Here is a 144,179-nt window from a genome sequence, read left to right as displayed (position 1 = left end):
CTCTCTCTCTCTCTCTCTCTCTCTCTCAGACTTCGGCTGCTGATGGAAAAGCAGCATAACCTATTGTACTCTCTTTTCGGAAATCACAACGTACAAAAACCTTGATTAGTTTAAGCTACTCAACATTTTTTTCAGCACTTGGCTTTACTGCACTCGGCCTCACTCTACCTCCAGTTTTGTTATGTCATGTGATCACAGTCTTTAGTTTGAAAAGCTTTAAAAAAATGTATGTCTGTATGACTTCACCTGTGCTGTTTTTTTTTCTCCCATTTTCATCCATCCATCCATCCATCCATCCATCCATTCTTCCATCCATACCGCAGCACTCCTTCTTCTATTGAGTCACAGCTTTACATTAGCGGCTATAGAGGCTCTTTGAAAGCCATTACGCTTCACTGCAGCTATACATCACATCACCCTTCAGAAAAAAGGCCTTGATTTCAATGCATTATTTGTGCCATCCAGCTCCAACGCCGGCCCACATCGCTATGGTTACAGCAGAGTATGAGCAGCAGTATTGTACAGTATGTGTGGATTATACGGTCTGGACATTGTCTTTGGGTTGTGTTCACAGATCTAACATAATATTACGACCACCTCCTTGTTTCTATAATTCTAATTATATTTTATTTAGCTTTACTGATCAAATAGAACACTTTGTAGTAGGGCTGCACGATATAGGAAAAAAATCACATTGCAAATGTTCATTTTTTGACTATATATATCTTAATATTAAACAATGCAGGGACCATGACATCACCAGCGGGGCCCCCACCCATGCGCTGTCTCGCATCCGGACCAATCAAGAGCTGAGTGAGCGCTGAGCTCTCAGAACCAAACCCGAGGAAAACAGCAAACCAACAGTAATCATCCCTTTAATCAGCATTTAAACAGCTTTTTAAAAGGTAAATAAGAGCGTTTGTTTTTCCGGGATTAAAAGCGTGAATTCAGCTGTAACTGGAAATATCTGCGCTGCTAAACTGTGCTGAACTGAGGAGCGCAGCTTTCCACACGTGCTCACGTTTACAAGCTTCTAAGGCAGCAGTAGCCTCTCACTCACACTGACAAAGAGACAGCACTGTGTATCTATTTCTCGTGTCAAGAATCAAAATGTTGCAACATAAATACATGTTTGATTTAATTGCCTTAAGTGACATTACACGTCCTGCGATGTGACTATTGTGCATGCGCACATCGCGATGACGATGCTTAAACGATATATCGTACAGCCCTACTTTGTAGTAGCATAATTATTACAGACTGTAATCCTGTATCGGTTTCATTACGTACTTTATTATTATCTTCAATGCACCAGCCAACCACAGGGCAGCTATAACTATATGGGTGGTGGGTAATTCAGTTGATGAGTTTATTTACTTGGAGCATTTTCCCCTCGGTTTGGTTTGTTTTCACACAGGCACAAATCTAAACCCAACAAAATGTGCCCCAACAAACCACGCAAGCATGTTCTTTACCGGGAGCAAAAAAGTAAATACAGCAAGAATATTCTGTGTTACAGATCAGAGTGTATAGATAACAATGAACGTAGAAAATCTGCACTTTTAAACACACAGTAAAAAAAAACCAAATAGAACCACTCTGAAGTTCATTTGGAACCGGAATGAGAACACCTCATTTTACGGGTCTCGGTTCGGTCGATTTTGGTTAGAACCGAATTGCGAGTACTGATTTCACACCAAGAATACAAACCAGAGTCTGATTTAACTGGACCAAAAACAGTGCTGGCGTGAAAACAACCTTAACGAGTGGGTGACATAATCAGCCCTGCAAATTAGTGAGAAAATTAGTGAGAAAATAAATAAACTTTTTTTTTTAAGTCACAGCCACCCCTCCACCTCGTCCAGTAGCTCTAGGACAACAAAAGTAGTAGCGCTGGACATTCGGTCCGCCCGCTCTGTTTCAGTTCTCAAAACAAGGCTAAAAAACGTATTTTTATTGTTGTGCTTTTTTATCTACTTAATGTTTTGTGTACATTTTTTATATATTTTTATTGCGGCAGTGAGAAAAGAGGAAAAAAACAGGGAGGTAGAGGAACAAGACCAATTCAATGAGTAAAATTTCAAAAAAAGTTTTAACAATATCCAGTATAAAAGCACAGAAATAATAGACAAAATATGTGCAAAACTAAATAAAGGGACCCAGCACAATTTTTTTTGTTCCATTTTCCCTCTCCTTCTTCTTTCCTCCCCAATAAATTCTACTTTTACTTTCACTTTTTTTTACTTACATTTTTTTATTTGGAAACATTACCAAAGGTTCATCTGGGAGACTCAAAATGTACTATAATGTAGTGAGAACTCCAGCTGTGTGAGTGTGTGAGGGTGTGAGTGTGAGTGTGGGACAGTGTGTGTTAGATCGCAGGTCACCGTGCTGATACGAGGCCGTGTGTGTGTGTGTTATATAGCAGGTTGCCGTGCCGATGAGAGGCAGTGTGCTGGGTGATGCTGTTGCCATGCTGAGCCAGGCAGCGCTCACCCAGACCAGATGTGCCCGGCACGTGCTCGGCTCCGCCCACACAGAGACATGGCCGGCAACCGTCGCCGCGCTGTAGTGCAGCATCACCACTTCAGCCTTTATCAGCTTCATTCTGCAACACGGAGCCGCTACACACACACACACACACACACACACACATACTAATTCCCTTTATTATCAGAGTGTCTCTTGCTCATCATTCTCTTTAAGAGTAGATCAGGTGAGCTCTGACTTTGGTGGATTGCTATTGTAACGGTGCAGCTACCTGGACGTGTTCAACAAACTCTTCTCAGCAGAGGAAACTGAGCTGCTGGTTGACGCTGTGAAGGAGCTCCAGCAGCTCATTTACGGGAACAGCAATGTTATTTTATTTACTATTCTGTTTATTGTTGGTGTAAAAGTTGGGTTTGTGCTGCTGTGTGTTCATGTGTGTGTAATAAGTGGGGGTGTACGCTCGGCTCGGCACGGCGCCTGGGTGATTCTCACGAAATCAGACTAATGAGGTGGCATTAAGGAGTGTGATGAACAGGTAAATGCTATCAATTTGGGAAACACTGGTTTATAAACATCTCATCATAGGCTATATTGGAAGTGATTAAAAGTAGACATTGTGATATTTTAAATTATGTATTTTTTATAATTTAGTGTGAAATTCTCAGTACCGCAACGCGTCCATTGCTGAATCTCGGCTCTTCAGTTACACAATTTTAATATTTAAAATAAATAAATAATAAAAAACTTAAATGTATCTCATAAAGTAAATTGTTACAGTCAATAAAAATGTATTACTTGGAATTCATTGGTAAAAGAAAAGAAAATATTTAGAAAAATAACTTTGGTCAGAACCAATGTTCTCAGCCTCCGCAACAATTTTCAAGCACCATTTAAGACCACAAGGAACAGAAAAAAACCAGCCATTTTGAGAGGGGGGGCACCTTTTAGTATGACACCCAAGATGGCTACCAGGTAAGCACCTAATTTTATACCTCTCCAGATAAATGTTAAAAACTTGGTTGTCAGCGAGCATACACAACTTTTTGTTTCTCATTACCGAAACAGCTAGTTTTTAATGTTTAAAAAAATGAAAATGTTATTGTGTTTTGGGAATTTTTAAGGTTTTTAAAGTCTAAATACAAAAAGCTAGCAAAAGTTTAGCCAGGCATCATGGTGGCCCCACAGAGATCAAAGAAGGTTAAGGTCCCTCATACTCCGCAACAGCCTTCTCATACACCGCAACAATTTAAGGCCTGTTGCGGTAGAGAGATTCACTGTTGCGGTAAAGAGAAATTAATGTTTAAAGTGACATGAACTTATATATATATATATATATTGTTTCATAAAAAAGCCTTTATTTACTTATAATAAACAATATATAAAACAATACATGATGCAATTTCAGATAAAAAACAGATTTATGTAGCAGGGCAGTGACACCCATATAACTTCCGCATAAGATATAAAAATAATATATAAAAATAATAATATATATATATATATATATATATATAATATATAAATTTCATATATATAATATATACATTTCATGAAACAACTTTTATTGTCATAAACTGTTAATAAAGGTTGTTTCATGAAATTTATTTTTATAAACTTTTATTGTTATAAACTGTTTATATGTGTATATATATATATATATATATATATATATATACACACACATTTTATGAAACCTTTATTAACAGTTTATAACAATAAAAGTTGTTTCATGAAATGTATATATTATATATATGAAATTTATATATATACACACATATACATTTCATTAAACAACTTTCTTTAATTTTATCTTTAATTTTAATTTAGTTGCACATTGATGTTTACATTTTTCATGAGATTAATGCTTAATACAAAGATGTTTAATGAGATGTTGAATTGCTTGTTTCACACTTAAATATTTAATTTCAATTTAGTTGTACATTGATGTTTATATCTGACATGAAATTAATACTTAATAAAAAAGTTGTTTTATGAGATGTTGAATTACTTATTTTGTATTTAAACATTCCATTTCAATTTAGTTATACAGTGATGTTTAAAGTTTTAAGGAATTTATGTCTAATGAGGTATGTTGAAATTTGTTTTATTAAAATACACAGTTCAAAATAGGATATTTTCACAGCTTGAGTCTTACTGAGAATAATTTTCAACAGCAAATACCACATTTTGTTCAATATTACTACTCCATACAAAACTCAAGAAGTACATCATTAGAATTTGTTATTTATTCACAGCATTCACACTCTGTGTTTGTTGTGTAAAGTGTTATTGTTAATTAAGTAGGGATCCTTGTAATGACTCTCTTTACCGAAACATTGACTCTCTTTACCGAAACACCATTCTCTTTACCGCAACACATATTTATTTACTAATTATTTTACTGTTATAAAACAAATTCTAGTTTATAATGGTATTTGGATAAATTGTATTTCTTCATAGGTCATCTGTACTAAATAAGAAATTATACATGTAATTTTTCAGTTAAATATCCTGAAAAGACAGGACATGAATCATGAAATCTGTTGCGGTAATGAGACAAATCATAAAATAAAAAAAAATGGGAAACTTATAAATATAATATTTTCTGGGTTATATACACATATGAGCACAACTGTTAATAATATCTATTTAAAAAGTAACAAATGTGTAACTTTTAAACCATATCTGTTCTGTGTTATCATGTTGCGGTACTGAGAATGTGTGTGCTCTGACTGACTAAAATGGTGCAAAATATACAGAAAAAAATTATAAAATTTAAAAAAAAAAGTATTTCTAAAAAGTTCAGACCCTAGTCTTGCATAACAAAAAGAAATTTTATATTTAAATGCCTTTTGAAATTTTTCAAGTGTGAACCCTTTTAAATCTGTTTTTCGTGAGAATCACCCGCCTGTGTTACCGAGATAGCGATGAACGTCTGACTGTTGGCGTCTGTCTAGGTTGTATTCAGTCAGTGGAGCTCCTGTGTTTTCTGTTACCAAGATAAACAAGATAAAACTCCAGAAATGTACCTGAACACGCCTCATTTCATAACCAGACCACCACGCCCATCAGTGTAGATATATATGCAAATGCACAGGCCCAGGCTCCTCCCCCCGGTCGCCCCCTTATTGTGCCGGGAGTGCTACCTGCTACTGCTGCTATTAAAGTGGAAATAATGAGCGCTTGTCGAGACGCTCGGCACCTCCCTAATCTGATTATATCACACCATTGGACGCCTGCGCCCAGGCTAAAGGCCGCAGAGCATCACACGTGCTTTTCTCACACTCACACACACACACACAATCAGTAGGCCATCTGTGTGTGTGTGTGTGTGTGTGTGTGTGTGAGACAGAGAGTGTGTGTGTGTGTGTGTGTGTGTGTGTGTGGGGTGTGAGAGGACTGTGACACAGAGGAAAGATCACAGTTCTGACGTAGCCTGAGGCAGAGCGACACAGTGAGACAGTGTGTGCATTTGTGTGTGTGTGTGTGTGTGCGTGTGTGTGTGTGTGTGCGTGTGTGTCTTCACTCCGAGCCCACTCACAAATGACCGAAATGAACTGAGAGCATGTGCCGATATAATATATGTGTGTGTGTAAATATATGTGTATGACTGTATGCCCAGATATGAATTGGCACTGTGTACAGTTGTTTCCGGTTGAGAGTACGCTGTGCACAATTTGCTGTGGCTTCCTACTGGTATGAGTGTGTGTGGACAAGTGTAAATAGTTGTGTGTAAAAAGTGATTGTAAATCATATTTTATAAAATATGCTGTGAGCATTTCTGTGGATTCTTTTCTTCCACTTCAGCAAACCTTAAACACAGGCTGTCGCTACATTTGACATTTCGAAAAACACACACTCGTGCCTCCACGTCTCGCAGTGTGTGTAAAAGGTGTCATGAACTCTAGTTTGTATTAAATACACAATTCTGGAGAAGAAAAATTACTATACTTTCAGATGCACTGAAGCAGCAGAGCTCTGGTGTATTTTTTTCTGTTCTTTTTATCATTATCATTATTATTATTATTATTATTAAATTCTAAAGTGGTTCATAACAATCCAAAATGCATCCAGAAACACTGTGACAAAAACAAAAGAATGAAAAGCTGATAGCACTGCTTTATAGATGTTATAAAGTAATATTTTTATTATTAAAGTGTGTTCACTGCATAAGCCTACAGTTAGCATGTTAGCCCACAGTTAGCATTTAGCTCACATTTGCAGCATTAGCTCACAGTTAGCATGCAAGATCATTTTTGCAGTGTTAGATTACATTTAGCGCATTAGTTCATGTTTACCATGTTAGTTCACATTCACTGCATTAGCTCACATTAGCTTGTTAGTTTATGTTTACTGCATTAGCTCACAGTTAGCATGTTAGCTCGCATTCACTGCATTAGCTTACAGTTAGCATGCAAGATCATTTTGCTGTTCACGTTTACCATATTAGTTCACATTCACTGTATTAGCCAAAATTAGCATGTTAGTTCACATTCACTGCATTAGCTCACATTTAGCTTGTTAGTTCATGTTTACTGCATTAGCTCACAGTTAGCACGTTAGCTCACATTCACTGCATTAGCTCACAGTTAGCACGTTAGCTCACATTCACTGCATTAGCTTACAGTTAGCATTTTAGGTTACATTCACTGCATTAGCTCACAGTTAGCATGCAAGATAATTTTTGCTGTGTTAGATTACATTTAGCACATTAGTTCACGTTTACCATGTTAGTTCACATTCACTGCATTAGCTCACAGTTAGCATGTTAGTTCACATTCACTGCATTAGCTCACAGTTAGCATGTTAGTTCACATTCACTGCATTAGCTCACAGTTAGCATGCAAGATTATATTTACTGCATTAGCTAAAAGTTAGCATGTTAGTTCACAGTCACTGCATTAGCTCACAATTAGCATTTTAACTTACACTCACTGCATTAACTCACAGTTAGCATGTTGCATGTAGTTCATATTTTTACACCACTAGCTTTCAAATACTGTATACCATTGTGTGTGTGTATATATATATATATATATATATATATATATATATATATATATATATATATATATATATATATATATTATTATTATTATAAAATATATATTTTCCATATATATATATATATATATATATATACACACATCATTATTTTCACTTGGGCGGGAAAAACATTGAGGGTGACCCTCATTTACAACGTTGCCGAGCATTTACAGCATCAAAGGGTTTGAAAACATTTAATAATAAATTAAAAATAATAAGGAAAAAAAATCAGCATTTAATATATATAAAAAATTTATATGTAAAACAGAAAATCCTACAATTTTCAAACAAATTGACACATAAAAAGTAAAAAAAATACTTTTATAAAATATACAATAAGTAAAAAGATAATATTAAAGTAAAGTAAATGTTAAAAATGATAATAAGAAATGATAAAATGAATAATAGATCTAAAACCAAAAAAGAAAATATAAAACATTAGAATAAAATTAAACTAAGAAAAAGAAGCTAATAAAAAAGTGAATAGTGAATTAGTGAATTAAGATCACAGTGGTTCTACACAGGCCTGATATCTAATTATGTAAACCTCTTTAAACCGCTGAACTTGTGCAGGTCAAACTGAAATGAGATGTTCACCTGATTTCATTAAAAATACGGAGTAAATTCAGAGACTGAGTCAATAGAGCAGCAGCACCATTAGAGTGAAATGGTAATTATCAGATCCTTCCTACACGACCCATACGAGTCTATTAAATCCCTCACCAGCCCATTATAAACCTAATCGACCCAAATGCAAAGTATGTTTATAGTTTTCATTAAAGAGGAGGACACCATTAAAAGAAGCTTCGCTGGCTTTGATCTCACAGATAATCGAGCGGCTCTACGCCGGACAAAGCCGAGAAGATGCTTCAGGAGTTCCTGAAAAGAGGAGAAAAATACATCCAGGGCTGAAATATCCATCGCTCAGGGTTATTGTGAGATCTTCCAGATGCTGCAGGACTGAGTGACTCAACCCTGGTTAGCGTAGCCGAGTCTTTCTCAGGGTGACTCACCTCAGGAACAACAAAGCTAGCTGTTAGCGACATTAGCTGCTTTAGTCTGACAGGGACCCGGCGAGGTGCTTCTCAACAATTAACCTGGTAATTGCTTTCACATCCTTTTAGCTTGATCTGCCTGAATGTGTTTCATACAATACATGAAAGCTTTGATGATGCTTTTTTGTTTGAGGGCAGTTAGTTATCTCTGCTTATATGAGTATAACAGCCTCCACAATCTCTTTAAATGTGGAGAGATCAAAATACAGGAAACTAAAAGGAAACACAATTTAAATTGAGAATAAAATCTAAAAAATACCTTATAAATCGTTTGCAGCATCTGGTTCAAAAATGCACTAAAAACCTGATTCTTTTGCCTTGTTCCAATGTTGTGTGAATTCAGCACCCCCGCCAGGAAAAGCACCCTCTTTTGGGAGCTTATTTCTAAGTAAAATTCATGTCCTTTACCAAGAAGACAAAGAGGGGGTGCTTTTTATGGTGGGGTACAAATTCAGCACCACCGCCAGAATGAAAAGGTAAATACAGGTAATACAGCAATATTTTATTTATTAAAGCATGTTTACTGCATAAGCTTAGAGTTAGCATGTTACCCAAAAGTTAGCATTTATCTCACATTTACAACATTAGCTCACAGTTAGCATGCGAGATCATTTTTGCTGTATTAGATTACATTTAGCACATTATTTCACGTTTACCATGTTAGTTCACATTCACTGCATTAGCTCACAGTTAGCATGTTAGTTCACATTCACTGCATTAGCTAACAGTTAGCATGTTAGTTCACATTCACTGCATTAGCTAACAGTTAGCATGTTAGTTCACATTCACTAGTTCCAAAGTTGTGTGAATTCAGCACCCCCGCCAGGAAAAGCACCCCCTTTTTGGAGCGTATTTCTAAATTCAAGTGCTTTTATCAAGAAGACAAGGAGGAGGTGCTTTTTATGGCGGGGGTACAGATTTCGGCACTACTATGGTGCAGAATTCAGCACTACCGCCAGGAAAAGCACCCCCTCACTGGAGAGGCTGCAGGTGACATGACTATTTTCCATTTTCTAAAAAAAAAAGTTAAAGCCAAGAAGATGTACGTGCACGCTTTTGCTGGAAGGGGGGCTGAATTCGGCACAACACAGGTACAACTGCACTTGCGCAGGTCTCCATATCACGAGGAGTATTCTCATTTAGCATATAGTCTGGGCTTGAAGCTACGTATTCTTAATTTGAAGCTGGATAATCGGCCCCAGCGGTAGCGGTTCTGGTCCACTCTGCTTGTCGCTAACGTCATCAGTGCATAATAACATCCAGCACTAGATGGATGGGCCAACAGCTCCAACCTCGCAACCTGATGGAGTTTTAAAGGGCAGAGAAATCTGATTGATCCCCCTGGAGAGCAAAAGCAACAAGCCTTAAAAGTTCTGGCTGCTTCGCCGGCTGGGTTTTTCATTACGGGCCGTATTAGCACTGGTTGATGGAGGGCAGAAAATTAATGAGCGAGTGGCAAACGAGCAAACGAGCGAAAAACTGCAGAATAACAGCCCTGCTTTTGTTCGGCGAGGGCTCTCAGAGAATATAAAAAGAAAAGAAAATGGAACTGGTGGATAACGGAGTGTGTAAGTGTGTGTATAAGTGTGTGTGTCTAAGTGTGTGGGTTGTTGGAACCACAATAAACAGGCTTTGTTCTATTTTTCCCCAGATATCAAAAGACCGGTCTTTAAATAACTCTGCTGTACCGTTAATTTCAGCGCTTGTGAAATGATCATAATAGAACTATTTGATTCTTTTAGTTCTTTTAGGAAAACCGTCCCAACAAAAGCCCACACACAGCCAGGCTATACTTATTCATTGATAAATTGTCTCAACTGAACCACCAGTGTACCATTTCAGCTACCAATCAAGAGCTTTTATTTGCTATTGTTGCATAGCATTGTTACCTTCCTTTCAAAGACTTCTGACATCTTTACCATCTACTACAACACCACTACAGGTCAGGAGGTTCACCCAAAATGCCTTAAAAAATATAGTTTTGATGCTTTCTGGATCTCTTTGTTTGGATCAACCATAAGATCTATTCTCAGGCTAGGAGGAGTTTCTCGATACTTCACACTGATTGGCTGTCATCAATTGCTCTGTAATTAATCTACAGTTACAGTAGATACAGAATCACCAGCACTGTAATCTGTTGTACCCGTACTGCTCTGTAATTAATCTACAGTTACAGTAGATACAGAATCACCAGCACTGTAATCTGATGAACCCATACTGCTCTGTAACTAATCTACAGTTACAGTAGATACAGAATCACCAGCACTGTAATCTGTTGTACCCGTACTGCTCTGTAATTAATCTACAGTTACAGTAGATACAGATTCACCAGCACTGTAATCTGATGAACCCGTACTGCTCTGAAATTAATCTACAGTTACAGTAGATACAGAATCACCAGCACCGTAATCTGTTGTACCCGTACTGCTCTGTAATTAATCTACAGTTACAGTAGATACAGAATCACCAGCACTGTAATCTGATGAACCCGTACTGCTCTGAAATTAATCTACAGTTACAGTAGATACAGAATCACCAGCACCGTAATCTGTTGTACCCGTACTGCTCTGTAATTAATCTACAGTTACAGTAGATACAGATTCACCAGCACCGTAATCTGTTGTACCCGTACTGCTCTGTAATTAATCTACAGTTACAGTAGATACAGAATCACCAGCACTGTAATCTGTTGTACCCGTACTGCTCTGTAATTAATCTACAGTTACAGTAGATACAGAATCACCAGCACTGTAATCTGATGAACCCGTACTGCTCTGAAATTAATCTACAGTCACAGTAGATACAGAACAGGCTTTAACAAGTTTCAACAGCATGCCATTGTGATATCTACTGAAGTCTTCAACTTTCACCCAATGAAAAGGATCCAATAACCATCAAAACTCACTAAAACGACTTTTGTTTGCACCAATGGTCATCTTTAACCAGTATAGGTTTATATTAAAGCCATATATCAGATGATTAATTCACGCCGAACATCAGACAACAATAAAGTCATATCCGTGATTTTGGCCTTGAGAGACTCCATGCAGCCCACGTTAAGAACCAGAGAATCTCCTCATTCACATTCTAATATCACAAGCAGAGAGGCTCCGGTCCGATCAATAACGCCGACCCTCCGGGCACAGCGCGCCACGGCATCCACGTATGTGTAAAAGTGGGTGGTTGCCATAGAAACTCACAACTTGGCTTTGACTAAGGGTGAGAGATGATGTGTTCAGCAGACACGCTATTGTCGGCAACCGCCGCCGCTGTCCAACCGACCGCAGAGTGATAATACACCGGGTTTTACTAGAGCTGCAACTAATGATTATTTTGGTAGTCGAATTTTCGATTATTCGATTAATCAGCGATTATTTCTGCCATGTTCTCCATCTCTAAAAACAATAGAAACAGCTGAGCATGAGATTTAAAAGGCATTTAAGTGTCTAGGTGTTGTTTAAACGTGGAAAGTACTGATATTTAGTGAGTAAATATGTAATATGTTGTGTTTGGACACTTTTGGAGACACAGACTAAGTTGAGTGTAAACTGTGTGAGTGAGACATTTATCCATCTCTCATTGTACTTCTGTCCCCAGCACTTTGTGTAATGCAGTACTGTTATAAATTAATGATTCCACGACAATGAAATTTTTAGTCGTCAAATTAAAATAATCAATATTGTCGATTATATCAAATAATTGTTGCAGCCCTAGTTTTTACTAGAGATGTAACGATACCACCAATACCAAACTAGGTGCTGCATAGGTGCCTAAAACTGTTAAAATTTATAGCATTCCATTTTTTATAGGTTTTATTTTGATAAAATAAAATAAGATATTAAAAAAAATTACGCTTGAAAGAATATGAATGGAAAGAAGTAGTTTATTGAGTGTGTTTACTGTGGACATCAACCTCACACTGCCTCACTGTAACTCATTCTACCTCACTCTACCCCACTCTACTTTACTCTACCGCACTTTACTTCATCCTGTTCTACCTCACTCAACACTCATTCACTCTTATTGTACCACTCTACCTGTACCTCACTCTCCTTTCTCTACTTTACTTTCTCTCACTGTACTTTACTCTACCTTGCTCTACCTCACTCTGCCTTGCTCTACCTCACTGCCTCACTCTACTTTCACTTTACCTCACTCTTACCTAACGAGGCTGGAGGCAGAGCGAGGTAGAGTAAAGCAGAGTAAAGGCCAGTTTATACTTCTGCGCCGTACCTCGCCATAGCCTACATGTATTCAGCTATGCAGCGGAGTGCGTTTATACTTCCGCGTGCGCATATCAGCAGCCCTGCATCGCTCTGCAGTTTAAACTGCGAGGGCAGGAATGTGTGGGAGGGGACGTGAGGCCCGGCGGACCAATCACAGCTGTGGCTGTTCTCGTGGCGCAATGCATACTTACATTTCCAGTGAGGTGCATTTCAAGCTACGGCGTAGGCTACAGCGAACGGGACGCAGCGGCACGTATTGGCCTTTACTCTGCTTTACTCTGCCTCGCTCTGCCTCCAGCCTCGTTATGTAACAATACAATAAGGGCAATCTGCAGTGTGATGAGCTCCCTCTGTTGCTGCACACGGGTAATGCAGCCTATGGTTATCATTTGTTATTTACGACATTATTGCAGCTCTTTCTATGTGTTTATTGTCAATAACAATATTAAACGATATTTTAATTATTCTTCGTTTCTTAACAGCTTTCATTCATTATTTTTGTTTCTGTCTATTGATCCAATAACAGGTTGTGTCTGTTTTTCTTTAGTCTTTATGTTTGTTTCTTTCTCCACCTCCTTTAATTTCCCTCCCTCAAACCCCACACCCTGTCCTCCCTGAATACAGCTCTAACAGGCAGGCCTCGGCAACCACCTGACTAATGACCAGCCATCGTGATCCAGCCCCGACCCAGCCCAGCCCAGCCCAGCCCAGCCCGGCCATCTGGACAGGATACACCCCCTCCGGTTCCTTTACCAATCAATCATGCATGCAGAACGACCCGGCGTGTCCTTCCATTCATACAGTACCAGCGCCGCAGATCTGAATCATTAATAAATAAATAAAAATCAGTTCTGGAGCGGCGGCTCGGTACGCTCCGGGCCACCGTCTCAGAACCAGAGACAGGAGGGGGAACAAAGAGAGCGTGAGAGTGTGTTTAAGTGTGTGTATACAAGTGTGTGTGTGTGTGTGTGTGTTAGAGATGTCCCTTTCAATTTTTGGGGATTTTGAGTATTTGTCGATACCGAGTCCAGATCCGATTCTTTGGCAATGTGGTAAAAAGACAAAAAAAAACATTTTTAAAATTAATTTGATGGTAATTGAAACATCAATATGAAAAATCTACATATTTAGCTAAAAATAAACAAGTACTAAAAAGCCATATGACTTGTTTCTATTTAAATATGCTTATTTCTAAAATAAACAACCTTAAAAATGTCACAAAAACAACAATAATTTATAATAAAAAACAAAATTAAGATCATGATAATAAATCTTTGTAAATGCTGGTATTTCTCTGTATATTTGGCAGAGAGACAGTAAAGAGAGTGTATATGGTTTATTAGGCCTGGCTGACTAGATTTAGACTAGACTTTTTTTTACTGTATTATATTATCTCAGGGTAATTTTGATGCTTTTTCAATTAGAACATTGTATATTGAGTTTAACTAAGAGCTTTAAACTAAGAGGTTTATCTAGATGGCTCACATTCACAAATGTAAGAGAGCTGTATCTGTAATCACTTTAGCCTGTATTAACAGCTTGGAGGAAAATGAAGCGCGAATGGGAAGAAAGTAGCAGGTGGTTCAATAGGTAGCTTGCTGGATTAGCCGTTTGTGCTAATTGGCCATAAATCAGCATTGATGAACAGCACGACAGCGTGAGTGTAAAATATTCCACTCTTCTACTCTTTAGTGATAAAACTCCTGCATCTGGACTGCAATTGTAAAAACAGGAGGACCAGTGAGTTTTTAGGCTTTTTTCTCGGTCACATGACATCATCACGTTCAGTAGCTCCTCCATTTTCACTCACTGTTGTGTTTTTTTAACGTGGATCTCCGTGGAAACTGTAGTGCGCCCAAAGTGTAATTACGGTGTGCAGCAGTGGACAAATATCTATTTTATTAAAGGCGAGGAGACGAAACTCAGAGATGTGCGTCCGGACAGGACTAAAATTACCGGAGGAGCACGGAGTTCAGAGAAAAACTGTAGATAATTCAGCCTGTAATTCTCTCAGAGGACGTCTGAGAAAAACACGAACATGATCGTTCTGGACAGGAATAAATAAAAGGATAGAGAAAAAGAGGATAAAAACCCCCATAAAAGAGAAATTTACCCAGAACCCCCTGAGAAACTAATCCCATGTATATAGGGCTAAAGGATTGGGGACATCGCTAGTGTGTGTTTTTATTGTGTGTCTGGACCCTCAGCCCTCACGCCACACTTTCACCCCCGCTATGGCCGGCTGCCTTCAGATCACACACACACACACACTCCAGCACTTTCCCCAGGCCAGGCTCCTCCTAATTAAACCCCAAATCAGCCCATCTGTTGAGTTATTGACCGCGGCCGGAGCTCCGGGTTGATTAGAATCCTGGTATTTAGCTGTGAGCGAGTTTGGTGATGAATGAGTAGCGCTCTATATATAAAACATCTGGATTAATAAGCTATATTTGGTTGGAGTTAAGAAGTGTTTCATGGTTTAACCTTAGGGCTCAGCAATTAAGTGAAAAACTAATCAAAACCAATGTTTAAAACTGAGGCTTTGAGAAAAAGTTGATTTATCGACTGAAAGAAGCACTTCTGACGCCAATTTCACATCTAAACATTTCATATTCCAATAAATTTCAATTAATTGCAATTAAATCTGACTTTTGTTAATAATGAATAATAATAAAAAAATCTGAGCTCTAAGTTTTCACAAATTTTCCATTCCAACACATAATCTTAACACAAATCAACTATTTTTTAATAACAAATTAGTCCATTATTGGTCAAAACCAGCAATCACTGAGACTCTCTAAGGGTTAGAGAAAACAGGACCTGCTAAAAAATTAGTATTCCTCCAATATAGCCTAGCAACAAACTACCTTAGCTTAGCAATAAGCTACATTAGCCGAGAAATAAGCTATATTAGCTTAGCAATAAGCTACATTAGCCTAGCAATAAACTACATTAGCCTAGAAATAAGCTACATTAGCCATAAGCAATAGGTTACATTAGCCGAGAAATAAGTTATATTAGCTAAGTAATAAGCTATATTAGCCTAGCAATAAGCTACATTAGCCGAGCCATGAGCTACATTAGTGGACCAATAAGCTACATTAGCCTAGCAACAAGCTACATTAGCCTAGCAACAAGCTACATTAGCCTAGCAATAAGCTACATTAGCAAAGCAATAAGCTACACTTGCCTAGCAATGAGCTACATTAGCCTAGCGCAAAGCTACTTTACCCTAGCAATAAAATACATTAATTAGAGAAAGTTGTGAATTTTTTTACTTCGAATAAAAAAAAGCCAAATTATTTATTTATTGAGAATGAATAGTATGGCTCAAAGTTTATTTTATGAAAGATTTGCAACACTTCATCACTTCCTGCTAGTAAGAAAGATTAATATGTTAATATTTAGCGTACTAACCTAAAAAAAATCACTCTGTTAATAATAATAAACAGTATATACTTGTATATACACGATACATGAGCTTTCAACTATTGAGCCTTTTTCCTTCTTAATATAGTCAATGATTATAGTAATTTTTAAAAATAAAAAAATAGTCCATTATTGGTCAAAACCAGTAATCACTGAGACTTTAAAGGTTAGAGAAAACAGGACCTGCTAAAAATCAATATACCTCTCCGTCCTGGTGGGCTCTTTACGCTTTAACATCAGTGATATATCCTCCGGGGGACGGGATGGGACGGGGTAAGGTGGGGACGGAGAGATGGAGACGGAGGGGACAGGGACGTGGAGGACGGGCTGGAGGAGGTTCAGGTCTCTGCTGCATTTCTCTGATAAAAACTCCCTCAGAGACTCAGCAGCCCCCCGAGAGGAGCTGTGGGGGGGAGGGGGGCCGGAGGACTCAAACACAGACAATATAAACACCAGCAGACCAGACTAAATACCCCCGACCCAACAACAATACCACAGAAACCGCCTGCAGAGCTCGGTCCAACCACCGAGCTACAGGAACACCAGGCCACAGCTCTGATAACTCCTATTATACAGCCTGTAAACATCCTCGATACACACTAGGGGTGGGCGATATGGCCCTAAAATAACATCACAATATTTTAATGGTATTTTTAATAACGATAGCGATACTCTAGGCGATATGACAAAACACTGTATTAAAATAAATAATAATTTCAGGAATACACTACTGCAACAAAATGAACATTTTATTTTATTACTGCATACAATATGATACGGCACACGCCTAACTGAGATATTAAAAATACAAGAATTTGATCAGATTTGTTACAGAAGTCAATAATCCTGAATGTAGCTTATTGCTAGGCTAATGTAGCGTATTGCTCACAGCTAATGTAGTCCATTGCTAGGCTAATGTAGCTTATTGCTTGGGTAATGTAGCTTATAGCTAGGCTAATGTAGCTTATAACTCAGCTAATGGAGCTTATTGCTAGGCTAATGAATGTCATTATACTAATACTAATAATGGACTCCAAATATCTCCATATATATGTAGCTTATTGCTCACAGCTAATGCAGCTCATTGCTAGACTAATGTAGCTTTTTGCTTGACTTATATAGCTAATTGCTAGGCTAATGTAGCTTATTGCTAATCTAAAGCAGCTCATTGCTAGGTTAATGTATCTTATTGCTCTCAGCTAATGTAGCTTATAGCTAGACTAATGTAGCTCATTGCTAGGCTAATGTAGGCTAACTGCTCAGGATGACAGTGTTTAAAGTTCACAGGGTGTTACTCTTATGCACTCTTAAACACTTATACACCTTGACTCCTTATTATAGGACAATAAGCTAATTTATCTGAGCAATAGGCTACATTAGCTAAGCAACAAACTAGATTAGCCTAGCAATAAGCTGCTTTAGATGAGCAATAAGCCAAGCAATAATGTATCTTATTGCTCAACTAATGTAGCTTATTGCTAGGCTAATGTAGCTTATTTCTCAGCTAATGTAGCTTATTGCTAGGCTAATGTAGCTTATTTCTCAGCTAATTTAGCTTATTGCTTGTTCACAGGTTGTCACTCTTATTCACCAAACACTTATTAAACGAATATAACAGGGAAAATATGGCTTGACCCCTTTAACCCTTTGTGGTTTACTAGTCAAGAAAGAAAAATATGGTCTATAGTCAGTAGTGACGCTGTTTTTACATTGTGAAATATGACAAAAAAAAGTCACCAAGCTCTAAACTATTTTATGCAAATTAAGTTAATTAATTTGCATAAAATAATGTAATGTTTAGAGTTTCCAGATTAATCGTAAGCATTCATGTGTTATTATAAAAATATTATAATTGTGTATGATATAAAACGTCACCCTGCCGGCTATATAACATTTCAGACAGAGTTTTAGAGGACTGGATCCTGGCGGTATCTCTGTTTATAGATTAATAGTGAGCAGAGTGAATTAGTGAGCGGTATGAATTCAGCAGTACTCTGTGTTATAATGGGGGGGGGGGGTCTGCACTGAGAGAGAGGGTGGGGGGGGTTTAGAGCCGGGCTGTTGCCGTCTGCCTGTGATCTCCAAGATGGAAAGCATGGCCATTGTGAGAGGAGCCTTGTGGGAAGGGGGTGCAACCATGACAACCAGCCACTGTTACCCAGCACTCTACAAATGAGAGCCAATTGAATGCTGGGATGCGTCTGAGAGAAAAAAAGAAGACTTCAACCCCCTCAGATAGAAACACACAGACAAATTGTTGGGAAAGTCATCGCAGAGAGACGGTCGGCCGCCGACACTTCACACGGCTTTCAGACTCAGACAGAGCGCGCTTTGTGCCCGATCAGATAGAATACACCAACTTCATATATTTTTTTTAAATTTACCAAGAAAAAAGACATACAACAAAAAAGTGTTAGGTGTTTGTATGGTATTTGTATTACATTTTAACCAAAGAAATAAGCTGGTGAAATGAAAAAATAACAGTGTTTTAGCTGTACTACTCAATATGAAAAAATCTAGCAGTTACATATTTGTATATATTGAACAGAATCGGCCGATTTGTAGCCAAATATTGTTATCAGGAATATGCCAATATTTGACAAATGTGTACATTAAATGTGTCTTGGAGAAAGCAGAGAAACAATTTTTAACACCACTAACCAGATACCCCTATTGAAAGTTCATCATTCAGCACAGTACAGTGAGTATCAGAACATTAAAGCTGGGCATACACTGTAAGAGGGCTGCACGATATTGGCAAAAATGTAAATTGCTAATGTTATTATTTTTTTTTTCAACTATATGTATCGCAATATTAAACAATGCTGGGCCCATGACGTCACAAGCCCCGCCTCCACCCACACGCTACTGTCTTGCATCCGGACCAATCAAGAGCTGAGTCAGTGCGGAGCTCTCAAAACCCGCAAAACAACAGTAATCATCCCTTTAATTAGCATTTAAATATCTTTTTAAAAGGTAAATTAGAGCGTTTGTTTTTCTGGGATTAAAAGTGTGAATTCAGCTGTAACTGGAAATATCTGCGCTGCTAAACTGTGCTGAACTGAGGAGCACAGCTTGTTAGACGGTAGGATCGGACCGACCCGAAGCCGAGCACTGCAGCAGAACCGAGTCAGGTTATGGGTCTCTGCCAGCGGTTCTGTGCAGGCGTTCTGCATCACTATCTCTCCACCATCACGAGCTCGGGCCTGGCCTGAAGTGGTGAGTACACGGTGTGATTATCTCCGGTTTCAGGCCTCTGGGTTTTTCTCCACGCTGCTGGAGCCGGGCCTTCGGGCCGCTCGCTCTGACCCGATGCTCGGTTCTGACTGTGGGCCGGACCGGCTGCAGGGCTCAGCTACCTCCCTGCTTCATTACTGAGACCCAGGAGACGCCTCACATACAGAGAGAGAGAGAGAGAGAGAGAGAGAGAGAGAGAGAGAGAGAGAGAGGGAAAGAGAGAGAGAGATAGAGGGAAAGAGAGAGAGAGATAGAGGGAAAGAGGGAAAGAGAGAGGGAAAAAGACAGAGAGAGAGAGAGAGAGAGAGAGAGAGAAATACAGAGCGTTTATTCTGAATTCAGACCAGACGTAATAAAATATGTCTATTCCCATCACCTAAAATAAAACAATAAATAAAAAAATGTATTCTTACTAACTGCTACCTCATTATTTTGAGGTATTATCTCATTATTTTGAGATAGTAAGTAATTATTTTAAAATACTATATTGTTATTTTGAGATACTAATTCATTATTTTGAGGTACTATCATTATTTTGAGATAGTAAGTCAATATTTTCAGATACCAAGTCATTATTTTGAGATACCAATTCATTACGTTGGGATACTGTCTCATTATTTTGAGAAGCTAAGTCATTATTTTGAGATAGAAAGTCATTATTTTGAGATAGTAAGTTATCATTTTTTCTGAAAGCAAACATACTTGCTATCTCAAACTATTGAGATAGCAGTTTACTTAATAATAAGAAAAAAATGTGCTGGATTTTGTCAATGCTGGAATTGGGCTTTAATACAATTCAGACCCAAAATGATATGTTTTTATTATGTAACAAACGGTGCTCCTGTTTCTGCTTTCAACCGGAGGCAAGAAACGAGTAATAAAGTTGTCAAATCTTAGATCATCTGATACAAACAGATGTTAAACCTGATAAAATAACAAGAACACAGCATTTCAACAGGTCCGAAAACCATCTAAGAAAACCATATGGATACACTTATTAAAACATACAAGCTCTTCTCTGACTTTTTGCAAAGAAAACCAGTTCATATTCATAAAGTTTTAAGAGTTCAGAAATAATCAATATTTGGTGGAATAACCCTGGTTGGTTTTTAATCACAGTTTTTTCTTCATGCATCTTGGCATCATGTTTTCCTCCACCAGTCTTACACACTGCTTTTGGATAACTTTATGCTGCTTTACTCCTGGTGTAAAAATTCAAGCAGTTCAGTTTGGTGGTTTGATGGTTTGTGATCATCCATCTTCCTCTTGATTATATTCCAGAGGTTTTCAATTTGGTAAAATCAAAGAAAATCATCATTTTTAAGTGAAATCTTATTTTTTTCCAGAGTATAATTATAATCTTGATAGAAATAATGGTGTTCAATGAAAACACCAGTGATTTAGTGCTGCTAGCTGCCTCGGTTTGGGCAGGCTGTGAGGATGATCCTCTAATTTTCATCCCCACCGTTCTTCATCTCTGCTGTGAATCCAGAACATGTGGTGGTAAAACACTGAGAGCAGCACAATGAAATACAGAGCAGATCACACTGAACTGGACTGGAGGGGGAGGGGAAATTAAAGAGGAGCGTCCCTTTTTAGGCTTCCCACGGGGGTCCCGCTTTAGCACTGAGAACCCCCACCCACCACCACCACCACCACCAATCATCTACACCCCTCCCCCATCGCCATCTCTCTCTCTGTACCAGCCTCTCTCTCTCTGGTGACATATGGGCGATCCTCTCCAGCGCTGGTTATTGTGCAGCAGCTATGCCAACAGCAGCAGAACACACCGAAACCCTTATAATACATGTAGTTTAAAGAGGATATACAGCTCTGAATATAAAATAAAACATTAAAAACCTCTGGAATATAATCAAGAGGAAGATGGATGATCACAAACCATCAAACCACCAAACTGAACTGCTTGAATTTTTGCACCAGGAGTAAAGCAGCATAAAGTTATCCAAAAGCAGTGTGTAAGACTGGTGGAGGAGAACATGATGCCAAGATGCATGAAGAAAAAACTGAGATTAAAAACCAACCAGGATTATTCCACCAAATATTGATTATTTCTGAACTCTTAAAACTTTATAAATATGAACTTGTTTTCTTTGCATTATTTGAGGTCTGAAAGTTCTGCATCTTTTTTGTAATTTCAGTCATTTCTCATTTTCTGCAAATAAATGCTCTAAATGAGAATATTTTTATTTGGAATTTGGGAGAAATGTTGTCTGTAGTTTATAGAATAAAACAACAATGTTCATTTTACTCAAACATAAACCTATAAATAGCAAAATCACGTTGTATAAAATAGGTCTATGTTCTGTACAAAACATGTTCATGAAGTTCTTTACACAAAATCACTCTCACAGAAAGATAAAGATTCAGTTTCAGTCCCTTTTAGAACGAGCCGTTTAGGGGCTCTGACACTTTTATGCAAATAAAAGAGCGTTTACAACACGTTAGCTTGTGTAGCTCAATGGCAAAACATAAACAAGCTAGTTTATGCTTAATGCTTAACTGCAATAATAGCACAACTCAGCAGGTACAGATCCCTCCCTCAGACGAAGTCTGCTGGCCAGTCCTGCTCTTTACTATCTAAGGTTGTCAAACAGCATTTCTTCAACTGATCTAGTGGGTGGGGCGCTGGTGGGAACAGACAGGTAAAGGGGGTGGAGCCAGGGTGGTTCTATGCAAGTTTTCTTATTGTGACATCACAATAAAGGGAGGGGCCTTCCAAACAGCTCATAGAAACATATGATATAATCCTAACATCCAACACACTTAACCCTTTCAGACCCGAATTATATTCCAGTGATGGAAAAACATAAATTAAGCTGTTTTCTGTCTGTACAGCACACATATCGTCACTGTCCAATTAAATTATAACATATTTTGAATACACAAACTTTGTCAAAAATTGTGTCAAAATTTATTGATGAATGGACTAATAGAAATTCTCTAAAATGACTTGAAATAAAGAATTTTTACATTGACTTCAATTAAAAAAAGTTTTATCCCTCTCCTAAAAAAATAGCTATTTGGAAGATTTTTGTTTTTTGTTGGATATTAAGTAAAATTAATGTGTTTAACATGGATTATATTTAATATTGACCTTTTTATTTTAAAAACTAAGCTAAGCTACTGTTTCATCAGCTGGTTTGTGGTCTATTCTCATGATAAAAGCAGGTCTCAATTAGTGCTAATATCCATATCTGATTTAAGAAAACTTCTGTATATGGATAATAATACACTATTAAAAGCTACAGTCCTCCAATCTTTTCCACACTTTCTGATTTCTGGTGCCTCCTGGCAGCAGCTGCACTGTGATTGGAGGATTATGCACGGACCCTGGTCTGGACAGTCGGGTATGAAGCCTAAATCCTGGCTGAACTCAGCAGTGAGATTCACAGGCCAGACCAGGCCACTCAACTTTGACCACACTCAATCAGCACGGCCGTGAAGAGGCCGTCGGCCATGCCAGCCTTCATAACACGCTATAACACACTGAGCAGCAAATGAGTTGTAGCGCCCAGATCAATACCAACAGCACATTCTCCCGGAGCATCACGAGCACAGCGAAGACTGGAAATAATAACTCATATTACTGTGAGGATATACGCATCAGTGGGTCTGGATTAGGGGATATTACTGTAAATAATATTTACAGTAAATTAAATGTATACATATATAAAACACTGATAGAATTTAACCATAAAGTAGTAATAACCTCTAGGCCACATGGCTGCTTATTTAGGCCTATTTATACGGCAAAAGATGTGGATATAAAAGGCATTATTATTATAAATCTAACCTTTGTAGTGCACAAGTGAAATAAAGTGAGTGTAGTGTACAGACAACAAAATATTTCAAACTGTTCATGATGTTCTTATAAGGTTTTAACTCAGTTAGTGTGCTAAAAACTTAAAAAACAAAAGAAATATATACACACACACACACACACACACACACACACACACACACACACACACACACACACACACACAAACACACAAACACACACATATATATATATAAATTACCCCAACTACTAAAAACCCCTGAAACTGCACACTCATCCAACAAATAATAAATTGAATTTCAGCACCATACACACTCACTCACAAACAAACATATAAATAAATAAGATGTTTCCATTATATAGGCCCTTAAACAGCACATGAACAGCATGATATATTTCATTGTTTTATTTGGAGTTCCAACCACATCCGCACACACACACACACACACAAACATATATATATTTCCCCAAATACTGAAAAGCTCCTAAAACCTCAGAAGCCTGCACTACATTTCAGCACCACACACACACACACTCCAGAGACCCACGCAGTCACTAGTTGGAGCTGTTCTGCGCACTAAATACTGAAGCAGGAGCTCGTATCAGCCAGTGCAGCCTGTCCTGCACCACGCCATCCCTCCATCCATCCATACACCAATCTATCCATCCACCCAGTCCAGCCTCGGACCCTCAGCAGCTCCTGTATCACACTGACACAATACCCAGCCCCGCGCGCTCCGGCTGCGTAAAGGCGCTCCGGCGGTGCGTAACAGCGCGCAGTGAGCTCGAGCTGCACCCGCACCGCGCGAGCGCCCGGATCCGGATTAACAGCCTTAGTCTTAGAACCACAGTGACAGCTCTCAGTCAGAGACACAACTTCATTTCCCTCAGAACAGAGCGGATACAGCGTGTCTCACTTTGTCTCAGTGAGTCTTAATGTATCTCAGTTTGAATCAGTGCATCTTATTGTATCTCAGAGTATCTCAGTGTATCTTAATGTATATAAGTTTGAATCAGTGTATCTTAATGTATCTGAGTTTGTCTTAATTTGTCTCATTGTATCTCAGAGTATTCTAATGTATCTTACTGTACCCCAGTGTTTCTCATTGTATCTTAATGTGTCTCCGTGTATCTCAGTGTTTCTCATTGTATCTTAATGTATCTAAGTGTGTCTCGGTGTATCATAATGTATCTCAGTGTATCTCAGAATGTATCTCAGTGTGTCTTAGTGTATCTCAGAGTGTATCAAAGAGTGTATCTCAGTGTATCACAGAGTGTATCTCAGTGTGTCTTAGTGTATCTCAGAGTGTATCACAGAGTGTATCTCAGTGTATCTCAGTGTTTCTCAGAGTGTCTCAGTGTTTATTATTGTATTGTAATGTATCTCAGTGTATCTCAGTGTGTCTAAGTGTCTCTTTAATGTATCTAAGGTACGATTTGTACGATGTGTCCTACAACACACACACACACACACACACACACACACACACAATCGCAGCTTACACACACACACAGCTTAAACACACACACACGTACACAATTGCAGTGCATGCAAACCCAGCCTAGCCGGTACAGTGTTCCCAGCTGAGATATAACGCATCAGTTTCCTTCTGCACAATAAAAAAAAACCCATAATAAACCCAAAATAAGCCAAAACACGCACAACAGCACAACCAAACCAAGCGCAATAACCCCAATACCACATCACTGCTACTGATACTCACACTAACACTGATAATAATATTAATAATAATAAAGCACAGACCTGTCTGTCCCTTTCCCAGCGTCTTCTCCAGGCGGTACGGTCCCACATAATTCGCGTGCAGGGCGCTGTTATCTTTCCCAGACGAGGACATCTTTCCTTCTTTCCTCCTCCTGCTGCCTTTTCTCCTCTTCTTCAGCCCGGAATCACTGCAAATTCAGCTCGGGTTAATTTCTGCAGCTGCTCTCTCTCTCTCTCTCTCCCTCTCTCTCTCTCTCTCTCTCTTCCCCCGCCCTGCTCCTCCAGCAGCTTCCTCCTCCTCCTCCTCCTCACCACCACTCTCTCTCTCTCTCTCTCTCTCTCTCTCCTTCTCTCTCTCTTTCTCTCTCTTTCTCTCCAACACAACACTCAGTATCACTGCTGCTGCAGTTCCCTCTCATGGCCTGCGGGGGCGCTGTAGAGCCCAGTCAAAAATAAATGCCGGTGTTAAAGATAAAGATATTAAATAAAACAATAATAATTTAATAAACTATATATCCACTTTTCTAAAAACGTATTAATAAAATATATGTTTCATTTAGTGCATTCCTTTTTTAAATACAATAAAAAATCATAGTTTTTTAACTTGGAAGAAGTATATACATATAAACATTCTTACATAGGTAACTAAAATAAGTCAAAATGTGCCTATGTCAGTTCTTACACGCTGCAACAAACAAAAAACATATTTCTATGGGGCATTTCACAAAAATATATAGATAATAATTAGATATTGATACAACAAATACATATTTTTTAATGTTTTTCTTATTTTTAATTAGGCCAATCAATACTAAAGTATTATACAATAATGTAGGTATATATATATATGTGTATTTGTTAAAGTTAGATTTGTTTTTCAGTTTATATTTAGTTTATATTTCTACTCTTACCTATCATAAAGAGATTAATTTACTCTTCATATCAGGAGTAAGGAGTTATTCGATGCTGAAACACTCTTTAAACTGTTGTTAGCATCAATGCTAACTCTCAGTTCCTGAGGAGAAACAGATGCAGCTCGCTAATTGGTCGACCGCCACGTCAATCAGCGTCACCAGTGATTTCGCAACCCTCCACCTGTTTTCCGACAAGCCCCGCCCATCATGTGTTCTGATTGGTTCTCACAAGCCTAGAAGCTCAGGTCTCTCTTTTTTACATAAAAAACATGATATATTTTACGCACTGGTTTATTAAATGATGTGTATTTGTAGCTGTTAAATATATATATATATATATATATATATATATATATATATATATATATATATATATATATATAAATGTAAAAAAGCACTTCAGTTTCTGAATCAGTTTCTCTGATTTTGCTATTTATAGGTTTATGTTTGAGTAAAATGAACATTGTTGTTTTATTCTATAAACTACAGACAACATTTCTCCCAAATTCCAAATAAAAATATTCTCATTTAGAGCATTTATTTACAGAAAATGAGAAATGACTGAAATAACAAAAAAGATGCAGAGCTTTCAGACCTCAAATAATACAAAGAAAACAAGTTCATATTTATAAAGTTTTAAGAGTTTAGAAATCAATATTTGGTGGAATAATCCTGGTTGGTTTTTAATCACAGTTTTTTTCATGCATCTTGGCATCATGTTCTCCTCCACCAGTCTTACACACTGCTTTTGAATAACTTTATAGCACTCCAGGTGATTATATTCTTGATTATATTCCAGAGGTTTTCAATTTGATAAAAACAAAGTGCTCTCTTATTTTTCCAGTGCCTTTCTAGACACTTAAGGACACTTTACAATCACAATTTCCACACAGTACCCATACACACACACCAGCCAATCACGCACAGCATACTCTCAACCAGAAACCACTGTCCACTTGGAGGAATCCATATCTAATCATAAAGTCATTCATCCACACTAACATTCACAAGCACTAGGACTATTTATGGTATCCAATTTACCATTTTGTCTGGGCAATTTAGATTATGTAATTTACCTGATCTCCATGAGTCCTGCCTTTAGCACATCTCTTTGGAAAAATTGCCAGTTTGACAGAAAACCCCCTTTATACCACAGTGAATATTAACAGCTTGGCACATTTCTGCCAGTGGAGCTGCTCACAGTGTTCCACTATAGAGCACTATAGTGATATTAAATCAGCAGAAATAATAATAAATAAAAAATAAAAATAGACGCTGGACTGATCCGTCACACTCCGGCTCATCATTAGTAAATGTAGTCTGACCCCTCAGTCTCTAAACAGCAGGAGTTTTATAATCTGAATTCAGCATTAATTAATGAAGCCCCTCCCCCTCTGCATTTCCTCTATTGTTTCAGCATCAATCAGATTCTCCCCATTCAACAGTTCAGCACACAATACCCCGACTGTTCAGAGTCAAGGACTGTAAAAACACTTTTCAAGCTTTTCCATTTGGTAATAATTTATGATTTATTAGTGTATTAGTCTCTAACCAAATTCAGTTTCAGTTAAGCTTTTTCTTTGAATTTTTAAAATAAATTGTTTTTATTTTGTACTTTTATTTATCTAATTTTATGTTTTACCTTTTTATTCATTTTATTAATTTTGTCCTTTTTTATTTGGCTTATTACCGGTTTTACGTTTGGCCTTTTATCTTTTTATTTAATTTATTTCGTCCTTTTATATTTTGTACACATTTTTTTATTATAATTTTGGTGTTTTTTAGTCCTTTATTTCTTTAATCATGTTTATATATATATATATGTTTTATAATTGATCTCTTTATTTTATTGCTTTACATTTTAGCCTGTCTGCATATCCTTTTATTCTGTATTCCTTTATTGCCTCTTAATTAAATCGTATATTTTTTGCTTGTTTTTATAATTTAAACATATTTTTTCAGTCTCTTTAACTTCATAAATGCTCCGCTGCTTTGAAAATGAGGGTTATCCTCAATGTATTAGAGAAATAAAGATTGATTGATTGATTGATTGATACCCAGGAGCTCCTGGACGCTTAGTTCAGACGCAGAACAGGTCCTGTGTTGGTGTTCAGAAGCTGCTGAGTTCATGAATGTAAATAAGTGTTGAGTTAGTGAAGCATGACTGTCCTGCTTCCTCCGTCACGTCTGACTGGACCTACCTGACCTCCTCTACACCCTCACAGCTCACGCCTGCAGCACAACCAATTTACACAGCTATTAGAGAGCACCGCTGAGGGAGATTCAGGGCTGGAGAACACGCTGAGGAACATAGCAGAGAGGAACATTCAGAAAACCTGTAGACTCATGTAGATCATTACAGCACAGAGAGTTATTTCTGCATTATTACTGAAAACTGACAAGATTTAGCAGCACCTGACCGAGTGTATTCATATTTTGTGTTGCCTAAAATAATTATACAATAATAATCATTATATTTACACATTGCCTTTTCTGAAACCTCAAAGCGTTAATCGTTTTAAAAAACATCATGCAAAAATCGAATAATGTTGATAAAAACTGGAAATTAATAAAAATATATATTGTCCACTCCTCACTGTGAAATTTAACATGTTGTGTTCAATAAAACCATGCAAACATATCATTTTTTGTGTGGTTTTAGTTTAATCAGACTGTGTTTTTCTATTGTTGTGACTCAAATGAAGATCAGAACACATTTAATCACCAATTTATGCAGAAATCCAAATAATCCCAAATTATTATTATTATTATTATTATTATTATTATTATTATTATTATTATTATTATTATTATTATTATTATTATTAAACACCCAAAGTGTTCACATACTTTTTCCAGCAACTGTATTCATAAAAATATAATATATAAAATATAACATAAGTATTCAAATACAATAAATAAAAAAACGACAAAATGACAAAACAAAAAAATTAAAGAAACAAAAAGAAACAAAGAATATAAAAAAACAACAAGAAGTATATAAATGGTTATATGCATATAAAACAATTGCTGTCACAATTTGTCATTTTTTCTTAAGATAAAACAGCTATGATGCACATTAATTTTCAGAATTACTTAATTTTATTAAAATACTACTTGTTAATCCAGGCTGTTTGATATGGGGTAAGATTTTGCTTGTGTTTGTTTCCACCCAGGTGTTGCTTGGTGGGTTTCTATGGTGTTATGTGGTTGCAAAACATTTTAACAAAACAGGTCAAAATCAATGAAAACTAATGATTTTTAGGTTGTAGAATTGTGTAAGCACCAGAAAAGTATTAATAAATGGAAGATATGATCTATGTTTTTTACAAAACATTTTCATGAAATTATTTACATACAATCACTCTCATAAAGATAAAGATAAATATCTCACCAGCTCTATTCTTACCAGCTTCAGTCCCTTTCAGAATGAGCCGTTTAAGAACTCTGTCATTTTTATGCAAATAAGATGTTGCTGTTGCCATGTTTACCGCAGGTTAGTGTTAGCTCTCCCTCATCTGCTGACTCACCACAAACAGTAGGTACAGATCCCTCCCTCAGAAGATGTCTACTATCTAATCCTGCTGTGTACAGCCTGAGCTTCTCAACCAGCAGACCCAAATGTTTCTGTTCCTTGGACTGAACTAGTGGGCGGGGCTCAGAGGGGGTTGACGTGTGAGGGGTGGAGCCAGGGTGGCTCTATGCAGGTTTCCTTATTGTGACGTCACAATAAGGGAGCAGCCAAACGGCTCATAGAAGCAAATGATTCCCGACACCAAACTCTTTCAGCTGATTAGTGCTTGGAGTGTTAACAGAGGCAAATAAAAATTAATACATTTATAATCTGGATTAGGTTTAATCTGTTTCAGATTAATGAAATGGGGGCTTTTCTCAGACAGATCATATCAGTATTAATTAAAATTAAAAATATATTTATACAATCATGCTTTTGTCTCGGACTTTACTTTATCTACATAGTGAAACAGATAAGTAGGAGCATATAATAATAAAATAATAATATGGCTCAGAGTGGTCCAGCAGATTAAGGCGCTGCCACTTTGATCAAGAGATCACTGGTTCGAAACCTGGTCATGCAGCTTGCCATCAGCTGCAGGGAGCCTCGAGAGAGCAGCTGGTCTTGCTCTCTCTGGGTGGGTACAGTACAGTAGATGTCTATCTTTCCCCTCATCACTCCTAGGGTGATGTGGATCAGCACAAGGCTGCGTCTGTGAGCTGATGTATCAGAACCGAGTTGCTGCGCTTTCCTCAGAGCATTAGCGCTGTGATTCTACCTGGCAAAAAGTTCAAAAACAGGCGGAGCCTGACATCACATGTATCAGAGGAGGCGTGTGCTAGTCTTCACCCTCCTGGTGTTGGGGCAACACTAATTGGCCGTGTCAATAGGTGAGAAAATGGGATAACAAAAGTTAAAAATAAAATAATAATAGCTGCTATGTGATGGTTTTCTATCCTGTGGGTTCTGAGCTCTGGAAAAAAATAAGAGACCACTTAAAATTGTTTGCACCAGGAGTAAAGCAGCATAAAGTTATCCAAAAGCAGTGTGTAAGACTGGTGGAGGAGAACATGATGCCGAGATGCATAAAAACATGATTAAAAACCATGGTTATTCCACCAAATATTGATTATTTCTGAACTCTTAAAACTTTATGAATATGAACTTGTTTTCTTTGCATTATTTGAGGTCTGAAAGCTCTGCATCTTTTTTGTTATTTCAGCCATTTCTCATTTTCTGTAAATAAATGCTCTAAATGAGAATATTTTTATTTGTAATTTGGGAGAAATGTTGTCTGTAGTTTATAGAATAAAACAACAATGTTCATTTTACTCAAACATAAACCTATAAATAGCAAAATCAGAGAAACTGATTCAGAGCTTAATATGATCAGTGGAGCTGAAACAATAACACATAATGGGGGTAAAAAAAAGGTGGTCATAATGTTATGCTTGATCTGTGTTTAAACATTAGTGTTTGAGCACAAGCTGAATATTTGCAGCAAAAATGACCCTAAAAACGTTAGAAAACAACAGCATTAAAATCCAGGTCAATCATATATTTAGCAGCAGCTGAAACTCAGCTCCCCTGAATACATCAAGGTGCAGCCTGAGAAATTCTGCTCACAGTCTGGAGCCTAAAAATACCCAGAATTCATGTTTATTCAGCGCACATCACCGAGCGGCCTGTACACCCTCACAACCCTCACACAGCCATCACAACCATCCCATTACATCACCTCACTAATACACTCTACACACTCTGTACACACAGTTCAGCTTATTGCATTTATTTATTCCTACATAGTAAATGAATAGCTTAGTGATCTATCAGATTATAAAGGAACACATACTGAATCATGCAGTAACTTAAAAACAGTGTTAAACAAACTAAAATACTCTGTGAAGTATTTAGATACTCTTATCTGGGGAGCTGTTTGTTAACTAAGGCTCTGAGGCTTGTGAAACTCTGATGAACTTGTCCTGTACAACAGAGGAAACTCTCGCTCTTCCTTTCCTTTCCTGGGGCAGTCCTGATGAGTGCCAGTTCCATCATTATAATGTTTTTGATGGTCTTTGCGTTGAGTAGTTCTTCATTTCTTGCCACAATATGGATTAAGTCACATCAGAGGCAAGAAATTCAAGTAATTAACTCTTGATGAGTTCAGCACAGCTGTTAACTGAAAGCCTGAATTCCAGGTGACTCTACCTCATAAAACTGACTGAGAAAATCCAGCAGAAATGTTCAAAACTGATCATCTAAACAAGAGGAGATAGTTTGAAGAATGTAAAATTCCCTCTCTCTATCTCTCTCTCTCAACATCTACCCCTCTCTCTATCATTCATTCTCTCTACCACTTATTCTCTTTCTGTACCTCTGTATTTCTCTCTCTCAATCTCTCTACCTCTCGCTAACACTCTTTCTTTCTACTTCTCTTTCTCTCTACCTCTCTCTCTCTAATGCTCTTTCTCTCTACTTCTCTTTCTCTAATGCTCTTTCTCTCTACTTCTCTCTCTACCTCTCTAATGCTCTTTCTTTCTACCTCTCTGTCACTCTACCTCTTTGTTTCTCTCTTCTATCTCTACCTCTCACTTTCTCTATTTCACTATTCTCTTACTCTCTCTTACTATCTCTTTCTACCCATATATCCCCCTCCCTCTTTCTCTACCTCTATATCTCTCTCTCTACCTCTCTCTCTCTCTCTCTCTCTCTCTCTCTCTCTCTCAGCCCCTCCCTCTCCGGCAGGGCTGGAGTGTTTGTGCTTCTGCCTCATCTCTAATGCCCCCTTCAGGACACATTTCCCTGTTAAAAAAAGTTCCAGATAAAATAGAACTCTGCCTTAATCTGTAAAAACATGTTTGTATTACAGATATTAATACAATTGAATGAGTTAATATGTAAGACACACTACAGATGAGAAAACCATCAATCTGAAACATTTAAAGAACTATAAAAGTGTCCTCAAGTGCAGTCACCGCAAAGACCATTAAAAACAGTATAATGATGAAACTGGCACTCATTAGGACCGCCTGAGGAATGAATAGAAGGACGAGAGCTTCCTCTGTTGTACAGGATAAGTACATCAGAGTTTCCAGCCTCAGAAACCACAAGTTAACAAACAGCTCCTCAGATAAGAGCATGTAAATATTTTGTATTTTTCTATTTTTCTATATTTAGGTTTGATTAACACTATTTTTAAGTTACTACATGATTATTTATGTGTTCCTTCATAATCTGATAGATCACTTCACTATTCAATTACTATGAAGGAGTGGCATAAGGTTATCCAAAAGCAGTGTGTAAGACTGGTGGAGGATAACGTGCCAATGATTAAAACCCAGGATTATTCCACTAAATATTGATTATTTCTGAACTCTTAAAACTTTATGAATATGAACTTGTTTTCTTTGCATTATTTGAGGTCTGAAAGCTCTGCATCTTTTTTTTGTTATTTCAGACATTTCTCATTTTCTGTAAATAAATGCTCTAAAGTGGTCTCTTCATTTTTTCCAGAGCTTCAGAAAACTCAATATTCCGGCCACGTCATACCAGGCAGCCCATCACCCACATCATTCTCGGTCAGTATTGATCTTGTGGTCAGAATCTGATTAGTGATTTATCGGCTGGTCAGGCTACAGTCTGTAATTGTACACCTACGCTAGTGAACCTATAGGGTGGGAGGGGCTTATATTAACTGTATGGCGAGTGTAAAAATGCACTCTGCAGCACTCTGAGCTCTGGGTCAGGGGAACACTGAATATACAGCTCACTGTTTCCTGTAACGGTAATTAAATATACATGCATTTAGATGAGGTAAATAATGAGTGTATATAAGCAGGAGAATCAGGGGAAGAGCTGCAGGGATAATGAGGCTGTGCTGCTGCAGTAATTGCACGGTGGCTAATGCAGAATGCTGTGCTGCAGTTCTAGTTCCTCCAAATCAGAGCAATTACATTAACCAGGCTCTATAATTACCCCCCCACACCACACACACACACACACACACCACCACACAGAGTACGACTCTTGTATTTAATTATATATCTTTTTTAAAAGTATACTTATCATGAAAAAGTACATACTTTTAGCATTAAAATTAATGCATACTTAAATACATACTAATGTACTATTGTGCAACAACCTATGGCAACTTAAGTATATTTCAACTGTAATTAAGCTATATTTAAATACAACATAAAAACATTAAGTTGTGCTTTTGAGTGCTTTTTTCTTTAAAAGATTTAAGTTTGTGTTTTTTTAAGCATAATTTTTAATAATGTTGAAATATACTGGAAATGTACTACTAATCCTGTATGATCAGTGGAGCTGAAACAATAATGGATAATGGGTGAAGAAACAAGAAAGTGGTCATAATGTTAGTACTGTATTTTACAGACTACAAGGCGTGTTTTAAGCAACAATAGTAAGGAACATGGGTGTCGCCATGTTTTCCTTCTAATGGGGAAGCTGGGGGAAGCTCCTATCTAAACAAGACTGTAGTTCTTTAATTCCAATATTGAACAGCGAGGTTAGCAGCAGCGCTTAGCGCTAGTAAATGCCGCACGATAGCGCTACACTGAGAGGAATCCTGGTTAGTGTTCTGGTAATCCAGGGTGATATTAGCTAGTGGTTTGTTTCACGTAGATTGTTTTAACACAGAAAACACGCTACAGACTACAGTCTGATAATACTTGCCTCTGAACGGCTAATGCTAATGCTGCTCCAGCCTTGGTGCTGGAGAAACTTAAACTCCTGTATAACTCTGTACTTCAGCAGAGTGGCTTAACACTGCTCCTTAATACTTATCTGACTGGTAGAATTTAATGTACATTTTAGGAAAATTAAAGTATTTTAGTGCACCTTATAGTCTAAAAAATATGGTATTTAGTTCTTGAGCTGTTTTTTTCTTTTTCTTTAATCGATGGACTCCAGGCAGCAGCAGAATGGGCAGGTTACAGTAATTGTGACGGGGTTGTTGAGGAAACTGACTGCAGGTGGATTGAGATTTCTCCTGCCGATACAGAACGGTGTTCCCCATCCGCTCGCCATAATGGAACCTGTCAGCAGCGCCTGGTTCTGCGGCTCGGCTTCCTGTGGCGTGCCACGGGTCCTCAGGCACTCGTTGTAGATGATGTATGGTGGCAGCTGGACTGAACCCTGGCGTGTCCTGGTCCTGGTGGCGGAGTAAAGGCCCGCGGATCCGCCGGGGCTCTAAATTGGTCACTTCACTCAAATCGGCGAGCCCTGGGTGTTTGGCCTCAGACAGCTTTCTCAGATTGAGGTCAATAAGCTGTCAGAGAGAAGAAGAAGACCCGGCAGCCGTCACGTGGCAGCGGCGGCGGCCCGTCACTCTCCCTGCCGCCTCACCCGGCACGGTCCTGTTGCCACGGGAACCGGCCGTCACTCCGGCTGAGAGTGAGGAGGCAATGACAGTGACCTGACGGCCAATAAACGCTGCGCCTCTCCTCCCGGCACCCAGGGGGCAGTAAAAATCGACAAGGCCGCTGTAGAGCATTAAAGCCCCATAAACGCCGCGTGTTGCTTTTATTAGCTTCTGCCTCGACTTTAAACGCCTGACATTTTACACTACAATGCAGTAAATCAAACTCTCTCAATCAAACACCCTACTTTCACAAAAAACGCAGAGAAAAACCCGCAATCTGCTGCTCTGAGAAACAAGAAACATTTCTCTGATTTTGCTATTTATAGGTTTATGTTTGAGTAAAATGAACATTGTTGTTTTATTCTATAAACTACAGACAACATTTCTCCCAAATTACAAATAAAAATATTCTCATTTAGAGCATTTATTTACAGAAAATGAGAAATGACTGAAATAACAAAAAAAGATGCAGAGCTTTCAGACCTCAAATAATGCAAAGAAAACAAGTTCATATTCATAAAGTTTTAAGAGTTCAGAAATAATCAATATTTGGTAGAATAATTATGGTTTTAATCACAGTTTTTTTTTTCATGCATCTTGGCATCATGTTCTCCTCCACCAGTCTTACACACTGCTTTTGGATAACTTTATGCTGCTTTACTCCTGGTGTAAAAATTCAAGCAGTTCAGTTTGGTGGTTTGATGGTTTGTGATCATCCATCTTCCTCTTGATTATATTCCAGAGGTTTTTAATTTGGTAAAATCAAAGAAAATCATCATTTTTAAATGTTCTTTTATTTTTTACCAAAGCATATACAGAATTATTTTAAATAATAATCCAGAATATGTTTTTTTCTACTTTAGATTCTTCTAAATAGGTAGCAGATGTATATTTGAGGACAGATCTGCAGACTATTGTTGAGATTTTAATCTCAGTATCTTCATGAGGGAGAGTCACCTGGACAGTTCTGGTGGAAACAGGAGAGTTGAGGTGCACATTGAATTCTGCGTGATTTGATCAGCCGTGGTTTTATGTTTTTTGGATACAATCCGGGTTAGCACCCGAACATCCCTTTCAGACAGCTTCCTCTTACAGCGTCCACAGTTAATCCTGTTGGATGTGGTTGGTCCTTCTTGGTGGTATGCTGACGTTACCCTGGATACCGTGGCTCTTGATGCATCACAAAGACTTGCTGTCTTGGTCACAGATGCTCCAGCAAGACGTGCACCAACAATTTGTCCTCTTTTGAACTCTGGTATGTCTCCCATAATGTTGTGTGCATTGTAATATTTAGAGCAGAACTGTGCTCTTACCCTGATAATTGAACCTTCACACTCTGCTCTTACTGGTGCAATGTGCAATTAATGAAGATTGATCACCAGGCTGCTCCAATTTAGCCATGAAACCTAAAATCCCACACTAAAATGATGACAGGTGTTCCAGTTTCATTGTCTTTAATATTAATCTACAATGTAGAAAATACATTAAATAAAGAAATAAAGAGGACTGGTGGGTCTGGTGAAGGTTGTGGGGTTAAGGCAGGGGTCCTGACAGACCTATTACTGTATTACGGTGGGCAGACCCCCGCTGTGGGGGGCGTCTCTCTCTCTGGTGGGGAATAAAAGCTGATTAGAGTTGAAACAGTTGGCCGAGTCTCTCCTCCTCACAGCTGCTGGATTAACGCTGAAGCTCGTCATCTGTGAAATGAAATTTTGGACGGTCGAGCGAGAAGAGTCCACACCACAGGAGTGTGTGTGTGTGTGTGTGTGTATTGGGTGTGTGAGAGTGTGTGTGTGTGTTGGGTGTGTGTATTGGGTGTGTGAGAGTGTGTGTGTGTGTGTGTGTTGGGTGTGTGTATTGGGTGTGTGAGAGTGTGTGTGTGTGTGTGTGTGTGTTGGGTGTGTGTATTGGGTGTGTGTGTGTGTGTGTGTGTGTGTGTTGGGTGTGTGTATTGGGTGTGTGTGTGTGTGTGTGTGTGTGTGTGTTGGGTGTGTGTATTGTGTGTGTGTGTGTGTGTGTGTGTGTTGGGTGTGTGTGTGTGTGTGTGTGTGTGTTGGGTGTGTGTATTGGGTGTGTGAGAGTGTGTGTGTGTGTGTGTGTTGGGTGTGTGTGTGTGTGTGTGTGTGTGTGTGTGTGTGTGTGTGTGTGTGTGTGTGTGTTGGGTGTGTGTATTGGGTGTGTGTGTGTGTGTGTGTGTGAGAGTGTGTGTGTGTGTGTGTGTTGGGTGTGTGTATTGGGTGTGTGTGTGTGTGTGTGTGTGTGTGTGTGTGTGTGTGTGTGTGTGTGTGTGTGTGTGTGTGTGTTGGGTGTGTGTATTGGGTGTGTGTGTGTGTGTGTGTGTGAGAGTGTGTGTGTGTGTGTGTGTTGGGTGTGTGTATTGGGTGTGTGTGTGTGTGTGTGTGTGTGTGTGTGTGTGTGTGTGTGTGTGTGTTGGGGGATTGGAGGAGGAGAGCTGGTAGATGGCAGATTAAAGGTCAAAGGTTCACAGGTGGAATGTAATAATAATAATGTAATATATATATATATATATATATATATGTTCTATTAAAGCCTGTTCCTGTAACTTAAAATAATCATTTTTACTTTATTTATTTTTTTCTAATATAATAAAATTATATTATAATATAATATTTTTCTTAATATATTGATTTCTTTATTTAAAAATTAAGAAACTAAACACCTCAATATAATATTGAGAAATTATCTGAAAATAATGAGACAGTATCTAGAACCAGTTTATTATTCAGTAGTAAGTATAGTAAATTCTGGATTTTTCTTAGAATTAGAACTGAAGATCTCAAAATTATTATAAATCATCTTAAAATAATGAGATAGTATCTAAAAATAACTTAGTGCATTAAAAAGAATCAATATCTTAAAATGTAAGATATTGCATCTCAACATGATGAAGTCATGACTTAGTATCTCAAAATAACAAGATAGTATCTCAAAAATATCTCAAATGTACTTAGTATTTTAAAACAAATCAGTATCTTAATATATTCATGTTTCTTAGAATAAGACAGTATCTCAAATTAACTTGAGACACTGCTTTAAAAAGAATCAATATCTTAAAATGTTAACATTACTTACAATAATGAGATAAAGCCTCCAAATAATGACTTATCATCTCAAAATGATGATACTGTATACTGTATGTTGATACAGTATCCCAAAAAAATGAGATAGTATCTCAAAATAACATCATTTTAAAAAGAAAAGAAAAAAAAAAGTTTCTTAGAATAATAAGATAGCATCTCAAAATAATGACTTGGCATCTCAAAAGAGACAAAAAGACAGTCACTCAAAAATAATGAGATAGTATCTCAAGTTTAGTTAGTATTATAAAAAAAACAGAATATTAATATGTTAAATTTTCTTAGAATGAGATAGTATCTCATAATATTGAGACAGTATTTTAAAATAATGACTCAGCATCTCAGAATAATAAGATAGTATCTCAAAATAACTGCATTTCATGAGAATATTACTACACTCATACTATAACTATCTCGTATAGTCGTGTTCACAGTGTGGGGGTAAATACATTGTTATAATGTTATTGGGACGTTGACCTTTGCAATACTGATACAGACAATTGCAATATGCAAATGAGCCTTCCGACCAATCACATCGTCCACTGCTCTGTGCTTTGACCAATCACAGTGTTTTTTTTATGCGAGTATTTTGGTGAAATCGATTGATTAAAAATAATGAAAGCCGATCTGAAATGTCACGTTATTGATTAACCAGGGCGATTTTAATCAGCCTTAGGGTGTGTTCCAATCCCAGCCGGGTGATCCCTACAGAGGGAGCTTCACGGCTCCATCACATTCAGCACACGCAGGAGACTGGGTGAACGTGTGATCTTGCTGTGTGGTGATTGAACACGGCCTGAACAGAAATCCCACCCGTATCAGAGTTTAGTGGTCCTGGATCAGGGGTCTCGGGGGCGGGGCTTAGGCCTTGGGGACTCGCAGAGGGATGATACGGTTCCCGGGGGGGCTCCTCAGAGATTCACATCTAAAACACTAAAGCTCTAGATAAAAGAGGATCAGGATCACTCAGATGTGAACAGATCATTCTACATCACTCTTACAAAACACTGCTAAATACAGAGATTTTTAATTACAATACTGTATATATAAATAGATATTTATAAGTGAAATAATTGCAGTATCAATGAGCAATCTCCACTGCTACAGTAATATATCTGCGTTTTTTTTTTTTTTTTTATAATTTTATTTCTAATTTTTCTCCCCAATTTACACGGCCAATTACCCAACCCACTCATTAGGACTCCCCCTATCACTAGTGATGCCCCAACACACCAGGAGGGTGAAGACTAACACATGCTTCCTCTGATACATGTGAAGTCAGCCACCGCTTCTTTTCGAGCTGCTGCTGATGCAGCATTACCGAGCAGCATCACAGCGCGCTTGGAGGAAAGCACAGCGGCTCGGCTCCGGAACATCAGCTCACAGACGCCCTGTGCTGCAGACATCACCCTAGGAGTGATGTGGGGAGAGAGCGCCATCTACCCACCCGGAGGGAGCAGGGCCAATTTTGCTCCCTCTAACGCCGGCAGCTTGATGGCAAAGCTGCATGAGCTGGGGTTCGAACCTGCGACCTCCTGCTCATAGTGGCAGCGCCTTAGACCGCTGGACCACTCGGCGCCCCCATATCTGCGGTTTTGCTCTTAAAGAATCTGAATCTGTTTATTTACAACAGGGAAATCCGCTTAGAATAATCTGAAAGCAATGATATACTATCTCCAATTAATTTAGTATTTTAAAAAGCATTAACTCATTACCTCAGTTTCGACATTCCTCAGAATAATGATTGAGGATCTCACATTGATTAGAAATCATCTTAAAATTATGACAGTATCTCAAATTAATTTAGCATTTTAAAATAAAGTATCAGTATCTTAGTCATTTTCTGAGTAATAATTATACAGTATCTCAAAATAATGAGACAGTATCTCAGATTAACATTGCATTTTAAAATGCACCTGTATCTCAAAAGGTTTTTTTCTGAGTACTAATGACACAGTATCTGAGTAAACACTCAGATGAACAATATTATGACTTGGGCAAGACCAAGACTTTATTTTTGAGTAACTTAATAAAGTAACTCAATTAGTATGAATTAGTATTTTTTTTATGTATTATTTTTATTTTTTAAATACTATCTCAACATTTTACAACTGTTTATATAGAATAATGAGATAGCAACTCAAAGTAACTTTACATCCTAAAAAAATTTTAAGTATCTCAGAATTGTCTGAAAGCCTCTAATTTTGGTCCTAAATTCTGGGCATTAAAATTAAATGAAGCATATTTTATATATTTATGACACAAGGTGGAAAATACAGTGGGCCTAGAATGATTAAAACAAACTAAGAAAAATTTATTAATATCTCAGTTTCTCAGAAAAATGAGATACGATCTCAAAGTAAAATAATATTAACAAAAAAACAAATCCAGAAAAATGAGAATTAATCACAAAGTAATGATAAAGTATCTCAAAATAACAAGATAATATCTTAAAACTAAGAAAATAAACTATAAGCGCATATAGTATATTTTATCCATTGACAAAACTCAAATAGGAATTTATTAATGACAAAGGATTTGCTTTTTGGACATAAACACCACACAAATCATCAGAATCATATACAAGCCCTATATTTATTTATTATTTCATTCATTTCTGCTCCTACACATCATAACAAAATAAAAATAATAATAATAAATTGGTTATTCCCTTTATAAGAGTAGAGTATTAATGCTCTTCGTGTTTATATTCAAGTATTGGTCTAAAAGAGAAACAAAACAAAACAAAAAATAAACAAACATGTTAATTAACAAAAGAATATAAAGTAATAAAGTAATAAACAAAGCAAATACACCATAACCACAATAGCGTTATTGTTCCCATGGTTACCACAATTACATTCACTAGTGCGAGCGCTAAAACTGCATTAAACTGGAATTAATAATAATTAAAAAAAAGGCACATGGAATTATATCATTATTATAACATGCAACCCATGACATCACTGTTATAGCTGTGTAAAGCAGTAAATACTGGAATAAATGTAGTACATTTATTTGTTCCGCTTTCTTTACACACTATTATTAAAGAAAATGTGTCTCAAAAGTGCAGTTTTTCGCATTTCACAGGCCGAGCTCTTCAAAAACCCAACATGTAATCATTCAAATAAAACAAATTCCAATATTTTGAGTGTTTTTTGAAATTTTTTTACTCCTGTATGCATTTGTATCCAGTATACAGAGATTTATATGTAATAAAGTGTAATAAAGGTCTGTAGAAAAGTGCTTTGGTTGATAGACAGCTTTAAACATGCGTCCATGCAGTAATAGTGTCCTTAAATTAGAGCTGCACAATATTGAGGAAAAAATTTAAAAAAGTAGACCTGTCACGATATTTGTACTTACTGTAGAGCTGGGCAATATGACGATATTTTATCGTATCATAATAATAAATTTAGGTAACTCTTCACAATATAGATTGTTAAATACTTCGACACTAGTAAATGTCTCTAGTTACGACATTATTAAATGCTTTTAATGCGTAAGAATATTGCCAACCACGTTTATTGACTTGTATATTATTTAGTTTTTCTAAGCAGGCAGATATGATACTGATATGAATAAGTCTTCATGTCTGTGACACATTGCAACATCAATGTTTTAATGATTATACAGCTCTGCAAAAATAATAAGCACCTAAAAATGATGAGTTTCTTTGATTTTACCAAATTAAAAACCTCTGGAATATAATCAAGAGGAAGATGGATGATCACAAACCATCAAACCACCAAACTGAACTGCTTGAATTATTACACCAGGAGTAAAGCAGCATAAAGTTATCCAAAAGCAGTGTGTAAGACTGGTGGAGGAGGAGAACATGATGCCAAGATGCATTTCATTATACAGATACAGATCATTTTCTGCAAATAAATGCTCTAAATGAGAATATATAATAAGATTTATTTGGAATTTTGGAGAAATGTTGTCTGCAGTTTATGTGCTTTTCTCAAAATAGTGAGATAATATCTCAAAATAATGAGATAATATCTCAAAATAATGAGACAGTATATGAAAATAATGAGACAGTATATGAAAATAATGCAATAGTACCCCAAGTTAGTGAGACCTCATCCCAAATTAACTTAAATAAGTTAATGTTTGAGTAATAATGAGACAGTATCTCAAATTACTTTAGCATTTTAAAATGAATTACTATCTTAAAAAGTTGTTTTCTGAGTAATAATGAGATGATATTTCAAAATACTCGGATGGAAAACTCATTATTTTAAGACTTGGTGTGTGAGGTGCAAAATGGGGTGGTCCAATATATTGAGATAGTATCTCAGAATCGTCTGAAAGCCTCCAACTATAGCCCTTAATTCTGGGAATTTCTGAAAATGAACTTGTTTGGTCTGAAAGCTCTGCATCTTTTTTGTTATTTCAGCCATTTCTCATTTTCTGTAAATAAATGCTCTAAATGAGAATATTTTTATTTGTAATTTGGGAGAAATGTTGTCTGTAGTTTATAGAATAAAACAACAATGTTCATTTTACTCAAACATAAACCTATAAATAGCAAAATCAGAGAAACTGATTCAGAAACTGAAGTGATCTCTTCATTTTTTTTACAGAGCTGTATATTGTGCAGCCCTATCTCTGAAAAAAAAGTTATAAGGTCTTTTAGATATAAACTAGATAAAGTACAAAAAAAAAGTCCCCAAGTTTTAAAGATCAGGTTTAAATCCTTCTATTGGAATCTGAAGCAGTTGCCGTCATTTAAATTCATTCATCCCTTCATCAGGAAAAGTGCTGTTCCCTACCGACAGATTGTCCAAATCACCTTTAAAAAAGGTCACTTAATATTTATATTCATATTAATGCAAAGAGAGGCGTAATTTTGAGAGATTTAGGTGTTAATGATCGCTGACGGGTCCTCAGCTCTCGGCTGGAGGAGGAAAGAACTCAGTTTTATTGTAATTGCGAGTGTAAATGACTGAATGTCGAGAAAGTGAAGAATAGAAAACTTTTAAAAAACTTTCATTTAGTCGCTAAGATTGTACAGAATGTGTGTGATTAATTAAGTGATTGATTCCTTGATTGGTTAATTGATTTATGAAGTACAGTACAGATCACCTGAAACCCTTTAATCAGCTGTAAACAGATAGTTGGTGACTCGTGATTAGTCTTGGCCCTTTAAGGTTTAAGGTTTATTTGTAGGTGTAATCTGTGGTACCCTGTGGCAGGTATGAATGGAGTGAAGATGATGATGATGATGATGAGGATGGGTGCTGGCACTCTGATTGGTCAGTAGAGGTCGCTGAGGCCTGCGGTCTTCCTGGCTTTCTGCATCAGAGCTCTCAACTGGAACTGTTTGCATGACAGGAGCCTCACATGCTGTAAAAAACACATATTTAAATATATAAATAAATAGAATTATTATTATAAACACTATAAACACTTATTTAAACTACCAGCTCTTCATTAAGACAGGTTTAAAACATAAGCCTCTTAAAAGCAGCTTTAATGTGAGAAGCAGGGATGGAAAGATGCATCAGCAGCAGTGTCTCCATCACAATCCCAATCACATTTTTGTTAAATATATTTTATATATCTTTCATAGATATTTTATATCTTTTATAGGAACAAAACTGAAGATAGATAGTGTGAAGTAGTCAGTATACAGCTTATATAACAGTGTAAATGTACTGTGGCCTCAAAATAACTCAACACACAAACATTAATGCCTAAAGTGTCAATAATATTTTGGGTGATCAATATTATTATGCAGCCCTGGGTATGGGTTTTTGCACCAGGAGTAAAGCAGCATAAAGTTATCCAAAAGCAGTGTGTAAGACTGGTGGAGGAGAACATGATGCCAAGATGCATGAAAAAAAACTGTGATTAAAAACAACCAGGATTATTCCACCAAATATTGATTATTTCTGAACTCTTAAAACTTTATGAATATGAACTTGTTTTCTTTGCATTATTTGAGGTCTGAAAGTTCTTCATCTTTTTTGTTATTTCAGCCATTTCTCATTTTCTGTAAATAAATGCTCTAAATGAGAATATTTATATTTGTAATTTGGGAGAAATGTTGTCTGCAGTTTATAGAATAAAACAACAATGTTCATTTTACTCAAACATAAACCTATAAATAGCTAAATCAGAGGAACTGATTCAGAAACTGAAGCGCTCTCTTCATTTTTTTCCAGAGCTGAATATATGAATGTATAAGTTTAAAGCATCTTGTAAAGGAAAGATTTTTAAGACTTTAACCTCACTAACAGGAAATCCCTCTTCAGAGTGCATGTGCAACTCAGCATGTTGAAACAAAATGTTTGTATATTCATTGTAAAATTCAATTATCTTATACAAATGACGAAAAACATAATAATAAAATGTAGAGTGGTAATTAAAGGTAAGCTAATATAAAAGATGGAACAGCAGTAGAGATGAGCAGTGATACACTGCTCATCTCACACTCACACTCATCTCACACTGCAGTGATACACTGCTCAGTGATACACTGCACACGGTCACTCAGGTTTGTGGACGGTGGAGTGGGTGGATGCTGGTGTTTCAGGGTGCCTCCATGTCTATGTTACCTTCTGGCTCTCTGCCTTTAGTTAGGCTGTTTTATTCAGTTCTGCCGGAGTCATTTGCCACACTCTGATAATGTTTTAATATTCTCAGTTTTGCATAAATCCAGTCAAAACTAATTCCATCTCTCTGCCTTCCTCCGAGTTACTGACTGCCCACCTGTCTGACCCGATACCGATGTTGGACCCTCAGGCTCTCGCGTCTCCTGTCCGGCCAGACTGATGGAAGTTTCTGAAGTCAGCTCTTCTCCACCACCACCACCACAGATCAGCTGCTCATCGACCATCTTACTCTCCACTACAGATTACATCCAAGCCATTAGTGGCGCTATTACACTCCTGAGTACATAAAACCTATATGGATGTATAAAAGACTTTTTAAATTTTAATTTAAAAGCCGTTTGACCAGTGGTAGGATGGTCCCCCCTTTAATGTGAGTCTTGGTCCTCCCAAGGTTTCTTCCTCCTCCTGCAGCTCTGAGGGAGTTTTTCACTGGGGGTTCTGTATTCTGTATTTTCTATGTTTAATGTTTTGCCTGATTCTTTGTCCTGTAATCATGTTTCTGTAAAGCTGCTTTGTGCCAACACCTGTTGTAAAAAGCGCTATACAAATAAATTTGATTTGATTTGATTTGATAACAGTGGGACCGACCTTCAGGAATACGTCCAGGTCTATGACCCCCCGGCGCAGAGCCTCCCCCAGGTAGAAGATGGTATCTTCTATAGCGTTCTCCTCTGCGTACAGGTTCAGGATCTGCCTGTAGAGCGGCGCTGTGGGAACAATCAGGTCGTCAATATCGTTATTCTCCGACTGGTTCTCCATTTTACCCAGAGCAGCCGTCAGCTCCTCGTCCTTCAGCTTCAGCAGATCGATGTTCTTATCCACGTCTGTCTGAGTAAAAAAAACAGAGAGCAGGAAAGATTATAGCAAAATCAGTTAGGGTATATTTTGCAAAAAAAAAAAAAAAAAAAATTATATATATATATATATATATATATATATATATATATATATATATATATATATATATATATATATATATATATAAAATCATCATTAACTTACATATCATAAACTTAGTTAATTTACAATAACATTTAAAATATTTACATTTAATCTAATATTTTAATCATTAATCTTAATAATTAAACGCTTAACCAAATTTTAAAATGATGTTTTTGCATTATGCATTTCACTCTTATATTGTTTATCACAATTATTTCTGGGACAATAAATTGTATATATAAACAAATCACCATAATATCTGACAGACCTATTTATTATGCTGTTATTCTTCACTTTAGTATTTTGGTAGATTTGTCTGCCAACATTACATTGTTTTAATAGTTACATTATTATCATTATTTCAATAATAATACAATAATACAGACATTTACAGATTTTTTTGTTTTTACTAAATCAAGTTTAAATCAGTTCAAAACTGTTCTACATCCACAAAATAAAAGTTGAAGATTTGTTTTGTTATTGTAGTACCTTTGAAATTAATACAAAAAAATATTACTCAGTGTTTTGTCATATCACCAAACATTTATCATCACATTAACACAAAAAAATAGAAACTACCCTGTAATACTGTAATACTATTTTAGGGCCATATCCCCTCACCCTTATTTGAGATCATTTTTGTTTTTAATATAAAACTCATATGTGGAGCAATAAAAAGGATCCTAAATTGATAATTATTGTATGTAATTCAGGCACATTTTGAGGGAAAAGAAGGAAAAAATAACTAATAAAATAATAATATAATATATATAATATATAATAATATATATAATAATTATTTAACCTTTTTAGCACTATTAATGCATTTGGTGTGGGGTGGAAATATGATGGCAAATATTATGTATTAAAAAAAATGTCTTTAAATGTAATTTACATTTATATTTACAGCATTTATCTGATGCTCTTATCCATTACATTACATTACATTACATTACATTTGGCAGACGCTTTTGTCCAAAGCGACTTACAATAGTCAAGTACAATGTAAAATAAGTTTAAAGGAAAAACATCTTTGGATAGGGATAAAAGGAGGACAAGGGGAATAATAGGATAGAGGAGTGAAGGAGGGGAAGAAGGAAATGAGGTTAGAAGTAGTTAGTTTGTTAGAGGTGTTAAGAGAGTAAGTGCTCTTTGAAGAGCTCTGTCTTCAGGAGTTTATTAAAGATAGTGAGAGATTCTCCTGATCTGGTAGTAGAAGGTAGTTAGTTAGAGGTGTTAGGAGAGTAAGAGCTCTTTGAAGAGCTCTGTCTTCAGGAGTTTATTAAAGATAGTGAGAGATTCTCCTGATCTGGTAGTAGAAGGTAGTTAGTTAGAGGTGTTAGGAGAGTAAGTGCTCTTTGAAGAGCTCTGTCTTCAGGAGTTTATTAAAGATAGTGAGAGATTCTCCTGATCTGGTAGTAGAAGGTAGTTTGTTAGAGGTGTTAGGAGAGTAAGTGCTCTTTGAAGAGCTCTGTCTTCAGGAGTTTATTAAAGATAGTGAGAGATTCTCCTGATCTGGTAGTAGAAGGTAGTTAGTTAGAGGTGTTAGGAGAGTAAGTGCTCTTTGAAGAGCTCTGTCTTCAGGAGTTTATTAAAGATAGTGAGAGATTCTCCTGATCTGGTAGTAGAAGGTAGTTAGTTAGAGGTGTTAGGAGAGTAAGTGCTCTTTGAAGAGCTCTGTCTTCAGGAGTTTATTAAAGATAGCGAGAGATTCTCCTGATCTGGTAGTGGAAGGTAGTTTTTCCACCATTGGGGAACTCTGTATGAGAACAGTCTGGATTGCTTTGTGTGAGTGTTTGTTTGGTAAAGCGAGGCGACGTTCATTGGAGGAGCGCAGCGGCCGGGAGGTAGCGTAAGCCTTCAGGAGCGAGTGCAGGTAGGAAGGAGCCTGTTCTGTATCACCTTGTAGGCGATTGTAAGAGCTTTGAATTTGATGCGAGCATCAACTGGTAGCCAATGGAGCTCAATGAGCAGCGGGGTGACATGTGCCCGTTTTGGCTGGAGATCGACTACAAGGTTATTTCTATTACAGAGTTAGGCCAATGTAGTGTTAGGAGTTTTGCCCAGGTACTCCTAACTCTACATTGGAATTAGTGTAGCGCAGCACTCAGTCACCCAGCACTGGAATTGAACCCCAGTCTCCTACATGGAAGCTCACTGGCAAGCAGTGGTGTTATCCACTGCACCCACACTAACCACACAATGCGATATATGGCTTAATTTCCAGTAAAATCTGCTAATTTCTGTTAAAATCTGTAAAAATAAGACGTACTATCTCCTGATCCAGCTTGGTCACCATCTCCTCCAGCTTCTGGTGTCCCTTTTTCAGATCCTCCTCTGTTCTCTTCAGAGCGTCCAGTTCAGCCTGAGCTCGATCCATCTCCTCCTTCATCCTCCAGCGGAGTTTATCACTCACCGCCGACACCAGAGACGCCCGGATCGTATCCTCCCCGATCGTCCCGTCCCGAGCCGGACCTGCCGCACAGAAACACGCTTTAATAGTAGGGGTGTGCCATATCGTATTGTACACGATAATATCATCAAATTGTTTAAATATTGTGAACGATATTATAACCTAAAATATCGTGCAGGTTATATCTGTCCAGTAGAATTTATTTTACTGTAATCCTGAACATGGAGATATTTGGAGTGGATTATTATTAGTATAATGACATTCTAGATCATTGACTTCTGTTACAGATCTGAAACAATTATTGTATTTTTTAATATCTCACTGTATCTCACTGGGGTGTGCAATATTATATTGTATGTAATAATAAAAAATTGTTTAATTAATAAATATAATTTTCTTGCAGTATATAGTGTATTTTTTTATTTTTGTTAACAAGTGTTTTGTCATATCGTCAAGAGTATCATTATCGCAAAAATACCATGAAATATCGTGATATTATTTTAGGGCCATATCGCCCACCCCTATTTAATAGGAAATACATTTTATCCCTTTGAACTCCGGCCTATTTTGATAAGTCCCTTTTTCACTTGTTATAACACAGTTATATTAGGAGAAAGCCACATTCTATTATTTTTCTTTACACCAGAAGACATTGAGCTGCTCATAATTTAATATGTAAATTCTTCTTAAAAACTTCATGGAATTGATCATGTTTTAATACATTTTTTTACCAAGCACCTGTTTTTTTAAACTTATTTTTGAATGTACAGACTTTAAATCAATTCACAAAAGAGTTTTTCCGTTCTTTTCAGTAATAGTTAGATTACAGTTATATATAAGTTGAAAGGATAAGGATTTTGATGATATTTCATTACATGGATTATTACTGTGACAGAATGCATGCAGAACCAGGCGGATTTATTCCCTCCTCTAGGATGCAGATTGCTAAAACCCTGACAGTCATAGCAGCTAAGAGTTTGAGTTAATATGGCCGATATTCCTACCTAATGAAAGTGATTTAGTACACTGGATTTTTACTATCAGCTCCCTTTAATGAAAGAATAAAGCACGGGGATATGGAAATATGAAGCTAAGCCTATTTATTAGGTGTATTTTACAGTAGGTTTCTCAAAAACACTTCAGTTCAACATGAGGTCGTGCTATTTTTAGAAACAATAGGGTTACCTGTTTGTTAGAGTGTATGAATGATGTTGGTGTGCTGACGCATTCTTGAGTAATTAACAATGATACAATAAACAATGCATGATTTTTAATGCAATTTGTGTCGATGGGGTTCTAAGGGTTAATGATATAAAGAATATAAACACAGAAAGTGAGGCATCCTTTAGCTTTCATGAAACATGGCAAAAGTCATGGGACACAATTAGGGGTGGGTGATATGGCTCTAAAATAATATCACGATATTTCAGGGTATTTTTGCGATAACGATATACTTGGCGATATAGGAAAACTAAAATAATTCATTCATTTCAGGAATATAGTATAATAGTATAACAGAATAATCATAATGTGGCAAAATAAATAATATAGCATAAAATAATATAATGCAGCAAATAATATTGCGGAATATTTAGTGCATGCATATAAACTGCAAACTAAAACAATTATACAATAAATACACCTAAAGCTTCACAGTAAATAATAATAGACTACTTTTAAGACAGAACAGCCCTGTTATCACAATATGGATTTTTAATACCATGATATTTCTGTGTCATAATATATTGTATATGATATAATATTGCCCATCCCTAGACACAATACTAGTCCAATGCCAACATCTGTCTTATCAGAATACACATTTATACTGACTCACCTGCAGTAGTGGCAGGAGTTACAGGTGTGTAGTGTGCTGATCCTGGTGTGGCTGGATATCCAGAACTGGCAGCGGGGTACGGATAACCCTGATATCCCCTAAAAACACACAAACACACAAACACAGGGTCAATTCTGCAGTTTATACAGAATAAGTTTAGCAGAACAAGATTCATACTATTCATGCATAAAAATGCTAAATAAAAGCAATAGCTGAAAAAAAATATATATATTAAAAAACATATTTAAAGCATATTTAAAGCCCTTACCCTGGGTTAGGAGAGTGGCTCTGTCCAAATGGACTGGCTGGTGGGTTTCCCATATAAGAAGCTGAAAACAAGAAATAACAGATCACAGTTCACACTCCTTTCTCCTGCCTGGTTTAAACAGCAGCAGAGCTTCTGAATATATCTACACTGATGGGCGTGGTGTTCTGGAAATGAGGTGTGTTCAGGTACATTTCTGGAGTTTTATCTTGTTTATCTTGGTAACAGAAAACACAGGAGCTCCACTGACTGAATATAACCTAGACAGACACCAACAGTCAGACGTTCATCGCTATCTCGGTAACACAGGCGCCGTGTCGAGCCGAGCGTACACCCCCACTTATTACACACACATGAACACACAGCAGCACAAACCCAACTTTTACATCAACAATAAACAGAATAGTAAATAAAATAACATTGCTGTTCCCGTAAATGAGCTGCTGGAGCTCCTTCACAGCGTCAACCAGCAGCTCAGTTTCCTCTGCTGAGAAGAGTTTGTTGAACACGTCCAGGTAGCTGCACTGTTACAATAGCAATCCACCAAAGTCAGAGCTCCCCTGGTTCAACTCTTAAAGAGAATGATGAGCAAGAGACACTCTGATTAGTTTATTTTTCAAGTTACGCCCAAAATTAACCACACCCATCATTAATTAAGAGAATTAGTACATGCTCTTGCTTTGTGTAAATCAGCAGGTTGTTTATACGTACAGGTCGGAGGTCCAGACGCTGGAAAAGCTTGGTAAGGGGTTTGTGTGGTCGGCCGTGAAAAGACTGGGGGCTCTTCTCCAAACACCACAATCATCACCTGGATGAGCCCAAACAAATCCGACTGGGGCTAAACAAACAAACAATTATTTTCACACTGCAATTGGTGCTGAACAATATGGCAAAAAACTATATCATGATAAGTTTCTTTAATTTCAGTAGATACAATACAATTTTGATATTTAAATGCTCCTTTGTGTGTAGCACAGTGATTCTCATTTATTTCTTGTTTAATTTTTGCTGGAATCACCCAATTAAACAACATTTAACATGTTGATGTTCTTTAAGTGCTGATAATATCAATATGCTTATTGACGATATGATAAAATATTGATATATTGTCCAGCTCTAACAGCAAGACACTGATACAGTTAGTATGCATTCAGCACTATTATTTTCAGTGTAGCCGAGTGGTTTATCTTAAAAGGAATTAAAAGAGACACACAAATTCTGTTTAATCAGACTAAACTAATAGAAGAAACTACATAAACAAATATTATACAATTAGAAAAACAATTAAATAAACATCAAATTGAAAGAAAGTAATACAATTTTAACATATGAGGATAAGTTACAAATTGGCAAAATTAGTCAAATAAAATGAATTTAAAACAAAAAAACTAAACTAAAACTGTTACAAAATAGACAAGAATTAAAATTTGGACCCGAAATTCTTAAGTTTTAATAACAAATGAATATATAATGAATAATTATAATAATAAAATTCTCCTGCACTCACGTGCTTCCACTCGTGCAGGTAGGGCAGGTAGATCTTTCCGTTAGCGTCGACGTGCTTCCCGGTTTTGATCATCATGGTGCTGGTGGGCTTGACGAAGCAGATGGGGGGGTTGTAGGGATAGGTGTCGAGCAGCCACAGGCATATGGGTATATTATACACGTTCCCTAAAAACAAGAAGAAGAAGAAAAGATTTAAACAAAAAAACTAAATGGATGAAGTTTCAACAGAAAAGTCTTTATAGCTGTGTTCAGACTGCCAGACCAAATCAGCAACACCAATACAGATACCACAGCAACCCACACCCACAGATACCACAGCAACCCACACCCACAGATACCACAGCGACCCACACCCACAGATACCACAGCGACCCCCACACAGATCCCACAGCGACCCCCACACACAGATCCCACAGCGACCCCCACACACAGATACCACAGCGACCACCACACAGATACCACAGCGATCCCCACACAGATACCACAGCGACCCACGCAGATACCACAACAACCCCAATACAGATACCACAGCCACCTACATACAGATACCACAGCGATCCATACAGATACCACAGCGACCCATACACAAATACCACAGTCACCCACATACAGATACCACAGCGACCCCCACACACAGATACCACAGCGACCCCCACACACAGATACCACTGCGACCACCACACAGATACCACAGCGATCCCCACACAGGTACCACAGCGACCCACGCAGATACCACAACAACCCCAATACAGATACCACAGCCACCTACATACAGATACCACAGTGACCCATACACAAATACCACAGTCACCCACATACAGATACCACAGCGACCCCTACACAGATACCACAGTCACCCACATACAGATACCACAGCGACCCCTACAGATACCCCAGCAACCCACACACAGATACCACATCTGATTTCAGAACCAATTCCAGTTTTACAGACTGAACACTTTCTTTATTAGTGAAATACAGTCCTTGTGAATTCCGTAGAGGAGCTTCATACCTCGATAGCTCACCGGCACCGTCCCCGACAGACTCATCAGCTCTCTGGTGGAGCCGTCATTAAACACTGAAACAGAATAGCAATATACATTAGCTGTTAATACAGATTTTATTCAGGAAATTCAGTTTTAACTCGCAGAAATGTAAGTAATCATTTTTAATAAAAAAAAAAGTAAATAGTGTAGAAATAGGCATTTCTTTGCATGGGCAGCGATATGCCCTTATCACTGGTATTGTAAGTCTGTTGGGAGCATCGGGTAAAAGCGCTGTATTTGGGAATTCTAGGGGAGAAGGAAGGTGAGCTATTAAACACAAGGTTATACTCTTTTATACTAGAACTGACCGTAGTTATCCATCACAGGCTTCAGGTCTTTGTAGGACGTGGTGACATTGGTGATTTCTCGCACAGTCAGGTCTCTGTATTTATATGCCTGTGGCACAAATAAAGTTATAAAGTTATTGTTGAGAGTGTTATAGAGTTTAGAGCAGATATAAAAATGTTATAGAGTTTAGAGTAGATATAAAGAGTGTTATAGAGTTAAGTGAAGGTATAAACCGTATTATTGGGTAAATAACCAGTGATATAGAGTTTAGAACAGATTTAAAGAGAATTATAGAGTTAATAGAATGTGTAAACAGTATTATAGAGTTAATATAAACAGTGTAGAGTATAGGGTTATAACAGCATATAGTTAAAAGAAGGTATATAGGGTATTATAGAGTCAACAGAAAGTATAAACAGTAGTATCGGGTGAATATACACAGTGTTTTAGGGTTAAGAGCAGATACAAAGAGTGGTATAGAGTTTAGAAAAGGTATATAGCGTATTATAGAGATTATTATAAAGTGTTATAGAGTTAATAGAAGGTAATAGAACAGTCTTATAGAGTTATTATTAACAGTGTTATAGAGTTTAGAGAACGTATATATAGTAAAGAGCAGGTATATAGTGTTATACAGAGTTAATAGAAGGGATAAACAGTATTATAGAGTTAATAGAGTGTATAAACAGTATTATAGAGTTAATATAAACAGTGTTATAGAGTTAATAGAGTGTATAAACAGTATTAAAGAGTTAATATAAACAGTGTTATAGAGTTAATAGAGTGTATAAACAGTGTTATAGAGTTAATATAATCAGTGTTGTGGTTGTTAGCTCGGAGGCTAGCAGTAGTTAGCAGACCTTAGACAGTAGTTTCCGCAGGTTGGTCTCAGTGTTAGACATGTTTATCGGGTATCAGCGGGTGGCTGTGGTGGTTCTCCGGTATATAAGTGGTACCGCAGGTCCGGTTCTGGAGTTTAGGAAGAGAAAATTCGGTACTTTAAGTTCTGTTTACTCTCTACAGCTACAGCTCTACACAGGCAGCTAGCGCTAAATCACTTCCGGTCAGCTGACTAATGACGAGCTCTGTCCCAAACCGCACGGTGCTGCACTTCCCCTAATCACTACCCCTACACAGGGTGAATCACACTCAGTTAAATTTCTCCAAACATCCAAAAAACAATACTATTAATTAAAACTATTTTACTACTTACTTTTTGATATTCTTATTCAGAATAATTTTCGAAAAAAGATCTAGCTAAATACTTCAATATGAAGACAGGTAGGCACTTAAGTAGGTAGATAAACAGACAGTCAGGTAGACAGGTGGGTGGATGGACAGTGATAAATAGATTGAAAAACAGACAGTCAGGAAGCTAGACAGGTAGGTAGACAGACAGGTGGGTGGATGGATGGACAGATAGATTAATAGAAAGACAGACTGGAAGCTAGGTAGGTAGGTAGACAGAATAACAGAGACAGACAGATAGGTGGGTGGATGGATGGACAGACAGATTGATAGACAGACAGAGAGGAAGCTAGGTAGGTAGGTAGACAGACAGACAGGAAGCTAGGTGGGTGGATAGACAGACAGATACATAGATTGATAGACAGACAGGAATAAAGGTAGGGAGGTAAATAGATAGACAGGTAAACAGGTGAGTGAGTGGATGGATGAACAGACGGACGGACAGACAGGCACCTAGTTAGGTAGACAAACAGATAGACAGGTGGGTGGATGGACAGACAGATAGATAGATTTGTAGACAGATAGGAAGCTAGGTAGGTAGGAAGAGGGATAGACAGGTAGATAGGTGGGTGGATAGACGGACAAGACAGATTGATGGACAGACAGACAGGAAGCTAGGGAGGTAGGTAGACAGACAAACAGACAGGAAGCTAGGTGTGTGGATAGACAGACAGATACATAGATTGATAGACAGACAGGAATAAAGGTAGGGAGGTAAATAGATAGACAGGTAAACAGGTGAGTGAGTGGATAAATGAACAGACGGACGGACAGACAGATAGGCAGGCACCTAGTTACGTAGACAGACAGGTAGACAGGTGGGTGCATGGATGTACAGACAGATAGATTGATAGATAGAGAGGAAGCTAGGTAGGTAGGAAGAGGGATAGACAGGTAGATAGGTGGGTCGATAGACGGACAAGACAGAAAGAATAATAGACAGAAAGGAAGCTATGTAGGTAGGTAAACAGATACATAGATTGATAGATAGATAGTAAGGAAGGAAGGTAGACAGAGAGACAGACAGATACAGACACTGGAGAGTGCAGCAGTCTCTGAGAGTACAGAATATTATTTTAAAGTTAATATACAATAATTATCTTTACTAATCCAATTAGAAAGAGAAAATCATTAAAGATTAAATAACATTAAATGATAATATTATATTATAATATAATTTAGTGCTCTGATAACGACACAAAGTCACTCAGACAGAATAACAGACCAGTCTGTGAGATTTAAGACCTTTATCAATCCTCCTCAGAACATCATCATCATCATCATCAGTACTGTACAATACAATCTCTCACACAGCAGTTACAGAACTCAACTTAAACCTGCAACACACACACACACACACACACACAAAAGACACAATGTGAGATCAGACTTCTGTTAAAACTCTCTTTTTTTCTGAAACAACAAAAATAAAATAAAATAAAATAAAAATGTGTTGCTTTAAAGAAACAGACTGGCTTTTAAAGATCCCACAATATAATATTAATCATCAAGAACCAAAACAGTTAATATAGCAGCAAACATCTTTACACTATAATCAAACTGCCAGAGCAAATCCAGTTTTTATTATATTCTTTTTGCATTCACATTTGGAGGTAAGTTTAAAATGCGATTTTAATGATCAGATTTGTAAAGACGTGTCTCAGTCTAGAGTTCTCATAACGCTCAACTTCAGCTAATATTTAAGGATAAAGAACCAATCAGCTTGCTGCTTACACGTGTGGAGCGAGAGGAGGTGGGTCAGTGTGATTAATAGTGGGGAAGGCTGGTTAGCTCTATCTCTTAATGTGGAGATCTGCACAAGTGCAGCAGCCAGAACAAGTACCATATTTTAAGCACTATAATGCGCACTATCAATGAGCATCTATTTTCTGGTCTATTTTCATACATAAGGTGCACCAGATTATAAGGTGCATTTTAACAGACACTATAAGGAACTTCTAATTCTAAAACTGTAATAAAAAAAGACTTTACGTTTATTTGAGTGAGTAAAGAGCTTCCGTTTATTTACAGGAAGCTTAGATTTCCGAATTACTGCAGCACTAAACCTAGAGCATTAGCAATAACGCTAACTGCTAGCGGTTGCTGGCTAATGCCGCCCGACAGCGCTACACTGAGGAGCCCGGAGTGTTTCGGTAAGCCAGGGCGATATTAGGTAGCGGTTAGCGGCTAATGCTAATGCTGCTCCAGCCTTAGTGCTGGAGAAACTTTACTGAAACTCCTGTATAACTCTGTACTTCAGTGGAGTGTCTTTACTGCTCCTTAATACCTGACTGATAGAATTCATACATAAGGAGAACCGGATTATTTATAAGGAGCTCTGATGATTTTTGGGGAAAATTAAAGGAATTTAAGTGCGACTTATAGCGCGAAAAATATGGTAGAAAAATCACGTTTTTGTGCATTATAGAGACAGACGCTATAAACTAATTGTGGTGGTTTTCTATCATGTCTGTAATTATATTATATAACTACAGAGTGAAATATATGATCAGTGGAGCTCATGGATAAGATGGATGATAGCTGTAGAAACAAGCTATAGAAATAAGAAGCTCACCTCCTCTCTCCTGCAGCTTTCTATGTTTTAGTGCTGACCAAGTTCAAATAGAGTTTAACATTATTTTTTTTCTTTTAATGCAGAAATAATTGCTGAATAATCAACTAATTCAGTTAAATGAGTTAACTGAGTTAATCAAGGCTCTTTTCAAGTCATTTACTGGCATGTATTCATTATATTTTTTGCTTTATTTGTTTTTCTTCACATTTTATTTATTTGACTTTACATTTGCTAGTCTAAAGTGTATCGCGTTCCCAAATAAATCCACATAAATTCGTAACACATTAACTGTAACTAGATTAACTCTACTCTCCTTCCGTTCTCCTTCTTCTTGGTCTAAAGTCCAAAGCAGATGAGGTTTTAAATACATACAGCTCTGTAAAAATAATTAGAGAGCACTTAAAAATGATGAGTTTCTTTGATTTTATCAAATTATATCCTCTGGAATATAATCAAGAGGAAGATGGATGATCACAAACCATCAAACCACCAAACTGAACTGCTTGAATTTTTGCACCAGGAGTAAAGCAGCATAAAGTTATCCAAAAGCAGTGTGTAAGACTGGTGGAGGAGAACATGATGCCAAGATGTATGAAAAAAAAACTGTGATTAAAAACCAACCAGGGTTATTCCACCAAATATTGATTATTTCTGAACTCTTAAAACTTTATGAATATGAACTTGTTTTCTTTGCATTATTTGAGGTCTGAAAGTTCTGCATCTTTTTTTTATTTCAGTCATTTCTCATTTTCTGTAAATAAATGCTCTAAATGAGAATATTTTTATTTAGAATTTGGGAGAAATGTTGTCTGTAGTTTATAGAATAAAACAACAATGTTCATTTTACTCAAACATAAACCTATAAATAGCAAAATCAGAGAAACTGATTCAGAAACTGAAGCGATCTCTTCATTTTTTACAGAGCTGTATATATATATACATATATACACATGTGAGGTTATGCAGTCAGCTATATTAGTTTTTTGTTTCCAGTTGAGACTAGATAGTGTGTTATTAGTACAGATAATATATATATATTTATATTTTAGTGTGACAGTCTGTAGAACAGTCCGCAGGGAGTCCAGTGTTTGAGGTAAAGTTCTTTTCCTCCGGTTCTGGAAAAGTCCGCACAGGATCTGAGATGTTCTTCAGCGGGCGGCGCGAGCCGAACCCACGAGTGCCGACGTTAAGAGCTTCCCTTCACACAGTCCGAGCCCAACTCCTAACATCGGCTGAGGCATCGAACGCAGTTCTGGAGCAGAACAACTGCTCCTAAAATCAGTTCCAGCAGCAGCAGCGCAGTACCTGCAGATCAGAGAGAGAATAAACCAATACTGTTACAACTAACGGAGACGATAAGATTTCGGCTCTTGCTCATGAATATTCATACATGCAAAAAAGTCCCCTCTGATTGGCTAACAGCACTGCGACACCAGGAGGCAGCGAGACGAACAACAGTTAGAAACGTTTTAAAGTAAAGACATTTTTACACTAATAACAGTCTTTACAATGTCATATGTTACTTTACAACATGTATAATAATGCCCTGCTAAGTGCAGTTCAGCCACTGACCTAGTCTTAGAGTCTCTGCAAAACACCAAATCCACCGGAGATCCTATTTAAACCTATAGTTACACACAGAGGTGGGTAGAGTCCAGGTCCAGAAAGTAAAAATCCAGGCAGTTGGAACAAAACCCCTGAGTGGATTTTTACTTTTAACTAGTGTAAACAGAACTGTTCTAAACATTTAAACACCTACCTATTTCAATTGTACTTGGCTGGTGGTGTTTTTCCTCCATAGACTAATTCTAACCATTTGTTTCTTAGCTCTGAATTACTGGGTAAAGTATATAAACACTGATGTGTTATTCGCACAAATAACACAGGAATGAACTGCATGCTGTTCCTAGCGCTGTTAGTTATCTCCTATCTGACGAGACGGTGTCGCCGCTCGGCTTCAGCTCTGCCTGTGGGCGGTCCCGAGCCGAGGTGGGCGGGGCCATGAATACTAATTGACGGGTTGATGTAGACACGGTGCTTTTCCTGATTGACTCGTTTTTCTGAATATTTTCTTTTACTAGCTGCTGCAGAACAATGAGGAAGAGGAAGAGGAAGAGTTTCATCATGTGCAGCATCATAAACAACTCAGAGAAACCCACTGTATTTCACAAACAACAAGAAGAAGAGGATTTTAGAGGAAGGAGAATTTTAACTCAACCAGATTTTGGTTATTTGTTCTGGACCCTGGTTTGCAGCTTAAGCTGGATCTTTTATCACAGAAGTTTTAATTCTATTAAAGCTGTATTAAAGCTGGGAGGACTTGCCTAGTCAGGACACCACACAGCGACAGTTCATGCAGTCCTGTCCGTTATCGTCCGGCGGGTTCAGCTTCCTCAGTTTGTGCTGCCTGATTTCACGCACCAGCGTGTAGAACGCATCCTCCACTCCCTGCACACAATAAACAGCCCTTATTACCGATCTGCAGCTCAGCAACAAGCTAAAGACACGAGGGAAAAGTGAAGGAATGGTAATAGTGCATAACTCCGGAAGGTATCAGGTGCCATAATGGCAAAAGTATGACTTAAAAATACCTGTAACCTGTAACATTAGCCCTCTGCTCACACAGTCATCTATAGCAGCTCAACTCAGAAAGAGGTGTTAGTCGCTAATGCTAATGCTGCTGCACCCAGCCTTAGTGGAAATCTGGAAATCTAATCTTACTTTAAGTGAGATTTACAGATTCCAGCACTCATTTGACTTTAAAACTTGGAAACTTAGCTTAGCTAAACAAAAATATATGAAGATATCAGACTTAAAAAGAGGTACACCAACAACTTTAACACGGCTTCCTTTATAAAACTAAATATTTCGAAAAAGTTTCATAAACATTTTAAATGAATATTTCTTAAAAAAGCTTTATTGCACAAGTAAGACAAGTTTAATATCAGTTTAAAATATGTTATTAATGAAGCCATTAACGGCATTACAGTATTTAAGCAGCTGTTTATAAGTTTATCACAATTCTCTTGGTTCTCCACGTAACAAATACATTCAGTTCAGTGTGCATTAATATTATATATATATATATATATATATATATATATTTATATCTTTCAACCTACAGTATTCATATATTCAAAAGGGCTATAGTTATTTATCCTGAAAGTGAAAGCAGCAGCAGAAGCTCTACAACTTCTATTCTCATGTTTCTCCAGGCAGAACAGCTCTAGCTTAACATTTTCCCCTTCAGTGTACCGTATGAACCAGTATACCACCCAGCACTATTTATTGCATACTATTATATGCAAAACATATTTCCACTTCAGCAGTATTGCTGACCTGTCTGGTCTTGGCGGACGTCTCGATGTAAGGGATGCCGTAGCTGCGAGCCAGTTCCTGGGCTTGCCTGGTGTCGACCGTACGCGCCGGGAGATCACATTTATTACCCACGAGCACCATGGGCACATCATCAGAGTCCTTCACTCTCTTAATCTGTTCCCTGTCAATCCAAACATAAAACAGGGATTTTAAAAGTCCAATTTAATGCTTTTTAAGACCTTGATAAATACAATTCAAGGCTAGCTCTCCACTAACTCTACTTTTCTCCCCGGTATCGAAGCTAACTTACTGCTAACGTTAGTATGTTAGCTAGCTCTTTTTTCTTATGTTAACTCGCTAACTTTAGTTCTCTCCAAGTTAGCGTTAGCTAGCTCTCTGCTAATGTTAGCCAGCTCTAAGCTAACCTTATTTCTCTCCCCAGTAATGTTAGCTAGCTCTCTGCTAATGTTAGCCAACTCTAAGCTAACCTTATTTCTCTCCCCAGTAATGTTAGCTAGCTCTCTGCTAATGTTAGCCAGCTCTAAGCTAACCTTATTTCTCGCCTCAGTAATGTTAGCTAGCTCGTCGATGATGTTAGCTAGCTCTATGCTAACCTTAGTTCTCTTCCCAATAATGTTAGCTAGCTCTATGCTAACCTTCGTTCTTTTTCCAGTAACTTTAGCTAGCTCTACGCTAACCTTAGTTCTCTCCCCAGTAATGTTAGCTAGCTCGTCGATGATGTTAGCTAGCTCTATGCTAACCTTAGTTCTCTCCCCAATAATGTTAGCTAGCTCTATGCTAACCTTCGTTCTTTTCCCAGTAACTTTAGCTAACTCTATGCTAACCTTAGTTCTCTCCCCAGTAACGTTAGCTAGCTCAATGCTAATGTCAGCTAGCTCTACGCTAACCTTAGTTCGCTCCCCAGTTACAGGCCGCTAATGTTAGCTAGCTTAATGCTATCCTTGATTTTCTCCCTAGTAACATTAACTAACTCACTGCTAATGTTAGCTAGCTCTAAGCTGATGTTAGCTAGCTTTACACTAACCTTAGTTCTCTCCTCAGTAACGTTAGCTAGCTCTACGCTATCCTTAGATTTCTCCCCAGTAATGTTAGCTAGCTCACTGCTAATGTGCTAGCTCACTGCTAACCTTAGTTCTCGCCCCTGCAAATGTAATACCAACAGCAAATTTACAGTAAATTTAAGACAATTTAAGACCTTAATTATCAAGATTTTAATTTAATACATTTTAATACTTTTTTAAGGACCCGCGGGGACCCTGTAAAACTTCTCACACCTGAAACAGAGAAACTCACAGAGAACAGCGGAGACTCCGTGAGGAGCACACTGACCTGTACTGGTGAATATCTTCAAAGGACTTGGTGTTGTTAATAGCGAAAACACAGAGGAATCCCTCTCCTGTCCTCATATACTGATCCCTCATAGCGCTGTACTCCTCCTGACCCGCCGTGTCCAGAATATCCAACAAACACGTCTCTCCATCGATCACCACCTGCTTCCTGTACGAGTCCTGAGCACAGGAGCATTAAAACACAGTATAAAGTGAGGACTGTGCTGACTTATGTCTATGTTACCTTCTGACTCTCTGCTCTTACACTGTATTTACACTAGGGGTGAAACGATTACTCATGTAATTTGAGTTACTCGATTTAAAAAATTTATCGATTAATCTTCTGTGCCTCAAGAAACCGTTTAATAAATTTTAAAACGCAGAGCACGGAATTTAGCGGGGACTGTTAATGTGAAACAGCGCTTAGCGTTACGTCACCCACAAACAGGAAGCAGGAAGTGGAAGAGGCGGAGGTTTTTGAAGCGGGGAGCAGATATATATAACTTGTAATAAATCAATGAGATTAACATTAATGTACCTTTATAACAGAACGACAGCGCTGTGGAGAGCGCTGATTATTATTAATACTGTATAATGTGTGTGTGTGGTTAGTTTATTACAACAGAGACACGTTCTAGACTTAATTCAGTATTTTTATCAGTAAACTCAGAGCTGTGGAGTTAATAAATAAATACATGATAAAGTTGGCTGAGCTAAAGTTACTCTGGCTGGAAAATACACGACCATGAACTTACTGTATTATCTAAGATGCGCAACATAAAGCCAGTGTTTCTGCCTTTATTATTGATTAATGCCCAATATTTAATACTTACAAGAAATCCTAAGTGGAAATAATTTAACATAATTTATTAAATTATTAATTATTAAATTACTACTTGTGCTATTTATGTCTATGTTGTGTATTTATTTCTATTTGTGTTTGCAATGTGGAAATGTATGTTGTGAATTTAAAAATTAAACCGATTGGTCGTTCATTATTAAGTAAAATTTCTTATTTTATGAAATCTCTTATTTTATGTTTTATCCGATTACTAGATTAATCGATAACTTCAGCCCTAATGCAAATTAATCTGTTCAATACTATATATCTATCCAATCAGAGAGCAGGTGTCTGCCTGATACATGATAAGTGTGACGGTTCTAGTGACATAATTAAAATGTAAATACACAACAGAGCACTGTGTACCACATAGAATCGTTTTAATGCAGTAAGCATTGCCAGAATTCATACATAAGGCACTAGGGGTGAGCGATATGGCTCTAAAATAATATCACAATATTTCATGGTATTTTGCACTGTAAAACTTTGGGAAACTGAGGTGCACAGCTTTGGACAGGCTGCCGCTGCTTAAAAGCACGTGTTCAGACATGTGGAGGCCACGCGGAGAGCCTTACCTCAATGGTAGGGTCGTACTCGTCAACGAAGTGGTTTTGGATCAGCTGAATGGTCAGTGCGCTTTTACCCACACCTCCAGCTCCAACCACCACCAACTTATACTCCGTCATCCTCACAGCCCCACCACACAACACTGAAACAAAACAGCAATGTTATTTTATTTACTATTCTGTTTATTGTTGATGTAAAAGTTGGGTTTGTGCTGCTGTGTGTTCATGTGTGTGTAATAAGTGGGGGTGTACGCTCGGCTCGGCACGGCGCCCGTGTTACCGAGATAGCGATGAACGTCTGACTGTTGGCGTCTGTCTAGGTTGTATTCAGTCAGTGGAGCTCCTGTGTTTTCTGTTACCAAGATAAACAAGATAAAACTCCAGAAATGTACCTGAACACACCTCATTTCCAGAACACCACGCCCATCAGTGTAGATATATTCAGAAGATCTGCTGCTGTTTAAACCAGACAGGAGGAAGGAGTGAAAATAGGCTGTTCGTGGGGTGTAAGATAGCGATGAGCAATATTACAGCTTCTCATCGTTCAAAAAAACAACTATTCAGATAAATCTCTCCATCCAGATAGAGTGAATCTGATTGTGATTGGATGTAGAGAAGTATAAACATATATCATTCTGACTCCCTATTGGTTTAAACAGGGAACAGTCTTGTGCAAAATCCCAAATTATATTAACAACATTAACATTTTAATATTTTAACATTATAGCTTTTAGAATAGGTATTTTGGGGATTTTGTTTTCTTAATGGCTTTATTTTTTTCTCCTTACTTTACTTTTATACTTTAAGTAGTTTTGAATCCAGTACTTTTTAAAAACACTTTTACTTAAAGAGCAAAATTGAGTTGATTCTTCTTTTTTTTTTAAACTCTCGTATCTATACTCTATTCTACCTACAGAGTAATGAATGGAGATACTCTTCCTCTAGTTATGTAATAATCCCACTTCTATCACAGGAAGTGATGTCAGAATGAGCATATGCTTTACTGATTGAACTGTTCCTGAACAGTGCAGCGTAGCAACCGTCACCGTGCCTTTTGTTGCCATGACGAATGGGGCAACCTTTAGTGGGGTGACGTGCGAGGAGCGGAATAAAGGAAGCTATTTTGGCGAGGGGTGAATCTCTCCCGCTGGCACCGCCCGGGCATCCCCCGCCAAACCCTGCCAGCGCTGCCAACCTGTGCCAGTCCTGCAGAAACTACCAGCCTCAGCACCAAAACACTGATTACAGGAACCATTCAGACACTGTATCTACAGCAGGACAACACCTGAATATATTTGTTTTACTATAAACTGTAATTTCATATACTTATAAATATATAAAATACTAGAGAATCAGACTTAAATAAAAAGTAAAAGTACTCTATCAAAAAAGTTTTTAAAGAAGAGTTCTTTAAAGGAGTTTTGATTATTATAGGTGTATTAAACACCTTCTTCATTACTAATAAATGCACTGGGCATCGGCTGCTAAAGCTATGTGGAGTCTATGTATATATATATCTATGTTATTATCAGTACAGTGATGGCGGCACTCGGAGCTGAAGCTAGTAGTGTTATAGGATGTAAACAGTGGTGTTTAATAATCTTCTTCTGCACTTTTTAAGTTATTAATGCCTCGTTTTAAATGTCAGGACTCTCCGGATTCTAGCAAGGAGGTGTGGAGCTACTTTGAGCTGGATAACAGTGTAAAAAGCGATTTATTAGGGATAAAGTGTGCCCCGATGCGGCCGTTGCAAAGAGTTATGGGCAAAAAAGCACAAAATTACTGGATCTCTGAAAGCTGCAGGAGAGCGGAGGAGGGCTATTCAACAAAAGTAAGTACTTTTTAGCCTGTTTTACTACAACACAAGTACATTTTACACCGAATTTCTTCTTTAAGTAGTTCTTTAAGTACTAAAGTATTCAACATTTTTCGTACTTAAGAATTGCATTGTAGAGTAAAAGTACAGTACTGTGTTATAAGAGTATTTATTACAGAAAGCAGTGTAAAGTTAGTAGAGATAAAGGCAGAACGGGAGGAGCGAGATCTTCTAATAAGATTAGATTTATCTCTTGATTCACTCAGTTCTGATCAGCTTTATCAAACCCGGTGCAGAACATCTACCACTCTGACTTTAATGATAATGTGGGTTTTAGAACGGTTCTTTAATCAATATTTCCTTATACTCTTGATGCACAGATGCACAACAACATTCTTCTATGATTTTTTTTAAAGAATATTAAGGATAAAATCATTAGTGTCTAAATAACACTGAACACAGATTTCCAATATTGTGGTATATTGAAGGAAATACTGTAGTAAAGATACACTAAAACCTATATAAGTAGAGTAAAGAATTATACTTCCTTTGTTACTCTCCGCTTAAACAGAAGAAAGACTAATATATAATACAGGTATAATAAATATAAAGAGCTTCAGTCAGTGAGGTTCTCCTGCTGGACTGATTCAGCCTATAGAGCAGCCGTGGCTCCGGGCTGCAGTGCATGACATCACTATTATTGATCTGCTGGACCAACGTAAACAACCCGGAGCAGCTCAGCTCACTGCAGCCCAGCGAGTTTCACCTACAGCATGCACTGACTTACTCCAACACCAACCAAACACCGACCAAACACCGACCAAACACTGACCAAACACCGACCAAACACTGACCAACTCAGCTCACTGCAGCCCAGCGAGTTTCACCTACAGCATGCACTGACTTACTCTATAACCGACCAAACACCAACCAAACACCGGCCAAACACTGACCAAACACTGACCAACTCAGCTCACTGCAGCCCAGCGAGTTTCACCTACAGCATGCACTGACTTACTCCAACACCAACCAAACACTGACCAAACACTGGCTAAACACTGACCAAACACTGGCCAAACACTGACCGAACACTGTCCAAAAATCGACCAAACACCGGACCAGCTCAGCTCACTGCAGCCCAGCGAGTTTCATCTACAGCATGCACTGACTTACTCCAACACCAACCAAACACTGGCCAAACATGGTCCAAACACTGACCAAACACGGACCAAACACCGACCAAACACTGACCAGCTTAGCTCACTGCAGCCCAGCGAGTTTCACCTACAGCATGCACTGACTTACTCCAACACCAACCAAACACTGACCAAACACTGGCCAAACACCAACCAAACACTGTCCAAACACTGACCAAACACTGACCAAACACTGGCTAAACACTGACCAAACACTGACCAAACACTGGCCAAACAATGTCCAAAAATCGACCAAACACCGGACCAGCTCAGCTCACTGCAGCCCAGCGAGTTTCACCTACAGCATGCACTGACTTACTCCAACACCAACCAAACACTGGCCAAACATTGTCCAAACACTGACCAAACACCGACCAAACACTGACCAGCTTAGATCACTGCAGCCCAGCGAGTTTCACCTACAGCATGCACTGACTTACTCCAACACCAACCAAACACTGACCAAACACTGGCCAAACACCAACCAAACACTGTCCAAACACTGACCAAACACCGGACCAGCTCAGCTCACTGCAGCCCAGTGGCACTGAGAGTTTCAGCACTGACTTACTCCAACACTGACCAAACACTGACCAAACACTAGCTAAACACTGACCGAACACTGGCTAAACACTGACCAAACACTGGCCAAACACTGACCGAACACTGTCCAAACATTGACCAAACACCGGACCAGCTCAGCTCACTGCAGCCCAGCGAGTTTCACCAACAGCATGCACTGACTTACTCTAACACCGACCAAACACCACACAAACACTAACCAAACACTGACCAACAACGGACAAACACTGTCCGAACACTGGCTAAAGACTGTCCAAACACTCGACCAAACAGTGACTAAACACTGGACCAGCTCATCCCACTGCAGCTGAGCGGCACAGAGAGTTTCACTACAGCATGCACTGACTTACTCTACCACTGACTAAACACTGACTTTCTCTACCACTGACTAAACACTGACTTTCTCTACCACTGACTAAACACTGACTTTCTCTACCACTGACTAAACACTGACTTACTCTACCACTGACTAAACACTGACTTTCTCTACCACTGACTAAACACTGACTTACTCTACCACTGACTAAACACTGACTTTCTCTACCACTGACTAAACACTGACTTTCTCTACCACTGACTAAACACTGACTTTCTCTACCACTGACTAAACACTGACTTTCTCTACCACTGACTAAACACTGACTTTCTCTACCACTGACTAAACACTGACTTTCTCTACCACTGACTAAACACTGACTTTCTCTGACGCTGACCAAACACCAACCGAACACTGTCCAAACACTTACCATACACTCAACAATATAGACCAAACACTAATCCTGACAAACACTAACCGAACACTGATGTTCTCACACACTCACCAAACACTGAGCAAACACTCACCAAACACTGGCTAACAAGTGGCTTTCTCTAACACTGACCAAACACTGGCCAAACACCGACCCAAGGCCATCCAAACACTTTCTCTAACACTGACCAAACACCGACTTTCTAACACTGACCAAACATTATCCAAATACTGTCCAAACCTGGACTTTCTCTAAAGCTGACCAAACACTGATCACAGCCAGCAGTACAGTTTAAATGAAAGTGAATGTGCAGAATGAAAATACTGCATGCTGCTGTATGAGACTCTGAATATGGAATATAATGCTATAACGTTATATAAACTGTGCTAGTAGAACTTTTTTATAGAACTGGTACCAATACATTTAAAAAAGATTTAAAAACTGGCAAACACAGAAACACTGGAAAACAGTTAGGTAGTAGGTGGTTGTAGGCTTCTTGTAAGATTAGATATCTAGTTAAATTAACAATTAGTGCAGTAAAAGCTGAAATTTGGTTATGTTTTTTAAGCTTATAATAAAAAAAGACCAAACAACTAGCTAACAAGAACAGAGCTATTATAGTTAACGTGCTGCTGTTGTCCTACAGTTATTTAACCTAAATGCTTACCAGTTAAAATGAATATAAAATGATGTGCACACATTTACACTAGCTAACAGATACATTAATGGTTCAGCTGGTTTAGCTATCAATTTGTAGTTAAATTGAATTGAGAAAACGGCTCTAAATGGACAATTTCTGCAGTCCAAGCTGAGATATGGATAAATATTTTAGTTTAGAGGTTATACGTGCAGAAAAACATTAAATGCACGCTTAAAAAAGGAACATATCTAGTTTATATCCTATAAAATATCACATTTAATCAAAGTATATGAGGACTACTCACCAAATACAATGGCTGTCTGTTTTCCTCCTCGAGGACAGTAAATATGATGCTATATCAGCTGTAACCCGGTTTAAAAGCGTGCTAATAGCGTGTCAACATTTTCCTCGCCGTCTCCAATCACGACCAGCCCCGAAAATTCGGATTTTTCATGACTTATACCGGATTGGAACCGACTTGCTAGCTCAGTCTCGCTCTCTCCGGCTCCAGGCTCCCAACTCGAGTGCGTTTTAATTTCCCACCCGTTTCCAGGAAAGTCCCGCCCCACCTGCGCTCGGATTGGCCAGCAGTTCATATACAAACACTTCACCGATTGGCGCCCGGAATTTGAGTTCGAACTCGCAGACAATCCGACCGCGGGAGGGCGGGACTTCGGTGTGACGCAAGCACGCAGAGGCGCTGCTGCAGCCCACACCCAAATCTTACAACTTCAGCAGCATATTTACCCCAAAACAGCCTTATTTACTGATTTATTCACTTTATTCACCTTATTCTCCATCATATAAACCTTATAATACAATAAACTACATCAATACAGCACATTTACACCCAAAAACAGCATTATTTACTGATTTGTTCACTTTATTCACCTTATTCTCCATCATATAAACCCTTAATACAATAAACTACATCAATACAGCACATTTATCCCAAAAACAGGCTTATTTACTGCTTTATTCACTTTATTTATCTTATTCTCCATCATATAAACCTTATAATACAATAAATTACATCAATACAGCACATTTACACCCAAACACAGCATTATTTACTGATTTATTCACTTTATTCACCTTATTCTCCATCATATAAACCCTTAATATAATAAACTACATCAATACAGCACATTTACACCCAAATACAGCTTTATTTACTGATTTATTCACTTAATTTACCTTATTCTCCATCATATAAACCTTATAATACAATAAACTACATCAATACAGCACATTTACACCCAAACACAGCCTTATTTACTGATTTATTCACTTTATTAACCTTATTCTCCATCATATAAACCCTTAATATAATAAACTACATCAATACAGCACATTTACACCCAAATACAGCATTATTTACTGATTTATTCACTTTATTTATCTTATTCTCCATCATATAAACCTTATAATACAATAAATTACATCAATACAGCACATTTACACCCAAATACAGCCTTATTTACTGATTTATTCACTTTATTTACCATTCAAATGAACCCTTATTACAATAAACTATGCTTCATATTCCCATAGTTTCACTCACTTTAAATAACGTGGCTTATACAGTAACTCACGTTATACAATATACTGTCATAAAATAAGTAGTAAATTAGATTGCTGTTTATTATTATGTGCAATATCTCTGCTTATTTAATATTTATATGTTATTTATTTACTGTTAACTCATGTGTAATATCCCTGGTCATCTTATCTTATCTAATATCTAACATATAATGCATATAATGAATAAATGAATAATAAATAAACCTAAAAAAATAAATAATTAGCTAGGTTGCTTATTTCAAACTTGTATTTGATTTAATATTGATTTAATATAGTAATCCAGTTTTACTGTATGTTTTACAGTCGTCCAGTAGAGAGCAGCAGTATGCAGGTTATAGAGAGTTAATTATGGGTTATGGGCTCATTTTATTCAGTATTTATCATTTAAACAGTATTTTGTAGGAGACACTAACACAGATCAGATAATGTTATTTTCAGAAAGTCATAGACTTATCAAATATGTCTTTATGTGAGATGTAAATATAAACAGAATTTAAATATCTGTGAGAATTCGACCAAGTTTTATTAAAAAAGACCTTTAAAGGAGCGCCTTTTATTTTTTTGGGGGGTGTTTTTAACAATGGATTTCACACAGATGCTTAATCACGTCGCAAAAAAACTGCTTTTTAGAAAAAGTGTGAAATGTATTGATATGTATTACTCAGACAGAAGTACTGAAACTACTTCAGTACTTCAGTAGGAGTTAAAGTATCAACTGAAGGTTTTTTCCGCTGTAATGGGTTAAAGCTGCTGTTTCCATGTGGGTCAGCCAGACGTCTTCCTGTAGCAGTTTTCTCCAGTTTCTAAGAGTCTTTTAAAGTCTTTCTCTGGCTTCATCTGTAATTTTTCTAAAGAAAAGACTTTTAATACGTTTAATGGTTACAGAGTTCTCTGTGTCTCTGTGTAGGGGACAGTGTAAGGGACAGGGTGTAAGGGACGGGGTATATGAGACAGTGGGTGAGACGGGGGTTGGGAGGTAAATTCAGAGTTAAACTGCCTTTCTCTCACTAAGTAATCCGTCCTCTCCACGTCCCCCTTTCTTCTGAAAGACGACCCAGCCGTCACATGGTCCTTTGTGTGTCCACCACGTAGCCTTCCTATTGGCCGATCTGCTTGAAAAAGCATCCGTAACCAGGCAACCGAATGCAGCAGCTCCACTTCACTCATCTGCAGAGGCCTTGAAGAATCAGACTGATCCATTTCTACAATCCCTCTCTCTCTCTTCTTTTCTGCGTCGTTTCTTCATGGACGTCAGAGGTGTGAGTGAGGTGAGTCCGTCCTGTTCGTGTTTCTCTGTGTCCCCGAGGACACGCCGTCTTTAGTTGGACACTGTCCTCACACTCAGTGCGGGACAGACATTCTTATACTGATATATTTATATAATATATTGCATTTACATTCATGATATACAGAGATTTAGCAGCTGTTATTATATAGAGCTTATTAATCAGAAATTCTATTAGCATTTTATTTTTGCATTTTGTATACTTGAATTTTATTTATTGGACTTTTCAATTTTTGAAAATAATTGAAAAATGGGGTAATTCCTAAATTCTCTCCTAGAAATAATGGCGATAAACTATATTATTGTTCCAAAAGCCACTGATATAATGATAATATAATACAATTATAGTGCATTTATACAGTACTTTGACACTTTTATAGAGAAGTAAAATTCTAAATATAATTTTTTTAAGCACTTTTTTTAAAACAAGGTTTAGATACCAGCTCGTTCATGTTAATAGGCTTTTCTGGAGAAGTAAACACACTAAGTGATTTTGAGTTCAGTAAAAAATGACTTTTTTTTTGTTTGTGTTCACATTTTATATTAATTTTGATAAATTGACAATGTAATTATCATTACAGGCTTAGGCAATTGCACAAGAGCTGTACAACATATCGTTTCACAATGTTCACACGTGCAGTAGTCACACTGCAGAATATGCAATGTTTTGTGCAATGTCAAATTACATTTCTAAAACGTCTTTGCTGCTTAGTACAAAAAAAATCACAGATTGCATTATTAAGAACATAAAGTGTTGACTCTTTGAGTTCTAGTGAAATTTGGGGAAAATTACTGTTTAATTTCTTTTTATATTGCAATACACAGCTATGGAAAAAAATCACAGAAAACTGAAAATATTATTATTTAGAGCATTTATTAGCAGAAAATGAAAAATGGTCAAAATAAGGAAAAAGGTACAAATGCAGAGCTTTCACACATATTTATTTAGAAACAGAGAGCTCAGAAATAATCAATATTTGGTGGAATAACCCTGGTTGGTTTTTAATCACAGTTTTTTTTCATGCATCTTGGCATCATGTTCTCCTCCACCAGTCTTACACACTGCTTTTGGGTGACCTTGTTCGATTCCTGGAGCAAAAATTCAATAATTTCATCTTCAATAGCAGATAAACATTAATTTATTATCTCCAGGATGCTCCACAACACATATCCCACAGGTCCGTGCAGCATTCTTTAGCTTCAACAAGACATGCCAAAAGTCATGGGACACCATGCTAGTTCCTGTCATGTGTATTTGACCTTTTGATTTGTTTATAGTTCTTATTGTTAAAAAAGACACACAGCTCTGTAAAGGTTTTATTGTGGGCTGTATAACAAAGCTCAAGATGCTCTATTGTAGATATGTGTGTGTGTGTGTGTGTGGCGGCAGCGCGGCTGATAAGAGGTTCTGACACTGTGAGGCTGTGTAATGTAAATCAGGGACAAACGGTCAGTCTCAAAAAGCGTCTGGACAGATTTATTACCCAGTGGAAATGCAGTGTTTTATAATATATCTGTTTCTGCTGTTAGGAAACATCTTGAGAATTGTAAATTATTAAAATTGTATTTAATGTATTCTCTACATTTTAGACTTTTCTTCTTCTTCTTCTTCTTCTTCTTCTTATTATTATTATTATTATTAGTAGTAGTATTATTAAGTATAATTAACAAGTGTCTAAAAGTTATAATTATATAGTTATACATTTTTACAAGTATGTATAGCCACATTCATAATACTTCATGAATGCTTTATAGTGTGTTATAAGTATGTTTATAGAGTCTTATAGACATGACATTCATAAAAATTATAGATAGAAAAAATAGGAATGCTGCATTTTTTTGTAAATTCATTATTATTTACAACATTCTTTAAACAAAAAAGGGCATTCCTATCTATCTATCTATCTATCTATCTATCTATCTATCTATCTATCTATCTATCTTTTGAAAGATATCTATCTGTTGAAAACAACTGAATAGAATATATATATAATGTATATATGTATAGATGTATAGTGTATATATGTTGTATATATGGTGTGTATTTTCCGTATAAATGGTGTATATATGGTTTATATATGCTGTATAGATGTATATATAGCATATAGATGGTGTATATGTCTATTTATTAATAATTATTGTATCTTAACAAATGTCTAAATTATTTATCATTATTAATGATCTATTTGAAAACAATTAAGGAACACATATGGAATTACGCAGTAAACAGTAAAAAAGTGTGTACAAAAGAGAGAGAGAGAGAGAGAGAGAGAGAGAAAGAGAGAGAGTCACAATAAGAGAGAGAGAGTGAGAGAGAGAGAGAGAGTCAGAGTGAGAGAGAGAGAGAGAGAGAGAAAGAGAGAGAGTCACAATAAGAGAGAGAGAGAGAGAGAAAGAGAGAGAGTCACAATAAGAGAGAGAGAGTGAGAGAGAGAGAGAGAGTCAGAGTGAGAGAGAGAGAGAGAGTGAGTGAGTGAGTGAGAATACCTGTTGAGTGGGAGGAGCTATGGGCAGTCCATGGTATGTGGACTATCATAGCGTAGTACAGATAGACAGACAGAGAGAGAGAGAGACAGAACACCACCGCTCTCACTCTCTAAACCTGTTGAACACTTTAAATTAAGTTAATTTATTTATTTTTTAATTGACGTTTATATCAGACTCCATCTGGACACTACTGGAATTATCTGGATCTGGGTTTTTTGGTTTTTGTTTGTTTTTGACAGGTTTTACTCAGTATGGTGAGAGAGAAGCTGAACAGTGGGGCGAGAGACTACAGCAGTGAGGTAAACACAGCTCTCTCTCTCTCTCTCTCTCTCTCTCTCTCAGCAGCAGGTTTATCAGGTTCCTCTTCACTACAGTCAGGTGTATTTCCACTGCTATTCATGTCTGCTCTAGTCTTTACTGAGGACAGAGAGAAAACTTACCTGTAGAAATGTTTATATATGGGTATATATGGTGTATATATATATATATGTATAGAAGCTGTATATCGTCGCTAGTATTTCCAAAATAGCAACTTTACAGGAGAGAGAAAAAAAACCTTCTAAACTTTCAATGGAAGTCAAAATCCACAAATCTAAAAATCTAAAAATCCACAAAAATGGAGATACTTGTTTTTCATTGGACAGCGATTATGTATGGTGTATAGATGTTTTTTATGTAATGTATATAAGTATATATATATGTATAATGTATATATGATGTATATATGCTGTGGTTTATATATGGTGTATAGATGGTGTATATATAGTTTACATATGGTGGATATATGGTGTATAGATGGTGTATGCATGGTTTACATATGGTGTATAGATGGTGTATGCATGGTGTATAGATGTGTATATGTGGTATATATATATATACTGGGGTTTATATATGGTGTATAGATGGTGTATGCATGGTGTATAGATGGTTTATATATGGTGTATAGATGGTGTATATATAGTTTACATATGGTGGATATATGGTGTATAGATGGTGTATGCATGGTGTATAGATGTGTATATGTGGTATATATATATATACTGGGGTTTATATATGGTGTATAGATGGTGTATGCATGGTGTATAGATGGTGGATATATGGTGTATAGATGGTGTATATATGGAATATATATAATGTGATTTATATATGGTGTATAGATGGCGTATGTATGGTTTATATATGCTGTATAGATGCTGTATATATCTATTAATAATCATTATATTTTAACAAATGTCTCAATTCATTATTTACAACATTCTTAGATTCCTAAATCAATTAATCTATCTATCTATCTATCTATCTATCTATCTATCTATCTATCTATCTATCTATCTATCTATCTATCTATTCAAAGGAAATTCCTATCTGTCTATTATATATCTGTCTGTCTAATAAAAAATTAAGTAGTGTTGATAAATAATTAGTTGAGACATTATTTATATATAGTGTTATTACTGTGATAAATAGATAGATATAGATATAATCCTTTTTATTGTTATTGCTCAGTACAAGTACACAGCAATATATATATGTACATAATATAAATAAATGTACATACATATGTAGAAAAAAGTTATTTACAAAACCAATAAATAATAGTGCTGTTACTAATGATAGTAAATAGTTGATAGTGCGGTGAGTGTTGTATGAGTGTTAGTGTGAGTGTTAAGTGCTGTTAATTCTTACCTTTATTATATAGTGCTTCTGACCAACTTAAACACATTCCTAAAACACCAACATACAAACTACATATTCATAAAACAAAAATAGGATTAATACCCTCAGCCTAAAGTAAATCCAAAAAGAAAGTACATTACAGTACAGTACATTAGACAGTAAATTACAGGGACTTTATTATGTGACTAAAGAATTATACGTCCACTATTTCAGTCCACTGGTTTACTTCTCTGACTTCAGTCCTCCACATCTTCTTGGAACTTCATTTGAATATGCAAATCAGACTGGCCAGCCATCTCTCTATTCCAGTTTACAGACTATATGTTAAGTCAGTAGTGTTACTGCTGTAAACCTGCTGTAGGAAGTGTAGGAGAACAGGATGGATAGAGTCCTGTGGTGAAGAACGAGTTTATAATGATGGATCTTATTCAGTGTACACTGAGGACGATGGAAACTGGGACGTCTAGTTCTCCCTCTATCTGGGAAGCAGATACTGTAAACACAGTGACCAGCCCTTTCCATTTCCATCACTTCACTCTTCTGCTGACACTGATATCACTTCAGGAATTTAGTGTAAAGCTGTCCTATGGTGCGACACAGCCGTCAACTCAGTAGCTTTATATGTGAGATACTACACTATACTGTGTTAGGATAAACTAAATAATACAAACTCAATTAAACTCAATTAAATGTGTACATTGTATATACTGTATATAACAACCTATAGCAATAGCAAATGTTCTATTCACACTCATAGTGCTTCAGGAATTTGGTGTAAAGCTGTCCTATGGTGTAACTCAAACACATAGTGACACCTTCCTAAATTATTATTATACTTTTTTGCCTAAATCATCTTTGCATGGTGCTACGATCTAATCAGCTGATTAGATAATTGATTTTAACCCCTTTAGTATAACTGCCTATGTAAAGAGCATGACTTAAACTTCTTTATTTTTCCTAATCAAAATACAATATGACTAAAATATGACTATGACTGAGATAGTAAGTCATAATTATGATATACTAAATCATAATTATGAGATATTAAGTCATAATTATGAGATACTTAATCATAATTATGAGATAGTAAGTCATAATTATGATATACTAAATCATAATTATGAGATATTAAGTCATAATTATGAGATACTTAATCATAATTATGAGATAGTAAGTCATAATTATGATATACTAAATCATGATTATGAGATACTAAGTCATAATTATGAGATACTAAGTCATAATTATGAGATACTAACCCCTGACTCATGAAATCTCATGATTATGACAATGTCTTAAGGTGCTTCCCAGATAGATAGATAGATAGATAGATAGATAGATAGATAGATAGATAGATAGATAGATAGATAGATAGATAGATAGATAGATAGATAGATAGATAGATTTGTCTGGACTGTATTAAACCATAACACTGAATCAATTAAAGCCCAAATAAACTAATTCTGCATTAGCGATGGAAAAAAAAATTAAAGCTGTAGCTGAAAGTGTCCTATAGACAGACGGCTCAATAATTACTCAAAACCTTCATTACAAAAAGGAAATATTTCTGTCTCATTAGTCAGAAACTCTACTCAGGTATTTATTTTCAAAAAGTGCCCTTTGCACTGTTTGGACTGCTGTACAGGAAACGCAGGTCGACGCACCTGAAATACTGCATGCCATCGGCCTCATGCTCAGGTTGCAGCGCTTGTTTACTTCCAGGTTTAGTGATCTCATTAAGAACACTCCTCCCTTCACACACAATGAACACGTCTGAAAAATGCTGTACGTCTGAATCAGTTTCACCTCTTTATCTAGACGAGTGAAACCCGACGCCTGTGTGATCCGCCGAGCCCACTTCCGACCGGTTCCTGTTCTCACTGCAATTCACACAGTTTCAGCATTTTTACATGAGCTTTGTCACGATCAGAGTACTGTGTCTTATGACTTAATTATATGTTTTTTTAATTGTTTTGACTATTTATTATATTTAAAACATTTCAGAAAACACAGAAATATCATAGAACACCCTGTTATGTTGAACTTTGCAAAAGTGTGGACAGTTTTAGTGAAAATTTGTTCTCTTCCATAGACGAATTCTGATTTTCTAACATGATTTGAATTACTGTGATATTTTACAGTGACAGTATAGATTAAAGCTTAAGCTTTGCCTCTTTAATCTCATTATCATGATGTGGAGAAATATTTGTATCTGTTTTAAATGCGTCTTAAGTGTGTTTACACTTTTATTTCTCATTTTCATTCGGGCTGACTTTATCCAGATACAAATGGAATTCAAATCTAAATTAGTTAAATTAGTTAATTAGTTTAATTAGTTAAACAATTGTCTCCAGTTACAAAAGCAAATGGAACTAGAAAAGTGCATTTCCTAAAGGATGGTTGTATAGCTAAAATGTTGCTAAATGGTTGCCAAGGGGTTGCTATAGCATCTATTGTGGTTGTTGGTATGGTGTTGCTAAGTGATTGGGATGGTATAGCTGTTGGTTGCCAAAATGTTGCTTTGGAAAGGTGTGTGTTGCTAAGGTGTACATCAATTTTGGTGGCTGCCACAACAATGGGATCAGTGGTGGTTGCAATAGTGTTCCTACAGTGTCTCTGGGGGTTGCTGTGGTGTTGCTATGGTATTTGTGGTGGTTGATAGGTGGTTGGTAAGACCTTGCAATGGTATAGCTGTTGATTGCAAAGGTGTTGCCTTGGAATTTTTTTTGGCTTTCGGGACAATGAAACTCTATGGCTTGAACATATTTGAAAATGCATGGGAGTCAATATGAGGAGCGAGGGATGGAAATAAAACGACGAGTAAACGAGTGCAGGTCAAAACAACATTGATGGGATTATTTTCTCAGGGGGTTCTGGGTAATTTTCTCTTTTATGGGGGTTTTTATCCTCTGTGATTTTATTCCCGTCCAGAACGATCATGTACGTGTTTTTCTCAGACGTTCTCTGAGTAAATTACAGGCTGAATTATCTACTGTTTTTCTCTGAACTCCGTGCTCCTCTGGTAATTTTAGTCCCGTCCGGACGCACATCTCTGAGTTTCGTCTCCTGTCCACTGCTGCGCACCGTAATTACACTTTGGGCGCGCCACGGTTTCCACAGAGATCCACATTAAAAACACAACAGCAAGTGGAAATGGAGGAGCTACTGAACGCTGTGATGCCACGTGACCGAGAAAAAAGCCTAAAAACTCACTGATCCTCCTGTTTTTACAATTGCAGATGCAGGAGTTTTATCACTAAAGAGTAGAAGTGTGAAATATTTTTAATAGGCGTCCCCCTGAGAAACTAATCCCATCCGGATAGGGCTAATTCTTAAGAAAACCATGTATCAAATCAAAAACGGAAGCAATCTGCAATGCTTCCCAATGCACAACCATACTTAATAACTAACTAAAACTAAATGTAAGCCTCATTTTAACCGTTCTCTCTTATGTTGGTACTATATTATATTACCGCTGCCGCCCCGCTAACACTCCCATGTATCAGGTTCAGACTTATTGAACGCTGGTGAGCACAAGGTCGTGTGAATCTCTGATGTGTCTAATTTTAGATGAGATGATAGTGCGAGAGAGTATAAAGTTACAGGTATGGAATGTGCAGTATCTGCGCTGCTTTATGTGGTGATATTTTCCCAGGTGGCTGATGGTAAATCTGAGGTTAGTTTGGTTAAAGAGGAGCCGGGGGAACAGATGGGTCCATTGTGAGGAAGATTCACCACTTGGATCTGATCAGACGCCGGGTGTGTAATTACACTCACATCCTGGTATCTGTAGAGTGCAAACCATCAGCCAATCAGGTGTTTAGGAAATCTTTAAGCCTGCATTGATCAGTGGAGTGGGGTGATGTTTTATTAAGAAGAACATGAGTAAGTTCAGTTTCTGAATCAGTTTCTCTGATTTTGCTATTTATAGGTTTATGTTTGAGTAAAATGAACATTGTTGTTTTATTCTATAAACTACAGACAACATTTCTCCCAAATTACAAATAAAAATATTCCAGAAAATGAGAAATAACAAAATAACAAAAAAAGCAGAACTTTCAGACCTCAAATAAGAGTTCAGAAATCAATATTTCTGTCTTACACTCTGCTTTTGGATAACTTTATGCTGCTTTACTGCTGGTGCAAAGCCTGGTTTGATCTTCCTCTTGATTATATTCCAGAGGATTTTAATTTGGTAAAATCAAAGAAACTCATCATTTTTAAGTGCTTTCTTTAATTTTTTTTCCAGAGCTGTATACTGTAGGCCTGCTAAGACGTTGACTAGCATTAGAATTATCATTATCATTGGTTTGATGGCACCAGTCTAATACCCAGTATGGTTTGGGGTCAGTGCCAAAGAACTGAAATAACAGAAATTACTGAATTGGTTCTTAAAAAAAGAAAGATCACATCTCAGACCACTTCCTGAAGTGGTTTGAGTGATTGGATTTGTTTCTGTTTTAAATGTGCATCTCAGACCATCTTCTAAAGTGTTTTTCAGTGTATAACATATTAAGTCACATTAAATAATCTTTAATAAATACAGAATTATCATTATTATTATGGTATAAAGAATACGGATGTAGTATTGCTATAAAAGCAGAAACGTGGCCCTGTTCCATCTCTAACAGCCTCTATACAGAGTGTTTTCTCTACTTCCTACTTCCCTAAGATTACAGCACACTTAATATGCAAACATGCAGCCAGTGTGAGAAATAAGCTAAAGCTAAATAGCATCTTTAGAGAGTTAATAATTGCCAACTTTAGCAAAACATTGGAATTTGGAGTGAAATATTCACCTTTAAAACACTGTTTCCTTTTATTCTCTCTCAGGTTTAGACCTTGAAACTGGAACACGGTGTGACGGAACAGTGAATGACATAATGTTTGCTTTTCGATAGCAATCGCTTCTCTTTAGCTCTGTAGGCGAGTGGGTTTACTGTGAAAGGAAGCTTCTGTGAAGCTGAACACAGATTAGATAAGTTTAAAATCAGGACAGGTGGATGTACAAATGAATTTCAGGAGGAATTAAAGGGAAGGGAAGTTTAGTTGTTAGTTTAAATCACCAAAAAAAAATAAAAAATTCATTAAACCTAATTAAATTTAAACTTAAAATGTAGTAATGAAGATCTCTGGGTTCTATCTTTAACCCTGCACATGGAGCGTTGCAATGCTCATTGCTATCTTACACCCCGCCCACAGGCTATTTTCACTCTTATCTTCCTCCTGCCTGGTTTAAACAGCAGCAGAGCTTCTGAATATATCTACACTGATGGGCGTGGTGTTCTGGAAATGAGGTGTGTTCAGGTACATTTCTGGAGTTTTATCTTGTTTATCTTAGTAACAGAAAACACAGGAGCTCCACTGACTGAATACAACCTAGACAGACGCCAACAGTCAGACGTTCATCGCTATCTCGGTAACACAGGCGCCGTGCCGAGCCGAGCGTACACCCCCACTTATTACACACACATGAACACACAGCAGCACAAACCCAACTTTTACATCAACAATAAACAGAATAGTAAATAAAATAACATTGCTGTTCCCGTAAATGAGCTGCTGGAGCTCCTTCACAGCGTCAACCAGCAGCTCAGTTTCCTCTGCTGAGAAGAGTTTGTTGAACACGTCCAGGTAGCTGCACCGTTACAATAGCAATCCACCAAAGACAGAGCTCACCTGATCTACTCTTAAAGAGAATGATGAACAACAGACACTCTGATTAGTTTATTTCACATAACGCCTAAAATGAATTAACCACACCCATGAATAATTAGGAGAATTAGTACATAGTTAGTGATTTGCGTTTCGAGATGTGCAAGGTGTACTTTTCCCGACACACTGACACAACCTCAATCAAGCTGCACGGTGTATAGTCAATATCTCGGCTATAGATCACTTAAATAGGGCCATAGAGTGATTAGCGTGATTAGCTGATTAGCGCTTAGCATTTTAGCCCAATTAAATAAAAGGCTAAATTTCCCTACTTTAAAACTCACAGCACATAGTTTCACTTAACTTACACCTCACACACTTAATCACTGTCAGCAGCTCTGGATTAGAGGAACATGGCTGCACTTCTTAGTTTGTGGTTTGTTTGTACACGGCCGCTTCCCCGACTCAGGTATGTGTGTGTGTGTGTGTGTGTGTGGGAGGTTTCAGTGTGTATAGGAATGTGTGTGTGCTGGTTAATGATTGCTGTGGGAGCGTCGCAGGTTCAAATCACACTGATCTTTACCCTCAGAGCTGGTACACGCTCTGTTACACACTGTTATAACTGTTATATTAAGAATCAGTTTTTAATGATTTGCCTGGTTAAATTAAAGGTTAAATAATAAATATACTAAAAACACGTCTCAGTATATTTCAGAGAAACAGGTCTGCATTGTAGATTAATACTAAACTCATTCAAACATATGTATTAAACAAACCAGAATATGTTTCATATTTAAGATGCTTAGATTTCTTTTACTCGACAATTTTATTTCTAAATTATTTCCCCTTTTCTCCCAATTTACACGGTCAATTACCTTATCTCCACTATCACTAGTGATGCCCCAACACCAGGAGGGTGAAGACTAGCACACGCCTCCTCCGACACATGTGAATTCAGACTCCGCCTCTTTTTGAGCTGCTGCTGATTGTGTAGAATTGACGAGTAGCATCACAGCACAGCGCTAACGCTCGGAGGCAAGTGCAGCTCACAGACGCAGCCTTGTGCTGATCTACATCACCCTAGAAGTGATGAGGAGAAAGAGAGAGAGAGAGCGCCATCTACTGTACTGTACCCACCCAGAGAGAGCAAGAGAGAGCCAACTGTGCTCTCTCGGGGCTCCGGCAGCTGATAGCAAGCTGCATGACCGGGATTAAAGCAGGGATTGATCTCCCGAACATAGTGGCAGTGGTAAGACCACTGGACCACTCAGAGCCCCCTTTCAGATACTTAGATGATGAGTTTTGAACGTCTCTGCTGGATTTTCTCAGTCAGTTTTATGAGGTAGAGTCCCCTGGAATTCAGGCTTTCAGTTAACAGCTGTGCTGAACTCATCAAGAGTTAATTACTTGAATTTCTTGTCTCTTAATGTAAAGTTTGAGAGCATCAGTTAAAGTAAAGTAGTGAAGAGGTAGAGTTACAGGTATACAGTGAATAGTGAATATTTGAGTAATGCTATAATCCAGATTATGAGAAGAAACAACTACTCAACTAAATAAAGAAATTAAAAATTTAGTCAATCAGAAAAAAAATAGAATGTAAATTAAAATAAGAAGAAATAGAGCGAGAGTTCCCTCTGTTGTACAGGATAAGTTTATCAGATAAGAGTATCTAAATACTTCACAGAGTATTTAGTTTGTTTAACACTGTTTTTAAGTTTCTACATGATTCATTATGTGTTCCTTCATAATCTGATAGATCACTTTACTATTCATTTACTATGTAGGTAAATCTACTCGTACGTTTACAGGCTTCATCCTGAGCATCGCCTGTAAACCTGTAAATCTCTGCTGATGATAAAAGTAGAGGAGTTTTCTGATCAGAGCCGCAGGGCTTTACTTTAATACTGTAACTCATTATGATGAGATAAAATGAGGAACTGACTCATCCAGCAGGAACGAGAAGATCTGCAGCAGCTTGATCTCCAAATATTTTATAGCAGCTTCTTCTGAGGAACAGAATCTCTACAATCGCTACAGGCGTTATGTACACACTGTTAAACCATTACAGCTCCTAAAAACACTATTAGATGATGTAGGAGAACGTTTACATCTTTTATAGACTCTATAAACTTTAATGGGAACTGTTTTTCAAGATTTCTAGATAGTTTTATTGTTTAGAGGTAAACAAATTCAGGCGAAATAAGCACAATAAGCTTGTTGTTAGTTATTTGACTTTTTATTTTCTATTTTATTATAATTTTTTAAAAATATTTTTTCGTCCACACCCTAACAACCACCTCTGGATAATATTGCTAGTATTTCTAATATTAATATTATAGCTCTTTAAAGCACTATTAGATGATGTAGAAGAACGTTTACATCTTTTATAGATTCTATAACTCTATAACTTTAATGGGAACTTCTTTTCTCAAGATTTCTAGATAATTTTATTGTTTAGATGTAAACAAACGTAGGTGTAATAAGCACAGTACGCTTGTTATTATTTTACTTTTTATTTTCATATTTTATTTAGCCGTAAACAAACTTAGGCGTAACAAGCACATAATATCATATAATATTATATTTGATTTTTTATTTACTGTTTTCTACACCATAGTTTCCATATATCGAAAGATTTTTGTTTTATTTAGATGTTACCTAATAATACTTAACAATTAGTTGAGACATTGTGTAGTAAGTATGTTTTTTTAAATGTACTCTTATTGTAAAGTGTTAGCAAATAACTGAGGTATGTTTCTGTTTGGTTTGGTTTCACACAGGTATAAACCTAAACACAGTAAAATGTGCACCAATAAACCACGTATACATATCGTCTCCTCTGATTGGTCAGAGATGTCTGGCGCAGGAGTAAGAAAGTAAATATAGTGTTCCAATAAGGTTGAAAATTAGCCACTGCATGCTTAAGCACTGTGTTTTTAAAGGTACATGCAGCATAGTAATCACGTAGTAAACAGTATTGCAGTGAGCGCAGCACAGACCGTGCTCAGTTTGTAAACAGCATGGAGCAGCAGCAGAGACAGAGTTTGTTTATAGCTGTGGTAACTAACAATATCTGACTAATATATCAGCTCGATTGAGCTGTTTTAAACTGAACCTGAGTGTGATTACTGTTTTCACACTTGCTCAATCGAACCCCACTAAAAGTTAAAAAACAATCAGAGTCTGTTTTAACCTGATAAAATAGTGCGGGTGTGAAAACACCCTTAAAAAGTCTATACAGCTGATTTGTTTGCTTGTTTGATGAAGCTTTAGCTCATTTATCCGTCTGATTGGGTTTGAGTTTGAGCAGCTGATCCACAGGAAGAGATCAATACTGCATTTCCCAGCAGACTGGGTTTAGGGTGAGCGTGAATAGTATTAATAGTATTAATACTATTTACTGCTCTCGGTCTGAAACCCATCTTTCTCACACAGCATTAACTATTCATTTCCTGTTCGCACCAGTACAGCACGTCCTTCACGCTGTGGTGAACTGGTGTGGTGATAGCCGTACTGTAGCGTTAGCATTTAGCTTTAGCACCTCCAGCACTAACAATGCATAAAAATAATCAGTAATCAGTAAATCAGCTACTGTTTCATATCAATCATCAGCACTGCATTCAGAACATCTCAATCTCGTACTGCAGCATTCCTGTAGTGGATCATAATGGAATACCAACAGCGGTTCACCAGTTCACGAGGCTTGTGCAAATGTGTGAAAATTTCCATTCATTACTCTGTAGGTAGAATAGAATTATAGATACTAGTACAGGGGTGTCCAAACTTTTTTGTTGGGGGCAAGAAGGAGAAATATATTTGAAGTCACGGGCCACAGACTCTGTTATAAAACTAATAATGAAATATACCACTTTAAATAATACTTTTGTCCTGATTATTTCATTTACACACCATTTTACTTGACTTACTATCTTTATCTTTGACAGTGTTGTGTAAACTAAGATTTTTCAAATTGATGTTTCATTTCATGATGACTCTTAATATTAAACTCCTTAATTACGGCAACTTTTAGACTCTTTGCCCCGTTTTTCTGCGCTAGAAATGCGCACTCTCTCCGCTTTTAGACTCTTTGGCCCGTTTTTCTGCGCTAGAAATGCGCACTCTCTCCGCTTTTAGACTCTTTGGCCCGTTTTTTTGAGCTACAACTTCACCCTCTCAGGTTTTAGACTCTTTGCCCCGTTTTTCTGCACTAGAAATGCGCACTCTCTCCGCTTTTAGACTTTGTTTCTAACACCTAGCATTCAAACTTTGAATCTCTCATTATAAAAACCTGCTTAACAGCGGAGCCAACTTTCATTCTATTTCTAAAATACCTCGCGGGCCGCTCCAAAAAAGGAAACGGGCCGCAAATGGCCCACGGGCCGTAGTTTGGACACCCCTGTACTAGAGTTTAATAAAATACTTCTGCAGAAGTTGAAGAAGAATCAACTCAAGCTTTTTACTCTTTAAGTGAAAGTGTTTTAAAAAGTACTGGATTCAAAACTACTTAAAGTATAAAAGTAAAAGTAAAGTAATGTAAGTAGAAAAAATAAAGCCATTAAGTACTAAAAGCTTAGGCCACGCCCACAGAGTCCCATAACACATTTTACTAAAAGCTATAATGACTATAATGTTAAAATATTAAAATGTTAATGTTGATAATATAATCTGGGATTTTGCTCTAGGCTGTTCTCTAGTGTTTCAGCTGCATATATGCCCCATTGTAAATGAATGTATTTTAGTAGAATGTAAATATATTAAAGAAGTTTAGTTGGGCTGGAGTTTATTTGGAGTTTGTCTCTTGAGTCTCTGCACGGATCATCTTCATACTAGACTACATACGTCAGCTATGTTCCTGCTGGAGTGTGTATGTTTTATATGAATGATATATGATTATACTTCTCTACATCCAATCACAATCAGATTCACTCTATCTGGATGGAGAGATTTATCTGGATAGGGGTTTTATTGAACGATGAGAAGTCCGGAATGAAAACCAGCTGAAATGAAACAGGAGTAACGAGACTGTTTTTTTAAATGTAAGGAGGAGAAAGTCCAGATAATTGTGTGAAAATGTAAAATATTTATTCCAGTAAAGTATAGATAACCTATGTTTCTACTTAAATAACGTGACAAGAAGTCATATTGATACTTCATTACTTCACACCTATAAACCACATCAATCTGCATTCACATTCACGCTTCATTTAACTGTCATTTCCTTTATTTAAATACACTTCTGCCTTTACAAACAATTACTCACGCAGAGGAACTAACAGAGACGGCTTTATTTGGTTTAGGAAATGGATTAGAGTGAGTTTACATAAGCTGAATAATATTTTAGCTTTAGTTTAGATTAACAAATGTTTTTTTATTGATTTTAGTGTTGTTAAAACGAGAGTCTGTAGGTTTTGTCTGGTGAGAGTGTGTAATTGCAGGGAGAATGAGAAAGAGTACTTTTAATGTAGATTAATATCAATTAGTTGCTTTTTTGAGTTTGTTTAGAATAATTTTGTTTTGTTCATTTTGTTTAATGATGAAAAACAGTCAAAATCACTGTAGAGAGCAATTATATACTATTATATACTATTAATAAGATTTTTTAAAGCTGTTCTAAATGTAGACTGCAGTTATATGTGTTATAAGTCAGTCTATGTGACGTGTGGTTAAGATCGCCTTCATTTTTCTTCATTTTGCTGAAAATGAAGGTTAATGATTTTACTGTTGTATAATTTATTATATTATGTATATCACTCTTTAAATTATTTTACAAGCTTCAACAAAAGGGTTCTTTGAGCGACAGACATGAAAAACCTTTAAAAGGATTAAAACGCCTTATTTCCAGGTTAAGCTACACAACTGTGGTCTTTTAATCAGGACTTTTAAATGCACTACACATCTGATCATGATTTGTCATGAAAACACTTGCAGGATATGTACTGAGTAGCCCTATCTGGATGGGATTTGTTTCTTATGGGATTCTGGGTTAATTTTCTCTTTTTTTTTTATCCTCTGTGATTTTATTCCTGTCCAGAACGATCATGTAGGTGTTTTTCTCAGACGTCCTCTGAGAAAATTACAGGCTGAATTATCTACTGTTTTTCTCTGAACTCCGTGCTCCCCGGTAATTTTAGTCCCGTCCGGACGCACATCTCTGAGTTTCGTCTCCTCGCCTTTAATAAAATAGATATTTGTCCACTTCGATGCACCGTAATTACACTTTGGGCGTGCCACGGTTTCCACGGAGATCCACATTAAAAAAAGCACAACAGCGAGTGGAAATGGAGGAGCTACTGAACTCTGTGATGATGTCACGTGACCGAGAAAAAAAGCCTAAAAACTCACTGATCCTCCTGTTTTTACAATTGCAGTTTGGATGCAGGAGTTTTATCACTAAAGAGTAGAAGAGTGAAATATATTACACAGACGTCCCCCTGAGAAAAGAATCCCGCTAGGATAGGACTTATGTTTCTCTTCCAAAACGGTTGTCTGTAAGAAATGACTAAAGGAAACTAGAATAATTGGTGTGTAAAACTCCACCCTCAGCGTTAAACTCACTGTGTTCTCTGGTTCTCTCTGCAGCAGGACGCCGCGGTGTGAAAGGGCTGCTGGGTAATACCGGGACGGAGAGATGGAGCTGAAGGTCTGGGTGGACGGGGTGCAGCGAGTCGTCTGCGGTCTGTCCAAAGAGACGTCCTGCCAGGATGTGGTCATCGCTCTGGCTCAGGCTATAGGTATGTATTAACTTTTAATAAATATAAATTTATAATAATCTGTTAATCTGTGAAGGTCTAATTATCATTGGTAAATTATAACACAAACCTTATTAATAATTTGTATCGTGTGGCCACGTGATGTTTCAGCTTGTTCTGGCTGCTGCGCTTGCACCGATGTCCTTACTGCTTCCTCACCAGCACTAGCACTGCTCCTCCACCAGCTACAGTGGCTCCCAAGAGTCGCTATGGTTGTTGCTATGATGTTGCTAAGGCATTGCTATGGTGTCTGTGGTGGTTGTTATGGTATTGCTAAGTGGTTGCTAAGCTGTTGCTATGGTATTTGTGGTGATTGCTATGGTGTTGCTAGCTGTTTGCTGGGTGGTTGCTAAAGCGTTGCTATGGTGTCTGTGGTGGTTGCTCCGATGTTGCTAGGCGCTTGCTATGGTCTCTTTGTTGATTGCTATGGTGTTGCTAGCTGGTTGCTGGGTGGTTGTAAAGGTTTTGCCATGGTATCTGTAGTGGTCGCTATGGCGTTGCTATCTGGTTGCTAGGTGGTTGCTAAGGCGTTGCTATGGTGTCTGTGGATGGTGGTATGGTGTTGCTAGCTGCTTGCTGGGTGGCTGCTAAGGTGTTGCTATGTTTTTTTTGGTGATTGCTATGGTGTTGCTAGCTGCTTGCTGGGTGGTTGCTATGGTGTCTGGAAATGGTAACAGCGTTATAGTGACAATCAGAGTAATTAGTTAGATTACTCATTACTGAAAAAAGTAATGGCATTAGTAACGCCATTTATTTCAACACCGTTATTCCCATCACTGGTTGCTAGCTGGTTGCTAAGACGTTGCTATTGTATCAGTAGTGGTTGCTATGGTGTTGCTAAGCAGTTTCTAGGTGGTTGCCAAGGCATTGCTATGGAATCTGTGGTGGTTGCTGTGGTGTTGCTAAGCAGTTGCTCTGTGGTTAGATAAAAAAAAAGGTTCTTCTCTAAGTTTTAAACATCTATGAACAAAGTTGTCTTAACTCATCAATCTTAAAGTTTAAGTTCTATATATTTGATTAATTGCAGGTCAGACGGGACGCTACGTTCTGGTGCAGAAGCTGAGGGACACGGAGAGACAGCTCGTCGCTGATGAATGTCCTCTGGAATCTCTGTCCAAACTGGGTCAGCTGAGCAGTGAGGTGCAGTTCATCCTACGGAGGACCGGACCCACCACCAGCGAAGGTTCTGACCTCGACCGACACTCGTCTTTTACTGGACTTCAGGAACCGGAGCTCCCGAAGAGGAAGGAGCCCAAAAAGGCCCTGACCTTTAACCTGGGACCGAATACCTCACCACAGACTCGAATTAAACACTTTAAAAAGGTCCAAAAAGATTCTCCGGAGCTCAGAGCGCACCCAGCCCCCCAACAACCCCAACCCCAGACCCAGTCCGGCCTGTCCAAAGAGGAGATATTCCGGCAGGTTCTTCAGCAGCAGAGCCGCCTGCAGGCTCTCCAGGCTCAGGTCCAGACGGTGGAGCAGCAGGTATGGGTTATGGAACAGCCTCCACCTCCAGCCCTGTCCCCGGACCTGCTGGAGGAGATGGACACTCTGGGACAGGCGTTCCGCTGTAACGAGGCGGAGCTGGCTCACGGGGAGTACTGGGAGTCGGAGTATCTCGCCGAGGTTCAGAGGGAGCAGAACATGCTGAAGAAACTGAAGGAGATCCACGCGGCTCTGGACCATAACAACCAACGGATCCACGAAACCGGGACCCAGCGAGGACGACTGGAGCGAGACGTCCATCTCCAAGCGGAGAACAGGAAGAACGGTATACGGCAGGGACAGGTCACCGCCGAGTCCCTGGGGCAGGCGAAGGGACAGTTAGACACGGTACTTCGCCAAGGGACTGAACTGGACTCGTCCCTCAAAGAGACGGAACACGCTCTGAAGAAAGCTGAGGAGCTTCTGCAGGTAAACAGTAATCTGTTTAATGTTTGCTACATTGAATTCTGTACATTTAATACTACAGTTTAGTGACTGAGCGACTAAACAACTTTTTTTTCTACATCCTGTCAACATCACCTGTCAGTGCAGCAAATTGTCTTTTGTTTTCAGGTGTTGTGCTGAATTCTGTCTCTCTGCCAGAATGCGTCTCTATTCTTCGAGTGCAGGTTTCCTTTTATTAGGGTTTATAAATTATGGTTAATCTACAGTTACAGTAGATACAGAATCACCAGCACTGTAATCTGTTGTACCCGTACTGCTCTGTAATTAATCTACAGTTACAGTAGATACAGAATCACCAGCACTGTAATCTGTTGTACCCGTACTGCTCTGTAATTAATCTACAGTTACAGTAGATACAGAATCACCAGCACCGTAATCTGTTGTACTTATACTGCTCTGTAATTAATCTACAGTTACAGTAGATACAGAATCACCAGCACCGTAATCTGTTGTACTTATACTGCTCTGTAATAAATCTACAGTTACAGTAGATACAGAATCACCAGCACTGTAATCTGTTGTACCCGTACTGCTCTGTAATTAATCTACAGTTACAGTAGATACAGAATCACCAGCACTGTAATCTGTTGTACCCGTACTGCTCTGTAATTAATCTACAGTTACAGTAGATACAGAATCACCAGCACTGTAATCTGTTGTACCCGTACTGCTCTGTAATTAATCTACAGTTACAGTAGATACAGAATCACCAGCACTGTAATCTGTTGTACCCGTACTGCTCTGTAATTAACCTACAGTTACAGTAGATACAGAATCACCAGCACTGTAATCTGTTGTACCCGTACTGCTCTGTAATTAACCTACAGTTACAGTAGATACAGAATCACCAGCACTGTAATCTGTTGTACCCGTACTGCTCTGTAATTAATCTACAGTTACAGTAGATACAGAATCACCAGCACCGTAATCTGTTGTACCCGTACTGCTCTGTAATTAACCTACAGTTACAGTAGATACAGAATCACCAGCACTGTAATCTGTTGTACCCGTACTGCTCTGTAATTAATCTACAGTTACAGTAGATACAGAATCACCAGCACCGTAATCTGTTGTACTTATACTGCTCTGTAATTAATCTACAGTTACAGTAGATACAGAATCACCAGCACTGTAATCTGATGAACCCGTACTGCTCTGTAATTAATCTACAGTTACAGTAGATACAGAATCACCAGCACCGTAATCTGTTGTACTTATACTGCTCTGTAATTAATCTACAGTTACAGTAGATACAGAATCACCAGCACTGTAATCTGTTGTACCCGTACTGCTCTGTAATTAACCTACAGTTACAGTAGATACAGAATCACCAGCACTGTAATCTGTTGTACCCGTACTGCTCTGTAATTAATCTACAGTTACAGTAGATACAGAATCACCAGCACCGTAATCTGTTGTACCCGTACTGCTCTGTAATTAATATACAGTTACAGTAGATACAGAATCACCAGCACCGTAATCTGTTGTACCCGTACTGCTCTGTAATTAATCTACAGTTACAGTAGATACAGAATCACCAGCACCGTAATCTGTTGTACCCATACTGCTCTGTAATTAATCTACAGTTACAGTAGATACAGAATCACCAGCACTGTAATCTGTTGTACCCATACTGCTCTGTAATTAATCTACAGTTACAGTAGATACAGAATCACCAGCACTGTAATCTGTTGTACCCGTACTGCTCTGTAATTAATCTACAGTTACAGTAGATACAGAATCACCAGCACTGTAATCTGTTGTACCCGTACTGCTCTGTAATTAATCTACAGTTACAGTAGATACAGAATCACCAGCACTGTAATCTGTTGTACCCGTACTGCTCTGTAATTAATCTACAGTTACAGTAGATACAGAATCACCAGCACTGTAATCTGTTGTACCCGTTCTGCTCTGTAATTAATCTACAGTTACAGTAGATAAAGAATCACCAGCACCGTAATCTGTTGTACCCGTACTGCTCTGTAATTAATCTACAGTTACAGTAGATACAGAATCACCAGCACCGTAATCTGTTGTACCCGTACTGCTCTGTAATTAATCTACAGTTACAGTAGATACAGAATCACCAGCACTGTAATCTGTTGTACCCGTACTGCTCTGTAATTAATCTACAGTTACAGTAGATACAGAATCACCAGCACTTTAATCTGTTGTACCCGTACTGCTCTGTAATTAATCTACAGTTACAGTAGATACAGAATCACCAGCACCGTAATCTGTTGTACCCGTACTGCTCTGTAATTAATCTACAGTTACAGTAGATACAGAATCAACCGTAATCTGTTTAATATTCCTCTATATATGTAATAATATATTCATTCAGAGTAAATAATGATAATTATATTGTAACACAGAGTTTATATATTATTTAAACTCTGAACTACTGCTGCTACATAAAAGACAGGTTAAATTGATTATATTTGTCACATGACTGGTTTATTTATTTTAATGGAACAGTGTGTTATTAATATTATTTTATTCCTGGCTGTTGTTCAGACTCGTCCTGTAGCCCCATAGTAACTGATTAAAATAAAATAATAACACAGGGCTGTTTCAGTTTTCTGCTGTTTTGATAAGAGTGATGCGTCACTCTGGGTGATCAGGAGTGAGGTGAAGTTAAACAGTGGCTGTAGTGTAAACTCACTGTGAGTAATATCACCTGAGGGCCGAGGACAGGTATAATATCCTGTTCAGCTCCGCCCACTTCTACTGCTGTACTGTGGAGGCGTGCTGCTCCCTCTTCTACTGCATAATTATCATTATGACCTACTGACTCTTAAATGTTGCTGTAGTAGACTATTATATTTTTATATTTAATAATAATGTATTATTAAAATAAGAATTATTTTAGTATTAAAATAATTTATTAATATTATTAAATAACATTTATTATTTAAAACATAATAGTAATAATAAAAATATATATATTAATACTAAAATAAATGAGATTTGATGAAAAATAAAACATTGGAAAGTTAAATAATGTGATAAGTATTTAAAGTATAATTTATTTTTTAAAGTGTTATTTTTGCTGCCACCTTCTGGCTGCTGTGTGATTTAACACCTGAAATATATACTGTATAAGCAGCTTTTAGGTGTAGTGTATATAATACCAGTCTCTTTATAATTTTTTCATTGTAAAAATAGTTTATATTAAAGACTATATTAAAACTTTACATGAACATACGTGGAATTATTTACAAAAGAAAAAAAATAATAAAATGAGAATATGTTTTATACTTAAAAAACAATTTTAGTATTAAAAATGTAATCATCATATATTGTTTTAAAAGGGGAATTAAAAAAAACAGCTGGTGAATATTAATGGAAATAAACTAAATAATGGAGTTTTGGAATTTTTTTTTAAAAAATGTGAATTTCCAAAACATTTCCACACTTACACACTTATATCATCATAATAACTAGAAAAAGACAGAAACACTGTAGAGAACTCTGTAACTATTAAAAGTAGAAGTTATTTCTTTTCTTTATAGAAATTACAGATACAGAAGTCAGAGAGCGGTGAGTACTGTTTCTACACCTTCAAATAAAGACTCTTAGAAACTGGAGACAAAAAACTGCTACAGGAAGACGTCTGGCTGACCCACATGGAAACAGCAGCTTTAGCCTTTAGCTCAGATTAACATGATTAAGGACTGAGTCTCAGTTTCAGCAGAGAAGAGAAGAATTAGAGTTAATCTGACAGGAGAAGAAGAACTGCAGTAATAAAGTAATAAATCGTTTTTTAATCAGTAGTGTATCTCTGCTCTGTTTCAGGATAAGATTAAAGAGCTGGATGAGCTGAATAAGGAGCTTCGGCAGTGTAACCTGCAGCAGTTCATCCAGCAGACCGGACCTCCGGCCCCGCCCAGCGTGCAGCCCGACGACCCGGACCCGTCCGACCAGACGCCTGACGGACAGAGTGATGAAGGTACTCAACATAAACAGCTCTTTATACAATTACTGTATAATATACTTATTTATTACATAAATACACACAGAGAACAGATCAAACACTTGAAGTTGAAGTTATAAAGAGTGTTTCACACTGTAAATAGGCCTGTCACAATAATTGCAATATCGATTTATCGTACAATAAATTAATATGACCTCAATAACATTTGATAATCGTAATATCGTCTATTGTGTTTATTTGTATGATTGTTCACATATATAACAGTAAACAGTGTTTAAGCCAGTCATTCTTCAATACCTGTGACTCCATAACATACTGTACACTCAGTGTGAACTGCAGTAGGTAAATAAATAAGTATATCATTCCTAAACCAATTATAATAAACGATTAATTCAAATTTTGTTGTCTTTAAAAAGTGTATAATTGCTTTTTAATGCTGTTCTGTTATGATTATGTCAGTGGCATTTAATAGTCTTAAAATGACAAAAATATTGTGTATCGCAATAATTTCTGGGAAGATATATCGTCCACAACTATATACTATACACCACCATGCTAAAAGTCATGGGACAGCAGTATGTAAACTGTTTAAACTCATCTTTAAGCGGACAGAATGCTTGGGAACTCCCACCCACATCTGTATAAGTTGTGAGGTGATATCTTGTAAGTGAGGCTAGTCATTGTTAATTATATGAGTTCCATCCATTGCTCCATCCACAGTGTAAAGTGTTTACATGGATTACACTATATATATACATATATATATTTATATATAGTAGCAGGTGTAGTGTAAACTCACGTGATCTTTTCCATGTAGGTCTGAATGTAATGTAAACAGTCACGTGCTTCCAGACAGAGTTTACACAACCTAAATACAGAATTCTACATCTCAACATCTCTACACCTCTACACCTCTACATACACCTTCAGCAAACATTATACATCACTATAATCTGCTTTACTGATGGACGGATTAACCGGTATGTAGGTATATAGACAGACAGGCAGATAGACATGTATGTATATGTGTAGGTAGGTAGAGACAGATAGATGCACAGACAGACTGGTAGGTAGGTATATAGACAGACATGCAGATAGACAGTTAGTTGGTTAGTTAGGTGGGTGGGTGGGTGGGTGGGTGGATGGATGGATGGATGGATAGATAGATAGAGACCGAGAGACAGACCGGTAGGTATAGACATACAGGTAGATAGACAGTTAGTTAGTTATTTAGTTAGTTAGGTAGGTAAGTAGGTAGATAGGTAGTTAGGCAGGCAGGTAGGTAGAGACAAATAGATAGACAGACAGATTGGTAGGTATAGACAGATAGGCAGATAGACAGTTAGTTAAGTAGGTACATAGTTAGATAGGTTGGTAGGTAGACAGGTAAGTAGGCAGGTAGGTAGAGATAGATAAATACATAGACAGACAGACAGATAAATAGACAGTTAGTTAGTTAGACCGGTACGCAGATATATAGATAGATTTATAGACAATTAAATAAATTATATGTATATATGTATGTGTGTATATGCCTAATATAATTACAGGATCATTTTGGCCAGTGTAATGTTTATCAGTTCACTGTTTCTTTATTTTTTTTATTAGATTTTTATAGTTTGTTTTTTCTTAAAATGTTAAGCTTTTAATTTCTCCTCCTCACAATTAAAATATCAGCAAAAAAAAAAATTACTTGATTTTCTCCCCAGATCTGATGGTATAATCCAACCTACTTGTGTTACAAAATTAAATAATCAAGTAAGCAAGTTTGAGTTTTTTATTGTCCCTGAAATTTTGATTTTTTTCTTTACTATACTTCTGGAAAAAAATTAATATTGAAGTTTTTAAACACATTTTTCTTAGCAAATGAAAAGAAAGCTGAGCTGTTAAACATTACACTGAGCCTGGAACAGCCTGGATCTGTAGCAGTATGTGATATTTTACAGTTAAACAGTAATAGAGAATTACAGTATAAAGTGTTCAGCGCAGTAACAGGTTATAACAGGTTATAATATGTTATAATAAACATTGCTGTAACAGTTTATAATCTAACGCTGGTTTTCATGTGTTTCAGACTCGAACCCCTCAGTGCTGGAGTTTAACCCCCGCACCACCGCCAAGCAGATCCTGGGGAACCCCCGCAGCCTGCAGAACCCGCTGGTCTCCAGCCTCCATCCTGAGGGTGTGTATGTGTGAGAGAGTGCCCGCTGTGTGCCCGCTGATGCCCTCTTCTCCTGCCTCCTGTCACAGTCTTCCTCCTCCTGCCTCTCTGACTCCACCCCCTTCCTCACCTAGTGCCTCACCTGCTCCTCTGGGCTCTCCTGCTCTTCAGTTCTCTCTGTTCTAATGTTTTATACTGAATTCTGGCCACTTTATTAGAATATATTCATTTATATTTATATATTAGATTATTTTAAGTATCACATTTATCTTTGAGGACAGATAATGCACACATAATAATGAACAACATTTTGAAAATAAAATAGCTATTGGCTGATCAGGCACATCAATGCAAGTTTAATATTAGATATGCAGCTCTAGAAAAAGTAAGAGACCACTTCAGTTTCTGAATCAGTTTCTCCGCGTCCCACAAAACCAGCAAGCTGATTATCCTTAATACGGCAGCATGATAAGCATAAAAAGATTTCCCATTCATACAGTGGTAATTGGCCTGTCTCCTTATTAATAGTACAGCAAAGCTGAGCAAAAGAATTCGGGTCTACAGGATAATCATTCGGGGCTAAAGCCCAAGAAGCCCAGGCCAGGCTTTGAGTTCAGCTGTGCAGACTCTTGGTAAGATTTTAATCTCAGTATCTTCATGAGGGAGAGTCTCCTGGAATAGTTTTCTCAGCGTCTTGAAGGAAGGAGTTCCTGGAGGTGCTGAACAATAGCTGCTGCTTTTCCTTCACGCTGTGAAGCTCCAGCTCATCCCAATTAAATCACCTCAAATCACCATCTCAGTTCATCAGGATTAGATCAGGGGATTAATGTGGAGGAATAACACTTTTTTTACCATTTACTAGATATTTAATTCCATATGTGTCCCGCAATCATTTTCATCTCTTTAATATTAATATATCATGTAGAAAATACATTAACTGAAGAAATAAAGAAAGAAAAACGTGGTACAGTAAAGGATAAAATAGCGATACACAGTAGTTAGGTGTTTCTAATAAAGTGGCCACCCAGTGGAAGACAATCTTTTGCTAAGTGCGGACCACGCCTAAAGAAGTAGAGAAAGAAGAAGGAAAAAGGGGAGGGAACTCGGGGAAATTTGGGCTGGAGTTCTGAACTGCGTGCTTGAAGAAGCGTGCAGTTATATCCCCCCCTTTTTATTTAATGAGAAGTGGAAGAGTAGAAAAAGGGGGTTGTTGGGGAGGAGGTGGGTTGCGAAGTTTTCGTCACGAGAGGTAGTTAGTTAGGGGAGGTATTTATAGGACGGTTGATTGATACGGGGTGGAGTTAGAACGTAGAGTTTGGGCGTGGTCCTTCTCCCAAACTTTTGTTATTACATAACATCATTTATCTTCAGTATAATGATATTTCCTTTCTTTTCAGACTTTTTACGGCTCTAGACTCTCAATTCACTCTCCTTCTACTTTAAACGTCGATCCCAAAAACTGTGAAAACTTTTAAACTGTTTAAATGAACTGAATTATTAATAATCCGGATTATTTAGCACTGAATCAGAAGCTGAACCCGTGTTTGTGTTTTGCAGTCGTGTCGGCGCGAGAGGTGTCGTGGCGGTAAAGCTGGATTACGAGGCTGAGGATCTGTTCACTGTTCACTTTATATCCTGTTTTTATGATTCTGTTGTTTAATTAAGAATTTATTTTATTTTTATCTGCAGAACCAGTGTGTGAGAAACGTGTAAGCTTAAATACTTATAGATGTAAATATTGTTATCTTTGTAATTATTATTGAATAGAACAAGACAACTGTTGAATGTATTTTATAGAACATGTAGTTCTGTTCTGTTATGATTTTTAAACATATATCTATAAACTATGTCCTTTATTAAAGAGTTAATGTAATTTCTGAATCTGTGTGTATGTGTTTGATTTTATTAGTTAAACATCACCAAAAACACTATAACACTGACTCTAACTGCCATGTTATACACTGGGCAAAACACTGAAAAAAAGTATTTACTTTTTAGTTTTGGAGTATTAAACCTTTCCTTTTTTTTAAATAAGATAGAATATGTAAAAATAGGTCTATGTTCTGTGCAAAAACATGTTCATGACGTTCTTCATACAAAATCACTCTCACGTAAAGATAATACATATCTCACCAGCTCTATTCCTACCAGATTCAGTCCCTTTCAGAACGAGCCGTAGAAGCACAAAACACATTAGGTACAGATCCCTCCCTCAGACGAAGTTTGCGTTTATTCAACTGAAGATCTAGTGGGTGAGGATCTGTTGGGTGTTGAAGGGTGAACGGCTCATAGAAGAAAATGATCCCCGACAACAAACTCTTTCAGCTGATTCACAAGGAAAAGAAAACTGATGGATGGATTTTTTGGTGTTTGGTGTTTATAGTTTATAGTGAGATGCACAAGTGGAAATAAAATAAAAAAAACACAAAAAAAGAAAAAGAGTTTTACATAATATGTTCCGTTTAAATTGAGGCTACAAAGTATAAAAATATAACAATTTAACCAAAAGTTCTTTGATTACTTTTCAAAATTGAGAAACAATACACTTAATAATAAAAAAGATATTGGAATATCATAGGTAGACCATTTTTTATAACTGTGAACAACTTTTTCATGTATTAAACTCACACTACTCGGCTCATACAGAACATTAAATAGATAATACAAATTGACAATAAATAAAACTGCAACAAAAAATGATTGTTTTCTTTTGCCATCACTACTAAAAGATTATAAGGAAATGCATGTGGGTACCAGGAATGTACAAGTCCTGCTTTTTCACACTTTGCCTGGTTTCATTGGAGACAAAGACATGTTATCCTTGACAAATAAAAACATAAGTTTTCCAAATGTCAGGAAATTTTAAATTAAAGTCATTTTGCAGCATTTCTACATCTTTTATTTCTACCCTGTAATTCACTTTATTTGAAAAATATTTAGCTAGATCTTTCCAAAAAATATTCTGAATAAGAACACTATTTCTATAAATGTAGGTAGATTATAATTACTTGGATAGATTTTATTATACATTATACAGGACTTTTAAATGTACTTCTTAGATTTTATAGGAGCCTGGGGTGACTGAATCTTAGCAGCACTTGGCCAGAGTCCAAAACAAATTTCTGTCAAAATAAAAGTCCCCTGAAATTGAATAAAATTCTGTATTGAGTCTGTAAAGGAAATACTAAGATCTAGTTTGATAATATATAGAGTTTAACACTAATTAAAAGCTTATAAACGCATAAAATAATGTAGATAATAAAATAAATAGTAACAAATTGTACTAAAACTAGTGCTGATGAGTTACATGGTTTAGTCACTTTATGATAATATTCTGACTCAGGAGACATAACTCTTTAATAAAATAAACATTATAAAGAATAATATATTTCTTTCAGCCACTGACAGCATGTTTTATATTAGGCCAATAGTAGAAATCTGTAGATTTCAGAGGTTTGACTGTAATATCTGTACTAAAACTAGTGTTTCTGGGTAATACAGTTTTGCACTGACACTTTATGATGATATTCTGACTCAGGAGACATAGCACTGTTGTAGCATTGTTGTTGTTTCTTCCTTTTATTCTTCTTCTTCTTATTATTAGGATTATTATTATTATGTTTTTGATGTTACATTTGACATTTATGTCACAGTCTAAGCAGAGATACTGAGCTGAGTAAATAGAGAAATTATTCTTCATTAGAAACAATTAACATAGCCAACCATAACTAATTTAACAACAAATACTTTTAGTACAGTCAAATCTCTGAAATCTACTATTTTTTACTTTTTGCCTTGTATAAAACATGCTATCAGTGGCTGAAAGAAATATATTTTTCTTTATAATGTTACTTTTATTAAAGAATATAATCTTAAAGTGTCAGCACTAAACTGTGTAACTCTTTAACACTAGGTTTAGTACATTTTTTTACTTTTCTTTCTTTTATGATGTACATTATTTTATGTGTTTATAAGTTTTCAAAAGTTTATAATTAGTTTTAAAAAATCATCAACTTATATTATCACACTAGTTCATAGTATGTTATTTATAGATTCAACACTGAGTTTTTATTACATTTTAGGGGGACTTTTATTTTGACAGAAAATCTTCTCAGCGGATTCAGTCACGTGACTTTAACGTTTGAAGCGAATCACTGAATCATTGAGTCGATTCATTTTACACCGCGAAGTCTCGACACTGTAAGTAAATAAGTAAATAATTCTAAACTGTTTTTCTCGGTTTCTGTTCGGATTTTACTGATCTTAATAAATATATGCTTTAAACAATAAACAGGAGAGACTGTGGGAAGCTACACACCTGTATAAACAGGTAAACACTGCAGGATAACGTTATATCCTCCTCCTGTTAACAGAAATAATATAATATAATATATTTATTATATATAAGATATATATTCACATTCAAGCAGCAACATATTTACAACTTACTCTACCCTGCCTTTACTGTAGCTCTGCTTACTGTCCGTTTTATGTTGTTTTACACAGTAAAAACACGTGTTTAAGCTAACTTACCTCCTCTGAGTTTGATATTCACAAACTGCGGTCGCCACGGCAACAGCGCAGAGTAACGCTGCATCTCTTAAAGGGGCAGTACACAATTAACCAACTTCCGCACTACAAATCAGCAATAGCTAGAACACAAAAACAAATATTTAAATAAAAATCAGGATTTGGTAGAATTTTAACAACAAAAAAAATATGTATTTTAACCTTGTTACATTAGCCTCATGCAGTACCATTAAAAAGTGTTTTTTTTTAGAAAATGAAAATACCCAAGATGCTGTTTTAAGCTATGCTGACTCCTAAGAAAAAAAAAGTCATGTCATGTCATCTGCAGCCTCTCCAGTGAGGATGTGCAGATTTCAGCACTACTATGGTGCCGAATTCAGCACCCCCGCCATGAAAAGCGCCCTCTCTCTTCTTTATAAAAGCACTTTAACTTTACTTGCTAATTAATACGCTCCGAGAGGGGGTGCTTTTCCTGGCAGGGGTGCTGAATTCAGCACAACAAAGGAACACATAATGAATCATGTAGTCACTTAAAAGTGTTAAACAAACCAAAATACTCTGTGTAGAAGCTTTTAGCTGCTCTTATCTAGGGAGCTGTTAACTTGTGGTTTCTCCAAATTTTTATTTTCGCACTGACCGACATTCATTTTTTAGTAAAGTAAAAAAAGTAAAAAAAAAAAAAAAAAAAAAAAGATTTTTTTTCCTTATTTATTTGAGTAGTTGTTGCTTCTCATAATCTGGATTAGAACATTACTCAAATAGAGTTAGAATAGAAATAGATGAGTTTAGTATTATTGCTTAAGTGTCTTCAGTAGTAACAGGGATAATTATAATATTTATATTTATGCTGGTCAGATATAAGAGTTAGAGGTGTGCCAAAAAATCGATTCACATAAGAATCTTGATTCTCATTTACTACGATTCAGAATCGATTTAAAATGTCCCAAAATCGATTCTGAGGGGCGGGTTTTAGACTGATTTTGGGCTGGGTATTTTTGTTGGACCTGGCAACCCTGGGGATAGCGCTTGTCCCTTCAAACCGAGGTCTTCCAGACCCACACAGAGCGTAGGTGTTTGAGAATCACCGGTAAGATGGCAGAACAAGCACTATATTACATTAGATTAACGTGTAGTTTCAATGTTTTATGGCAGAATGCTTCATAACAAGCATAAAAAAGATCGCTAGTAGTTAGTTTCAGTAACTGTTAGCTAGCTAACTAGCTAACTTTCCAGTTCCACCTTAAATAACGCTACAGGTGGCAGCGGGCTGCAGCATTTAAGGCGGAACGGAAAAATACAATAAGCTAATCAGAGCTAATTTCAGCTCCTCATCACAGAGGAATTAAGGAATGGACCATATGAATTAATTTCTCCACCTCCTGCCCCCTTTCTGAAGAAATACAACGACCTTAAATTAACTAGTTAATCAGCAGCTGCTCCTGAACTTTAGCGCTCCACTGCTATCATCACATCAGCCCAGCAGCGTCACCTACACACCACCGCTAGTAGCCTGGTAATAAAGCAGTGTTATTTATTATTTATTTATTGTTCATTAACGTCATTGTGATATCCCAGTGATTCCTCTGTCACTGAGGACCCACATTCCTGCACATTTTATTGTTTTTGTAACACATTACCTGCTCCAGGACCAGTGTATATTATGGAGGGTTTTTTTTCAATACGATTCATAAGCCAGAAGCAGAAATTTTTATAATTCAAATCGTTTTGAATCAAAAATCGATTTTGAATCGAATCGTGGCCCCCAAAATCGGAATCGAATCGAATCGTGAGATAGTAAACGATTCCCACCCCTAATAAGAGTACAGATGGAGGATTCACAGCCGGAGGGTCCGAGTCCGGACGGGGATGGTTCTGGATCTGGTTCTGTACAATGTCTCATCTGTTTAAACACCTTCAGTGGTCAGCCAGTGGCCACCCCCCAGCAGTGTGATCACCACTACTGCTTCACCTGCATCACTGAATGGGCCAAGGTGAGCAAAAATCAACACAGTATTATTAATAATTCAATTAAATAACCAAGTTTTTATTAAATAATAATGGAAATAAAAGGTAGAAGGTGAAATATTGTTTTGTCCCAAGTGTCTACTTTAGTTTAAGCACTGATTGATCACTGTGTTATATGTAAAACTTAAAGTAAATAGTGTTATAGTGCAGTGTTGCAAATCGCATGAAAATGATCATAAACGTTTAAAGGATCTGCATGAAGGGGTTAATAATGCAAATATAAAAACATAGATAAATCTTAAGCTCGAACACTTAATCGAGTTTTTTTCTTCCATATGAAGATAATGATTAGTCAACAGTAAAATATAAGAACAAAATTTAATAATCAACATTGTCGATTATAATATTATTATATATATACTCCCAGTCTTATTTGTGTTTTTTTTTGTTTTTGGGTGTAGATTTATATACACAGTAAAAAGAGCCCTGATGACTATTTGATTTCTTGATTTTTTTTTTTTTTTTGGCCAGTTAAAAAGATTGTTTTGCATTTATTCCACTGTTTTTATATGAAGTTAAATAACCTTTTTTAGGTAAAGAGTGGAGGGGTTTGGGTCACTATAGGAGAAATGATAAACTCCTCGCTTAAACACATAATTTACACAGATAATACATGCAAATGTATGAAAGTATGATATTAGGCCAAATTTAATTACTGTAAAAATAATACTGCACTTTTATAATGCTAATAATAATAATATGTTTCTTTTTTAGACATCTACTTCCTGTCCGGTGGATCGGCTGGAGTTTAATGTTGTTTATGGGAGGAGAGGAGTGGGAGGAGATATTATTAAAACAGTAAGGAGTAAATAACTTTATCTCAGTTTTATGTAAGTATCTGTGTGAGCTGTGTATCAGTGATAACTCTGCGCTGTGATTGGTTGAAGGTGGAGGTGGATCTTCCTCAGTGTTCAGTATCAGGAGAAGAAGCTGCAGAAGATCTGAGTGTGTGTGAGGAGTGCGGGAGGAGTGTGTGTGAGGAGTGCGGGAGGAGCGACCGGAGGAACCGGATGTTGATCTGCTCCGCCTGTGATTCCAGGTGATGCGGATTTTACAGCGTAATACGATAATTTATACCATTAAAATATAGAAAATAAATTAAAGCTGATGTCCGTAAGTTTTGGGATTACGCCTCTCTCTGGTGAGAATGGGTAATTGCACCGAGCATGCGGGTGTGATGCGGTCTCCTTTCAGAGCGGATGAATCCGAATCCGTTATGTTGAGAGAGAGAGACTCAATTTATAAAAAGGAATAAAGAACAATGAGAGAGAAAAACATGCAAGAGAAAAAAAAGAGAAAGTGAGAGAAAGAGAGATACAAGACTCAATTTATAATAAAGAATAAAAGAGAAAAGAAAAGATAAAGAGAGTGAGAAAGAAAGTGAGAGATGAGACACTCAATTAAAAAAAGAATAAAAGAAAAGGAAAGGAAAACATAAATAGAGAGGGAGAGAAAAAAGAGAGGAAAGCAAGAGAAAAAGAGACAGAGAAAGACAGAGAGAGAAAGAGACAATACATTTATAAAAAAGGAGCTAAAGAGAGAAAGAGAGAGATGAGACACTCAATAAAAAAAATCAAAGAAAATGAAAGGAAAAGATAAAGGGAGAGGGAGAGAGAGAAAGTGACAAAGATACAGACAGAAAAAGACAGGAAGGGAAAGAGAGAGATTAGACACTCAATTTATAAAGAAAAAAGAGAATGAGGACAAAGTGAAAGAGAGAGAGAGAGAGAGAGAGGGAGAGAGAGAGAGCTCAGTCAGAAACTTCACTCTTTCGTTTCTTTGGTTTTACTATGAGTGAATGAGCTACTGAGCTCTGAGTTTCCTCTTCTGAAGTCCCCATTGCTCCACCAGCCGCTCGCGTTCAGTAAAACTGAGCCGGATCCTCTTTTAGAGGCTGTACATGTGACGTAAGTACGTATATATAATAAACAATTTTTTTTTTAAAGATTCCATATAGGCTGCCTGACTCCGCCCCTGAGCTCAGTGCCGGTTGGTGATTGGTTGTGTCAGGACTGTGCTGATGAGGGGCGTCTCTCTGAGGAGAGTGATGATGATATAAATGAAGATGAAATATCAGATCTGTTATCTGAAACCGTCCCGACGTCCCGCCGCCTCAGACCCTCCACCACCCAGCCGCCCCCCATCCCGTCCCGCCACAGCACGAGGGTCCCACCGCGGAGCAGCACGAGGGTCCCAGCGCGGAGCAGCACGAGGGTCCCACCGCGGAGCAGCACGACTCTTCAGGTTACTGCTCTCTTTTTACATTCATTGATTTATTTAATGATGTATTATATTATATGCTTTATTATATCAAGTGTTTATATTATCACTGCATATTTTAGTCTTTAATCTAGGGCTGAATCAGTATGTTTTTTTATTATTTTACACTATACTGTAGATTAATACTAAAAATTTAAATCACACTACAGATGAGTATACGTCAAGCAACCTCTGTTACTATTTTTTGGAAAAAGCTTTAAACAAATCTTTACATTAGCTTTTAATTAGACCTTATTCTTATTTTTCTAGCTTTCAATTAGATCATTCTTACTATTTATTTATTATAAATGTTTACCTGATTATCTTATTTTAATTTTTCTAGCTTTTAATTAGATCTTATTTTTATGTCTGGTATTTTTGTCTGGTTTTGATTGTATTTTATACTATTATAATTTTCATTTATTTGTTTTTGAGTATTATATTTTATTAGTGTTTATTTCCATTGACTTTTTTAATGTCTTGATTGTGTGCTATTTCCTACTCTTTCTCCCTATGTGAAACACTTAAAGCTGCATTTTTTTATATGAAAGGTGCTATTTAAAAAAAAGTTTATTAATATTATCATTACAAATCATCCAAACTATGTAGAAACGCATATAGAATTACTTAATAAACAAAAAAGTGTTAAACAACCCAGAATATGTTTTATATTTTACATTCTTCAACAAGTATCTCCTCTTGTTTAGATGATCAGTTTTGAACATCTCTGCTGGATTTTCTCAGTCAGTTTTATGAGGTAGAGTCACCTGGAATTCAGGCTTTCAGTTAACAGCTGTGCTGAACTCATCAAGAGTTAATTACTTGAATTTCTTGTCTCTTAATAAAGTGTTTGAGAGCATCAGTTAAAGTAAAGTAGTGAAGAGGTAGAGTTACAGGTATACAGTGAATAGTGAATATTTCAGTAATGTTCGAATCCAGATTATGAGAAGAAACAACTACTCAACTAAATAAAGAAAAAAAATAATTTAAGAAAAAACAAAGGTCAGTCAATCTGAAAAGAAGAAATGTAAGAAGTTTGAAAGTTTCCTCGAGTGTAGTCACCACAAAGACCATCAAGCACGTTATAATGATGAAACTGGCACTCATCAGGACTTCACCACAGGAAAGGATAGAAGAGCGAGAGTTTCCTCTGTTGTACAGGATGAGTTTATCAGAGTTTCCAGCCTCAGAAACCACAAGTTAACAAACAGCTCCCCAGATAAGAGTATCTAAATACTTCACAGAGTATTTAGGTTTGTTTAACACTGTTTTTAAGTTACTACATGATTCATTATGTGTTCCTTCATAATCTGATAGATCACTTCTCTATTTATATTTTGGTGTTTGTATTTTCCAGCATGTGCCCAGATACCTTCTGAAATCATCTCGTCCTGATGATGAAGACACCAGCACAAGCGCTCTTCTATTAAACACTGCAGAATCAGACCAGCCAATCAGACGTAAGAAGAAGAGAAGATGAAACTTATATTAAATATATGAACTGTTTTCTCCTGTATTATATCTGTATTATATCTTTAAAAAGTTACTTTATTTCAGTAATTCAGTTCAAAATGTGAAACTCATATTATATAGTTGTATTAAACACAGAGTGATCTATTAAAGACGTTTATTTCTCTTATCGTTGATGATTATGGATTACAGCCAATGAAAACCTAAAAATCTGTGTTTTAAAAAATTAGAATATTATATACTGTAAGACCAATTGGTACTTTTGGGACAGTGTGGGCAGTGTGCCAAGTCCTGCTGGAAAATGAAATCTGCATCTCCATAAAAGTAGTTTTCAGCAGAGGGAAGCTGTAAGATATGAAGTGCTGTAAGATTTTATGGGAAAACAAAACTGCACTGACTTTAGACTTGATAATAAAACACAGTGGATCAACACCAGCAGATGACAGACATGACTCTCCAAACCATCACTGATTGGTGGAAACTTCACTCTAGACCTCAAGCAGATTTCATTTTCTAGCAGGACTTGGCACACTGCCAACAGTACCAATTGGTCTTATATAATAATAATATTTTTTTTGAGATGGCCCCGTATTATACGTGTATTATATCTGTATTATATGTGTATTATATCTGTATTATATGTGTATTATATCTATATTATATCTGTATTATATGTGTATTATATCTGTATTATATCTGTATTATATCTGTATTATATGTGTATTATATCTGTATTATATCTGTATTATATCTGTATTATATGTGTATTATATGTGTATTATATGTGTATTATATCTGTATTATATCTGTACTGATGCTGAATGTTATTCGGTGTATTTTGTGTAGTTACTATAAGCGGCCACATGATGGCAGCAGAACCCCGTGTTTAAAACACTACTAACACTGATGGGTCACGTGACAGAAACTGAAACATGGGCTGTGACCGAAATGGCTCCTACTCCCTCATTAGTGTTGTGCTATATAGGGAGATACTAATAAGTTCACTAAGTAGTGGTGAAACAGGAGGGAATTCGGACACTAACGCATCATTATCATGCGCCAGCACCGGTCGCATAAACACACAGATTAACACACACAGGTGAGAGAGGGGTTGAGCCGTGTTTAAAACTCCATAAACACACTGAACTGAGCTCTGAATAAAAGTTAGTGAAGCTCTGAGCTGATCATGAAGTCATTTATCTGCTTGTTATATTTACGCTGTTTAAAAGATGATCCTCACATTACTGAACTACATGAAGAAAACCTTACAAATAGCAGCGTACCCCGGCTCGCACTGTTGCCAGATTGGGTGGTATCATGCCAAATGTCGAGTTGTATCTGAAATTATCTGGAGGAAACGCTGTGATTGACAGGTAAACAACACTACCAAGTGTAAGAGTTTGGAAATTTAACTCGGCGGTGTTATAGTTAGATATCTAACCCTGCAGAGACAGAGCTTTTAGTCCTGCTGATGGAAATGGTACTCATCAGTGTTGTAGTTAGATATCTAACCCTGCAGAGACAGAGCTTTTAGTCCTGCTGATGGAAAGGGTACTCATCAGTGTTATAGTTAGATATCTAACCCTGCAGAGACAGAGCTTTTAATCCTGCTGATGGAAAGGGTACTCATCAGTGTTATAGTTAGATATCTAACCCTGCAGAGACAGAGCTTTTAATCCTGCTGATGGAAAGGGTACTCATCAGTGTTATAGTTAGATATCTAATCCTGCAGAGACAGAGCTTTTAGTCCTGCTGATGGAAATTTGAAGCTGTGTTTATGTTCGTTATTATATGTGAGTAAGTTATTTCTTTCTTTCATTGCTTGCGAGGTTGTTTTTATGTACTGTTTTTATGTTTTTGTTTCGTGTCAGGTCTTTTGTCTGTCTGGTTCTCATGTCTATGTTATTCTCAGGTCTGTGTTTCTTTCCCAGTGTTTTTCCACTCACCTGTGTTCATTTGTAGCTCCGCCCCTTCGTCCCAGGTGTTTCCTGTTTCCTGTGTGTGTGCACCTCTATTTAAGGTCCGTGTTCCATTTCCCCGGTGTCGGTTCTTGTGCGTTTTCACGTCTGTCACGGCTGTGTTAATCCCGTCTGTTAGTTGGTCTCCATGTGTCTGAGTTTCTGTTTGGTTTATGTTTTGTTTTCTGTTTTTCAATAAATATTACTTGCATTAGCGTCCGCTCTCCTCGTCCCGTCCTTCAACACAGCGTTACATTTCGTGTGTCCAATGATACAAGGCACAAAACACATAATACAAATATGCAGATAAACTCATTTAAATATCGTTTTTTGTAATAAGTGTTTTTCAAGATAATTAAGTTATTTTAGTTAAGATCATGTTGGAATAAACCCTGTAATATTGTTAATATGATGAACATCAGCTGTTTGGGTGGTTTTCTCAGTAATTTTGTGGATTTGAAACACGTTTTACCCTGTAAATTGGTTTTATCTGCATCCCACTGTAACAATCTGGCAACCCTGGTGGCTCCCTGTCCGCTCCGTTTCTTCGGCTGTCTGTTGCTTAGTAGCGAGACCCGCAAAGCATTTTGGGACACATTCAGCTCGCTTAGTAAACAGTGAAGTTTACTAAAAATCATGATGCATTATGGGAGTTTTAAGTGCCCTCAAAATCACGTTCGAATCCCCCCTTATGATTCGGACACTCAAAGAAAAATGGCTGACATACTCAATAGTGCCCTAACTAGTAAATAGGGAGCCATTTCGGTCACAGCCATCTGAGAGAAAAAATAAAAGTGAAACTGATTTAAAAACTATAAAACTCATTATAAATCAGTAAATATTATCGTATATAAACATTATACAGTAACATACAGTACCAGTCAAAAGTTTGGACACACCTTCTAATTTTAATGTTTTTATTTATTTCTGTATTTAAAATATTTTTAAAATATTTTTGTAGATTAATATTAAAGAGATAAAATGTAAAACAATGTATATATAAAAACACTGAATGAAAAGAGAAGAGGTGTGTCCAAACTTGACTGTTACTGTATATATATAGTATATAACCAACATTTACTCTGAATAAACACATCATTACACATATAAAAATACCAAGCCATTTAATCATCAGTGTCCAGAAATTACCTGTCCACCCTGTGATAATCTTCCTATTTATAGGTTTATGTTTGAGTAAAATGAACATTGTTGTTTTATTCTATAAACTACAGACAACATTTCTCCCAAATTACAAATAAAAATATTCTCATTTAGAGCATTTATTTACAGAAAATGAGAAATGACTGAAATAACAAAAAAAAAGATGCAGAGCTTTCAGACCTCAAATAATGCAAAGAAAACAAGTTCATATTCATAAAGTTTTAAGAGTTCAGAAATAATCAATATTTGGTGGAATAACCCTGGTTTTTAATCACAGTTTTTTATCATGCATCTTGGCATCATGTTCTCCTCCTCCACCAGTCTTACACACTGCTTTTGGATAACTTTATGCTGCTTTACTCCTGGTGCAAAAATTCAAGCAGTTCAGTTTGGTGGTTTGATGGTTTGTGATCATCCATCTTCCTCTTGATTATATTCCAATTTTGGTAAAAATTTAAGAAACTCATAATATTTAAGTGAGAGCTGTATAAAATGTAGTAGCTGTACATTAAATACTTTAAATTATATCAGTTTAATTTCTATAATAATATTAGTTCAATTCCAGTAGAACAAAGGTACTGGTGGTCTAAAGCTGGTTTCAGTGGGTACAGCAAATACAGCATAGGGTTAATATAATAAGAGATGATTCTATTGGTGGATGATCTCATCAGCCCCTCCCCTCAGAGCTCAGGAATAAGAAGGAAGTGTGTGATGCTCGGAGTGAAGAAAGTGAAACTGCAGTGCGGCACTTTAATCATTTAATAGTTTAATCACTATGCTCAAGTTTAATGGTGAGTAAAAGATTTGTGTATTTTACAGAAAGTTATAGTTTAAATTTACTAATTCAGAATTAACTGTAATTCAGTTTTACTGACTGAACTGCTGAAATGTGTTCTCTCTCTCTTTCTCTCTGTCTTTTTCTCTCTCTCTTTCTCTCTGTCTTTTTCTCTTTCTCTCTGTCTGTCTCTCTCTTTCTTTCTATCTCTGTCTATCTGTCTGTCTCTCTCTCTGTCTCTCTCTTTCTGTCTCTCCCTTTTCTCTGTCTGTCTGTCTGTCTCTATCTTTCTCTGTCTGTCTGTCTCTGTCTTTCTCTCTGTCTCTGTCTGTCTTTCTCTCTGTCTCTGTCTGTCTTTCTCTCTCTCTCTGTCGGTCTATCTGGCTCTCCCTCTTTGTGTGTGTGTGTGTGTGTTTATTGTGTTTTAACCCTTTATAGTGTGTGTGTTGCTCCTCTGGAGTATTATATCTGCTGTGAATCATCAAATAAAAACAAAAACTTAAAACAAACAATGACATTTACATTACAATACATATAAAAGAACAGTTTATGATCTTCCTTATTTATTCCTAATATATTTAAATGTAAGACCTGCAGTTTAAGTCTAATTATATTTATCAAAAGTGTGTTTTTTATTTTAATTATATTAATCTTCTGGCTGTGTTAGAATTATTTTATAACTGGGGAAAAGTGTGGTCCAATACTTCCAATATCTCCTCAAAAAATCTAGAACATGTACTCATTCATTGTAAAACTACACATATACTGTATTGTACACCTTATAATCGATATGTTCTAAAAAAGGGTGAGTCAGATCTGTGCTGTAAAATATGTACAAACAATTAAAAAAGCACCTTTCTTCATATGTTCCCTTAATATTCAACAATTCTTCCTATTGGAGTATGTTGTCTGAAAATAAAATCATTTTACCAGCATAACTCTCAGATTGGATGCACTTGGGTCCTTATTTACAGTAAATAATTCAGACTCACACTAAGAGTTTATATATATAGGTCACAAAATATATAGGGAGCAATTATGAATTATTTCTTTTTATAACAGCCTGTGTAGAAATGCAGCAAGCCTGCGAGGGTCAACAAAACCCATTAACTGATTTAATACAAGCATTAAAACCTTTATTTTTTATTATTAGTTTCCTGGCCACGTAGGACTCGAAGCCTAAACCTAATTGAGCATCTGTGGGGCATCCTCTAGCTGAAGGTGGAGGAACACAGGGTGTCTAACATCCATCAAGCTCTGTAATACACTCTGTAATCTACACTGCTTTATAAGCTTTACACTGACTGCACTAAGTTATCTCCAAGTATCATTTATATAATAAAGATATAAAAACATATTTAAAGAAATGTGAGGGGTGTAATCACTTCTGGGAGATTTTGGTATCATCATTAAATATAGAAGCACTGAATAACATTGATTTTATCAGGTTATCATCATGGAAAGAAGGAGGAAGACTTCTCCGGGCAGAAGCTCCGGACCCTCCCCTCTTCCCTCCTGGATAAAGGTAAGGATTTGGTGAAGGTTGACCTGCAGAGGAACAGACTCCGGCAGGTGAACGGCATCGCTCACCTGTGGAACTTGGTGGAGCTGAACCTCTCCAGGAATGAGCTGGTGGAGTTTCCTCTGGAGATTAAAGATCTGGGAAACCTGGTGAAGCTCTACATGAATCAGAACAGCATCAAGATCATTCCTGAGGAGATCTTCCCCTCGCTGAAGAAGCTGCAGTTCCTGAAGATCAACACCAACCGGCTGACGAAGCTCCCGTCAGACCTGAACCGCTGCCAGAGCCTGGTGTACCTGAACCTGTCCAACAACAGCCTGAAGGACCTGCAGCCGCTGGTGGGTCTGCGGCGGCTGAAGGAGCTGTACGTGGAGAATAACCAGCTGGTGGAGCTTCCCCGCGCCCTGTTCCGCGCCTCGGCGCTGGCGGTCCTGAAGGTGAACGGGAACGCTCTGCCCGAGGAGGTCTGCGCCGGCGGTCTAAAGGACCTCCAGAGCTTTTACTCCATGCTGGACGACAGTTCCTGCAGCGTCTGCACCCTTAAAACCATGTTCCTGGGCGCCACCATGGCCGGGAAGTCCACGCTGTGCCGCAGCCTGAGGGAGGGCGAGCCGGTGCCGGTGGCGGAAGCCGACCGTACGGTGGGAATCGAGATCTGTGAGGTGGATCAGGATGGGGTTCGCTTCCTGTACTGGGATTTCGCCGGACAGGAGGAGTACTACATCACCCACCACGTCTTCATCACGCCTCAGGCCTTCGTCATCCTCGCTGTTGATCTTTCCAGGTATTGAAACACACATTACACACACACAATCCTGCTGGTTTAGATGGTTCAAGATTTCTCTCCTGAAAACTGTTTATTTGGGTCAGTAAAGCTTTTCTGTTTATTTACAGTAAGCTTAGATTTCCAGATTGTAAGTTTCTCCAGCACTAAGGCTGAGTGCAGCAGCATTAGCATTAGCCGCTAGCCGCAGCTATAGTGGAACGTAAATGCCCCCAATAGCGCTACACTGAGGAACCCTGAGTGTTCTGGTAAGCCAGGGCGCTATCAGCTAGCGGTTCGTCCACCACCTTCCAGAGAAAGGGAGCTGCATCTGTGGTTGAAGGAGCTAAATTTAAAACATCTACCCAAACGTCCATACGTCTGCTCTTACCATTCTCTGGAGAAGAAAACAACTCCACAACATCTTTACAGAGGTGGATACTCTAGCAACACCTAAGCAACTAACTAGCAACTTCTTAGCAACACCTTGGCAACACCTTAGCAATCACCTTGCATACGCTTAGCAACACCTTAGCAACCACCTAGCAACCGCTTAGCAACCACCTAGCAGCCGCTTAGCAACACCTTAGGAACCACCTAGCAGCCGCTTAGCAACATCTTTGCAACCACCTAGCAACCGCTTAGCAACACCTTAGCAACCACCTGGCAACTGCTTAGCAACACCTTAGCAACCACCTAGCAGCCACTTAGCAACACATTAGCAACCACCTAGCAACCCCTTAGCGACACATTAGCAACCACCTGGCAACTGCTTAACAACACATTAGCAACCACCTAGCACCCACTTAGCAACCACCTAGAAACCGCTTAGCAACACCTTAGCAACCACCTAGCAACCGCTTAGCAACGCCTTAGCAACCACCTAGCAGCCGCTTAGCAACACATTAGCAACCACCTAGCAACCCCTTAGCGACACATTAGCAACCACCTAGCAACAGCTTAGCAACACGTTAGCAACCATCTAGCAACCACTTAGCAACACATTAGCAACCACCTAGCAACCGCTTTGCAACACATTAGCAACCGCTTAGCAACCACCTAGCAACCCCTTAGCGACACATTAGCAACCACCTAGCAACAGCTTAGCAACACATTAGCAACCACCTAGCAACCGCTTAGCAACACATTAGCAACCACCTAGCAACCACTTAGCAACACATTAGCAACCACCTAGCAACCGCTTAGCAACACATTAGCAACCAGCCATGAATTAGCACTGCAATCACACTGGCAGTTTCGCAGGAACTGATTTAGGCCCTAATCTACTACACAGTAATAACATTAAAAAACATGACATAAACATAGTTAAAATATGAAATATTAAATGGCTATAAAATGATTAAAGGTGTTTTTATTTATTTGAGATTAACTATACGATGTTTTATTCTACAGCTACGACTCTAAAGATCCCTCATCCTTCAGAGAGAAGGTGGGCTTCTGGATCAACAACATCCAGCTGAAGGTTCCGAACTCAGTGGTGTTACTGGTGGGGACTCATGTGGATCAGTGTGAGGTAGAGGGGGAGATGATGAAGAAGAAGAATGATATTCAGGAGAAGGTGCAGCAGATGCTTTTGGACCGGAGAGAGAGTTTACAGCAGCAGAGGAAGAATCTGGAGGAGCTGGAGGACGTCTCGCTGTTCTCAGAGCAGATGCGCGAGATCCAGAGACTGGAGGAGTATAAACTGAAGGTGAGGAACTGCTGTGTTTAAACAGCAGCAGAGCTTCTGAATATATCTACACTGATGGGCGTGGTGTTCTGGAAATGAGGTGTGTTCAGGTACATTTCTGGAGTTTTATCTTGTTTATCTTGGTAACAGAAAACACAGGAGCTCCACTGACTGAATACAACCTAGACAGACGGCAACAGTCAGACGTTCATCGCTATCTCGGTAACACGGGCGCCGTGCCGAGCCGAGCGTACACCCCCACTTATTACACACACATGAACACACAGCAGCACAAACCCAACTTTTACATCAACAATAAACAGAATAGTAAATAAAATAACATTGCTGTTCCCGTAAATGAGCTGCTGGAGCTCCTTCACAGCGTCAACCAGCAGCTCAGTTTCCTCTGCTGAGAAGAGTTTGTTGAACACGTCCAGGTAGCTGCACCGTTACAATAGCAATCCACCAAAGACAGAGCTCACCTGGCTCTACTCTTAAAGGGAATGATGAGCGAGAGACACTCTGATTGTTTTATTTCACATTACGCCCAAAATTAACCACACCCATGATTAATTAAGAAAATTAGTACATGCCTTTTCCATTGTATTTCAAGCGGAGCAAGGTGTACTTTTCCTGTCGTTACGATAGCAAAGACACACTGGCACTAAATCAAGCTGCACAGTACACGATTAACTCTAGATCACCAAAATAGGGCCCAATAAGATATTTTCTCATATTTATGAGATGTTTATGTCATAATTTTATAATTATGCTACATGATCTTGTAATAATGACTTGCTAAGAAAATGTTTGTTGTATTATACTTGGCAGAACTCACTGATCTAATAATGCACTGTGTTTAAATGTGTTTTTTTTTTTTGCTTTTATCTGGCTACTGCGCCTGCGCAGATCTCCTTACCTACTGTTTCTCATTCATCTTTAGGTGCTGGATCTGATACCCATCGACTGCACCAAGTCTGAGGATATTGTCTGGTTACAGAACCACATCAAGGATTTGGTTTCTGATAAAGAAACGTTTCCTTTCATGGAGCAGACGTTACCTCAGTGCTACCAGCAAGTAGAGTCTACCGTTCACGAGCTTGTGAGCGATGGTGACGTTCCTAGGCACGGTTGGTATTAAAAAAACTATGTATGAATTATTATGACTATAACAAACATTCAAATAAAACATACAGTATTGTGCCATTTATTACATACTACTTTTCACAGTTCACCAAGAAAATGTTTTAAAACCTTTTTCCTTTGTGCATTTAGAGCATTTATGATTTCTGAAATAACAAAAAAAGATGCAGAGCTTTCAGACCTCAAATAATGCAAAGAAAACAAGTTCATATTCATAAAGTTTTAAGAGTTCAGAAATAATCAATATTTGGTGGAATAACCCTGGTTTTTAATCAGTTTTTATTTTCATGCATCTTGGCATCATGTTCTCCTCCACCAGTCTTACACACTGCTTTTGGATAACTTTATGCTGCTTTACTCCTGGTGTAAAAATTCAAGCAGTTCAGTTTGGTGGTTTGATGGTTTGTGATCATCCATCTTCCTCTTGATTATATTCCAGAGGTTTTCATTTTGTTGTCTTATTTTTTCCAGAGCTGTATTTAATGGATAAATTGATAAAATGATCCACATCACCCTAGGAGTGATGAGGGGAAAGATAGAGCGCCATCTACTGTACTGTACCCACCCAGAGAGAGCAAGAACAACTGTGCTCTCTCAGGGCTCCGGCAGCTGATGGCAAGCTGCATGAACAGGATTCGAACCAGTGATCTCCCGATCATAGTGGCAGAGCTTATAGCCCGCCGGACCACTCAGAACCCCCTAAACTCAATTACTATAAGTTAATTTAACACAAAGATCTAATTTCATTAAAAATACTGTAACAACTAGTAAATTAGATATTTATAGATTAATTTGTTCTAATCTAATGCTGTTTTAATTTTGCTTCTTACAATAGGAATCATGAATCACGATGATCTCCTGGAATACCTACAGAACAAGCACAGTGAACTGGACCACGAGAAGATGAGGCTGATTCTTCAGTATCTGCACAGGATTGGGATCATCATGTGGTATATGGAAATTCCAGACTTGAAGGACATGGTGTTTATTAAACCCTCCTTCCTAATCTCATTATTTAAGGTTTGTTACATTAATTAACATTAATTCATAAAAAAAAACACGATAATTTTAACATTTACAGACATTATTAACCCAATATCTGCAGAACTTCATTTCATATATTGATTAACACTACCAAGCTAAAGTTAAACTTTATTACTGCAGTTCTTCTTCTCCTGTCAGATTAACTCTAATTCTAATTCTAATTCTCTTCTCTACTGAAACTGAGACTCAGTCCTTAATCATGTTAATCTGAGCTAAAGCTGCTGTTTCCATGTGGGTCAGCCAGACGTCTTCCTGTAGCAGTTTGATGGGTGTGGTTAATTTTTGGCGTAACGTTAAATAATAAACCAATCAGAGTGTCTGTTGCTCATCATTCTCTTTAAGAGTAGTACAGGTGAGCTCTGACTTTGGTGGATTGCTACTGTAACGGTGCAGCTACCTGGACGTGTTCAACAAACTCTTCTCAGCAGAGGAAACTGAGCTGCTGGTTGACGCTGTGAAGGAGCTCCAGCAGCTCATTTACGGGAACAGCAATGTTATTTTATTTACTATTCTGTTTATTGTTGATGTAAAAGTTGGGTTTGTGCTGCTGTGTGTTCATGTGTGTGTAATAAGTGGGGGTGTACGCTCGGCTCGGCACGGCGCCTGTGTTACCGAGATAGCGATGAACGTCTGACTGTTGGCGTCTGTCTAGGTTGTATTCAGTCAGTGGAGCTCCTGTGTTTTCTGTTACTAAGATAAATTGTGTTTTGGTTCTGCAGGCTATAGTGAGGCATGATCTGGTGAGTGTTCTGGGATCTATCAGCAGTAGGGAGCTGAAGTCGGAGAACGCTCTGCAGGTCCACAGGAGTCGCTGGATTAACGACTTTAAGAGCCGAGCGACGCTCAGTAACGTGGCGATACGGATCCTGGTGCGTAAAGAGCTCCAGCAGTCCGGTATTGATGATCAGGAGATGATCGAGGAGATCGTCGGGACCAAGAAGAAGACGGGGAATCTCCTCACGCTGGTTCAGCACTTTGATGTTTGTCTGCCGACCAAACAGAACGCTCCTCTGAACCCTGAAGCTCAGGAGTTCAGTCCCAACAGGAAGTGGGAGGCGTCCAGCCCGGTAGTGTACGATCTGGAAGGGGGCTGTCTGTTCCCGAGCGGCCTGACCAATAACAACCAGGTTCAGGATCAGTGGGGACAAGATAACCTGGAGGACATCAACGTCCAGGTGTACTTCTCACCTGAGATCCCTCACGGCTTCTTCCACAGGTACAGCACTCTTCACACTACACCATCATTTAAAACCTGTAATATCTAACCACCTTCAGACAGCCTGTAACTGCTTTAGTTGAGTTTTTCTTTTACCTTGTTATTTATTTTAATTATTTAGTTATTTTTATTTATTTAATTTTATGTTTAACCATTTAGCCATTTTATTTTATTTATTTTATTCATTTCATCCTTTTATTTGTTTTGTTACTGCCTTTACTTGTGGTCTCTTACATTTTTATTTCATTTATTTTCTTACTTTTATTTCTATATATTTTTTTACTTATTATTATTATTATTATTATTATTTATTTTAGTTCCATCATTTACATTTTTATAATTGTAGTTATTTTAGTCCTTTATTTACTATTTTTTTTAACTGTGTTTATATTGTATTATTCTAGTAATAAACGTCTTGTATTTATCTCTTTGTTTTATTGCTCTACATTTTAGCCTGTCTGCATATCCTTTTATTTTAAATTGTTTAATTTTTTCTTAATTAAATATTACATTGCTTGCTGTTTGTTTATAATTTAAACATAAGTTTCAGTCACTTTAATTTTTTTGTAAGCTTGCCTACATTAAATTTTGCAGATTAATCACAATAAATCACCTCTGAATAATACAATGAATAATATAATATAAATATAATTCCATTTACACAATCTTAAATTCATTTTTTAAATTATGGAATAAATATAAGATTGGTAAAATGGAATTTAATCCTTCTTTTCTGGTTTTGTTATTGTTTTTGTTTCTATAACAGACTGGTGATCAGGATTTGCTCCCTTTACTCCACTTACTGGATCGGGCAGAACCAGTGTTTGTTCTCCTGTGGAAGTAAACGGGTTCTGCTCAGAGAGCACCTTACAGAGGACGGAGATCAGTTTATAGAGATACGAGGAAAAAACAGCGACGGTAAGAAAATGTTAAACATTTATAATTTTTCTACACATTTACATGAAGTTTTCACTATTTCTAGCAGGAACGCCCTCTCTCTCTCTCTCTCTCTCTCTCTCTCTCTCTCTCTCCTTGCATCAATTCATCTCTCTGATTGGTTGTTTCAGGGTTGTTTCTGCTGTCAGCACTAACCTCGCGAGAACTGACACTTGCAGCAGGAATGTTTTTTTTATTAAAGCAGAACTCTGGTGTAAAATGTACTTTTATTGTAGTAAAACATGATAAAAGTTCTTATCTTTGATGAATAGCACACCTCCGTTCTCCCACAGCGTTCAGAGATCCAGAAATTTTAACAATTTATACACACACACCCTTCAGACTGGGAGATACGGGGCATAATTTACCCTGATAAATCACTTTTTACACCGTTATCCAGCTCAAAGTAGCTCCACACCTCCTTACTAGAATCTGGAGAGCCCTGATATTTAAAACGAAGCATTAATAACTTAAAAAGTGCAGAAGAAGCTTATTAAACACCACTGTTTACATCCTATAACACTACTAGCTTCAGCTCCGAGCACCACCATCACTGTACTGATAATAACATACACATATATCTGCTTTGTGGAGTCTATGTATATATATGTCTATGTTAGACTTGACAGGTATGATTAAGTGTAATGTAATTGTAGTATTTGTTTTGTTGCGTTATTTATGTATTGTGTGTGTTTCAGTGATGGACTCTGCAGATCTGCAGAAGATGTGGGATGTTATTAAGGTGGTAATGATGCGGTTGGCGCGGTTGGTGCAGCAGTGGCGAGGGCTGTATCAGTTCGTCCACAGTCCCTGTAAACAGCGCGGCTGCAGCGAATACTTCGAGTGGAGAGACTGGCAGGACTGGCTCGACCAATCCGGATCTGAGAAATTTAACATGTGAGTTTATTATTCCATTACTAATTACTCTGAGCAAGAAGCTCCAGTTTTACATTTTCTGCATGTAGGAATTAATGATACTGAAAAAACGCTGATAAAAACGAACAAAATTTGATTTCACAAAATCCTTATTTGATTGCATTTCTTTAATTGGATTCAATTCAGTTCTATATTGAAATGTTTATATATATATATATATATATAAAACTGCAATACTCATAGAAATATTGTCACTTTGCAATAATAAATAATATAAATTAATAAAATAATTCAAAAATATTACAGATAGATAGATATATAGATAGATAGATACCTATATAGATAGATAGATAGATAGATAGATAGATAGATAGATAGATAGAGATAGATAGATAACTATATAGATAGCTATATAGATAGATAGATAGATAGATAGATAGATAGATAGATAACTATATAGATAGATAGATAGATAGATAGATAGATAGATAGATAGATAGATAACTATATAGATAGCTATATAGATAGATAGATAGATAGATAGATAGATAGATAGATAGATAGATAGATAGATAACTATATAGATAGCTATATAGATAGATAGATAGATAGATAGATAGATAGATAGATAACTATATAGATAGATAGATAGATAGATAGATAGCTATATAGATAAATAGAAAGCTATATAGATAGATAGATAGATAGATAGATAACTATATAGATAGATAGATAGATAAATAGAAAGCTATATAGATAGATAGATAGATAGATAGATAGATAGATAGATAGGTAGATAGATAGATAGATAGATAGATAGATAGATAGATAGATAGATAGATAGATAGATAGATAGATAACTATATAGATAGCTATATAGATAGATAGATAGATAGATAGATAGATAGATAGATAACTATATAGATAGATAGATAGATAGATAGATAACTATATAGATAGATAGATAGATAAATAGAAAGCTATATAGATAGATAGATAGATAGATAGATAGATAGATAGATAGATAGATAGATAGATAGATAGATAGATAGATAGATAGATAGATAAATAGAAAGCTATATCGATAGATAGATAGATAGATAGATAGATAGATAGATAGATAGATAGATAGATAGATAGATAGATAGATAGATAGATAGATAGATAGATAGGTAGATAGATAGGTGTTATATACATCAGTTTAGTGTCAAAATTGGCTGAATTAAAAAAAATTAAGTAAGAAATTAATTACTACTGATATTATAATATTTAGTGTTTAATGTAATGTTTATTTTGAACACTGTAGACCAACCAATCAGATAAAACAAAATAAGAGGAAAAGATGAAACTCATATAATTATATCATCACTGTCCAATGAAAAACAAGTATCTCTAAAACAGCAACTTTACAGGAGAGAGAAAAAACCTTCTAAACTTTCAATGGAAGTCAATGTAAAAAGAGTTTATTTCAGGTCATTTTAAAGAGTTTCTATTGGTCCGTTCATCAAGAAATTTTGACACAGTGTAATAATACATTTTATTTATTTATAATATCTGTATTATATCTGTACTGATGCTGAATGGTATGCGGTGTGTTTTGTGTAGTTACTGAAAGCGGCCACACGATGGCAGCAAAATATCTTATTTAAAACATTATCAACAGTGATGAGTCACGTGACAGAAACTGAAACATGCAGTGAAGAAAAAATAAAAGTAAAACTGATTTTAAAAACTATAAAACTGATAAAAAAACAGTAAATATTATCTTATATAAACATTATACAGTAATATACAGTACCAGTCAAAAGTTTGGACACTTATTCACTGTTTTTTATGATTTATTTCTGTATTTAATATATTTTCTACATTGTAGATTAATATTAAAGAGATAAAAATGATTAATGAACACATATGGAATTGCATAGTAAGCAGTAATGAAAGTGTTTACTTTTGACTGGTACTGTATATCGCAATATTAAAAATAGCCAATTTTAGCCAATTAAAACATTTTTTAAGTGCACCATATTATAATCACAGCTTACCCACATTCTATATATAAATAAACCATGCATTAATTTATATCCTCTTACAGTATATTTAAGGTATTTAGAGTTAAGTTGGTGAGTTGTGTGTTTTAACAGGGTTTCAGAAGAGAAGATGACCTGTAGAAATGGACACACCCGCCGCACTGAACTGCTGTTTCCTGTTAGGTAATAATATTAAAATGATATATATATTTATTTTACTCCTACAAATGATTAATTTTTACTGTATTTTTTTTATTTATTATTAAAAAATGTGCTTTTTTTCTCATTTTTCCAGCAGCTGTGTGAACCTGAGAGACTGACATCCGGATAAAATATTTACACTGAACAGAACCTGCACTCTGCACTTTCCTAAAACAAGAGAGAAAAAAGCAAAACGATTTAATATATTCATTGGATTTTAATTTATTTATCGTCATATATAGCAAAATGTCTTTATATGACAAACTGACAAGAAAATAATGATTATAGTAGTGCAAGCTCTGTTAAACATGTATTTTAATTATTTTAAACATTTCATACGACAATAAGTAACATATTTCTGTTAAAAAACACAAAAACTCACTTAAGAAGCCAGGGTAATAAAATAAAACTTTTCTGATTCAAAATAATTAAATATTAATTTTTATAAACTTGAATTTTTAATTTTGGACAAAAAAAAAAAAGAAATTGCTTATAGGTTGATTTATAATGTAAGATTTATAAATGACACGACATTAGTTTTCTGAGAATTGCAGTTTTTATATATCCAAACATTTTAATACAGAAATGAATCCAATTAAGAAATCCAATCAAATTTTTTAACCCAATTTTGTTAGTTTTTCACATTTTTACTTAAAGTAAAACTTACAGATACTCTTTAACCTGTATCTAAAGTCCAATATTGGACAACAGCAAAACAGTGAATGTAATTCCTTTTGATTAGTTCCTCATAAAAACACTTTTTTACTTTTTTAGTAAGGGTAGGTTGAATGTTCCTAATACAATTATGTTTTTAATTCCCTGATTGTTGATTTTTTTATTATTTTCAAACAAAAGTGAAATATTCCTAAAGAAATCTATTTTGAACCAATTTGAATTTATTTAAGTACAAATCGAATCAGATCAGAAATTAACTATTTGATATAAAGTATATCTGGCAGTCGCTATTTATTGATGTGTTTAAATTTAATGGCCCAATTTACACTGACTTCCACCAAAAGACATATTTCCTGTAATGTTTATTTTTATTTTTTAGATATAAAAGGTTGTTTTTGTGTGGGAGATGCTATATGATAGATAATATGTGAAACATGACATGATATATGATATATGATACATGACGTAATATATGTAATGTGATGTATGACAGCTTATGGTCAAAATATGAAAGTGAACTGAATAAGGGATTTTTGGACCTAAAAAAGAATTCAGAATTTTACCACTGTATTATTCCCACCACTAGAGGGAGCTGTGGGTAAAGGCTGTAATGAAACCAGGAGCAGAAAGAAAAAATCAGGAGTGCTGAATGTACTGTATATACCTCTCCATTTCCACATGTATTTATTCAATAAAGAAACTTTTATTACTTTATTTCATTTATCTGCCTCAGTAAATCCTCAATAATCCTACCTACATTTTGAGCATGGAATTTTGTCAAACTGCATTTCCTTAAAGACAAACAAAAATAAAACAAAGCAGAATATGTTTTATATTTTGCATTCTTCAAAGTAGCACCTGTTGGCGATTCCTCAGTCACCTGGAATTCAGGCTTTCAGTTAACAGCTGTGCTGAACTCATCAAGAGTTAATTACTTGAATTTCTTGTCTCTTAATAAAGTGTTTGAGAGCATCAGTTAAAGTAAAGTAGTGAAGAGGTAGAGTTACAGGTATACAGTGAATAGTGAATATTTCAGTAATGTTCTAATCCAGATTATGAGAAGCAACAAATACTCAACTAAATCAAGAAAAAATACTTTAAGAAGAAATGAAGATCAGTCAATCTGATAGAAGAATTTCAAGATGCAGTTACTGCAAAGACCATCCATCAAAATGTTATAATGATGGAACTGGCACTCATCAGGACTGCTCCAGGAAAGAAAGAGTGAGAGTTTCCTCTGTTGTACAGGAGAACTGTTGTGTGTCCAAACTTTTGACTAGTAATGAAGGTTTTTCCATCATCAACATGAATACAGAGGTAATGTATTAACAAATCAAAAGTGAACATTTAGTTAACGTCCTTTGGTATCAGGGACGTTTGAGAAATGGTAAAAGTTTGAAACATTGTTTCATGTTGCGAGGCGGTTGTGAAACGGTTCACAAAACACTGATAAATCAAAGTGAATATGATCCCATTCAAAACCAGCTCCCACCATTCTTTCACTCTTTTCTTCACTCTCACTCTTTTATCTTCACTCACTACCGGAGAAATGTGACCACGCGCCCGAATGTAAATTGGTGCCCGGCTCGCGCGCGTGCATGGCGCGTGGGGTTGGGGGCGGGGGATTCATTCGTCCATTGTATTTGGGAAGGTGTGTGCGCGCAGGACGGGACAGGGGACGGGACAGGGAACAGGGGAGGGGCGGGGCGTGCGGGTGGCGTGCGCGTGTTGAAAAGGCACCGCGTGCCAGCCGTCAGTCCAGAGTCGCTTCTTGCTGATCGAGCAACAGCAACACCAACAACAACAAGAGCCTGCAGCCGAACCCTCCACGCGCTCCCTTCAGTCTGCACGCGCCTTCGGTGCAACTTGATTCGGTGCACGCTCCATCATCAGTGTGCACGTCCGTTCTTTCGGTGTGCACGCTCCATTGTCAGTGTGCACGCTCCTGTTGCGCGTCGCCACGCGAGAGGCACAAGTCCAGTGCGCGCGCTCTCTTCCCTATCTTCAAATGCATTTCGTGGAGATGGACAACTCACGCCAAGTCCCGGTGCGCGTGCAGCTCTCATCCTTGGACAGCAGGTCCCGGATGGTGAGCACGAGCAGCACCTGTAGCACCGGTTCCAGCAGCAGCAGCAGTCCCGAACGCCTCCGGTGCACGCGCCGGCTCCGCTTCGTCGCGCTCTCCCCCCTGCAGACCCCCGTATCGGTGGCGCGGCGCAACGAGCGCGAGCGCAACCGCGTCAAGCAGGTGAACCTGGGCTTCCAGACGCTGCGGCAGCACGTGCCGAGCGGCGCCGCCAGCAAGAAGATGAGCAAGGTGGAGACGCTGCGCTCCGCCGTGGAGTACATCCGCGCGCTCCAGAGGCTCGTGCACGAGCACGACGACACGGCGGCCACGGCATCATCATTATCATCCTCTTCCCCGGCATCGTCCCCGGCCGCGGAGTCCCCGCGCTCCGCGTGCTCCTCCTCCGACGAGTGCGGGGGATACTACGAGACCTACGAGCCGCTGAGCTCCGAGGAGCACGAGCTGCTCGACTTTAGTACCTGGTTCGACGGTTACTGACTCACCTGAGGGGTTTTGGACACTTTTGTCAAAGCAAAAGATGCTGCTGGCGGTGAGGATTTGATGGAAAACAGCAGCGTCTGATGAGCTTTACTGGTTGTTTACCTCCAAACTTTTGGACTTCTGTCCTTAGAGAACTGGTGCTTCCAACAGGTGCACAGATACGCACGTGCACAGGTGCGCTGCTGGGCTGTACAGGTGTACAGATGTGCAGATGCGCAGTCTCACCTCGTGCTGTAGGCTGGGCAAGTACATGAAGACAGCCATGCACTGTGAACAACCTGCTCACCTGATCCAGCTCACCTGTCTGAGCTCAGTCTGAGCAAAACCTGAAGTTCAGCAGGTGCATCGATCCACACGAGTCCCACCCTGACTGTTTTTATACTGGATTTTAAAGTTTATTGTTTTTAATATTGAAGTGTGCACTTGTGCTTTTCATACCGACCTGTGTATATAATGCAATTGTTTTTTATCAAGAGAATGCCTATTTTTAATGTTTTTAATGTATAATAAAACTGTTCTATTTATTCAGAAACCTTGTGTTGTTTACATCTTTGATCTCTTTAAACTTTTACCTTTAATGAAAAGCAGTTTTCTATATAGAACATTGTCTTTATTAAAACTCTCTACAAAGACTCCTATGTGCTTTGAGGAACCTTAAGAAATAATTCTTCTTTTAAAAAATATTTTCTTGAAAGTTTCTTTAACCCAAACAACAATCAACTATTTAATATTAAAACAAATACACCACAACAATCACGTTATATACTGAAATATACTGAAATTCTTGGCTAGATAAAAAAAAAACAAAAAACAAACAAGCAGTATAAGAGTTGCCCCATGGAGCCAAACATGGTCTAAATTTGAGCTATATTAAAACTCAACATACTTTTAATCTGGCTGTTGTTTTTGTAACTTATACAAATGTTTTAGGATGAATAGACCAATATAAATGCTCCAAAATAATGGGACAAATATTTAAATTATTTTGCATGTCAGCAATTAGAATCATGATACACAGGTAGTAAGATACTAGTAAATACTACAAAACTACTTTATTCAACAAACCATGAATTAAACACTAACATGAGTTGTGATATATATTTTATTTTGTTGCACATTTTGATACATTCCTTCTTTACTTGAAATAATAACTTACCATAAAACATCCGTTCATTTCTTATTCTCATTTCGTAAACCCTTTATTAACCCTTATTAACCCTTTACTACAAAACTGCTGTTCTGAACATACAAATATAATAATAACAAAGTAAGCGGCGCACCAATTCACATAGATAACTAGCTAGCTAGCAATATTCCATCTAACACACAGAAACATTTATCCAGTTACTACTACAATTGATACTAAAGTTAATACTACTAAATTGATCACATTATATACTAAATATCTCCAGATAACTAAATTTATATAAATGTAATGTATAAGTAGTGTATTTAGGTGGTGATTAGTTAAGTAGATAAGGAATTTCTCTCTCTCAGTGCAGTGCAGTTAGCGTTAGCAGTGTAGTTAGCGTTAGCAGTGTAGCTAGCGTTAGCACTGTAGCTAGCATTAGCAGTGTAGCTGTCAGATCAGAACCACAATAAATACCAAGTTAAAGTTCATTAATAACTACTTACTACTGTAATAAACTGAGGAAATGAAGCTTTTAACTTGACTTTTCCCCTCAGTTACATCTTTATCCACACAGACTGACCTGAATCACACCAGCTCAAAAGCACTAGCTTAGCATTAGCACACTGAGGTAAACATCACTAGAATACGACCGCTAAGATAAAAGTTATGGGGGATATATAGATTATCTAACCTGCTGTAGCTTTCTGTGTTTATATACAGCTATAGAGGATATATATAGATTATCTAACCTGCTGTAGCTTTCTGTGTTTATATAAAGTTATGGAGGATATATAGATTATTAAACCTGCTGTAGCTGAGAAGTGTGTTCAAACATTGATTAAAACTTATAATCTCTCCATATTGAATTTTATATTGATTTCTGTATGTAAAGGAAGTATAAACAAGGATATACTGAGTAATAAATGGTTAATGGTTGTCTAGAATGGTCTACAATGGTCTCAAATCATCAATCAACCCATAAATAAAAACTTCTAATGCAGTATACAATCTAATTTTCAGTAAATCGGTCAAGCTCTCAGAGTGTACGAGACTAAATGCTGGTCTGAAATTAGATTTTGTGCCCCGGGGCGACACTTTTATCTACACTTCTAATCACTTTGGCTGAGAATCATTTATCTCGGCTCATGTCGGCCGACGTTTCAAAAGGACTAACCGAATTTTGTCAACAGGGTTTAATTGATGGCGTCTATTTATTACCGCGGGGGAAAGTGACACCCGATAAAGAGGAGGACTAGCACAACCTTGGGATACAGTGACCGGCCGGTTAATATTTAAGCCCCAACAAAAGGTTGAAGTTCACAGCAATTTATAACACATGAATACATTCATAGTGTGACCAATTTGTCTGCAAAGGCCAATGCAGTCGGTGCAGAGGAACCAGCAGAGGAGCGACAATGATAAACTAACTGCTCTGGATGGCGTCCAAGTGGGCTTTGTCCCGATTTGGACCATGGTGGCTTCCCTGATCACCTTATTTACTGCATCTCTACATCTATACTGAATAAAGCAACACATAAGGAATCATGTAGTAACTTAAACACAGTGTTAAACAAACCTAAATACTCTGTGAAGTATTTAGATACTCTTATCTGAGGAACTGTTTGTTAACTTGTGGTTTCTGAGCCTGAAAACTCTGATAAACTCATCCTGTACAATAGAGGAAACTCTCGCTCTTCTATCCTTTCCTGGGGTGGTCCTGATGAGAGCCAGTTTCATCATCATAAAGTTTTTGATGGTTTTTGCTGAGACTGCATTTGATAGTTCTTGAAATTCTTCTTTTCAGATTGACGAAGTATTTTGTGTAGTTCTTCTCATAACCTGGATTAGAACATATTGAAATATTCACTATTCACTGTATACCTGTAACTCTACCTCTTCACTACTTTACTTTAACTGATGCTCTCAAACTTTACATTAAGAGACAAGAAATTCAAGTAATTAACTCTTGACTACCGTTTTTCTTCATAGTTTGAATGACTTTAGTATAAATCCACAACGTAGAACATCTTAAGATAAAATGAAATGAAATAAAAAAACAACAACACTGAATTTAAGGTGTGTCCAAACTTTTGACTGGTACTGTATTAATACTGATTTATAAGAATGATTGCATCTTGAATAAACTAATAAAATATATAATACAGTAATGGAAGTGAAACAGACAGGGTAGAGAAAAATTCTGGAGAACACAATTTAGACTTTAAACTACAGAATTTTATAAATTGAGTTCATGAAATGAGTATTTGGTTTTTTTTTTTATATCTGTTGTCAAGTACTCATATATATATATATATATATATATATATATATATATATAGCTCCAGAAACAATTCAGAAAGTACAATAACCAGTTAATAAAGTTCATATTCATTTAAAAACAACATTACTAAAGTTTTAAGAGTTTAGAAATCAATATTTGGTGGAATAATCCTGGTTTTTAATCAAAGTTTTTTTTTCATGCATCTTGGCATCATGTTCTCCTCCACCAGTCTTACACACTGCTTTTGGATAACTTTATGCTGCTTTACTCCTGGTGCAGAAATTCAAGCAGTTCAGTTTGGTTTGATGGCTCAAGTTAATCAAACATACAGCTATAAACAGTAAAATCAAAAACATTGATTTTTATTCATTTTTGAAGTGCTCTCTGAATTTCTTCAGTTTATTTTTAGTAATAATAAATATATCAATAAATAACCAATAAAAAGTAACAATACCCCCCTTTTTTCTTCTTCTTCTTCACTACGACAGCTCTAACAGCTCTAATAGCCGTGCTGATATATACACATATACATATAAAAGCCTCCCATAAACCCACATTAGACCACAGACTCAGATAGGCTCAGCTTTCTATATGTAATCATTTGCATTTGCCTTTGTGCACACAAAGTTTAGATGCACGGCTAGTCCCAGACGCCGTCAACCAATCAGAGGGGCCGCTGTGGCGGTGAATGGCCCTTGCCGTAAGAGACACAAAAGCACTTTTGTGGTGAGGGCCACACCATATTCATCATGTAGTGGAGACCAGGGCGGATCTGATTGGTCGCGTGGGGCACTTTGATGTGGCGATGATGACGGCAGCCCCTATTGGCTGATCGGGGTCCTTTAATCGCTGAAAGAGTTAAATCATAATAACGCCGGCGCTCCTGCAAAAACAATCCGGCTGATTGACGCGACTTTACAGAGCCACGGACAAAGAGCTGATTTATATCCGGAGCTCAGAGCGTGGGCTTCATTCAGGATAATTTACCCCCCCCCCCCCTCAGCACCTCTGTTTTATTTAACTCGATTTTACCCCCCCATCCCTCCCTCTATCGCTTTATTCCACAGCGTGTAGAAGAGGAGCGGGTAGCTAATTGCAGCAGGTCAGACCGGGCTGGTGCTTTTCTATTATACAGAGTTTCTATTATTATATTTCTGTAGAACTGGACTGTTGTTTGTTCTCAAGTAGAGTCAATTCCAATAAACTAGATAATGATCTGGTGAAAAGAGGGAAAGAGATAAAGAGATTTTAAAAAATAGTGTTCTCACAATTAGTCCAGAAACTTACCATGAATTATACCACAGTTAGTTCCGACCCTGCAATGTGATTGGCTGAGAGGCGTTCTATGAGTGCCATTATCAGGTGATAATGCACTGTAACCTGTAACCTCTTTTTAAAATTTGTTTCCTTATTTATTATTATTAGTATTATTAATAGTTTTGTATTATTGCTTTTTAACTTATTTTCTTACTTTCTTTTATTATTATGAATAATTTTATTATTATTATTATTATTATTATTATTATTATTATTAATGCTTTTATTTTTATTTTTAGTTCATTTATTAATTTGTATTTGTTGTATTATGTAAAAGTTAGTTTTAGCTAATTTTAACTCATTTTTGTTGTATTAATCTTATTTTCTTTTGATCTTAATTTTATATCAATTAAACCATACTTTATTATAATCATTAATTAAAATATTTAATTTTTTATTCTAATTTTTAATCTATTTTTGTATTTTATTTACTGTTTTTTTAAGAATTAAATTTAGCTATTATTTTCTCTGTCATGTCAATCCCTGTTTCTGTAAATGCTCGGCTACATTGAAAATGAGCGTTGCCCTCAATGTACATCCAAGTCAAAATAAAGGTTGATTGATTGATTGATTGATAACCGAAGCTCTCCATGTATTACTCTTCCACATACAGTACAGGTAACCTAGCAACGATGCAGCGCTTACAAGCCAAACAGTTCCATTGCTGCTCTGTTTGTAGCTACTGTACTATTTTAACTGGCGGAGTTTTTATAACCAAACAGATCCTATTTTCTCCTCCTCCTTAACTCTTTAAAATCCTTTAATTAACAGTGATAATGGAACTGTGGTATAATCCTATATAGCAATAATACACTCGAGGATCATGCTGTAATGTGTAATATTGCTCATCTACGACCGCAGCACAACAGTACCAATATTACACATTATAGCACAAACCTCAAGTGTATTATTGCTTAATGAATCACCTGACAAGAAAGTTTACAGACCCTGGAGAAGCATTAGCTGTTTTATAATTCATCTATATATAACGACACAATATCGCTACTGTAGAGTTTAGAGTTCAGAAAGTAGATTACATTTCATTTATGTTTAAATCATTCATTTGTTTCTCTTTTTAAGCTACTGAGTGTGGAATATGGAGCTACAGCAGCGTTTATTTCCTCCATTAAACCTCTCAGTTAAACTAAGTAACTCAGCACATCAAAATATTCTTTAAAAAAAGCATCAAATCCTCCTCCAAAATATAGGAAAATACCAGCAAAAAAGTGTAATCATGATAAAAATTCAAAATAGAATATTGTTTATTAATGAAATATAGTTTATGTAAATTACAGCACCAATATTAATATAATTTAATTTTGCCAATCTAACACTGAATGTTTTATTTTTCTTTAAATACCCATTGTTACCCAAAATTTAATTTTAAGGAGAATAAAAAGTGTGTTTGATCACGATTAATCAGATTAATGCTTTTTATTATATATTGCAACTGTCTAAATCAAATGTCAATCAAATGCATCATATAATCTGTATAAAAGGCAAGTTTACTTTTTATCCAATCAGAACAGTGGGATTTAACAGATTCTGACAGAGTACAGCACTGCCCTCTAGTGGACGGGGTTTAAACACAACACTAAATGAACCACTTCTGACACCAATATTTACATCTAAATGAATAGTTTTAAAACTCAATACTGTGATTTTGAGAATCAATACAGTATTGCAAAACAAAATATTGTGATATGATGTGATATATCAATATTTTCTTACACAGCCCTACTGTTTAGTATAGGGATGTTACTTACACTATATGGAAAAAGTATTGGGACACCTGTTCACTAACTATTTCTTCTAAATTTAAGGCTTTTAAAAAAAGAGTATCCTGATTTTATTAGAATAACTGTCTCTACTGTCCAGAGAAGGCTTTCTAATAGATGTATTGATCATTGCTGTGAGGAGAAGTTTAATGTTAGTATATTATTATATTAAACGTTGGTCTGTACAGTGCTGTGCATGGGTCTCTCAGGGATTGGCTGATTGTTGTTTGCTGAATGTTTGCCGTCTCAGTACGGGTATATCAGGCACAAACACTGAGGTATAAAAGCTGCTTTTGTGCAGCACATCACCGTCAATATTTACCTCCAGACTCTCTCTCTTTGTTGCTGTGGTAGTGTGTGATGGGGATGATTTAGCCTGTCTGGCTCTGCATGCTAACAGCAGTATTAAATTACCCAGCACTCGCCTCACACGCTCCCCTCTCTACACAATACCCCACCGTCTCGGCACAGGGCCAACCCCCGCCTCAAACTCCACCACAGCCATTCAGAAGTAGCCCTGATCATCACCCGCTGTACCTCAGGGTTCAGTAGAAACTCCACAATAAAACAGAAGCTCTGGGCTGGTAGTAATGTGGGATAAATAAATTTCAGTTTATATAACGCCTTTCTAGAAACCCAAGGATGCTTTACAATTTACACACAGCACTCATCCACACACAAGATTCAAGATTCAAGATTTTTACTGTCACGTCACTGAGTACAGGTGTACATGTGAGTGAAAAACTTGGGTGCAGATTCCCACCAATGTGCAGAGAACAATATTTACAAGAAGAATAATAAAATAAAATGTAATATAAAATAAGACATACAGATAGCTTTACAGTATAAACACTATACACAGTATACTCAATAACAATACACATAATAACTTACACTATAGACAAATATTGCACGGAAATATGATAAGTAAGACTGAATAAGTAAATATATGAAGCTATGTAGATATGGAGATATCTAGAGTGTGTGTTTGTGTGGAAGTGAGGAAATAGTCCAGTAGGAGACAGAATAACTGTGAGTAAGTGCAGGTAAGGAATGAATTGAGTAGGGATTGAGGAGTGCAGATAGATAGATAGATAGATAGATAGATAGATAGATAGATAGATAGATAGATAGATAGATAGATAGATAGATAGATAGATAGATAGATAGATAGATAGATAGATAGATAGATAGATAGATAGATAGATAGATAGATAGATAGATAGATAGATAGATAGATAGATAGATAGATAGATAGATAGATAGATAGATAGATAGATAGATAGATAGATAGATAGATAGATAGATAGATAGATAGATAGATAGATAGATAGATAGATAGATAGATAGATAGATAGATAGATAGATAGATAGATAGATAGATAGATAGATAGATAGATAGATAGATAGATAGATAGATAGATAGATAGATAGATAGATAGATAGATAGATAGATAGATAGATAGATAGATAGATAGATAGATAGATAGATAGATAGATAGATAGATAGATAGATAGATAGATAGATAGATAGATAGATAGATAGATAGATAGATAGATAGATAGATAGATAGATAGATAGATAGATAGATAGATAGATAGATAGATAGATAGATACTTTATTTATCCCGAATGAAATTTAGGCATCCAGCAGCAACAACACAATACAAAAAGAAACATACTCAGACAAATCAAAACACAGAAGAATAGAAAATATATAAGGCTATAAAAAAAAACTAACTATACAAGGTAAGGATCTATCTGTAAATGGAGCAGTGCAGTAGATGTTGCTAATGGTCATAAATAATTAAATAATTAACAGAGTAAAGTGCAATGAGATCGATTACGAAAGTGACTGATGTGACATAGAAATATAATATAATATAAGTATGCATACGTTACAAGACAGTTCTAAAAAGAGAATGTGAAAATGTGAATACCCAATCATGAGTAAGGTATACTTTAATGTAAGCGAGGTTGGGGAAGTGTTAATATAAATAATTAAGTTGTTGAATAATGTCCAAGTGGTGTGCCTGGATTAAACTCAGTCGTCAGCAGCATCCCGTCCCCGATGGGAGGAGTTAAAGAGTCTGATGGCTCTGGGGATGAAGGATTTTCTGAGTCTGTCTGTTGTGCAGCTCTGTGACAGCAGTCTGCCACTGAACACACTCCTCTGCTTCATGATGGTGGTGTGAAGTGGGTGACTATCATTGTTCATGATAGAAAGCAGTTTATCCAAAGTCCTTCTCTCAGCTATTGTAACCAGAGAGTCCAGCTCCATTCCAACCACTGCCCCGGCCCTCCTGACCAGCTCCTCCAGCCGTGATGCATCTCTCCTCTTCATGTTGCCTCCCCAGCACACCACAGCGTAGAAGAGAATGCTGGCCACGATTGATTGGTAGAACATCTGCAGAAGCTTCTTACAGATGTTAAAGGACCACAGTCTCCTCAAGAAATAGAGCCGGCTCTGCCCCTTCCTGTACAGGGTGTCTGTATTTGTTGACCAGTCCAGTTTGTTGTCCAGCTGCAGACCAAGGTACTTGTAAGTCTTCACTGTCTCCACATCAACCCCCTCGATGGAGACTGGCTGCAAGGGTGGTCCAGACCTACGGAAGTCCACCACCATCTCCTTGGTCTTGGATATGTTCAACTGCAGTTGGTTCAGTCGGCACCAAGCAACAAAGTCATCCACCTGTCTCCTGTACTCCTCCTCCTGACCACCCTTCACACACCCAACGATGGCAGTGTCATCCGAGAATTTCTGCAGATGGCACATCTCAGAGTTGTACTGGAAGTCTGATGTGTAGAGAGTGAAGAGGAAGGGGGAGAGCACAGTCCCCTGTGGTGCTCCAGTGCTACTGACCACAGTCTCCGATGTGCTGTCAGTGAGCCTCACGTACTGTGGTCTGCAGGTGAGGTAGTCTGTGATCCAGGACACCAGGTGAGGATCCACATTCATCTTCACCAGCTTGTCTCTGAGAAGTGGAGGCTGGATGGTGTTAAAAGCACTGGAGAAATCAAAAAACATGATTCTCACAGCACTACTGCCCTTGTCAAGATGAGAGTAGGTTCGGTGGAGGAGGTAGATGACTGCATCCTCAACACCAATCTTCTCCCGATATGCAAACTGGAGAGGGTCCAGTGCATGCTGTACCTGGGGTCTGAGGAGTGGGAGAAGCAGTCGTTCCATGGTCTTCATAATGTGGGAGGTCAAAGCTACTGGCCTGAAGTCATTGAGCTCACTGGGGCGAGGTTTCTTGGGAACAGGGACCAGGCATGAAGTTTTCCACAGCGTAGGAACCCTCCCCAACTGCAGGCTCATGTTGAAGATATTCGACAAGGGTAACTCAAGTTCAAAGGCGCAAGCCTTAAGAAGTCTCGGGCTCACCTCCTCAGGTCCAGCTGATTTCCCTGAGTGGAGTCTCCTCAGCGCCCCTGTGACCTGGTCTGCAGAGAGGTGGAGGGGGGAGGTGAGGGGGGGGCGGACTGGATGTGCTGACAGTCTGTGAGAGGGAGACCTGAGCAGCACTCAGAAGAGGTAGGTAGGTGTCCAGTGGGGCAGAGGCTGAGGTTGCTGAGATAGCAGGACAGACAGAAGCAGGTGAGGATGAAACAGGGCAATCAAACCGGTTATAGAAGAGATTGAGTTCGTTCGCTCTCTCCACACCACCAGCTGTTGCACTCTCTTTGGCTTGCACCCTGTGATTGTCCTCATACCGTCCCAAACTTCCTTCATGTTGTTAACTTGTAACTTCTGCTCAACCTTCTTCCTGTAGGTCTCCTTAGCCTCCTTTAAGCAGGACTTGAGTTCACGCTGAATATTCTTCAACTCCTCCTGGTTCTTGTCTTTAAAGGCCCTCTTCTTTTTGTTTAAGAGGTCCTTGCTGAATGCTGTATAAATATGGAAAAGTCTGATAGATGCAGTGTAAAGTAAAGTAAAGTAAAGTGCAGGGAGCAGAGTTTGTATGGGTGTCAGTGGGGAGGGTTGGTAAGAACACAATTCTACTGGCTGTTCCACAGCCTGGCCGCCTGGGGGAAGAAGCTGTCTCGGAACCGGCTGGTTCTGGTCTTCAAGCTTCTGAGCCTCATTCCACCCAGCAGCTGTGAGAACAGGCAGTGTCTTGGATGGGACGGGTCCTTCATGATCCTTCTGGATTTCCTCAGGTGAGAAGTGGCAGCCAATAGCGCACAGCATACTCTCAACCGGAAACAACCATCCACCTGGAGGACTTTATCCAGCACTACCCAGCATTTACCCAGAACAGAGTGCCAATTCATATCTGGGCACAGTCATTTACACACATACACATATACACCAGATCCATTTAGAGTATCCAATGTACCTGATCTCCATGTTTTTGGACTGTGGGAGGAAACCCACACAGACACTGGGAGAACATGGAAACTCCACCCAGATAGGGGCTTGAACCCAAGACCCCAGTGCTAGGATGATGCCAGTAGTAAAGTATGATGAGGCCGGTACTGATGTTGAATGATGCTAATAGTAATGTGAAAAAAGGAAAAGTACTGATGTTGGATCAAGGCATCAATGTTGGACGATGCCAGTAGTAAAATAGGAAGAGATCTGTAATAATGTGGTATGAGATTTGAATTTTTAATGTTGTAAAATGTATTTAACGTGATATTTAACTGCATCAGTGTGGAGAAATGAAACTCTTTAAGCTCAAAATGGAGACAATAGGAGAAACAATACATGAAATTGCTATTGTTAATTATACCACAGTTAGTTCCAACCCTGTCATGTGATTGGCTGAGTGGCATTCTAGGAGTGCGGTTATCAGCCGGTAATGCACCGTAACTGAAGCTCACCATGTATTACTCCGCCCACATACAGGTAACCTAGCAACAGTGCAGCGCTTACAAGCCAAACAGCGCAGCTACAAACAGAGCAGCATTGGAACTATTTTCTTCTCCTCTTTAACTCAAAATATTTCAAAATACAGTGATAATGGAACTGTGGTATAATACTATATAGCAATAATACACTTAGTATTACACTGAGTATAGTATAGTTGTCCACATAGTGGACATACAGTATAGACAGCTCTGGAAAAAATAAAGAGAGTCCTTCAGTTTCTGAATCAGTTTCTCTGATTTTGCTATTTATAGGTTTATGTTTGAGTAAAATGAACATTGTTGTTTTATTCTATAAACTACAGACAACATTTCTCCCAAATTCCAAATAAAAATATTCTCATTTAGAGCATTTATTTACAGAAAATGAGAAATGACTTAAATAACAAAAAAGATGCAGAGCTTTCAGACCTCAAATAATGCAAAGAAAACAAGTTCATATTCATAAAGTTTTAAGAGTTCAGAAATAATCAATATTTGGTGGAATAATCCTGGTAGTTTTTAAATCACGTTTTTTTTTTATGCATCTTAGCATCATGTTCTCCTCCACCAGTCTTACACACTGCTTTTGGATAACTTTATGCCTTTATGCCTCCTGGTGCTAAAATTAAATTCAATTAATTTAATTTTTCATCTTCCTCTTGATTATATTCCAGAGGTTTTCAATTTGGTAAAATTTAAGAAACTCATCATTTTTAAGCGCTCTCTATTTTTTTTAGTGTAGTTAATAGTATAGATACAGGCTTCCAGCATAGTGAGGAATTAACCCTGCTAATCTGCTGGGAAACGTTTTAAAGCATCTGGTGATATTGCAGACCTGTGTATGTGTGTGTATTAATGTGCGTGTGTGTATTAGTGTGTGTGTATTAGTGTGTGTATTTGTGTGTGTGTGTGTGTGTGTACTGGTCAGGGGCCACTAGAGTAAATACGCAGTGCTGGGCTATCTGTGAGCCACACTTCCATTGTTGAGAGCTGTGTTGTATCTCCATGGCTGCTGCTGCTGGTTGTTTGAGGAGCTGGGCTGATTGCAGCGCTGCATTGTGGGTGGTTGGCTGCATTTATTCAGCCGCCAAAATAATCTCAACAATCAACTCCCGCTGCCCTCGGGGTGGAGGCTGCTGTGGACCGCCTGATTAGAAATTCACTTCTTTTAGCTCCTTTAATTACACAGTGCTCAGCTGTGTTAGCTCACTGCTGTTCAATTATAACCATCAAAATGCTCCAGTATAACTAGTTCTTAACTCGACCTGTAAAATTACGTATAGTACTCTGGTGTAAAATGGACTTCTGTTGTAGTAAAACATTATAAAAGTACTTATCTTTAATAAATAGCCCTGAGATCCAGTAATTTTGTGCTTTTTGCTCAGAACTCTATATATCAGGGCATATTTTCTGATAAATCATTTTTTACACTGTTATTCAGCTCCAAGTAGCTCCACACTTCATTGCTAGAATCTGGTGAGCCCTGACATTTAAATCGAGGCATTAATAACTTAAAAACTGCCCTAAAAAGCTTATTAAAACACTGTTTACAACCCATAGCGCTTCTTTGTAGCTCCGGGCACCGCCATCACTGTACTGATAATGATAGACATATACACACATATGTGTGTGTGTGTGTGTGTGTGTGTGTGTGTGTGTGTGTGTGTGTGTGTGTGTGTGTGTATGTATATAGTTAATAAGCTTACACTTTAAGTATGTAACGACTTTCAACTATTGTTAAAAGTATGTATTTTTCCATGTTAAGTATACTTTTAAACAATATACTTAAATGACTTTTCTTTTGCAAGGGGATATATCACAGTAAAATAGAGTATATGAAAAACCATAATCATAAAAAATCATTAAACAAATTCTAGCAGCATGAGGGCAGAACATTTTCTGATTATCTTTTCTATTCTGGTGAATCTGCTGCTAGTAAATTGCAGTTTATATTTTCAACTGTGTATTTTTTTTTTGTTTATTTATTACTTTTATTTTTATTTCATTTTAATGTTAATTTTTCCTTCTTGTTCTTAGTTCTATTATTCATTTAATCACTTATTTTTAACATTTTACTTTACTTTTACTATTATCTATTTACTTATTTTATATTTTATAAATGTTTTACTTTTTATGTGTTAAATTTGTTTATTTTTCATGGTATTTTAGAATTTTCTGTTTTACATATATATTTTTATTAAATGTTTCATTTAAAATGAGTACTTCTTTTTTATTATTATTTGGTACCACTTTAAAATAAGACTACCTTTATAAAGGGTTTATAAATGGTTTACAATTAGTTTATTAATGGTTACTAATTAGGTTGTAAATGCCTTAAAAATCATTAATAATCAGTTATAACACATACTGAGAAAGGGCAACAGTATAGAAGGCTGTGGGTTCACTATTTGGTAAACTACAGGTCATTGTTGCCCTTTCTACGTATGTGTTATAACTGATTATTAATGATTTTTAAGGCATTTACAACCTAATTAGTAACCATTAATAAACTAATTGAAATGAACTATTTATATACCCTTTATAAAGGTAGTCTTATTTTAAAGTGGTACCAATTATTTTTTACTATTTTATTTCTTATTATTTCTAAATTATTATTAAATGTGTTCAATCCCTTTGATGTTATAAAGGCTCAGCAACATTGTAAATGAGGGTCACCCTCCATGTTTTTTCCCGAGTGAAAATAAAGGTTGATTGAACTGTGTATGTGAATATCAGTGTATGTGCTGCTTTAATTTTACCACAATTAACAAACTAATCAACAAATCTAATGCCAATTACTTCAATAAGATAAACTTGCTTTTATGTTGTATTTAATATACAACTATATATATATATAAATTAGCTATATTAATTAGGTAATTCTACAATATCAGTAATATATGAGCACACCTTCTACAGGGTTAGGAAATGCTTGAACATTTATACAGTATGTACCGTTACACAAGAGAACCGTCACACTGTTTCCTCAACAACACAGAACTGTTTATTATTCTCACCACAAACTGAACATCACATTACAGCACACTCACTCACCCTCACGCCTGGCTTTAATCCAGAGCTTTAACACCACTGAAACACTAAACAGGTTAAAGCACTGGAGCGTTCAGAGTGTTTGGGCTGGGAAGAACACTGTTGTTACAAAACACAAGACTTTTACTGAGACAAACTGTCCCTTTCTTCCTGTAAACACGTCTCACAGCTCTATTTTAGTGATCTATAGAAGAGCGACTCAAAACACTAAGTAAAAGTCATGTACTAATTCTCTTACTTAATCATGGGTGTGGTTAATTTTGGGCGTAACTTGAAAAATAAACCAATCAGAGTGTCTCTTGCTCATCATTCTCTTTAAGAGTAGATCAGGTGAGCTCTGACTTTGGTGGATTGCTATTTTAACGGTGCAGCTACCTGGACGTGTCCAACAAACTCTTCTCAGCAGAGGAAACTGAGCTGCTGGTTGACGCTGTGAAGGAGCTCCAGCAGCTCATTTACGGGAACAGCAATTTTATTTTATTTACTATTCTGTTTATTGTTGATGTAAAAGTTGGGTTTGTGCTGCTGTGTGTTCATGTGTGTGTAATAAGTGGGGGTGTACGCTCGGCTCGGCACAGCGCCTGTGTTACCGAGATAGCGATGAACGTCTGACTGTTGGCGTCTGTCTAGGTTGTATTCAGTCAGTGGAGCTCCTGTGTTTTCTGTTACCAAGATAAACAAGCAAAACTCCAGAAATGTACCTGAACACACCTCATTTCCAGAACACCACGCCCATCAGTGTAGATATATTCAGAAGCTCTGCTGCTGTTTAAACCAGGCAGGAGGAAAATAAGAGTGAAAATAGACTGTTGACAAGGTGTAAGATAGCAATGATCATCATGGATTTTCTCACAGATTTGATACAAACTGCAGATCATCTGATCATCTTTACTCCTCCTAACTACTTGTATATTTTTATATCCAGTCATATTAATGTATATCTAAAGTGCAATACCATATGTCTGTGTAATTATTGTGTTTATTGTGTATAGTGTTTAAATGAACTGTATATTTCTATTTTATTTTATTATTCTACTATGTTGTGATGTGACAATAAAAAAAAATGTTGAATCTTAAATCAGAGACTCAGATTTTACTGGATACCGTTTTAAACCAAATAATGATTACAAATCACCTCATTATTTAGTTTATTTTACTTCATTATCAGACCTAAATTTCTCCTTTTCTAGCTGTGTTTGGAATGTGTTTTGAGTCTGTTATTAATGAATTAAATACATTTCAGAAGATAAAACATTAAATATATTGGGTTTATACTGCCTGCAATCAAATGAAATCAAAGTAAATGTAAGAAACACTTTTATTATTTGATTATATGTATTTTCCACACTGTTCTTGTTTTCCTGGTTTTGGGTAAATAGGAGTAAAATGTCTTTCAGTTTGAGCCGGTTTATATAAAGAAAGCATGTGTTCTGCTTCAGTTTGAAGGTGATGCTGTGTGACGGGACAGAGCCGCCACCCACTGAAAAGGTCACCTGGGAGAGAGAGTGTCACGCCAAATTACGGCCCTGTCATTTTGGGTATGTCCTCTCGCTGCTCCTCCGTCTCCCTCAGGCCTCCATACCTCAACCACCGACAGCCCTGATAACACTCTGATAAACCGGCTCTGATAAACACTGTGGGAGGTAACGGCTTCAGATAGACCTTAAACATCTGAAATATATTTACAGAAGCAGTTAAAAGTCTGCCCTGTAGATTAATACTAAACTCATCCAAACTATAAAGAAAAAATATGGAACTATTTATTTAAAAAAATAGAATAGGCCAGAATAGCAGCTCTAGTTGCTTAACTTTACTTAACTTTAGTGTCTTTTAGGTTCGTGTTGAGGCAGGGTCTGGTCTTTATGTCGGTTCAATGCGTGCCAGCTGGAACAGACCGGGACTGCACGTCATGGTGTGGTTCAGACCCATGGATCCCCTCCCCCTGCACTTCACAAAATCAGGTGTGGTTCCAAAATCAGGTGTGTGAAGACCTGATTATGAACACCTTGTTATGATATAATGTTATCATTTTATTAGTGCTAAATTCCTGGTCTAAAAATGCGAACAATAACGATTATCGCAATAATTTCTGGGACAACAAATAGTTATCGTGATGAACCTAAACCAGAATATGTTTTATATTTTAGCTCCTCTTGTTTAGATGATGAGTTTTGAACATCTCTGCTGGATTTTATCAGTCAGTTTTATGAGGTAGAGTCTCCTGGAATTCAGGCTTTCAGTTAACAGCTGTGCTGAACTCATCAAGAGTTTGAGAGCATTAGTTGTAAAGTTGTAAAGAGGTACTGTATATTTTAGCTGTTGTTGGCTAAGGTGTTTCTACTAGGTGGTTTCTAAGGTATTGCAACTGTGTATTTTAGCTGTTGTTTAATAGGTGGTTTCTACGGTCTTGCTATAGTTAAGCTGATGGTTGCCAAGATGGTATGGTATAGGTGTTGGCTGTTAAGGCTCTGGTTGCTAAGGTGTATATAGGTAGTTTCTAAGGTATTGCGATTTTGTTCTAATCCATATTACGGCAAAAACGTATTAACTAAGTAAACAATTTCAAAAACTTTGAAAGTATCCTCAAGTGCAGTCAGTGCAAACACATTATAACAACATTACAATGATGAAACTGGCACTTATCAGTACCGCCCCAGGAAAGAAAGAGCAAGAGTTTCCTCTGTTATACAGGATAAGTTTATCAAAGTTACCAGCCTCTTCTTCTACAGTTGTGCTTCTGTAAAGTGTGCAGCATGAGGTTTTGCATTGTCTGGATGAACAAACCCTGTAAAAGATTGTAGTTTTTACTGTAGTATTTAAAGAAGTATACAGTATGCTAATTTAAGATCATAATGTAAAAAATCACTCCAGTTTGAAGCTAGGTTTGATTCTGGGAGGAGTGCTGCAGGGTTCTACGCCCCGGCTGCTGAGTATAATATGGGAATTGGCTCACTGTGCTTTTGTCTTGTGGGAGTGTATAAACTGTCTGAGCCGAGTTCAGGACCATTCTGATGTTATCTGAGCAGCTTGTTTTTGAGTGGCAGTGTGTTTAGGTGTGTGTTTAGGAGTGTGTTTAGGAGTGTGTTTAGGAGTGTGTTTAGGTGGCAGTGTGTTTAGGAGTGTGTTTAGGTGGCAGTGTGTTTAGGAGTGTGTTTAGGAGTGTGTTTAGGAGTGTGTTTAGGTGGCAGTGTGTTTAGGAGTGTGTTTAGGTGGCAGTGTGTTTAGGAGTGTTTTTAGGAGTGTGTTTAGGTGGCAGTGTGTTTAGGAGTGTGTTTAGGTGGCAGTGTGTTTAGGAGTGTGTTTAGGAGTGTGTTTAGGAGTGTGTTTAGGTGGCAGTGTGTTTAGGTGGCAGTGTGTTTAGGAGTGTGTTTAGGTGGCAGTGTGTTTAGGAGTGTGTTTAGGAGTGTGTTTAGGAGTGTGTTTAGGTGGCAGTGTGTTTAGGAGTGTGTTTAGGAGTGTGTTTAGGAGTGTGTTTAGGTGGCAGTGTGTTTAGGTGGCAGTGTGTTTAGGAGTGTGTTTAGGAGTGTGTTTAGGTGGCAGTGTGTTTAGGAGTGTGTTTAGGAGTGTGTTTAGGTGTGTGTTTAGGTGGCAGTGTGTTTAGGAGTGTGTTTAGGAGTGTGTTTAGGAGTGTGTTTAGGAGGCAGTGTGTTTAGGAGTGTGTTTAGGTGGCAGTGTGTTTAGGAGTGTGTTTAGGTGGCAGTGTGTTTAGGAGTGTGTTTAGGAGTGTGTTTAGGTGGCAGTGTGTTTAGGAGTGTGTTTAGGAGTGTGTTTAGGAGTGTGTTTAGGTGGCAGTGTGTTTAGGAGTGTGTTTAGGAGTGTGTTTAGGTGTGTGTTTAGGTGTGTGTTTAGGTGGCAGTGTGTTTAGGAGTGTGTTTAGGAGTGTGTTTAGGTGTGTGTTTAGGTGTGTGTTTAGGTGGCAGTGTGTTTAGGAGTGTGTTTAGGAGTGTGTTTAGGAGTGTGTTTAGGAGTGTGTTTAGGTGGCAGTGTGTTTAGGAGTGTGTTTAGGAGTGTGTTTAGGTGGCAGTGTGTTTAGGAGTGTGTTTAGGTGGCAGTGTGTTTAGGAGTGTGTTTAGGTGGCAGTGTGTTTAGGAGTGTGTTTAGGTGGCAGTGTGTTTAGGAGTGTGTTTAGGAGTGTGTTTAGGTGGCAGTGTGTTTAGGAGTGTGTTTAGGTGGCAGTGTGTTTAGGAGTGTGTTTAGGTGGCAGTGTGTTTAGGAGTGTGTTTAGGAGTGTGTTTAGGTGGCAGTGTGTTTAGGAGTGTGTTTAGGTGGCAGTGTGTTTAGGAGTGTGTTTAGGTGGCAGTGTGTTTAGGAGTGTGTTTGGGTGGCAGTGTGTTTAGGAGTGTGTTTAGGTGGCAGTGTGTTTAGGAGTGTGTTTAGGAGTGTGTTTAGGAGTGTGTTTAGGTGGCAGTGTGTTTAGGAGTGTGTTTAGGAGTGTGTTTAGGAGTGTGTTTAGGAGTGTGTTTAGGTGGCAGTGTGTTTAGGAGTGTGTTTAGGAGTGTGTTTAGGAGTGTGTTTAGGTGGCAGTGTGTTTAGGAGTGTGTTTAGGAGTGTGTTTAGGTGGCAGTGTGTTTAGGAGTGTGTTTAGGTGGCAGTGTGTTTAGGAGTGTGTTTAGGAGTGTGTTTAGGAGTGTGTTTAGGAGTGTGTTTAGGTGTGTGTTTAGGAGTGTGTTTAGGAGTGTGTTTAGGAGTGTGTTTAGGAGTGTGTTTAGGTGGCAGTGTTTTTAGGAGTGTGTTTAGGAGTGTGTTTAGGTGGCAGTGTGTTTAGGAGTGTGTTTAGGTGGCAGTGTGTTTAGGAGTGTGTTTAGGAGTGTGTTTAGGTGGCAGTGTGTTTAGGAGTGTGTTTAGGAGTGTGTTTAGGAGTGTGTTTAGGTGGCAGTGTGTTTAGGAGTGTGTTTAGGAGTGTGTTTAGGTGGCAGTGTGTTTAGGAGTGTGTTTAGGAGTGTGTTTAGGTGGCAGTGTGTTTAGGAGTGTGTTTAGGTGGCAGTGTGTTTAGGAATGTGTTTAGGAGTGTGTTTAGGTGGCAGTGTGTTTAGGAGTGTGTTTAGGAGTGTGTTTAGGTGTGTGTTTAGGTGGCAGTGTTTTTAGGAGTGTGTTTAGGTGGCAGTGTGTTTAGGAGTGTGTTTAGGAGTGTGTTTAGGTGGCAGTGTGTTTAGGAGTGTGTTTAGGAGTGTGTTTAGGTGGCAGTGTGTTTAGGAGTGTGTTTAGGAGTGTGTTTAGGTGGCAGTGTGTTTAGGAGTGTGTTTAGGAGTGTGTTTAGGTGGCAGTGTGTTTAGGAGTGTGTTTAGGAGTGTGTTTAGGAGTGTGTTTAGGTGGCAGTGTGTTTAGGTGGCAGTGTGTTTAGGAGTGTGTTTAGGAGTGTGTTTAGGAGTGTGTTTAGGTGGCAGTGTGTTTAGGAGTGTGTTTAGGAGTGTGTTTAGGAGTGTGTTTAGGTGGCAGTGTGTTTAGGAGTGTGTTTAGGAGTGTGTTTAGGAGTGTGTTTAGGTGGCAGTGTGTTTAGGAGTGTGTTTAGGAGTGTGTTTAGGTGGCAGTGTGTTTAGGAGTGTGTTTAGGAGTGTGTTTAGGAGTGTGTTTAGGAGTGTGTTTAGGTGTGTGTTTAGGTGGCAGTGTGTTTAGGAGTGTGTTTAGGTGGCAGTGTGTTTAGGAGTGTGTTTAGGTGGCAGTGTGTTTAGGAGTGTGTTTAGGAGTGTGTTTAGGTGGCAGTGTGTTTAGGAGTGT

At 37.3% G+C, this 144,179-nt stretch overlaps 7 protein-coding genes across 12 annotated transcripts in view; 4 read left to right on the top strand and 3 right to left on the bottom strand.

Annotated features, from left to right (window-relative positions):
• brsk2b (BR serine/threonine kinase 2b) overlaps positions 1–25,245 on the bottom strand; it is a 214,043-nt gene extending 188,798 nt beyond the window's left edge. The window contains exon 1 of one of the 4 annotated variants that reach the window (XM_049470950.1): positions 25,051–25,245. In XM_049470950.1, coding sequence (XP_049326907.1) covers positions 25,051–25,141 — 91 coding nt within the window. In that variant the 5' untranslated portion in view covers positions 25,142–25,245. The remainder of the gene's footprint in view (positions 1–25,050) is intronic. The other 3 variants (XM_049470946.1, XM_049470947.1, XM_049470949.1) reach the window with 3 other exon arrangements.
• A 15,248-nt stretch (positions 25,246–40,493) lies between these two features.
• On the bottom strand, positions 40,494–53,920 carry tsg101b (tumor susceptibility 101b). The gene is made up of 10 exons (XM_049470999.1): positions 53,701–53,920; positions 52,861–52,948; positions 52,519–52,584; positions 51,508–51,671; positions 50,712–50,838; positions 50,004–50,064; positions 49,736–49,833; positions 47,758–47,960; positions 45,132–45,371; positions 40,494–43,272 (listed from the first exon to the last, which is right to left on the bottom strand). The coding sequence occupies exons 1-10, from the start codon at positions 53,740–53,742 to the stop codon at positions 43,183–43,185; spliced, it is 1,179 nt and encodes a 392-aa protein (XP_049326956.1). The 5' UTR covers positions 53,743–53,920; the 3' UTR covers positions 40,494–43,182.
• Positions 53,921–58,966: 5,046 nt separating this feature from the next.
• Positions 58,967–68,240, bottom strand: hrasb (HRas proto-oncogene, GTPase b). Its single transcript, XM_049471003.1, has 5 exons — positions 68,025–68,240; positions 62,747–62,880; positions 61,332–61,510; positions 60,003–60,162; positions 58,967–59,111 (listed from the first exon to the last, which is right to left on the bottom strand). The coding sequence occupies exons 2-5, from the start codon at positions 62,855–62,857 to the stop codon at positions 58,992–58,994; spliced, it is 570 nt and encodes a 189-aa protein (XP_049326960.1). The 5' UTR covers positions 62,858–62,880; positions 68,025–68,240; the 3' UTR covers positions 58,967–58,991.
• A 2,228-nt stretch (positions 68,241–70,468) lies between these two features.
• Positions 70,469–97,089, top strand: rassf7b (Ras association domain family member 7b). 2 transcript variants are annotated; one of them, XM_022665258.2, is made up of 7 exons: positions 70,469–70,572; positions 73,316–73,375; positions 86,988–87,139; positions 88,185–89,071; positions 92,909–93,062; positions 95,122–95,229; positions 96,766–97,089. In XM_022665258.2, exons 3-7 carry the CDS (start codon positions 87,037–87,039, stop codon positions 96,795–96,797), a joined length of 1,284 nt encoding a protein of 427 aa, XP_022520979.1. In that variant the 5' UTR covers positions 70,469–70,572; positions 73,316–73,375; positions 86,988–87,036; the 3' UTR covers positions 96,798–97,089. The 2 variants fall into 2 exon arrangements, with proteins under 2 accessions (XP_022520979.1, XP_022520981.1); XM_022665260.2 differs by lacking the exon at positions 73,316–73,375 and having other exon boundaries at positions 70,480–70,572.
• Positions 97,090–101,558: 4,469 nt separating this feature from the next.
• LOC111191165 (PHD and RING finger domain-containing protein 1-like) lies at positions 101,559–106,105 on the top strand. The gene is made up of 5 exons (XM_022665280.2): positions 101,559–101,729; positions 102,478–102,561; positions 102,651–102,802; positions 103,710–104,007; positions 105,380–106,105. The coding sequence occupies exons 1-5, from the start codon at positions 101,565–101,567 to the stop codon at positions 105,500–105,502; spliced, it is 822 nt and encodes a 273-aa protein (XP_022521001.2). The 5' UTR covers positions 101,559–101,564; the 3' UTR covers positions 105,503–106,105.
• A 3,180-nt stretch (positions 106,106–109,285) lies between these two features.
• On the top strand, positions 109,286–122,193 carry si:ch211-210p4.6 (malignant fibrous histiocytoma-amplified sequence 1 homolog). 2 transcript variants are annotated; one of them, XM_049470953.1, is made up of 10 exons: positions 109,286–109,402; positions 110,834–111,692; positions 113,085–113,382; positions 114,305–114,491; positions 115,340–115,524; positions 116,268–116,764; positions 117,531–117,682; positions 118,399–118,597; positions 120,718–120,786; positions 120,902–122,193. In XM_049470953.1, the coding sequence occupies exons 1-10, from the start codon at positions 109,387–109,389 to the stop codon at positions 120,921–120,923; spliced, it is 2,484 nt and encodes an 827-aa protein (XP_049326910.1). In that variant the 5' UTR covers positions 109,286–109,386; the 3' UTR covers positions 120,924–122,193. The 2 variants fall into 2 exon arrangements, with proteins under 2 accessions (XP_049326910.1, XP_049326909.1); XM_049470952.1 differs by having other exon boundaries at positions 120,899–122,193.
• A 1,024-nt stretch (positions 122,194–123,217) lies between these two features.
• On the top strand, positions 123,218–124,580 carry ascl1b (achaete-scute family bHLH transcription factor 1b). Its single transcript, XM_015602999.3, has one exon. The coding sequence runs from the start codon at positions 123,488–123,490 to the stop codon at positions 124,043–124,045; it is 558 nt and encodes a 185-aa protein (XP_015458485.1). The 5' UTR covers positions 123,218–123,487; the 3' UTR covers positions 124,046–124,580.
• Positions 124,581–144,179: the final 19,599 nt, after the last annotated feature.

Source organism: Astyanax mexicanus, chromosome 23, assembly GCF_023375975.1.
Source record: "Astyanax mexicanus isolate ESR-SI-001 chromosome 23, AstMex3_surface, whole genome shotgun sequence".
In the NCBI taxonomy this organism is placed as follows: Eukaryota; Metazoa; Chordata; class Actinopteri; order Characiformes; family Acestrorhamphidae; genus Astyanax; species Astyanax mexicanus.
The sequence above is the reverse complement of the archived record's forward strand: the minus strand, read 5'-3'. Positions and strand labels throughout refer to the sequence as shown.

Bases quoted from the DNA above. Each gene is read 5' to 3' on its own strand.
- tsg101b (XM_049470999.1), bottom strand. From the start codon at position 53,742: ATGTCTAACACTGAGACCAACCTGCGGAAACTACTGTCTAAG. The intron at 52,585-52,860 runs GTCAGTTCTAGT...ATTCTGTTTCAG, and splicing joins GCCTGTGATGGATAACTACG to TGTTTAATGACGGCTCCACC. The intron at 51,672-52,518 runs GTATGAAGCTCC...TCTTGTTTTTAG, and splicing joins GGTGCCGGTGAGCTATCGAG to GGAACGTGTATAATATACCC.
- hrasb (XM_049471003.1), bottom strand. From the start codon at position 62,857: ATGACGGAGTATAAGTTGGTGGTGGTTGGAGCTGGAGGTGTGGGTAAA. The intron at 60,163-61,331 runs GTCAGTGTGCTC...TTGGATTGACAG, and splicing joins GAAGATATTCACCAGTACAG to GGAACAGATTAAGAGAGTGA. The intron at 59,112-60,002 runs GTCAGCAATACT...TATTGTGTGCAG, and splicing joins CGTCCGCCAAGACCAGACAG to GGAGTGGAGGATGCGTTCTA.
- rassf7b (XM_022665258.2), top strand. From the start codon at position 87,037: ATGGAGCTGAAGGTCTGGGTGGACGGGGTGCAGCGAGTCGTCTGCGGT. The intron at 87,140-88,184 runs GTATGTATTAAC...GATTAATTGCAG, and splicing joins CGCTCTGGCTCAGGCTATAG to GTCAGACGGGACGCTACGTT. The intron at 95,230-96,765 runs GTGTGTATGTGT...TGTGTTTTGCAG, and splicing joins CTCCAGCCTCCATCCTGAGG to TCGTGTCGGCGCGAGAGGTG.
- LOC111191165 (XM_022665280.2), top strand. From the start codon at position 101,565: ATGGAGGATTCACAGCCGGAGGGTCCGAGTCCGGACGGGGATGGTTCT. The intron at 102,803-103,709 runs GTGATGCGGATT...TTTTTTTTAAAG, and splicing joins TGCTCCGCCTGTGATTCCAG to ATTCCATATAGGCTGCCTGA. The intron at 104,008-105,379 runs GTTACTGCTCTC...TGTATTTTCCAG, and splicing joins GGAGCAGCACGACTCTTCAG to CATGTGCCCAGATACCTTCT.
- si:ch211-210p4.6 (XM_049470952.1), top strand. The intron at 114,492-115,339 runs GTTGGTATTAAA...TTCTTACAATAG, and splicing joins TGGTGACGTTCCTAGGCACG to GAATCATGAATCACGATGAT. The intron at 120,787-120,898 runs GTAATAATATTA...TCATTTTTCCAG, and splicing joins GAACTGCTGTTTCCTGTTAG to CAGCTGTGTGAACCTGAGAG.
- ascl1b (XM_015602999.3), top strand. From the start codon at position 123,488: ATGCATTTCGTGGAGATGGACAACTCACGCCAAGTCCCGGTGCGCGTG.